We start from the raw sequence: 119,636 nt of genomic DNA on the forward strand, positions 1-119,636 counted from the left end.
GGAGCTGCTGAGGCCTCCTCCGTTACACCGCTCTCCCCTCTGAGGCAGGGCGGGTCACGGAGAGCCTGAGCTGAGGGTGTGGGCTTGTGCTGCTCTATGGATCTTGGCAAACCCTAGGAGTGAGCCCTGGGACAGCAGTGGGTGGTGCTGGGTGGCTGTGGTCAGTGTTCAGAGCAATGCTGATCTCGTCACTGTGGACCTTTCCATCCACCCGGGTGGCCATTTCCATCAGGAGTGGCCTTCCTGATGAAGGCAAAGTACAACTTAGGGAGCTGGCACCCTTCCCGGTGCTAGGCCCAGAGGTCCACTGGAAGTGGTTGGATTTATCTTTACTCCTTAAGGCAGATTTGCTTAAGGCAGATGCTTGACTAGCTTGACCACTGGTCTCTTTCCAATTTCTTGTCAATACTTTCTTGAGTGATGTTACTAGCTACTACTAATTACTATTATATTTCTTGGAATTAAACTGGGCTGTAATGCAACAGAACCGCCATACAATATGGTGGCCAAAAGAACCTCCAACAGAACCAAAATGTAGGAGAGCAGTTGTGTGAAGAACTGGTCAGTAAAGGCAGATGTAGGACTGGAGTAATCAAGCTCAGAGGTGTGGTTATTAGCTACATAAATCTTTGTGAGAAGGGCTCAGTTTTCTCACCATTCACATTGATTTCTACATGGCATCTATAGCCACAGACTGGACTAGTTAGATGCTTATAGTAAGAAATTAAGAGGATGGTTCCTGTAAATTCAAATTCAAATTTACAGGAGTTCAAATTTGAAGTTTGAAAGTTCCTTGTCAGTTTTAAGTCTTGATGGATTGTCATAGAGCTGAAGGCAATAATCACATCCCACTGAAGAAATAAATGGTAGGTTTATGGAACCAGAGAGGAATCATCCCACTGAATGTCATCAGTTACAGAAGTGGTGGAACACAGAACTGATGCTTCACTCCTGAAGAGCTGTGTCTAGAAGTGACCATGCAAAATCTGCATGTGGCTGAAACTAACTTGCTTGTTCTTCAATGCATTGTGCTTATCTTCTGCAGTGTCAGTGAATGTTTGGTAGTGTCAACAGACAGCTGTAAAATTGTCCTGTTAGTGCCCATGGAGATAATAGCTCATCCTGTATATCTTTGTGTCCTTCTCAGGAATTCATTTACATGATGCAGAAATGAAATTGATGACCAATGACAAATGGTTTGTGGGTTGATTGTGTTGGTGTTATTTTGTGGTGATTTTTTTTTTCTAAGCATGGAGATCTTTCTTGTTGCCTAGTGAAGAACAAGATGACAACCATAATTGCAATGCAAAGCCACTTCTGGCCAGTCATTCCCCTTCTGAGTTATGTTGAAGGTAGTCTTTATGCATTGGAAGTAACTGGAGGTACAGCCTGCCTCGTTCCATCTGCATGCTATTAAGGGCTTTCAGTCTTCCTTAGTTTAACTGTGCCTGAAAAATCAGTATAAGATAAAACTAACTGTGAGGCCCTCTAGATTGATGTAAGCCAATCCTAGTAACATTATTTTTATTATTTTCCTATTACAAGAAATACATGGAAGTTCTGGAGCATGTCCAGAGAAGGGCCACAAGGATGATCGGAGGGCTGGAGCACCTCTCCTATGAAGGCAGACTGAGAGAGTTGGGGTTATTCAGTCTGGAGAGGAGAAGGCTCTGAGGAAACCCTATTGTAGCCTTGCAGTATCTGAGGGGAGCCTACAAGAAAGCTGGTGAGGGACTTTTTAGGATGTCAGGTAGTGATAGGACTCATTAGGGGTAATGGTTTCAAACTAGAGGAGGGTAGATTTAGATTAGATGTTAAGAAGTTCTTCACCATGAGGGTGGTGAGGCACTGGAACAGGTTGCCCAGAGAGGTCATGGAAGCCCTGTGCCTCAAAGTTTTTGAGGCCAGGCTTGAAGGGGCTCTGAGCAACCTGATGTAGTGGGAGGTGTCCCTTCCCATGGCACTGGGGTTGGAACTAGATGATCTTGAAGGTCCTTTCCAACCCTGAAAATTCTATGAATCTATGATTTCAGATTTAAAAATTGTAGAGACCTGGGGCATCATCGAATTGTTTTCTTCACTGGAACCTCTGTTGTTCTTTAGAGCACATCTGTAATGCCCATGATGTTAAATATTACAGTATTAGGTATTTTTCTAGCATTGAAGAGGCATCCTTCTGTTTTTTATGGATGGAAGAATAATTATATCCAGTGACAAAAGCTTAGGAAGAGGAGCAGCTGTTCAGTCTTATCCAGTGGGAGCTGTCACAACATATGGGTCTATTTTTCCAATTTTATCTGAAGTACTGAAGGAAATTGGCATTCTTGATTATTTCTAATGTAAAATAGAGCAGAAAGAAATGTTCCTTAATCCTCTGCAGGCCATGATTAAATAATGAATTTTATCCAATTCAAGTAGGTTCAAAGAGAAGGCAAGCAGAATGCTTAGAACACAGAAAACAAAACACAAGTGCCAGGAGAATTCTGGAATTTATTTTCATATTAAAAAGGGGTGTCCTTCTCTACAGCTACTTCCTCCTTGAGCCTGCCTGCTGATGGGTGTTTTTGATTTAAAAGCAGAGTTGAGATAAAGTTTGTGATATTCCTTATTCTTCTTTCAAGAAATGGGTATTTTAAGTCATTTTTTTGTATGGTGACAGTTTAAGCCCAAATAAAAAATTTACTTTGACTTCACAAATTTCTTACAAAGATTTTTAAAGAAAAGTAAGATGAATTCATCAACGTGATTCCACATATTTTTAACTGCTTGGCTTTTGGTGTTTGGTAAAAATCACACAATGAGCCGTGAACCCCAAGCAGACAGGCTGTTAGATGAACAGAATAGCCCTACTAATTAAAATCCAGAACAGAATAAGTAATAATACACCAAATTATAGCTTTCCCTGCATCTTTAGTACTGGAAATACTGATGTTTTAGTCTATGGAACAACAGTTGTGGGACAGAAAGAAAAAAGATATATTTGTCTCCCCCCTTAAAAAAATAACAGATCAGGAAGGCATGGGGGTGGGGGTGTTTTTTTCTGGGGTTTTTTTTGCCTGCTGAGTATGAAACAAATTGTGTTTAGGTTTGAAAAGAGGGAAATTGTAATTTTTTTAAAAATAAATCACTGCATGACAAGTAATTGTCTTTGTCCATGCTATAGAAATGTGTAATGATACTAATGGAAACCAGGCTTGATCTCATCAGGTTCTAAAATGGACTCTAAAGAGATTCCTTCCCGTGAGACAATGGTGACCTCTGTTGTTCCCTCCTGCTGCTACCAGCCATGATGCTGTTTTGTCACTGCATTGCACACTGTTTCAATAATGCACTTTGAAACCAGCTGGCAGTTATAAAGAAAATCAGGGCCAGAAAGCTGTGTTCAAGTTCCTGGCCAGGAAAGGATGTGTCTGTTCTCCACCCCACTAGAGAAAATTTAGCTTGAGACTTTTCTCTCAAAGAGCCCCGGGTCTGGCTACCAGGTTTTTTCAGTTCATAGCTGTGAATCACTGCAGAAAAGATCAGTTGCCAACATTTTAAACCACAGTGCTAATAATAATACCTGCAACATGTTAAGAGAAGAAGCTGCAGGTATGATTATGGAGTAGGAGGTTGGAAGAAAGAAAGATCATCCTATATTGAACAGATTCCATTTTTAAAAGTGGAGATGAGATTTTAAGAAGGTGTTAGGTTGCACAAGGTTTTTGTTTCCCCGTAAGATGCTATTTTAAAAGGAATTTTGATTGTTCTTTCACACTTCAGTGACCCAGACTTTGTAACTCTAAATCAAGATGTTTTCTCTAGTACAAGAAAAACTTCAATATTTTTAACTGCTTTGATGTCCTTTTTTGACCTCTTTAAACTGTTGGTCTGCTTTTTAAGTCACTGTAAAAAAAATGGGATGTTCACTCTCCTGTTTTTTCTATGCAGGGACTTGGAATTGATAACTACTGCCTGAAAAAAAAAGGTGACTGTTTCTGATTCTGGAAGGTCATTGCTTAACACAAGTGTATTTGTTTTCATCCATCACTGACTTGTGCAAGTCATGTAAGCTCTGCATGTCACAGACAGCTGCAATGACACAGTACAAAAGATCTATCATACAGTAATTACCAAAATTTCATTTTGTCCTTGAAATACACACTTTTTCTACCACTTTGCAATGTATAAATGTACTTAGTGGCTCTATTTATGCTGATTCTTGCCAATTTGAAGAAAATACGCATCAGCAAAGAGATAAATCAGTTCCCTAGGGTACAGATGAGCCATAAAAAATGCAAAAAAAAATCAATTCAAAGTATTCACAGCAGATGGAGCTATACATTTTCTTTGATCATGTTACATGACATTCCAATGTAAATTGTACGTTTCGGCAAGAACAGAGAACTGCCAGTGGCATTGTCTAGCCAAGGAATGGGGTTGGTCCCTGCAAGGCATTTCATAAATCATCCCATTTAATTCTCAGGGATATAATCCTTTTAACATCAATACAAATAGCAACTCAAGAAATGCTTATTGCTTCATATTGGTGGATTAATAGAAATCATTGTAGAAGTCCAAGGTTTGGTTTATCTGCTCAGCACTTTGAAAGTAATCTGGCCCTTTTTGGCTTCTGTTTACCAATCAGGTAAACTAAGGACTGAAGAGAGAATGAAGGTGTCAGTACACAGCAGCAACCAGAATGTGATGTCTGAAGTTATTCCTGGGAGACCTGGGCTCCTACACAACTGAAGTGAGGGTCCTCTGCGTGCATACATTTGGATGTGTTTCCTCAGCTGAAATGAACCTTTTGCCTGTCTTCATTGCTGCCATAATCCAGATGGGTATGCTTCCTGTCCTGCATTTGCATTTTCTTTAAGCTACAAAAATTGTGTTTATGCAGCAATGATAAGGCATATTATTTTTTCGGTTTCTACCAGAATTACTTTCATCAATTCCTATTCTTACTGTGTGAGTCTGAACTAAAGTTTGGATCCCATAGTCTTGCAAAAACTCACTCTGCTTCCACATTCTGAGCTGACACATCTTCCATATTTGAACTGCACCTCATCACAGAGTCTGTTGCAAAAAATCCAATTTAAAAAACAAACCAAAACAACACGGATTTTATATTCTCATGTAAGCTTATCATTCATGACTCCAGTAGAAGCTACTGGTGTCACATTGTATCTAGATGTTTTAAAGTTATGCTAATGAAGTCAGCACTGCTAAGAGGACTGACTTATCTAATATCCCAAATTCTCAACGGCATTATCAATGTTCCTACTACCTACAAACACTTGGTGTGGGGGAAGATGGAAAATGGATAGGTTGTAGCAGGACGAATCTTTCTTCAGGGATCGTTGCCTCAAGGTCTAACTCAGTGTCTTGATAAAGACTCGTGAGCCATGGTCTAAGTCTATTGCCCACAAAGTGGAACTAGCAAGATTGGTCTGTTGCTCAGTGAGCTACCAGCACACTCTCTTGACTAGCTCAGGAGTGAGCTAGTTGGTGGGTGTGAGCCTCACCTTTTATTGGCCCCCTGGTCTTGCACATGCTCAGTAGGGGGCCTGCCCTAATTGGGCACAGGTGGATTTGATACCGGCTCACACCCACTTCTCGGTAATCAGAGGCGTCTGATTGCTTTGTTCCACTACAACAGGTACCAGCTGCTGCAGGGGTGATGAGAAGCCCATTTGATTTTGTAGAAGAAACAGAGGAACATTTTCAGTTCCTGAAGCGGGCTACACACCACACTTTTAATTAGAGAAGAGCACTTCCACCCCATTCCCCACATACTGTTTTCTTTCCAGTTTATCCAATTGTTCATCCAGTATAGGTATCTTTTTCAGGAAACAGATCATGCAGCTCATTCTGAACTGTATTGCACCTGTCATACTTTATTTTCTTTTTCTCATATACTACAAAAAGAATTAATGTGTAGGAGGAGGAACATAGTAAATATGAATCAGCACTGCACCTAGTAATTTACTAATCTACAGGTCTAAACATTTACATAGAAACAGGCCAGATAAACTGAATTGGTAGAACAGTGTATAATTTATCATAACTGTTTTTGTAAGCTTTCTAAAGGGTTGCTTTTATAATGCCAATTTCTATGCATTTATATTTACTAAATCTCCACCTTTGTAAAAAATTAAAATTAATTCTGCTTGTTTACTAGAATAAAAGTTTAGATTTTTTGTGTAGGTGGGGAAACAATACATTTTATGATTTTGCTCTGTTGACATCTTCCCTGCCAAAAAGTGAATATCGTTTCTGAATGTGAAAATTAATTAATAAATAAAAATATTGTATTTTGTTTACAAAATAGATGTTATTTATAAACTATATATTATGAATATAATAATGTATAAATAAACAAAATAAGACAAAATGGTGATCTGTCCTGAACTGACATGTTTGAATATATTTTCTTGGGGAAAAGGACAAACCCACAGATTAACAGATTATGTTCAAGAAGCCTGTCCATTTATTTCAAAATTGGAGCTTTTATAAAATAAAGTAGAACTATTCGCTAGTAAATACTATTCTTATTACAGCATAACAGTTTCTAAAAACATTTTGTTTTCTAGTGTACCAACTATACACAAGAATATATTTCTTTCTCACAAAAATTAGCCTTGAGCAACAAGTGCAAACATTCAATACATATCACTGATTGAAAGCATTCAGAAGAAATGTATTTGAAAGTACAAAAAAAAATTGCATTTCCTTCAGTGTATCTTTTGATACCACTCAAATCCTCCCACTTTTTGTTCTCATTTAAATAAGCCTCATTCCTCACCAATTGCCAAAGAGAAACCTATTTTAAATATTACATTCCTTCCTTACAAATGGTGTCTTCAACTTCAAAGTCTCATCAGCTCTTTAGCAAATCAGCACTTCACGGATTACATTTTTAACTGGAGAATTTTAACAAGAAGGGTAAACCAGTTTCTTCAGCTTTTTACACAAGAATACAATAGCACAAAGTGGTATGCCTGCTAACATGTTTTGTTTTGTTCAAGACAAAAGCAGTTTATTTTTTCTACTACAATAAAAATAGACTAATTCGATTTCTGTAAGTATTTGGCATTAAAAAATGACCACATCATTTCTCTCAAAAAAATGAGCAGCATAAAATTTGAAAGTTATGTGATTTAAAGCAGACCAGTCATTTCTAACTGAACACTGATGATTTTCTGTGACAGTAATGGCTATGGATGAGGTCCCTCCTCTACAAATTGGTCCTTGAAAACAGAGCAAAGCTATTCTGTGAAATAAAGAGATTTCAGGAAGACCCAGTGAAAATAGTGAAACTACACTGAAAACAAAATATTACCTGACTTGGATACAGCAGCAAAGGCCAGGATCTATCCTTAGAGTGGTACATTTTAGTATTTCTCACCAAGGTAAAATTAATTATTTTTATTTTATTAATTTGTTTTTATTTTATATTTATTATTTTTATTATCAACCAGGGGCCAGTTTTATGTTCCAGAGACTTTAACTTAGACAGTCCCATCATGGTGGGAAAACATCACAAGTCTTGTTTTCCAACATCAACTGCCTGGAAAGGACTCCTCAAAAATGCCACTGAAGAGGAAGGAAGTTTTCCATATCTCACAGGTAGAGGAGGAAAGAAATATTTTTGTGTTCCACAGTTTCAGTGACGATAACCCTGAAATGTACTTTAGAATAAAAAAGTTAATTTTTCAGCCTTTGCGAATTCTAGAGTTGTGTTAAACAATGGATAGAGTGAGCAAACATCTCCATGCAGAACACAGCTCTTCTGTGTATTTTAATGTGCATGTACCTCACATCCTCCCACATGGACAGATTCATCATCCTGATGCTGTATGGTTGGGAGAAAACCAGACTGCAAACCCTGTTTAGATACACTCCTGGAATGTGAACAATCCTAAATTGGGCAGCTGTAAATAATGTCATCAGTGGTATGCCGAGGAGAATTTGATCTTATTTACCTCACCAGATATGGCAAATATGGAAATACAAAAGCTAAGGGTATTTTGCCTCCATTGAGATCCACTACCTGCTGGCTCATGGGAACAGAGGGCAACCCCTTGTCAAAGTAACAGCTTTTGGCTGTAGCTCTTTGGGACCTTTCATGGCCACATTCCAGCCTGTAACTTCACTCTTGTCTTCCAGCCATTTGTTACCTCACTACTGTTTCCTTAATCAAAAAGGGACATGGATATTAACTTCCCAGAAGGAAGAGGGGATTAGTCCTGCAGAATTTAGGCAAACAAATGCTATGTGTATGGAGGGGTTAACTGAAGTTGGTGGGATTGTTTGTGTACATTGGATTTAAGGGGATCCAGCCTAAAGGCAGAGTAGCTTCAGCTACTTCCTGGCCCAGGTGATTAATGTTAAGTCCCCCTCAGGGCCAGATCCTGTAGTGTGTGCTTAGCACACAGATGTGTTGCATTGACTTCTACAGAAGTCAAGGAACTGAACACATCACTGGATGCATTCAGGTTTGCATTTGGCAAGAAGGGGCTCCAGAGACTTAAAGCTAGCATAAGTGACAATACACTATTGTAACAATTTTCTTGTTAGATGGCTGAAGATGATACCACATACACTGGCCAAATTAATCTTCTAAAGCTCTGACTCTGTGGGGATTAGTGCAGAAAATGCTGAAAAAAACACAACCTTGGGTATTGCATGGTACCCCTGTAAACTCAATGGAGCTCAAAAGGTAACAAAGTTAAGAGTCATACTGAGCTGGAGTAAAATGAGATTCTCCAGAAGATGTAGGGGATTTGTGTTTTGACACCAAATATTAACATGTAGAAATTTCAGCCTCATGAAGTTTTAATGGAAGAAAGTAGCTTAATCACTGGGTATATTTTGCTGCTTTAGCTGAAAGTTTAACATCACAAAATGACATCTTGCTATGCAGCTTTAAGAATCACACAATTGTATTTAATAATTTCCCATTTTGTTCAAGTCTTCTGTTCATTAAGGACTCTTCACCTGTTTGCAGTTTCCAGTTTTCAAATGGATGATGCAGCTGATGCATAGCTTAAATGTTCATTCTCATGTATCATAATTAATAAATAATCATATCACATACATAGAATTTTACAGGTACTCGTAAAATGATTTTACAGTTCTATTAAATATATAGATAAAATAATCACTGCTATATAAAAAAATCATTTTAAAACAGCCAAACTCTCAAGCTTTGCATAAAATTCTGTAGACACATTCATTACAATCTAGAAACGCAATAAAAATACATTTTAGAGCTCAATCCATCAAAAATATTCATGGCATTGAAAAGTGATTGTCCTTTTTTTACTGTAATCTGTGCTTGTCCTGTGTTTTCACTGATCATGTAGATTTGTTTGTAGATTATGTGACTGCTAAACTCATTTCTCCATCTCTAAGCCATCTGCCCCATAAAAGTTTAACCAGGGTTCTGTCTTTAACAGCTGTCTTTCCTTACACTTTCTATAAAACCACAACAAAAAGCTTTGCAGTTAAATTAGACAACTACAGTAACATTAAACAATCCTGTTACAGTTGTCTCTGTCTTGAATGGTGCTTCTGTGAACAAAGATCCTTTACCCAGTGATTCTCAAGCACTTTCTGACACTTACACTTCACGATACTGTGCTACCCACACATTTGTTCAAGAACAATGGAATTTAGAAACAGTGGTAACACATTGGTACCCTTGTGTGAGTTCTGCTGCTAAATCAAAATACAAAAACTGCAGTCAGTACAAGCTTAGCATTTTTCAAAAACCTAGGAAAATTTATATCAACAGTGGACATATCTGTTGGAAAATGGATAGTTTTTCCACCAGCCTTTAAAACCTCCAATGCCTCAAGCCAGTCCTCTAGCCAGCAGTTTAAAACAGGTTTTGCTATTGCTTCACAATCAGACTTTTATCCTGTAAGCTCAGAGCAGGACACAAAGTCCATCAACAAGCAATGTTTTCAGAATGGGGCACTTGTACTGAGGGACTGGACAGCTGCCATGTGGACAAAGAACTGGAGGCTTACACATCAATTTAAAAGAGAGAAGCTGATGCTTATGCAGTTGTCCCTTGTTTGCAGTTCCAAATAATGGAAAAGCTCCTGATGAGCTAGGACTCTTTTGTGCCAGTATTATCACTCTTAACTCTTAACTCTTTACCCTGGATCTTCTTACCCATGGAACAGGTAAGGTAGACTGGTTCTGTAACAAGAACAACACAGCCAAACAAACCCAAATTTGGAAAGCAACTTAATGCCAAGTACCATGGACTAATTTAGGTGGTTTTTTTTCATCTGTTTTGCACAGAAGAAAAAGTCTCTATCTCTTCATGGGATCCACTGGAAAGTGTACATCAGTTTAAACACTGGGTGAGATGATCAAGAGGACTGCTGGATGCTGTTTGACATCTGAACTATTCATTTCACTGTTTCAGTCACTGTTCATCAGTAGGAAATGAAAAAGAAAACCCTGGGTTTTCTCCTGCTTGGAAGAAAATAATGTATCACAAAGTTGACAGCCCCAGTGTATTCCCATTCACTTTGTATGTCAGTTGTTAAGATGAGACATCCAAAGACCTCCTCGTTTTCATTAATTTTCTTGCAAGGAAGGAGAGATGGCAAGAGAGTTTCCTTTGAATTAACTTTGGCAGCTGTAAAGTTCTACAAAGAGACTGTAATTCAAATACAGATAATCTCTGCTGAAGACTAAGAAGTGTGGAAGAACCAGAGAATATGATACAAAAGCTCAGAAAAACTTGTCATAAACCAAAGGAGAACATAAGGAATTGGACACATTGAAGAGCTGACAAGACTTTTACTCCAAACTAGTGTACCTTGCTACTTGCTGCTATGAAATAGCTGCCATGCCCCAGCCTGGTATTCACTGGATTTCAAGATAAGGATACAAAGTTTCTTGGTATTAACTTTAATTCTCTCAAGAGAAAAAACACCAGCCCTTCAATTTCATATTTTAATCTACTTCAAGAAAGCATCTTCAAAATTTCTAACAGGTTTTCTTCTGGAATAAAGTATCACTGTCTTCATCAACAACCACAACATGCACAACATCATCATCTGATTCCAAATGCTTAACATTTTTATCAGCAAGATGAAAGACTCTTTACTTTCCTTACTCTGATTTATCCTGAATTAAGTTGGGAAGCTTGGATCTTTTCCTTAGGAGGCAGAAAGGATCTTAGTTTTAGCTTCATGGGAGGAATCTAACTCTAGTCAAGGGCAACAGGACAAAATACAAAAGTTTTCAGCTTTCTGTTGACTGAAATAGATTCAGATTTTTACCTTCAGTGTTTGATCTCCTGCTATGCACTGCTGCTCAGAAGAAAAATCACAGGGAAGCAAAAAGTTTATAAAGAAGAATGAAGTATGATGGCTGGTTAGGATTACCCTGGAAGGTGACATAACTAAAACCAGGTTTTAAATACCTGCAGATGAGTTGCTATATATTCTGATGTGTCCTGACCAGGTACTGGTAGTTCAGTTGAAAACTAAGCCAAGGCAGAGATCCACCTTATGCTAAATCAAAATGTTATACCTATAGCTATGCATTGTAACTTTCACTCAATGTGAATTATGAAACTCTGCATTTTAGGAAGCACATTGTGGTCAACCTTATGAATTTTCAAGTGGAAGCAGCACCAGGATATAGCTCATAAAGCATACTAGGAAACTAAAAATGTGCTGATGAAAAATAGTGACTACACTACAAGTCACTACAAGTTACATAGAGAAAAGTTGCTATTAAATTGAATTTGAAGCCCTCTCTTCTGTCTTGTAATGTACAGGTACACCTCCTCTGGCAAAAATCCTAAATCAAATATCCTAAAGTGATCACTGATGTGGACAAAAATTACAAGATGCAGAAGTGGCTCAAGTGTGTCTATGGACAAGCCACAACATTTTCTTCAGTTTCACTAGAAAGCAAGAACCAGCTGTCAACATTTCTCTGTATTTAATTTTACATCTGTCACTTCTTTTGCTATTGATTTGGGCAGTTAAAGGGTATTTCTAATACTTTTACCATGTACTTGTGCCTTAACAGTAGCCTCAGCAATTCAGGTTACCTATTCTTTTTTTGCATCTTAAAAAAAGTGAAATCTTCACTGTATCTGGGAAGCCAAAGAAGCAGAAGCAGTCTCAGAAGCAGCAAGGTATATTTTTAAAACAAACAAAACAAAAGTAAGCCAAATCAAAACCATGCTATCTGCTCCTGATAAAATTATTGAATTTCTTCAAGATCTTTTCAAAGATGGCCACCATCAGTAAGGTACAAAAAATGGATTTCTTCAGGTATTCACTACAGCAGTTTCTGGGCTAATATTTCCCATCTGATACATCCTAAGAAGCAGCTAATATGGATGCTCTTCACACTTCACACTCGATTTGCTCCAGCAAATTAAACATAACAAAAGGTGCAGGATAAAAATTCCTGCAAATTAAACATAACAAAAGGTATAGGATACAAATCAATTTAAATCCTAAAAACCCTAACTCCTCCACCCAGTTAGCCCTCAACCTGATTTTGTTGCTCTGCTGGATTTGCATTAGAATTGTAATCAATTCCTGGGGTAAGCGTGTTCCACCACCTGCAGCTCTGCTCTGCCTCCAGCTCTCTCTGAATTCCCTGGAAAATGGAACAAAGGATTTCTAGCCCTGCTCTTGAAGGTCAGACAGGTTCATAGGCAAGTCACCACCAACCCTTTTCCACAACTGTCTGGTCCTACGTAAGTAAATGGAGCCAGAAGAATAATTTTTGAAGACTAGAGCTCTGAACTGTTCATATTTCTACTGATAATTACCTGGTTTTGTTTAGCATCTTATAAAGCAAGGCACAAATATACAAAATTGCATCTACTAAATCAGGTAATTTATATATATATTTACACAATTACCATAATGTAAAATGTGCTTAGACATTTTTATAGCACAACAGTAGAGGAACTGAGAACAACCTGATTATAAACTCAAAATACCAGATCCTATATTTCTGTTTGTGCTTCACCTGAAGGAACATACTCATATGCAGATACACAAAACAATCCAGCCACTGTCCTTTATTTTTCCACACCTCAGAGTGATCAAACTTTGTTGCTGCGGAGCTGAGGAATGAGTAAAAGGCAGTAGACCAGCACCCAGAAGAAAATAATGAAGTAGAATAGCTCTGGCTGCTCAGCAATCCCCATCTCATGAGCTGGTGCTGGAATCTCACTTGCTTCTAAGTCCTTTTTCTTCCTAAAAACAGGAGAATTTATTTAGATGCATGAAAAAGCAGAAAAAAAATTCACTGTTAATATCTACTGTAAAGATCAGAGGGCACACTAAAAGACAACAGGTCTTTCGCAGTGTGTTTCCATAGAAGCAAAACCATACATAGCAATTAATCCTCAGAAAACTGGACAAGTTCTCAGGTAGTTTAAACACATGCCAGTACATTCCTTTGATGCAAGGTTAAAAAGATACCCTTTTATATAGGGAACAGTAAACACAGCTTTGGGCTACACGTGTCACACTTTCACTTTTTAATTATATACTGTATCTGACTTGATATACTTTCCCCAAGTCATCTACTTTCAGAGCTTCTTCTGGCAGACACCAAAATAGTAAATAGAAAAAGCCCAAGACTTCCAGAAACCAAATAGCAGTCGAGGTTTTGTAGGACAACTCCAAAATTCCAACCTTCCAGAATTCCAGCTGTGGTTCCTAAGAGCAAATCCCGATGGACTCTGCCAGCACCATTGAGAGCTCACAAAGACAAAAAAAGTCTTCTTAAAAAAGATGCAAGATGTTACACTTATTTAATAATACTATATGAATTATCCTCTGGTAGACTTTTTTTTTAATCTACCTTTGGCTAAAACTGTTTATTGCCCTGCTTTAATGTGCCCTTTTTCTGGCTTGGGTCATCCTACTTGCTCAGGTATTATACTGGATACATATCTGAGCGTTACACAAAAATAGCACAATATCAGCTGTCTGCAAAGAGGCATAACTGTGACAGCTATTCATGTATTTTTGAAAACAGAAATGTTAGGACAAGGAGAGTAAGACACAAGATCCTGATAATATTTTCTGTGTTTTCTGCATTTAAATGCAGCCATCATTTTAACTAAAAGTTCTGGGAGGTATTATTCACCATCAAGGTAGAGTGAAAACATAAACAAATCCTTGTTTCTTATATATATGTAGATCCTAATACCAGAGGAATGAATTCTCTGAGTTAGGATCCATCACAACAGCCTAAGTCATATATACATACACACCCTAAAAGCATTTACAAATTATAGAAACTCATGGGTGCCCTAACAGAGGTCAAAATTCCACTGAAGCTTTTTTCCCTGGCACTGTCCACACTAAATATTGTCTTGACAGTCTTCCAAACCTGGGAAGAGTCACCCTTGCCAGAGGGCCTCATATTTTCAGTCCTCCTACTCTTTTCTTGCTTTGATATATCCACTATGTGGGGAAAGTGCTCTCTATCTTGATTAGGCAGTTGAATCTTTCAAGTCAAGAAAAACCATTTAGTCAAGGGGGAGACTACTAATAAATTTTGTATCTTACACATATGGAAATACCAGTTCTAAGACATTACAGAGGATGTCCAGCCAGTAGCCCCCATTATAGTTTATTTTAATTTCCCTTTGGAGCCTTGTCAGAGCTACCTAGGAGTTATGGATTCCTTGCAAAAGGCTTTGTCTGAATAAGAACGACTCACCTGATGATTAATGGATTTTCACCCATATCTGTCATCTTCTGGTCATTTTCAATGTAAGTTTCCTTAAACAAACAAACACATAAGAAATAGATAATGTAAAAAAATAAAATTCCGCATCTTGCAAGCAGGAAGTAGTGTGTGCATTTTATGCAGAGTATTTCCAATGTCTGCTCAAATAAAATGAAAGTGTGCTTAGAAATTTATTCCCTACCTGCACATCCACCACTGCAGCCTGGTAAGCACAGAGAAAAGGAAAAACAGTTTTGAAAAAAGATTTTTTGTCCTTTTAACTCTTTATATTCAGTTGACTAAAACTTGCCTTGTTTAGATGTATCTCTGATAGCTCTGACAGCATTGCAAAGCTAGAGCCCCTGTATGAAACCTACATTCTATTGAACACTAGTGGCAGCATTTCTTTAAAACTCCAACGTCAGAATTTTATTTTGTGCTGAAAGAGCCGTATTCCTATTGCTGCTCAATGTGCCCAGATTGCTGTTGCTGTCCCTTCTTTCCAAGTTAAAAATAAAAAGCCAGAGCTCAGTTGTTTAGCATACTCTCAAGAAACCAGTATGAATGATGCTGGCCATTATGGGTGCAGTTTCACATTACAGCTGGAATCCTTTCAGAGTTAGCTGCTGCTATAGAGATAACATAACACACTGCTACTATGAAGGGAAGAGCCCAGTTTTTCATAAAAAGACACCTGGCATTTTTGCAAGGCTGTGAGCAGGACACCAACATATGTACAGAGAATGCACAATCTCAAAGAAACTACAGCAGCAAATAAAGGCAGCTTCAAAGAAGTCAAATGTTGCAGCTCTTAAAAAGTAACCCATAAAGTTACAACAGATTTAAACACAGTACTGTGCACTTCTGTGTGGGTTTATTTGCAGTTCAATAAGGTTCCATTCCATATATTTAGAAGAGTTCAATAAAGCTTTTCATTTATGCCTGGTTTTGGCATTAAAACTATTAGAAGTCACAGGACTTTTGTGTTATCACAGAGCTTACCTATAAAGTAGACCCCTATAAGGTATGAGAACTTTTGGAGTTGAAGAGAAACAGCACTGGGTAAGTTTCCTCATACTTACCTCCTCGGAAGTATTAGGAGACCTTTTTCGGAGGTAAGTGTTGGAATCACTGTTACTGGTCCTGAAATGTTTGCAAAACCAAAATTTTATCAGAATGTTAAGTTTAGCCTTGAATTCAAAGAGAGACACTGCAAATGCATGTGCTTGTTTTGGACTATGAAACCCCACATATATGCATTGTTGCATGTATTTGAATACGGACTTGAATTCACCAGTAACATCATAAAAGACAGCTTTGGCAAAATCTGACTCACAATAGAAAAATCCATATGCTCAAACTGGAATCTTTTCTGAAAAACAATATCTGATAAGATTTTTGCACATTTGCTATACTTTAAGTGAGAGTATACACCAGGTTTTATGGCTGTCTATATAAAGCAAAGATTGACAGACCTTGCAGGGAACAGATAACTTGAAAGAGACAATGGGTTTTTTTCTAAGCAAACCCTTTCAAGTTCATTTGAGTGCTATAGTGATAAGCACCAATAAATTACAGTTCATGTCCCACTCAAATAAATGCCCCAAGTACTAAATTAGATCATCAGAGGGAACAGAAGTGAATGGAGTAATGTGAGCTGGCTGTCTCTGTGCTGGGTCTGGCTGGGGTGCAGTTAACTTGTGGCCCTTGCTTATTTTCCCTGAACTGCCTTTACTTCAATCCATTAGTTTTTGATCTTATATTCTCCCTTCATCCTGCTGAGGATGGGGTGTAAGGGAGTGGCTTGGTGGGCTTGTGATGGCCAGGCAAGGTCAAACTACCACCGGCTCATCCACTTGTTCAAACAGTAAAAAAAAGGCCAACATTCCATCTGTTGGAATGAAGCAGTGTCACAATGCACAGGAATTCTGTGTTATAAAACACTTTCTGTTGAAAAAACAGATATAATACGGTCATGTTCAAAATGTACTGAGGTTCCAGTTGGGTTTTTGTGGCTGAGCTTGTATAGCAAATCAAATCAGGTCCCATTGGCACTGAATCATTCGACTTGCTAAAGAGAAACACAGCAAAAAGCCAATGAGTCCCAAGATACTGCTCCTAAAGAAAGTCTACAAGAAACATTCAGTAGTCAGGGCACACTTCAGAAGACCAGGCATTCATATCAGTCAGGTGTATTTAAGACAAAGTTTATGTGGAATACCTGATAAATTCCTGACAATCAGCAATTTCTTCCAGTTTATCTTGTGATAGAGTCGGAATGCCAAACTCTGAGATGTGTAAATCATCTGCTTTGATCATATTTTTCCCTTTTTCCTCCATGTTACTATTTTTCCCTGGTATCTCCATGGCTGTTGACAAATGCTCTAGATGGTCTACTAGGGCCTGTTGAAATTAAGAGACAATTTGCATTAGGCAAAAATACTGATTCTCTACTCTTCCAAATATCTTAGTGATGTAGCCTAGTCAGATGTTGAATTGAATGTTTGCCAAGACTGAATGTCTTACTAGGGAGAATGAAAAGCAATTAATTTATTGAAAATAATTTTTGATTCATTAAGCTATAAATTCTCATCAGTTCAACATACATACAATTGTCAGGTTTTTTTATATAAGAAGTCATGACATGACATATCTCTTTGAAGTAATCCATAAAGACTTATTTTATTCCGTCCCCAATTAGTCTTTGAAGTTAACAGCAAATTGAATTCATTACTATAGTAACTGTTGGGACTAAAACATGTCCAAGCAACTTGCCTAAGAAACACGTAGACCAACATTAAATGGACACTCATTCCTGGATGAAACTGTCTAGAATTACTGCTCTGGAGAACTTGTAAGACAACTCAAATACAGTGTCTGCAAGTAGAGATGTAGTAGCAAATGGCCTAAATGAAATACACAGAATAATTACCAAAATCCCCTTTCTCCACCACCAGTGTAGAAAAGTTTTGCCCATGTAATTTACCATACTCAGATTGGTTTAAATGTTTGAAGGCAAAATTAATTGGATCCAGAAAAAAAAATTACCTTTGCCTGTATCCTTTCTCTATCAGCAATACTACATTTTGTTAATCTCAGAAATTAAAAATTATTAAGAATACCCTATTTGATAATTATTTTTTGCCTAGAGTTAGACAGGAACCTCAAATTATTTTAAAATATAATTTAAAAATTACATTTTTGCAGTATTAGGCCTTCCTCTCTTAATGTCAGATAATCTCAGGAGTTTGCAATACCATTTGTTCCAGTAGGGGGCTGTGGCAAACAGTGTTATGGGACAGGAAACCTAATAATTTTACATATTTCTCCAAAGCACTGCAAAATGAAAGCAAATTAAAACCCTTGAGGTCAGATTCTAATCCCTCATATATGCACAAAAAAATGGTGATAATAAAAAAGTACCTCAGGATGTTGTGGAAGAATGGTATCTTGATGGTTGGCGGCCTTTTTGCCATCTTTTTCAATTTCTAACTCTTCTTCTGCTAGTAATAGCACTTCTTCATTGGAAGAATTAATGTGGCTGTTAGTTTCTGTGGCTTCCTCCTTGCCATTCTCAGCATCCATTTCTGATGGGGGGACACCTAATTTATTCCTCAGGTCTGGCTCTGGAGAATCTTCCTTGTAGCTCTGTTCTGGTGAGCCCTTCTCATGTAACTTTTCCTTTAATGTTTCAGAAGCATCTTTATTATTTCCAATATCATACCCTCCAATACAAGGCTCAAGGTAAGCATCCAAAACTGCTGATATGGGAACATTATAATGTGGATAATAAAAGAGATCGTGGGGTATCACAGATACTTTTGAAGAACTGAGTGGCACTTCAGATGAAGAGTCAACTTCATCACCGCTCTCAGGGTCCTCTGAATCTTTAGGCACATCTGAGAGAGAGTCATCAGATGTTTCATGCTGTCTAGATAGTTCTTGGCTTTTGAGATTAGAACCATTCAGTGAACAATGGTTAGTCTCTACTGTCTCAAAGTCAGGGGATTGATCTGTATGTTCATTTTGTAGAAGTTTCATTTCCTCATTTAGAAGTTGAAGAACATACTTTTGTGTATCCTCTTGTTTTGAGGTATCTTCCGGTAAAATAATTGAAGCTTTTGGTTTGCTCTCTTCTACTTTATTTATAGATTCATCTGTAAGTATACCTGAAGTCCAGGATAATGGACTCAGCGAAGAAGTATTGGCTGAAAGGCTCTTAGTTTCATTGTCATATTCAGTTGAGGTTTCTTTAGTTAATTCTTCCGAATAGTCTTCAAAAGAGTCAACAGAATTTTTCTGATGTGCTGGAATGGATGGAGAAGGGGCATCATTCTGTTTCAGTTGACCATCAGTTATGACCCCTTCACCTGGCACGAATTTATCACTTAGACCCTCCCAAGAGGAACTGGATTCAAAAGTGACAGAGCCTGTAATTTTCAGGGAGGTGGGCCTCTGAGGCTCCTCTTCAGACATTTCCTGTGAATCACCTAACACTTGACTGAATTTCCCATTACATTTTTCAGGAGCAGTTTCTGATGGCAATCTCTCAGGGGTGTCATGAATAAGAACCTTTGGAGGTGCAGGATGACGCCTTTCATGATTAACCATGTACATGTTTTCATCACTTTCACTTAAAATTAGGATTTTGCTTTCTTTTTCTGAAGGAGAATCTTTGATATGGACATATGTGGACTCAATTGGAAGCTCCTTGTCAGGATCCATAAAATCTTCCTGTAAGTGATGATAAACCATTAAAAGACAAATCCTACCTCATATTACTTTTCCCAAACACTACTACAGAGAGAATTACTGCCTAGCCCATCATCCCATTACTTTGTGAATGGCCAGTTAATGACTTGCTTATTTTCAAAATAGGGAAACCAATCTGGCAAGTCAAGTGACTTGAACAAAGCTCAATGTCAAGAAGCCACTTGTACAAGAAAATCAGAATGCAGACAAGCCTACTCCTCAGTTGTTAATGCATTCATCTCCCCTTGCTGCACCTGTGGAGCTTGGCTTTTTGACACAATCCCAGACCTTAGGAATAAAAGGAATAAAATAAATCTAGCAAATCCACTATAGCCACTGTGAAAATACGTTAACATACCACATTAGTCCGTTCCAACACACTGTTTTTTTTAAAGTAGGCTTTTCCTTTGCCCATTAAAATGCCTACAAATCTTAACACCAACAAGTCTTACTGCTCATCTAATCTGGTATGAATTTTAAGATTATTATAATAATTCTAACTCCAGTGACTTAGTAATGGCCAACAACATAATAAGCTAAAAATACATACCAAGAGGAATATTCAGTCAAGAAAGGAGAATTCCTTTTATGTAGGAACCATCATTTATGTGCATGTACTCTAGCAAGAAAATTTGCCCAGATACTCAAGGGACACTGAGTCCCTTAGAAACTCTTTCAAAACAGAAGACCATGTAGAACTAGCTTTGTCTGGAAGTATGAGCAGCGTCCAGAACAGTTTTTCAGCATATGCAAATTTCCTCTCCGGTTCCTGGGACTTCCCATTCTTCCCGAAGTATTCTGACTCCTACCATTTCATTCCTCTGTAACTTTATCCTCTCTTTCTCCAAAAGACCTTTGTCAATCCTTGACACTGTCAATCCCTACATGATCCTCAATTTGTTATTTTTTTATAAAGTCTGCATTAAAGTCATGGTCCTTTAAGGTGAAATTTATTTCATGCTTACAATGAGTGCTTTAGATTGCTGCATTGACAAGGCTCAGCTTCTGATATGTATTTGATACCTGCTGCTAAATCCATATTGATTGTGGCCCTCAAACTCGGTAAGATAGAAGTCAAACTGGCATTCAAAGTCCAATGAATCATCACTGAAGGGATAAATTTCAGCCTTATTCTGAAAGTAATACAACAAAGTAGTAGAGCCCTATGTATCCAGATCTAAACTCAGAAAGTTATGTTTGGATGTCAATGTTTAACAGCACAATTCTACCTAAAACATTTTAACAATCACCAAAGGAAATCCACTTGACTGCATTTAACAAAAATGTGAAACATTAGAAATGAGTTTGAGTTTTATGTTGAACAGTTTAGAAAGAAACCAGGCAATACAGAAGTATCTGACTTTACTAACTATGCCAAAGCAAATTTAAAAAAAAAAATAATGACATAGGAGTAAACACATACCCCTTCCAGCTCCGGGAAGTGTTCCAGGAATTGTGCCACATATGTCACAATTGACTGCTCATCGGGTGATTCCACCATGATATCTATGGAGACACAAGGAGCCTGAGCACAGGAGGCTTGAAAATGCTCTTGCAGAGCACCAGATTGTCAAACATTTATCCTGCCTTTATGATGAGAGAAATAATAGCTACAGATGCTTTTCTTTTGCTGACAGAACTGAGTGCAAAACTTATTACTGTTGATGGTACTTGAAAAAAGTTCTCAACTTCATACACACATTATTTTTTTTCCTGTTTCGAAATACACACCAAACCCTGATCAGGGTCCATTTCCATCCACAGTGGTGCTGTCATTAGACAGTGATCCGGTTCACTGACTGCACAGAGGTTTATTTTTAGCAGGATGGCCCAGTCTTCTAAAAGGTGACCCACAAAAGCACAAATAACCAATCTGTGCTTTCAATCATAAAACCAAGGCCTAATACCTACGTAGTGGCATTCAGTAAAAAAGACTGTTAGAAGCAGCTCCATTTATATAAATGTATTTATACACATACATATTTGCTTATGTTTGCATATATAAATATGTGTATATATGTGTATATATACATTGTAAAGGAAAAACTGGGAGATACATTTGCATAGGTATCTGCCCATTTTGCTGGTGTAGCAGACTCACACACTTAATCCTGGAGTGAAATTTAGTCTCTTGACAATTGTAGGCATTACAAAATGGTGCTGATGCACTGTGATGCCTCTCAGCACAAAAGGGTAGTGATTAATGTCCAATCATAATGTAGATATCACATAGCATCTCAAAGTTAGCCAGGACCAGTGTACATAGCTAGAACTATGGTAAAATCTTGGCCCCCAAGGAGCTTACTACTACAACTGGAAGCATATGACTACAAGGCAGTGACTTTGGTTTTAATATTTCTCAGCAATCAACCCAACACACTGATCACATCAACAGTCTCAATCACTGGAAATTTATTTGGTAGGTATCGCAATGCAATATTCATGAATTCATTACAGTTTGAATGTTACCCCACAAAGCTGATGTAGGAGTTTTTTACCTTCTGGTTCTAGGAGCCGAGGAACACCCAGCTTATATTGTGCTATGCTGAAAGCATCCTCCAGGTTTTCTCGAGCAGATTTTTCTAGTGCCTGCTTCATGTCCACCAAAGTAGAGTCTATTGCTTTTATGACAGCTAAGAAAGCAAGGCCACTCCTCCAACTGCTGGCAAAGTCCTGAACTGCAACACCATACCTAAACACAATTACACAGAGTTTACATGGGTGGTTGAGTTAAAAAATCCAAATGAAAGGAAGGCATCATCATTTTCTCCTGAAGACTCCTGAAAATTAAAAGTAACGTTGCTGAGTTTCAGTAGTCACATTTGAGATCTTTCTGGGCTTCAAAACATACAAAATATGTCCACAAAATACATGGATTCACAAACCAGATCAGTGTGATTAACAGCTGACACTGACCTGCTATAAGTAGTCAGAAAAAACAAAGCCCTCAAGAACTCATTTAACATTCATAAAACCAACTCTGTGATTCCTGTTTCTGTTGCTCTCCAAAATTTTAATGCCATAGCTTGGGAAGACTGCCAACACTTAAGTATTTAAAAACATAAGCATAAATGATTCACATTCTTGCATACTTGGCATTCTATAGCAGAAAATTGTGCTTTGCCATATACAAATGGTCACAGTGTATGTAGCACACCAAAAGTGTGCTAGATGCCCACAGTTTGGGAGGAGAAAACCACTGTCAAACTTGCAATTAAATACAGCCCCAGAACAGAAAATTCTGCACAGGTCATTGGATAACAGGATTATAATGATGCAATTATGTTTTTATTAGTGAAGTTGCAAAAATAATTTTCTCCTATTAGATGTTTTCAATTTGTACTCTTTGACTAGACTGAAATGTCCATAGTTTTTACTTTTATTGCCTTCACTTTCCTGTAGTGGAACAAAGCAATCAGATGCCTCTGATTACCGAGAAGTGGGTGTGAGCCGGTATCAAATCCACCTGTGCCCAATCAGGGCAGGCCCCCTATTGAGCATGTGCAAGACCAGGGGGCCAATAAAAGGTGAAACTCACGCCCCCAGACTAGCTCACTCTTGGGTTAGACAAGAGAGACCGGTAGCTCTCAGAGCACTGTATTACCTTCATTGTGCCACTAGGGCTCATTGCCTCTAGGGTGAGGCTCTCTGTGGAGTCTCGAACCCAGGGCCTTCGGCATTGCAGGACTGGGTCTTAACCAGCTGCACCACGAGAGCCTCACCTTAGAGGCGATGAGCCCTAGTGGCGCAATGAAGGTAATACAGTGCTCTGAGAGCTACCGGTCTCTCTTGTCTAACCCAAGAGTGAGCTAGTCTGGGGGCGTGAGTTTCACCTTTTATTGGCCCCCTGGTCTTGCACGTGCTCAATAGGGGGCCTGCCCTGATTGGGCACAGGTGGATTTGATACCGGCTCACACCCACTTCTCGGTAATCAGAGGCATCTGATTGCTTTGTTCCACTACACTTTCCTTTAACCAATTCGTTGTTAATAACATTATCAGTATTATTCTGGGACTAAAACTGTGCTTCTTCTATGGTCTGTACTGGCAGCAGTGACCTATAGATTTAAATGGGACAAGTGTCTCTGCACAATACACACCCTAAGCTTCATCAGAGACAACTATGGGTAGGTGATCCTGCTCTGGCAGGGGTGGTGGACTTGATCTCTTGAGGTCCATTCCAACACCTAACATTCTGTGAATCTGTGATTATGGGATGATGTGGCCCACAGGACCAAATATTTAAGATGTAGATTTGTATCTTCAACACTAAGTATAGAACAGTCATGTTCACAGGCAGATTTCAACATATAAATCCATACAGAGACAAAAATGCTAAATATTCAGCTATCCAATTTGTTTAGGTAAGTTTAACTTGTGCCCTCCTTAAAACTCTCTGGCAGGCATTGGTTCAGATAACAATATATGTAAAATGCAGTCCAAGACTTTACATGTGCACATCTTACCCTAAAGCTTTTAACCCAACAGCAGCTCTGTCAGGTTAGGGCATTACTGGACAAAATGTTTGGAGAACGAACTGCTTTTTTATTAAAGAGGAGAGGGGTGTGTTGAGCAATGGAAATGGACCCAAACATTACATGTTCATGACAAGGCACCTAAGATTAACCCCTTTCCCCTCTTTAATTCTGGGGAAAGAGGGACTCTAAATAGGGGTTTGTCCTTCAAGGCACTCTGGAGCACACAGAGAAGCACCAATTAGATACTGCTTAATTTAAAAGGCTGTTGCTAAAGTCTTTCAATACATTTCTTTTTTGAGTTCACCCTTTGTTTATGCCTACCCTTTAATTAGAAAAAGGCAACAAATAGGCTGTGTGAAAGCCAGGGGAAAGAGAGAGGAGGGAATGATCCTGTCTTAAACAGCACCAACTAGGTCAGTGCAAGTTAACATTTAACACCCAGATCACGAAGCCAGCAATGCACATGGCTTCAAGGTCAGGCAGCTGCTACAGACACATGGCCTCAGTGATACGCTCCCCTGCAGAGACCTTGTGCCTGCAAACTTCAAAAGCAGGAGAAGCCACAGCACATGGTAATGCACACACGGGGAATGAGAGAGAAAAGAACAACTTCAAAAGGGCAGGTGGCAAAACACATTTTTCCACAAGGGTTTGTTAGCTTACTTTCTGGTTTTCCTCTGAACCCAAATTAAAAGGGCTCTGATGGCTTTCCGCTGATCCTTCACTGTGACAGGCATCCTCTCCACGTTGGGAGTGCTGGGGTGGGATGTGTCTGACTCAGGACCACTGGGTCCAGAAGACAGACTGGAAGAGGAGGAGTTCCTGTTGAGGTTACCCGTCAACTCCTTAATCTGTAATAAAAGGCAAAACACACCGTGCTCTGGTTTAACACCAGCTGCACAGAGAACTCAGTGCTGGCTTTCATACAGACTTCAAAGATAACAGCACCATAACTGAATTCTAAGAGGTAATTATAGACCTGTCAATTATAACCCTCAAGTTGTATTGCACAGGCATGGCAGCCAGCAGCAGCCCAGCTGGCAACCCCAGAAAACAGAAAGGGCAAGCTAGCAGTTAAGGCTGAGCTGAGCAAATTTGTATTAAACAAAAAGCAAAGAAACATGTAATTGAAAGAAAAGTTAGTTTAAGTAAAACTGTTTGTTCTCTCCACAGGACTCACTTGACTGAAATGTTTTTAGCCAGAAATTATGACCTGCAGCAGCCCTTCTGTCCTGGCCAGCATTAATATTTGGGTCCAAATTATCCACTCTGCTGCTTTTAGATACCCCATGCCCTCTGCTGCTGGGGTGACAGGTTCTGGTCACACCATCTCTGCCTTTGAGTCTGTCTGGCAAAACCAGTGTGGTGTATTCTTCAGCTTGAGGACCTCAGCCAGGAAGAGAAACCTCAGTGCCTCTTTGAGACAATTTTTTAAATGTGTAGCCAGTTTAGAAATGAGCCCAAGGGAATGAAAGAGCCTCATGGTCTCATGAGAGTTGCAGAAACCCTCCTGCCACCTCTCCCTGTTCATTAGAATTTGGCATTGTCTAGAAGGCCATTTTCAAAATACATGTAGATTAGAGCAGTTTTAAACTAGGACTGGGACTGGGACTAAAACAATTTCCAAGCTCAAATCAGTTTTATCAGTTCCAAGCCCTTCAAGATCTTTCATTTGGCCCTCTACATCAGTTGAGAATTTTTGCCCTGTCAGTTAAGTCTCTTGAGATTAGTGATCCAACATGGAATTTTCCACCACACTGGACCAAATTCAGGAAAGGTTATTATAAACAAACTGTGACCTGGAACTGAATCCAAGACATTGGTTCAGATCCAAGCAATCTGGAGCAGAACTCTGAGAAGGCACAGGAGAGAAAGGAAGGTAGTAATCTGAAGCTCTAATTCTGGTCCAAGTCAAACAAGGGCTTAAATTGACTCCTATTTACACCAAAATAGGTCCAGTGAAGTAAAATGAAAGCAGCTGCACACATACAATTAGTGTATACTAAGAGGGAAAGCCTCAGGTTTAGTATGCTTAATTATGTTCCTTAGGATTAAAAATCAATTTAAAAATCAGTATCCAGCTGGCATAGATTGACACCCTGAAGATTGTTCACTTATGTTTAAAGTATTCAAGTTTTATTACCTGAAAAAACAAGATTATATTCCATATTAGTCCAAGTACCAGAGAGGAATTTCCATCTGCTATTTCTGCTGCATCGATGCTGACAAGTTTTACCTGTAGAAGAGATCATAAATTCAGACACAAATTCAAAGAAGCAGAGGTAAATGGAAAAAATGTACTGGCTTGAACTGGGATTGATGCATCTGTCCCAGAAAACTTCTGCCACAACCTGGCTAGCCAAAAAAGCAAAACTGGAATCTTTTGTTAAAGATAATTTGCATTGATCACAATGACCTTTCTCCTGGAACTCTAATCTTGAGCCCACAGCACAGACTGCAAAATTGAGCCCAGCTCTGCATCCTCGGGACCACAAATGTGTTTCTTCCACACAAAAATGGAACAAAATGGTGCCCCCTCCAGTGGCTCCTATTCTTTAAAAGCAGAATGTTGATTATTGTACATAAATGTAAATCCCAGTAAGATTTGCTTACTTCTTATTCACTACTCCTGGCTTATCACCTTACACAGCTTGTCTCAGAGTTCTAATTAAATCAGTTAGCAAAGGATAGGGTTGCCTAATCCATGAAAAATCTAGACTTTCCCACACCGTGGCTTCATCCACCTGATAACACCAGGATGTTATTCTCTCAGACAACACAGGCCTGGCTTTGGCAAAGGTCATGGAAGAGGGAGGAAGCAAGGAAGCTGTCAGTACTGCACATGACACCCAGACTGAATTAAACCCATCATACAGCCCATTTGTCACTGAGAAATCCTGTACATGATGAAACACTTAGCAGTGTTTTACCATGCTGGCCCAGCTCTACCCAGGCATATGCTGACAGGTTCCACGCACTGTGGTTTAATATCTAACCCTGGAGCTCCAGGCAGCTGAGGCATTTTGCCAATACTTTTATCACCACCCTTCACTAACCGGTTTAGTCAAACTCAAAAAAGAAAGGCAAAATAACTTTTTATATAGTAGTTCACACACCAGTTTTCTTTCTCAGCAAGAAGACACCTCTAGCTGTCGTATTTCAAGGCTCAGATTTCTCGCTAGTTTCAAGGTATTTGGCATGGGAAATTTTTATGAATTAGTATTCTGAATAGTAGTTTCTCCAAAATGGGGAGAAAGTGGCATTTATCATTAGTCTGTTCTCAGTATCAGTTCTGTCCACTTGCTCCTGTTCATGTTCATGACAGCCCAGTAGAGGTGTGTGGCTATAAGATACTGGCTGTTTACTCTTCAAGAAAACAAGAAATCCATAGAAAAGTAGTAGGTGGTTGATCACCACTAGTTAAAAGGCCACTCATGTCCCAAGCTGCTCCTGCCTAGCCTTGTTCTTTGAGGTTCTAGGTTGTCCCCTAGAGAGGTCCTGGCAACAAGACATGCTTCAGCTGCAGCTCTGAAATGTGTTGATATCAACAGAGAGAAGAAAAAAACATCTGGCAGTGGGCCTTAGCTGAAAGCATCAAATCGGAAACTAAAGAAACCTGAGAACTTAAAAATATTTCTTAGTGGTTGTATAGCAGCACATGTGGACATACACACATAGGGCCAGAGCAGTCCCTGCTAGGGACTGCTGCTCCAAAAGCAGCCTGGAACACCAGGAAGTTACTGGACAACCTCTTGAGCTTTCACATCCTCTCCTGGTGAAAAAGGCAAAGGAGGTTAAACCTCCCACATCTACCAGGCTGTAAGGGATCCACTAAGGTCTCACATCAGGCTCATTTCTGCTGTGGGGTTGCAGTGACTCCTCTACATGACCAGTACTACTGCAGCATCTCTGGAGCAAGAGCCAAGCTCATTGCAGGAAAGCAGGAAAGTGCTATCAGCAGCTGTTGTGGTATTCCATGCAAGGCTGGGTTTTGCCCCTACACACACACCAGATCACTTCTCACAACTGCAGGAAGTGATGTTGCAGTAGTGCAACATGTGCTGACTATGTGGGAGGTTGTATCCTTACCAGGTTCTGACTTCTGGAATTATGCATTTATGTCATGTTGACAAATCTCATTTTCTCTTGCTTTTGACTTGTGATGAGCTGATATTGCAGTTTACCAGATGATCTGTAATACTGCAAGTATGTCTGATGGAAGGAAGGAAAGGTACCTACCTTCAGTGTAACTGAAGTAATGCCACTGAAACCCAGTTCATAAAGATGACTTGCATTTCCTTTTATTTTCTTTTAATATTGGGTTCCTGATCCTCTAATCCTATTGAACTTTTACATTATGAAATGAACAAATAATCCTTGTTTTAGACTCTGTAGGTGTTCTCGTTAAGCATTTCATGTGACTTTTCAGCCTTGTGGCTAAGGTAATTCACAGTGCCTTTAAAACAGTACAGCCCTCTTGTATACATGCAGGACATCAGAATAGTTACAATTACAGCAATTAAATTTGGCAATATGCATCAAAAGATGATACTAAGTTGAAAATACTCACATTACTATCCTCCAAGAACTTAAGTGCTTTGGCTATGTTGTTCAAACGAAAAATACGATGGGTTGAAGACTTGTATTCATGCATCTAGAAAAAAAAAAGAACCATGGTGTTTTTGGAAAAGTTGGAATTATTCACTAACACATACAAAACTTTAAAAACCCTACACAGAGGCAAAATAAAGCTAAGGAAATCTACCTACATAAAATTATTGCCATATTTTCTGATCAGTAAAATGCTTCAACTACATGATCTGCCCTTGCTGTAGTAAAACAGGGTTAGCAACCAGATTTCCTGCTCTCCAGATGTTATCACTCTATTGTACCTGCCATGCTGATGATTTATGTAAACACTTCCCAACCACGTTCAGTCACAGTTTCAGATTTACCTGAAAATTAACAATACTAGATTATTCTTTTTCATGAATTAAATTAAAATATCCTAATTAGGAAGTATGAGCAGGATGGAGGTAGAAGCCTTCATTTTGGCAGAAACGAAACAGGTTTGTTGCATGCCTGTCTCCCTGCAATTCCACTCTGGCACACTGTTTTTATCAGGGGTGCAGCTATACCTAACTTCCAGCACAAGAAGTCTGGCCAGCTGGCATTTCCATCTTCCTTGCACTTCCCCCTGATCTCCTAAGACATAGCCTAGGAATGTGATATCCCCTTCAATTCCTTTCCAGGTTGGTTGTCAATCCAATCTGTCTGAATGCACAAAGAGACACAGATGCTTCTGCTATAACTCCGCCAGACTGCAAGAATGTTTAAAAACAGGTAGCTCTGAGAGTGTGACCACAGTGGCTGTTCATGCTGGAGATGGTTCAGTCACTATAGAGAATCCTCAGGTGATTGCTGATTGCAAGTGCATCTGCAGTTGTGAGATGGCTGCTGACCAGATCTCTCCTCTTATCAAAGCATATTAACCACACAGAGGAGAGTACTTTCTGACAGGACTGATGTAAAAAGAAAACATTAAATTCAACTGTAATTGGTCATTTATATTAATACTGGTATGGAAAGCTTTATACATCTCTTACAAAGAAAGGAGGAGAGAAAAGGATTCTGATAAGTGAAGCTCTGCCCTTCTGATTTAGATCATATCAGTAAGACTCATGAAACTTGAGCCAGGATATGAGAACTAAACTCATAACTACACCAAGTATCAGCAGACCTATTAACTATCGTAATGCTCTTAGACAAAATAGAAACAGAATGTATGGATTTAAAAAATAATACAGCAAATATATTTTTTCTTGGTAATGTCACTTGGTGATCTCCAAATAGAATATGTGAGAATTAATGCATCGAAACCTTAAAAAAAGAGGAGGGGTAGGAACATTCACACTGATCACACACCATTAACACCTCATTGTTATGTACCGCCATGAAATCCAAATTACAACTCAGAACACCAGTCTGTAACATAATGAAACCAAAACAAAGTTGCTGAAATACTTGTGACCATGTCCAAGACATGGGACCAAATTCTCCCTTTCTCTTCTTTCGATGTCCATACATTGTTGCTCACAACATACAGAGCTCTGTACTTGTGGAGGCTTTGCCCTCTTGTATACATACCAGCTTTTGCCCAGACAGGACTTCCAGTAGTGCCATCAAGATTTTGCCATCTTGTATATCAATAAACAAGTCTTTCACTTTCAGAGGAGGCTTGCACTGTGAAGAAAACAGGTAACTTTTTTAAAGCAGTGTTGGTTGGTAAACCACCATAACTTCAGAGATTAAGAAGGAGAATTTTACAAGACAAAGTCAGTAGAAATAAACCTTAGACTGCAGGAAGGAAGAGCTGAGTACTCTTCACATCAATGGCAATTCTGTCCTAGGACTGTTCGAGCTAAAACTGAGATATAGTACTCATGTAACTGAGATCAGACAAGGCCTTACTCCAGATTTCCCATAACAGAATTTTACCCTAAAGCCTCTGCCTAGGAAACAACTACCCAAGGGTTAGGTGCTGATCCCTCAGACTAACTCAAGTCCAGCAGAAGCAAATCCCACTTCATGCTGAAATAAGGCTGTGACCAGCCAGCCCCATTGTCCTGTCTCCTCTGCTGAGTTTCTAGTTGTGCCACTACACTTCCCTGTATTTTCCAAGTACTTTAAATAGCAGCTTCTTGTCTTCTAAGTTAACTCCTGCAAAGGGATCCATCTCCTCACTTCTCTGAGGTGTCTGATGATGTGCAAGGCACACAGCCAAGTCAGCTCTGCTCTCAGGGGTAGTCTCAGCTGCAGCAATTACACTTTGCTCAGGTGTCACTCACACTCTCCAAAGAGGCCATCTCCTTATCTCTGGCCAGGCAACACACTACTGCTACATTAAGTGCTGCTTCTGGCAAACCGGGACAAGGCATTCTCATTTCTAGTCTTTAATCTAGACAAGGGTACTAAACAATGCTCCACACTCTAAAGAAGTGAAGTATTTTTCATTACAAAATAAAATAACCTATCTGAAAGCCTCAAACCCAAACATTTTTATTCTTTCAGCACTTAGGAACAACCAGACCTTGGAAGATACAGACTATGCCCAATTATCTCATGACAAGCAGAGTCAGCTCCTCTCAAAAGATGGCCCAAATGGGATGGTCTGCTCCAAAAGGGGACACAACATATTGTAAGTTTCCTCAAGAAGTACAAGAAAGAAGACTTCACTGCTGTCTTTAAAAGAAAAAAGCCATTCTGCAAGAAGTGCTTTGTTGAGAATAAAGGCAGAAAGGACCTTCCTCAGTGGGTGTCCTTGGGGAACCACCTGTAATTAGGGAGAGCTTTAGCAATGCTCTCATTATTTGCATGGGTATGTTTATTACACCACTTGCAGGAAAAACAATATAGCATCAGACTTCTGCTCTTTCTTCAGAAAATATTTTTCTTTGTTGAATCAGAGAGGAAAAAAATGTGTATGCACTTCAGAAAGAAAATGGTTCACTTCCCAAGAAAGTTTCTAAGACTTCGTATGCTTGGCATGGCAGAATTAACAGCATTTTACAGCCTTTTTCATGATCTAATTCCTTCTATAAATCAAAGACCTTCTCCACAGTCACATACTTGACAACCATTTTTGACAACTTCCAAAACTACAGTTAGTTTAAAGCCCTAGAGCATGATTCACAAAGGCATCACATAACACTGTCTTGGTTCTGAGAGACCTTTGGGAGCAATTGCTAGTCAAAACATTTCCAAGTAGTCTATTCTGATTTTCCAGTGAGATTTAAGAGGATGCCTTTATTCCTTCAGCAACACTCACTGCAGAGTAGTGGACTGAAGCAACTATATATGTGATGCCTTTCTTCTAAAACCCCTTTACCTTTCTATGCCTGAAATGTCCCAAGAATTACAGGAGCTAAACTATGAGTTGCCCAAGCTTAGTCCCAGTCTTTACTTTATGAAATTAGCCATAGATACCAAAAGCACCATCAAGATCAATCTCCAGTCCAAGTTAGGACTCCACCTGAATGAGGAAGCTGGTCTCATTCCTTGATCCTGCACTAAGCATTGCTGCTGTCTCAGTGATATTAAAAATTTTTTTTTCTCTGTTCATCTTCAACAGCAAAAAAATCATTCTCTGGATGGCAGACTACTCAGGAGAATTAGTACACTCATACAAACAGTAAATCAGCTTTAATAGCTGTATTATGGTATGAGTAAGAAACGGTTATGTCTTAAAAACTCTAAGTGATGTCCAAAAATTATGTCTCTAATATGAGCTGATGTGTAAAGTTCCTACCATACAGCCCCCCTTACCCAACATGACTGACAAGGAATTAATGTTTCCCATCTGCAGATCTGGCATAACGCCAGGTTCTGAAGAACATGGTTTTGGCCATGATGCCTCCAGTCTTTGACTTTCCAGTCCAGGGAAGAACACAGTCATCATCACCTCAGAGCAGCCTCAACCACATATGATTTTATGTGGGTACATTCTATGAGAAATTTCTAGACCTATGATAACAGTCAGTAGCAGAAAAGACTTAAATGCACCTCAAATGGGCCAAAGCCATCCAAGCATTTGTTGCACCGGAAAAGCAATTTCCCTTTTCCCAGAAACATGCTCTCAGCTTTCCCTCATTCTCTTCCAAATGTCCACTTTTGCACAGAAGTCAACGTTGTTTCCAAATTTTAACTATTTTAAAAGAAATTAAGTGCAATCTTTCTATGGCTGCGTCCTTGTATCTAAAAAACAAGAAGGCATATCAGTCTTACCTTTCCCAAATGTAGGTTTATCCATCTGGTAAATGTCCTCTTCTGTACATTTTCCCGTTCCACTAGAAATATCATAAAGAAAAAGCAGCTATTAAGTTTCCAGAAGAGGGAAAGCTGATAGAAAGTGCCAAAACCTGATGCACAAAAAAAGTCAGTTCCTAAACTGGAGATATAATATCAAGCTAAGGTCTTTAATTCAACTTCTTTGCTCAGACACAAGCTGTACACTTGCAGATGCATTCGAAAGGACATAGGAAGACAGCTCTCCAGTGATGTTAGCCTCTGAGCAGGCAGCTTGACCCTTCTATGTCAATTTATAGGTTTATTGCTCTCACACCCTCATGCAAATTGAGCTGGATTCCAATGTACTTACTTGCTTGCACGAGAAAACAGGGCCACATTAGCCAACACAACAATTTTGTCTTCATCCTTTTGAATGGAAAAGCTTCATCAAATCTCACCTTCCCATTCTCCTAACTAGCACATTTAAAACCAAAACTCCAAGTCCCTACACTGAAGAATTTTACATATACTGCAAAAAGAAGAGGTGTGTTTGTTCCTTTTCAGAACTGCTGTATGCTAGGTGCTGTACAAATAGCTCTTGGGCCAGCTGAAGAGTTTTTAATCACATCTGCCATTTCCTAAATCCATTTCCCCAGTGAACTACAGCAAAAGTGCAAGGGGAATCATATTACTGCCCAACTTTCATTTATGTTCCAATATAAAAAGAAAGCTATATATTTAACATAAATTAAGTGGATTGACAAAGTAATATTTCATTGTAGAGACAATTATTCTCAAGTGGTTCTCAAATTTCATTTGAATTAAGGAAATCTTACAATTTATGAACAAAAAACATTAAAACTAGTTACATGCTGTATTTCAGTTTACTCATAGAGAATATCAAATATATTTTAAGACTATTTTGTGTTTCTTCAGCCCTACAAAAATAGCTAACCTGTCCAACTGGGAAATCACATTGTGTAAAAGTCTGGCTTATTTCTATTGGTCAGACTAATTATAGGCTAAGTAGTAGCTTCTGTAAATCAAATTTTAATATTGTTCTTTTTGATCATTTTAAGTGAAGGGTCAGCAACCTCTAATCATATGTATAATTGTTTTCCTTAGTTTGATATATTGGAAAAGAGCTTTCAGCATGAATTACATCTGTCACTGATGGCCACGCGAGCCTTTTAAGTCCTCATATTCCTGTAGAGCCTGATTTTATGCAAGATTGTTTAAAAAAAGTCATTACCCCTTAAGTGCTTTAGAAAACAAGGACAATGCCAAACTAATTATTGCTGTTGGCTTTTCTTTTATAATACTGTAGAAAACACAGATTTGAAACAGCTTTCTACAAATGAAACTGTAAATTATATTAGGGTTCCAGAGTATCTGTAAAAAAAAAAACAACTCACAACCCAGCATTTACTGCCTACAAATCCAAAAGTGTAATAAACTAAGAGATCTGTCACATCTCATGATCTTTCTTGGGCTTCCTTTCCTTCAGCACCTTGACCCCAGAGCTGGCATTGCACTCCCATGTCTCCATCTGAGCAGCAGAAGTGCTGTGTGTCACCTAAATTGAAACTTCTACAATCAGTCTGTTAAAATTAACTTTAGAGGGTGGGTGGAGGTTAATGTTAAGCCAGATCTGTTCCCAGATATACTACTCTGAATTCAAATTCATGTGTTGGTGCAAAGGGGAAGGCAGAATGGGCGCAGGATCTAGCAGCAGGCAATGAGGGCCACCTGAAATGCTCAGGAACACTCAGATGGGTAATGCCATGTTTTGGGGAGGACAGGAGACCTTATCAAGGTGGCTGGCTATGCAGACCTCTGGTGTCAACCAACATGAAAGAAGAAACACAGAAGGGTACACAGAAACAATATTAATGTTTTCTGATGTCACCTTGATGAATGTTTCCTGATGAACCTTGGTTTCAGGACCTGCTTTTACCAGCTGCATTGGCAATCTTAATTTTCAGGGTAAGTAAAGATGCAATAGAGAGCTGTGTTTATTTACAGATCCTCCATAAAACTGAGAACACATTGGCTCCTAATTTTGTTGCAGAAATTCTGCCACTGATGCAAATTAGCATTGCACATATGCCTGAAAGGATGGGCAGGCTGAGCTGGTATTACTGCTTCAGGAAGCTCACATATCCAAAAAAACCCAAACCCTGGCAGATTCAGGAAAGCACTTACATACATACACAGGTTTCTGACACTAATCAGTGAACAATTCTATAGCAAACAGCCTCCTTCCAGTAAGAGTGATGACACCAGAATGAACACTATTTGATTCTGTAATGGTCTAAACCAATAGTCACTGGATGGAGGAAAGTGGAGGAAACTTGTTTATGAAGTTCCTAAGGCAGACAGCAAATGCAGTCTATATGCTTGGTGGTAGATTTAAAGGGTAAAGTTCAGAACACAGCAAGCAAGGTACTTACTGGTGTGTGCCTTTAACTGGAAGTCTTCTCAAGTTTTGTGGACCTCCCAGTACAGCCCCTCTTCTCTACAACCTTTTCATTTGAGATGATTGTAGAGACTCTATAAATTTTACACAGTTTCTATAAATTAAATGGAATCTTTTTTTCTCCCTCACACCTACTATTATATAAAAGTGAAGAAAATCATACAAGCTAAGAGTTCCTGCACTGATGAATATAGTTTAATAAAACTACACTGGCTTTACTGGGCAGCAAGAGAGCAATAACACCATCATAAAATAATAATTACACACACCATATGGATGGCCTGCACACAAATTTTGTGCTGGAAGAGAAGGATGCCTGCTATGAGGGTTGGATTGAAAGATTAATGCTGAAAGGTAGTAAAAAGTTAGGAAATGTCAATTTGGTTCAGCTCAACTCAGTCCTGTACTTAAGAGAAAAATTACAGAGAGAAATGTTAACTACTATATGGAAGTTGGGTCTTCCGTACTTTTCCAATAAACTCAACTGCAAGATGCTTTCACAATGAAGTCAAAGGTGTTGCAGAGGCACAGTAGTTACAATAAAGTAAGGCACTGACTGGTATTACTTGTAGTAATTTACAGGGGAAGAAATCCTTAGAGAAGTGGAAGGTGCATTGTAAAACCCACACAGTTTTCTGCCCCACAGCTGTGTCCTAGATGACAGCAGAATCTGGCAGAATTTGGCTCAGCCACAGTATCTGCACCCTAGTCAGTTTTAAAATAAATATTCACAAAGATATATATTCTGGTTTATCAATTCTCATGGCAAAGGCAAGTAATTTGTCATAGAATAAATCTAAGCTAGTTTAAAAACCATTTGAGCAAATTCAAAGTAAGCTGGACAAGAGAGTTCAGCTACTTCCTTTTGTGGCACTATTTCCTTCCCTATCAGCCTAGAAATTCCTCAGGCATTTAACTGCTAATGCCATTTCTTCCTCCTTCAAATCTCCTTAAAGGTCACTACTGTTAAAATACCTACAAGAAACCAATCCCCTAACACCCTTTACATTCAACAGTATATTGGAGATAGCGAATATTTATTTGCTTTAAAATATTCTCTATTCTGTTGTTGTAGAACCAGTTATGAATAATCCTCTTAAGGCACACTACCACAGGGCTGGGCACATGAAGGAACTATGAAATGTGGAAGCTGATTTGAGTGGAACACTCAACACTGTGTAATTACACAGCTTCAGAAAACTGCTGGATTTGCATTTATGGATATTACACCTAAAGCAAAGCAGAAGGTCACTTAAATTTGTTTCCAAAGCTATCAGCAAGATATCATCAGCAGATGACATTAAAAATTTCACAACAAGCCAAGCTGGCTTTTAGACCCACTTACAACTTGCCTTCAAGACATCTTAGTATCACAGAATGGCTGGTGCTGTAAGGGACCTTAAAGATCATCTGGTTCCAACTCCCCTGCATGGGCAGGGACACCTAACTTGTTAACACCATCTTCTTAACTACTGCTTTTATAACATGCACAAAAGCCAGCTTCCTCATTTCTACCACAGCCTAACTTAAGAAAAAAAAAACAAAAACAAAAACACCATATGGTTCAGACACCTCAAGTTTTGGGAAATGCAAATTCTCTCCTTCCACCTTCACACCAAAGCCCCAGCTCATACAGTGAAGCCCTCAATCAATCTCTAAAGAACACATACTGAACAATCTACTTTCGAATTACCAAAATTCCAGGCCACTAAATAAAATGAGAATTGGATTTTAAACTGGGCTTCACTGTGTTCCTACTCTGTCCCAGCCTACGTATTTCTGGTTACTATTCAGCATACTATCTAGTCGGAATACTGTTTTCTCTGCAAACCTAGTTCATAAAGGAAGCTAGATTGATATCTGAGAAAATAGATTTTACCTAAAATTTCTTATTTGCTTACCTGCAATGTTCCAAATTTGTGCTACTACATCTCAAATGCTGAAGAGTCCATTTCCAGATATGAAAGCCCATGTTGTTTTTACAGATCATGAAGAGGCTGCAAGCAATACCATTAACTAAAGAGATTTTCTCAGGTTTTTGATTTAATTACTTGGTCTTATCTTTGCATTGACCCAGACTGATAGCACTGAGTAGCCAAGTTGAACTTTGCAGGTCAAAGCAGCAAAAAGTGGGTGATGTTGGACTAGAATCTCCCTCAATAAGCTTCTTTATACAGCTGGGACACATGAGTCCTAGCAGGTTGTCTTACCTTTTTTGGCCTATATAGATGCAGGTAAATTGCATATACCATATGGGCAAATAAAGGCCCATTAGTTACAATGAGCAGTCAAACATTAGATACAGGATGTTGGTGTTAGCTACAGGATATTGGCAGCTGTAAGGAAACACAGGAGACCTTTTACTGCTCAAACACAACATGATGGACAAAGTTCAGATACAAAGACAAAAGACAGGGCACATGCAATCAACATATTCAACCTGGGAAGAGGGATAGCTAGTGACAGCAAAATAAATGGACAGTTCAAGATGAAATTTGTAAAGTAGGGCAGGGAAAAGTGCAATTAAACTTTCAACTTTTGCTTCTTATATGCAGAGTCATATAAAACACACTGAACTATGAACTCTCAGAGAGTTAATCTTATATATTTTTACAAAACGCCCACAAAACACCTCACAACATAAGAGAACATGTAGGAAACATTCAAGTCTATATGGTGCAGTCCAGCTACACTGCTCAGTGACTACTCAGTACTTATGAGAAAATCTCCATATTTGTAAAGCGTGAGTTTTAATGGCATCACCAATCATTTTATCCAAATTGGCCACAAAATGAATTTTATTAGCTTCTGAATTCCTAGGTATTGTATATTTTCCTTGTGCTTAAGAAACCCTCAAGCAGCTTGGAAGATTAATATAAATTTTCTTTTTGATCTATACAGGGGTTGAAGGCTTTGCTGCGTACCAAATGCCAGTTTGATATAACCTGGAGCACATGATATATTAAATCTTAAAAACTCTGGTTTTCTAAAGGAAACATTAACTATACTATATAAAACAGGATTTCTCTCAAGTTACCTCCTATGAAATAGAGCCTCTAAGTTGTGAAGTTAATTGTTTGTTGAAACTGACCCATTTATTAGGGTCTGTATTAAATTTCTACAGCAGGTATTGAAAGCTTGAAGCTTTTTCATTCCAGCTAAGTTGCAGAGTCTGAGCCTTGCTGGTTCAAAATTCTTTAACACTCAGAACCTGCAAACACGGCAGGATTCCAGGCACTGCATTTTCATTAGCTGCAGCTAAACAGGTTTCTTTTGGAGTTCACCGTCTGGTTATAGAAGAATATGTGGTGCTGCAAATGGCATATTAGGATACACCAGATAAACATACCAGGAGAAATATGTGATGTCAAAAAGAATTCTTAGGACTTCAGTTCTCAAAATGCCTGAGACAGATGTGCCTCTTACCAAAGCATTAGAAAGATGAATTTACTTGGCTCTGGAAGAGAAATACTACAGAAAAAATAGTGAAAGGGATTTATTTTTTCCCCCCCTTGAAAAGTAATCTGGTAGTGGCAGATGGCAGATTCCCTTCCCTTTGCCCTTCCATCACAAAATAAAAATTTGTGGTCTCATGACTTCTTTATACACATGGAAAATGTTATTGAACTGAGTAGCAAAATTTCTTATTTACATACCAGGAATTTTCTTATGAAACAAAACTTGACAAATTTCAAAAAGAGAAATACAATTATGTTCTGAAGACTTCAAATGAAACAAATACTGTTTACTGGGAAAGTTACTGGACTCAACAAAGTGGTAATTAGGATAAATTCAATGCCTTTGGAATTGATCCAGCAAATGGTTTTCAGACTGTGCACATCACCTCTTGTGGTCTAACATGCAGTACAAGGAGCATAATACCTCCTTCTGTTCATGAAAATAAACAGGATTTGGTACTACCAGCAGTGGCCATTAGGAACAATGCTCTTTTACAGCACCTTGGACCAAGAGTTGCTTCTAGCCCAGAGCTCACTGTGTTGCAATGTGGTTTGCTGCTGGTCTCTAGAAACAGTTCACCTCCTGGGACTGCTGATGTTTCCTGACACTAGTTTGCTCCCCAGCTCTGCAGTAGGCAGATGTCCAATCTTTGCTGCTGCCTGAACGTTGAACTCTGCTTCAAAGGACAATGCTTAACTCCAATTTCAACATCTTCTTGCACCTTTTCTATCTATTTGAGTATATCAGGGATGGTTCTCTTCACTTGCTCAAAAATAAAATCAGGAGTACCCATCTGGAAATACCAAAACTGTAGTCACTGCATTCAGCCAGGTACCTGTTAGCCCTAATCTTCTTGTTAGAGAAATGGCTCTTGAATCAACTTCAGGGCAACATGGCTTCACCAGCACTAGCACAGCCCTTTCTCTCCCACTGACATGACCCTGTACCTACACCAATATCTGTACCTATGGCTGTATAACAGTCCTAACTGGAAATCTTGCTGTTCATCCTATAGCATCTAAAACAAAGAAACTAGCAGCTCCCAGGAGCCATGCTACCTCAACCATGTAAGGACTAGTCCCAAAGTCCACTCTGTTTCATCTCCACTGCTTTGCATTTACCCTTACTTGTGGCAAACCTAAAAAGCCTAGACTGTGAAACATCCCTTATTGGTGTTAGTTTTTCATCCCAGAGAGGAAAAAATTCTTTTTGGTTGGTTAATTTTGTTGAGACATCAAAAGCTGAAGTGCAACAAGATGTTCTGCTTTACATGAGTTCTGACAACAGTGCTAAAGTCTGAATAATTTGAGATGAGCAAAGAAGCCCAACAAAACCCACACCATGTGTCAGGATTTCTTCTTGACATTCAGAGTCAGATGAAAACTTGTGTGTGCCCATATTCCCACTGCTACCCATATTCATCAGTTAATGTTAATAGGTTGGTGGTTAATTGTAGTTTTATACATTTTAAAAAGTTTCAACTAAATTCAGGAGCAGAAGAAAGAAACTGCAGGTGCAGGAGACTGGCAACACATCCATTTCCAAAAGAAGTCCTGGACAGCCTCCTGGGCATCTTTAGAGTAATTAGTCTTTAACACACAATTCAAACACATACAGTTAGTAACCAGCACTTTCAAAGAATTACAGGATGGCAGAAGGGCTGAGAAGACAACTACCAGAGATGTATCATCTTCTCTGGAATTTATCTTTTACCTGTGAGAAACTTGTACTTAGAAGACAGTAGTTTCATTTTCTAAAATCATGTAAGGAAAGGCAACCACAAGCATGGTGTGATACAGAATTACCATGCAGAAGCCATGAAAGGACAAAGAATTGCCTGTTGGGTTGTCTGCGGCTTCCGAATTTTTCTTTTCTGCTTTCCACATTGTCCTCAAATAACTCAGGGACATGACCCAGCCAGTATATAATCCAAACCAGGAAATGCTCCTGAAGCCTTCTAAACAGGACACCACAGAGATTCAGAAGAGGTTCAGAGGTAAAATTTAATTATGCATGTGCAGTACAGCAAAACCAGTATTAAAAGCCAGAAAGACTGCATGGAGCACCAACACCTGCTGGGATGCTCAGGACAGGAAGGGGCCTCAGATGTGTCTCCCTAGTGAAAAATACACAGAATCACACTGCATTCTGCCTCTCTCCCATTTATCCATTCCTTTAATGTTTCTTACGAAAGCCACTAAGCAGCACAGAAGAAAAAAAGTGAGGACCATGGCAGTCAGATGAATATTAGAAACATGCAGAAATACAGGCAACACTAAGAGAAAAAGATTGGAGATTTATAGAGATTAATAATAAGTAGCACAAAATCCTGTGGCTTTGGAGGAATAAGCAGATGCTTTGTCCATTGTGAGCCAGGCACGTGATCTGAAGTAGAGGATATGAGACCATTCCAAAGTGAGATCAAAATCAAAAACACAACATGAGAGATAAGAGCTATGCCATAAGGTGCTGTGTCACAGGGCAAGGCAACTGCCAGTCAAAAATGGATAAAGGCACAGTGTAAGTTGCCAAAGTTAGAATAAAATAGCTAAAAGAAGCTGAACTACATACAGCAGAGGTCCTTTTAAAGATACATTATAAACTGCAAGAGCCTAGCAGGGACCAGTGGCTACCCCTGAAGAGCTGCCATGTGTCTTAAATGACCTTCTAGGAGGTATGGTTCAAGAGAGCCACACCTGCTTTTCTGATAAAAAAAGAAAAATTTGTGGGCAGACCAAGGATGGCAAACTTCTGAGTGCTCAGCTAAGTCGATGATGTAGGCTTCCCACGAATCTCTGACCCTAACTCTGCTCCCTTCCAACCCTAGCACAGGCTTTGTGTGCAGCACAGCTGAAAGCCTGGGCCCCTTTGCATGCTGATGAGCACTGCTTTATGTAGTACAGGGAACCATGACTTCAAAGACCTGGGCATTGTTCTAGGTCATGCTACCCAGCTGCCAAAAGAAATTATTTTGCTGAAGTCAGTAGCAGTCTTTCTTTTGCTCTAGGAAGCTTTGAAACCACATTATAATGTGTGAAGATCATTCAGAAACAGTATTGGCACAGCTTGTCTGTTAAGCAAAACTAGGTGTCAGACAGAATCTTAGATTTGGCTTGGATTGAGGCCCTAATAGTTTTCCAGAACATGGTAATGCAGCCCTCAAGTCAGTAACTGAATTTCTTGATGTAGTTTCAAATTGTAAGCTGTATACCTGAAGGGAGGTTTCAGTAAATCTGACAGGATGAAAACACAACCAAATGTGTATTCTCTTCTTCTGAGGATCCAACACTAAAATAGTACCATTTTATGGCACTAAATCAATGCCATCGAAAGACCAGAGCACAATGAGCTATGGAGACTGTATGTGTGTCTTCAACACTGACACTGTCATGACTCCTGACTGCCATTAAATAGTTAATTTGTAACTTCCAGGGAGGCAACCACCTTTCTACTTGTTTATTTTTTGCAATTCTTTCCCAAAATTCAAATGAGAACATGGCAGGAACCATGAAAAATCATTCTTTCTCCTTTATGGTCCACAGGGAATACCTACGTGGAAGCAAAAGCAAACATAAAGGGATTTGGACTTAAGTGCCAAGCAAATATTTGTGTTATTTATGGACACTTCCAGAAACAAAATTTAGCAGAGAGGCATTCCTGAGGTACAGTATTACTCATAGCAAGACAACCTTCTTTCAAGCAAAAACCTGTTACTACATAGCTATACTCCATCTTTGCACAGCATCTTCAACCCAATGAGTTCCATGATCCTCCTTTTCAGATATTATTCACATCTTAGAGAATAAGACACAGCATTGCCTCTAGTTACAAAGGAAAAAATGGGAGCACCAAGAGCCTGAGAGATTAACTATAGTAGAAGTAACAGACCCCTTTTTTACTACATGCAGTGGTGCTCATATGGCATCACATCTTCCCAAAAAGTAAGCTTAAAAAAAAGGAAAACAAAACAAAACAAAACAAAACAAAACAAAAAACCAAACAAAAAAAACCTCATGGAAAGAACACATATTTTGGTGCTTTGAACTGTGCTCAACATGCATAACAATCCCTCCTGAGATGGATTTCATAGATATGGTTCAAAATGGGACATAAGCCATTTTCTTTGCTGCTCTACTCAGAACAGTAATCAGACATTCCATAGAAGGGCAGACCTTCAAATATATGTCACAGTCCACAGCACAAGAGCAATAAAAAGCACTTTGGAAAGACAGGGAACTTCTGTCAGAGGGTCTGGTTTCTACAGCCCTTTGAATTAGCTCTCTACTTTTATTTTTATTTTAATGCCAATTAAAATGATTTTTCCCCAGCTTCCTGGTGCACTTGGCTACTCCCCAAGACTATCAGTGAGCCGATGAGAAGGAACTGCTCAGGCACTGCAGTCTGCTTGTTGTGTCTGCAGCATTGCCCCATGCAGAAGCCTGGTTTCACACACCCTTTCACCCAGCACAGACCCACAGTGCCACTAAGAGGCTTAGCAAACCCTTGGCCAGCAGCAGAGAGGGCATCAGATAGCGTTCTGGCAGCAGAACTGGCCTCCTGTGTACATCAACCTGGGCAGGCTTCTATGTGCAAACACTTTGGGAATAGCTCCCTCACCCCTGCCCCCCACATTGCTTCTAGTTAATGTGTGTTCCTCACATTTTTAATTCATTTGCCACATCAAACCATGAACGTTGAGCCAGGGGAATCACGCAGAACATGAGGATTGACAGCATTCCTGCTTCTGTGGGAGTAAGAAGAGCTCTAATCAGTCAGCTCCTGTTCTGCCTCCCTGTCTGACTGTCACAGGCACAGCTGCCAGTTTCACCACAAAGGACTGCTGGGAAGTGCTGGGTATGGTTAATAGGTGACACATCCACCTTCTTTGTGCCTGCAGGTACTTACAGAGCTTTAAGGATTACATACTCCAGCTCTTTATGGAACTCAGCTGGACAATCCAGCAAATAAGGAAAAGACACCAAAAGCACAAGGAAGGCTGCCAACAACATCTTCCTGCTAACAGCATGGAGATCAGCTGAGCCAGTACAGCCTCAGATGCTGAATTGTGGGTGACAGAGAGTAAGATCTTCACTTCACTAAGGCCATGTCTATGCTCAGACCTAAAAACTTTCAGCTGAGAAGCTTTTGCAGATGGTAAATGTTTCACTCAGCAGTCAGTACCTCACCTTGCTCACACCATTCAGCAACTGCTTAGTTGAGAGAGCCTGATTTTACAGTGAGAAGCTTAACTCCTGCAAAGAGTTTCTACCCTTTAGAGATGTATGAAACGGCCTAAGGCAAACCAAACATTTCAAGAATATGAAATCTGACTCATGGATTTTGAGAGCTATATATCCCAAGTGTCTGTCATTCTGGGGTTATGGGAAGTCATTATTAAGTATTCCAAGAACTCTGGCAGGCTTGAAGTGTGCATGACAATGAGCTTCATAAAAGCACTCGTGGCACATAGGGTGCAAGCAAAGTCAGAAGATTGAGTAATCATGACTAAAACATGATCATACAGCCAGTCCCTCTCAGGATTAGAAACACAATGAAATCTTCATAGAGAAAAAAAGTAAACAGGAACATAACTATATGATTGAAGCCTTTTGCATGGCAAGAGGGAAACAGTAAGTCTTTAAGCAAAAGATGCTACTTTGAAACTGAGGTATCATTAAAAAAAATAAAAGGCCTCTCAATGCCGAACAGCACTTAGACTCTGCTACAACATATTGCTAGGAAGGTCATGGATACCAGAGTATAACCTCTATTAAAAATATAAAGTACAAGATGGAGAGAAGGCTCGAAGTCTTAGATGACTGAAGGAATCCCTTTCAGACCTTGGGCAAATTTCCATGATGTCTGAACTTCATATTTTTAACGGGAGAATCAAGGATCTTAAAATCAAACCCACAAACACTGACAGCAGAGGCAGATATTTTGGTGGCAACTACACAGCCAGGCCCTAATATTTAGAAATTCAGCAACTCAGAAGATGACTTTTGTGATACACCTATGAATATCACAACTGATGGTTGATACTGTCATTTACCCAGTCAAGAAAGGAATGCCAATAGGACCTGATACAACAGTGTGCCACTGTGCCACTCCTCTGCTAGTTTTGTTTGCATTTGCATAAAATTCAATCCCAGGAAAGTTGTAAAGACACCAACACCTTTAACTTAACCCTATGATTCTTGAAGTAACTGAGGGGGGGAAACTACAACTGAATTTAATCAACAGACCATTCTTCCTTTGCTCACCAACATTAGATTCATAAACAAGTCACTGGAAAATTCAGGAATTATGTTTGGTGTAACTTGCCTTGGAAGAAGCCGGCGAGATTTGTCATTATTATCTCTGTTTATTTCTCCATTATTAATAATTACTGCAAGTTAGCTGCAAGAATGGCTTTGAAAATATACCTCCTCTATTTCAATTTATTTCTACGGCTGCAGAATTACATCATTTACCTTCACTTGCTTAAGTGGATTTCCTTTGGCTTTGGCTCCTATTTAATAAAGTGAGGAGTTTACTGAAAGCAGCCTTTGCAGTTTCAATGGATTAGTACAGTAAAGCCTGACTTGATTGAAAAATAACTTCACTCCATGTTGCTTTACTGCCAGTCAGCTCACGCTATTGACTACAGCTGTGTCTGGCAGTCAGACCAGTTATTTCACTTTGTGTTTGTTTTCAAACGGTCAGCAACACCAATACCAATAACATGCACATGCTTCGTTTTCACGTTCTGTGGTATGTGCAGAGTAGGTGGGAATCATCTGACTGGAGGAAGGCTGTCAGAAGAGGGCTTTTCCTGCTTTGCTAGAGATCAGTAGGTGATGAAAGAAAGCAAGTATGGACCAGAGACAGCAATATAATCGCTTCTAATTCTATGACAGATGAAACATGGGGGTGGCAACTAAGTAGGAAAAGCTTGTCAGAAATCCTTAAGCACATAATTCAATCAGGATTTGATGCTAAGGCACCGTAACATGCATATCTTTATGGTCTGGAGAGCCTTCATCCTCAACTCATCTTCCATCCTGGCGGTGGCTGGGCACAGCCATATCCCAGAGACCACCTTGACAGGACCCACAGGTAAAGATAAGCATCAGGATTTAGATCGTATTTGTCTGTTAGCACATTTAACCCACAGACCATTTTATTACAACATAAATAATAGCTACTTTGTCCTTTCAACACTGGAAAGGTTTAATTTTATAGCTGTTTTATGGATGGTCACATTAAACCTCACACGTGTAAGCAAACAAAGACTCTTTGACATTAACAGATGAGAAGCAAAGACCATGGAACTTTCAAACTCCCAATCTGCCCTTTCCTACCTTAGCTAAAAAATTAAAAATTAAGATAAAAATGCTGACTTTTACAAATGCTGGTATTGGGTCATATGCCCCTGCTGGAAAAATAATAACAAATTGATTTACTTGTGTGCCCTGACAATTTTAAAGCTAATTATATAATTCCTTCCACCTATCCACTTCCAGACCACTCTCTCCTCTAAAAAAAAAAATGAAAAAGATACAGTCAGCTGTAAAAGTACAACTTTGTAGCAAAGGACGTATTTTTTTGCTGCAGATAACATGCAGGCAGGAAAGAAAACCCTTTTTAGTAAGTAAGTGACAATTTACAAAATAATGGCAAAAACTACTTAGACAAGTTCATAGCATTTGCAGTTTCAGCAGAAACCTTTTTGGTATAAAGATCATAAACCTTGCTCCCTCAGTGATAGCCAACAGTCTTCTAGAGAATTTGCCTGGTTAGGAAGCTGCCAAGGGATTAAGAGATGAAACTGTCTGATTTCAGAAGGAAGAGCTAGTCAAGGAAAAAACTTCTGGCCAATGTAAAATGGACTTTTTCTCTGAATTTATAAAAGCTGGACAAATTAATTCTCACAGTTTTTAAAGGCAAAGGTAGGAAATGATTCCTTTAGTGATTTTACAAACAAACTACAGTTAATTCATTTGTCTAATGTCACACAAGAAGCCAAGTTACAACCTGAGCCTTGCCTCTTGAAGTCACAGTTTGCATGGCATGTAAGGATATGCTTAGAAAGTGCTAATTTTATTTCAGTTGCTATGGAAGTGATGGATCTCTACACTACAGTTTGTGTGTGCCCTTTTCTTAATGAAATCCACTGAGATACTGGACTTCACAGTTAAAATAGGTTTTACTATGCAGGTCTGAAACATAAATCTGGAGCAGAACGTACTCGCTATAAAAAGTAGGGGGGGAAAAAGGTCTTCAAACTTACATTTGTCCCAAGAGTCACATAAAATTTCATGTATTGAGGTTGTTTTCCAGAAAAACTAATGTTTCCCTGGAAACATGTTTCTAAATACAGTTGCTCCACTTGTATCTTGTACTAACAGTTTATTCGTCAAGTACAGAGACAGGCTCATCAGCATCCCTGAAACTTGCCTGCTCCATCAAATCTCATGACTTCTCAGGATCCATCTATTTTCAATAACTGACAGAACAATAGCAGTAACCTGTGGCCCAAGTTAGTGGCTCCAAGTCCTGATGCATTTAGGAGAGGCACAAATGCATTTTTGACCTCTGGCGTGGAGTACTGGTGCTAAACATTTCAAACCTCAGACAGACGGTGACTGAGCAGCACTGTGGGCACTCCAGGAAAGCAACTGCCCCCAGACTCCGTACCACTCCTGGCACACTGGAGCACCACTCATAAGAGAAGGATCCAGAGATGCCCCAGCTAACCCTAACTCCTGGGAAGCAGTGAAGGAAATCTGTGAAGTCATCACGGTGCCTGCTTTCAGGAGATGAGTTCTATCCTTGCCCAAACACTAATGCAAGCATTAGTCTTAGGTTCTTCAAGGAGAAAGCATAAATGCTGGTGAATACTTTGCTGTGAGAGCACAAGAAGTAGGAGCTGCATATTTCCAGCATCCCTTCTGGTTACCTTGCATTGAACATCTTGCCAATATCCACCTACTGCTATGAGGGAGTGCTAATCCTGGCAGGTTTCCTAACAAGATCTCATGTTGCAGTGGGTTTGGCAAAGTGTTTGCTGGTTTGTGTCTTTGCCTTGGAAGACCTGGCTTTAAAAAAAAGTGGGTGGGTAATAACAGCCCTTTCTCCTTTATGCTTTACCAGAACAGAGGTGCTGGAAGACATCAAGCTAATCTCTTTTGATTACCTACCTGGCAGATGGAGTTTTACAGTGACAAATAGTTCTTTTATCTCTTGATACGAGAGGTAGCAAAAGAAAGATTATCTGATCTGAAGAAAAGAAGACTTAAGATGTGACAGAATATTGTTTTCTCTTTGTGTGAGGTCTGTTACACCATGAGTGGCACTGAAACTAATTTGTTGTTGTCTTTCCCATCAAAAGAACTAGGGAACTTCAAATGAAAACATCATGATGCAGGTTTAAAAGCAAAATGAAGAGAATTGCCTTTTCACACACAATGTAGTTGTTCTGTGGAAGTTCTCACATCCAGACACTGTGAAGTCAACACATCTAGTGAGAGCTTAGGGGGAGGCACATTCACAGAGGGGAAATCCATCCCTGTTTATTAGCTACAAATAATTCTCTTTCAGCTCTGGAAGTCTTTGGTTTGCAAATGGTTGCAGACTAAATGAGGAAACTGTAAGAATTGTTTGCCCTGTTCTTACAGTGGGTGACCCCCTTTGGTCACTGTCAGAGGTACTTGGCTGGACAGATGCTGGTGTGACTACAGTCACACCTCCAGTACATTATCCATCAGATATGACAGTGGACAAGTCTCAGCTGTCAGACAAGCCAGAAAGAACCTGGTCTGAAGGGACTCTGTCATATCCCTAGGCTGAAGCAAAAGATCGTTTTGGATAAAAAACCCTGGGAGGTAGAGAAGTGAGAAACCTTTATTGTTTCATATTCATATAGAAATCCATGTGCTTATGGGAAGGCAAGAGGCTTCGGTTTCATTTTCTTTTTTACTATTGCCCATTCTGTTCAAGCTACAGTACAACTTCCACCAGATAAGCAGATGACTGTGACCATATTTGACATTAATTTACACTTTGAGTGACCTTGGCTGGTCCCACCCTTAGACAAACAGAAATATTTTTTTAAAATTGGAGAGGGGGAAAGACCCAGATAAGATAAGGCTTTTGGCTTCCTGCTCCAAGAGCTTTTCACTTCTGGTAAAAAGCAATGTCTCTTGTTCAAGTCAACTGCTTTAACAAATTACTTTATTAATTGAAAATGTATTACCCTGCTTATAAAACAGCTGGCCTTGTTAAACCAGCCTGACTGTTAATAAAACAACCATGAAAAATACCAGCAGTGTGTGCCTTTCAGGGAGTAGCTATCACGGAGCCCCTGGGTGGGAGAGAAATATTGGCATCTGAAGTTGGACACACACAGAAAAACCCCTACAGTAAGCACGAGAACCAAAGTAAATAAATAGGTCTCCTGTCACACCCTGAGGGTTGCCACCACCCAGTTCTTGCCAAGGAAAGCACATTCCAGATCCAGGGCCCTTCCTTACTGAGACAGGACTGCCACAATTACTCCCAGAAGCAGGTCTAATCCATCAGACTCCAGATCTCTAAGGGAAATCAAAAGCCAGAAATAGTCAGGAAAGTGATACAAAGTTATTCTCACACAGGTCACCATCCAGAGTATTTTTAGGCTAGAAACAGTATGCTTGATGTGGACCAGAATGCAAAGAGCAGCTACTTTCTCCACATAGCAAGCACTATTTCACTGACACCAACATCCTCTGGAGATTTATTTCTCCATCCCATTGCAGATCTGTTTAGTTCAGCCTGCCCCCTAATTGCATCTCAGAGATGAGAAAGGGACACGTTTGCCTGCTTTGCCTTGGGCTGTATCCACATTCCTCTTCTTCCCTTCCCTTCATCAGGAGTGATTCTTGCACTGAAGTGCAGGTTCACTGCACATCTAGGAATATGGAAAATGCTGCCATTAAAAGTTGTCTTAACAAAGCAATTTCTTGACAGAGAAAGTCACCATTGTATTACTTGCTTTAAAAATGGAAACATTACAATATCAACTGAGCACTCTTAAAGAAACTTCCAGCAGTGCCAGCACCTACTGTCCAATGTATTTGCCTTTGGCCCATAAGAGCATCCTGGAGTCTGGAATAAGCTCTGAGATGAGAAGTTCTCAGTCAAATACTAAAGTAGTGACAAATTCTCTGATAAATTCTGCTGGTGTGGTGCTGTATCAGGATGCTCTTTTGAGGCAAAGAATCTCATTGCTGCCTCAGTTGTTTTCTGAGGGAAAAAAAAGGGGAAGGGGAAGTGCTTTTTAACTTGTATTTTTAAAACTTGCACCTGGAGCAAAAGAGATGAATCCCACCGTTACCAAAAAGAACGCTGTGTTCTTACTGAGGAAGCAACTCAGACCCCAACCACTGCAATTTCCTCTCTCATGACCTACACATGAGGTGCACATCCAAGCACTTTTTTCACAGAGCCACCAGAGCTGCACTCCCAGGGACACATCCCCTTCAGTGCATCTGTCACCACCTGCAGCTTCTGGGGACAAACTTCTCACCTGTAATCCTAAAACATTAAGTGATGTTCACAGGCCTGGAGACATCACCAGCTTCTTACTGCTTTGAAACTATGTTTCCGCTTCAGACATGGAGGTGACAAGGTGGAATTGTCCCACACCAAGGACCAGCTATCAGTGATCCACATATCTTGAAGAACGTATTTCTTTAACAGCTTACAATTTCTCAGATTGCAACACAGATCAGTAAGAGTTCAATGGCCAGTATGGCACACCTGAATTTTCACCTTCAGTATGGAAGCACCAACTCAGGCTTTTCCCTTAGATGCCCTTGTCATTCTTCCTTCAGATTACACCAAAAGATCCATGAAACCACATCAATATCTGCAGCTGTCTGTATTCAAGAGGTTCTTAAGTGATACCAGGTGAATGCCCTGAACATAGGTGGTATGAATAGTATTAGGCATATCAGTCCTTGGAAATGGGTAATTTCTGTCCTCTGCTTGGTCATTTTACACAGAAAAACAAGTTTCTTCCTCATTATGAAGTTACAGACCCAATGAAGCCAAACTGAACTATCATCATGTCCTCAGGGCTCCTGGTTTGACAACACATGCCCTTGTGCTTCACATCACTACCATCAGCGTTCCAGATCACTGCCCCAGATTTGTACCCTCTTGCCAATCCTTCTCAGTACTGCAGAGAAACTCATTCCTAACCCAGTTCTGTCACCACCTGTGCCATCACAGTGGCTGAGCCCTGCCAGGAGGGCCCAGGCACAGGGTTGTAAGGCAGACCCCTGGCAACAACACCATAGACAGAGGTCCACACCTGCCCAGAGTCAGGTTCCCCAGACCTTGCAGACAACCAACCAACCACCCTGGTTGTTCAGCAGCCTGGGATGTGTGGTGCTTTCCTCTCTCCTTCCTTCACCCCAGCCTGCATAGAGGAATTTTACATAATACTTCATGTGCTACTATCTGAAAAGCTCACAGTGGATAAGATGCTACTTTTTCTGTCTTTTTTTTTAATCTCTTCATGCTCCTTTAATTGCAGCCTAGAAGCTTTTTTCCACACTACTGGCTGGCATTATTTTATCCTTTCCCTGAAGAGTTCAGCTGCCTTTGCTATTTACAGGCATTTCTCTAGGGTTCCTCTAAATTTCTCCTCAGATATAAAGTCATATGGTCCACAGATTATCCCACCATCCATCCCTCTCCTGTTTCTTGAATCAAATTAGAAAAGAAAACACCATCTCCCAGTCCCTGAAGAGGGCCTACAAGAAAGCTGCCCTTTTACAAGGGCAAGTAGTGATAGCACAAGGGACAACTGCTTCAAACTGGAAGCAGGTAGATTTAGATTAGGTTATAGGAAGAAATTCTTTACTGTGAGGGTGGTGAGACACTGGAACAGGCTGTCTAGGGAAGCTATGGATGCCCCATCCCTGGAAGTGTTCAAGGCCAGGCTGGATGGGGCTTTGAGCAACCTGGTCAAGGGGAACATGTCCTTGCTCAGATCACAGAGCTTCAAACTAGGCGCTCACTTTACGCTCCCTTCCAGCCCAAACCATTCTATGGTTCTATGACTCTATGCATTTTTCTCGCCAAGAAGCATATCCTATCCCATTAAAAACTAATGCAACAAACAGCAGAAAGCTATACTACAGACTCACCAGCTTGTAATCTCTTCCACCATTTTACCACTAGTCAATACAATTAAGTAAAGATTTTTAATTTTTTTTTCCCATGGTTCACTCAGGCTCTGTTCTTGCTTCCATTCCCACATAAGCAATTTTTGCCAGGAAGCCCCCTTTTCCAGGTGGTTTGTGCAGGATGTACAGTCTTCCTAGGTATTCATAAAAGATCAGAAAAGGCTGGATTCAGAAAGTCCAGCTCATGCAAGCACTTGCACGGATGGCTTGTACTGCACACAGATGGTCCTGGTGGTTCCTAACAGACACACTGCTTCCCTGGCTCTTTCTTCAGAGTTGATAATTTGACCCCCAGTAGGAATGTCCCTTTACACCATCATGACTAAAAATCACCTCCTTTTATTCAGGGGCAAGGAAAAAACGTGGATGCAAACCATAAGCATTTTAGGTTTCATTATTCCTGCATACATGTAGAAACAAATAGAACAGCAAGCACAGCAGATCAGCAATGTAAATAATTTAGGGGCATGAAAGTTCCTCCACAGAAGCACTCAAAGAAGCAGCATTATGTTTTAAACTACTTTCAGTTTAAGTGGTTCCACCAATTAGGAAACAGCTACGTCTGCCACTTTTAAAAAGTATCATTCTTGTAACTAAGTACATTATTCCTCAGCTGACTAAACACTATTTATTATGATTTGAAAAGGACCACTGACTCCTGTTCTACAATTTGGGTATGGCTTCTTAGTAAGTTAATCAGCAGAGCTTCTGTCCTCAAATGAAGTAAGTGTGGAAGTGTGATGGGCCAAGCAATTGTAACGACAGAAAAGAACACTCCCCATGCCAAGAGGATTTGGATGGAAAGAAGAAAAAGAGAAGAGGAAGAATTTATGCATATTATTAAGTAATATCTGTCTCTAGATTTCCTCTTCATGTGGGTATCAGCATCTTGGATATTTTTGTAGCTCCAAAGAAGGAATATTCAATTCAACAAGAATTTAATGAAACATTTAGTTTCTATAAGTTTTCGTTAAACTTATACTGCATTTCCTTTTTATTCTCTCTATCTATCAGAAGTAACTTTTTAATTGAAAATCCAAAATCTAACCCTGCTAGTTACAAAATATATTTAAACTGTGAATAGGTAATAAACCCTGCAGCCACATTTACAGACACACACCTGAGACTCTTCTCCTGGGACAAAAATAGGAAAAGAATGAGATAAAGTGCCACAGGGAGACTGGCACTGCTCATGGGAAAGGACAGATATCCTGGAAGCATTAGTCAGAGATTTCAGGTCACCTACATGTTAGGAGCCCAAACAATGTTCCTCTTGTTTAACAAACTTTTGACTCACTGGATATTTCTTTAGTAGTTCTTCTAGTTATTTCTTTAGTATTTTCTTTGGTATCCAGTGTTTTTTGGATATGAGTTTTTGTTTGTTTGTGTTTGGTTTGTTTTTGTTTTTTTTAAATGGGATAGTTTCAATCATCTTTTATTCCAGCTTAGTTTTTATGCTACATTCTGAAAACACTATCTACTATATGTTGAAAATACCCTACATTCTGAAAAAAAAGTATTTGCTTCATGCCTTCAGAAAAACACACCCCTACTCATAAAAATATCATTTATTTTAACATTTATTAATATTCCAAGACACAAGACAAGAAAAGCAATGAGAAGTAGTGTGATTTTGCCCCATATGCATTCAATGTCTATGTCTGCCACATAAAGCTGGGTCCCATTTGTAGGTTTTAGAATTTCTCCAGAAAATAAATCAAAAAGGTATTCTTACAGCTAGATTGAGGCTGATTTCTCTAGCCAAGAGTTTGTCTCCTTAAAGTTTTGCAAAACAAAGCCAATTTTTAATTATTTTTCATTATCTTCAGATATAAACATAGTAACTTAATAGCAGCAAACAAAAACATTGTAGTTCAACAGTACAGTAAATCCAACCTAAAGCTCGTAGAATCAGATTTTTTTTAAAACCTACATCATACAAAAACTAATATAAACTTAATCTAGTAGCTTTATTATCTATAATAAGTTGCAAGTTAAGTTAGTATCACCAAGTTACTAAGACATCAGTATTATCTGATTATAAGATATCAGTTCTTATCTGATCTTTTCCAGCTGGAATATAAGTGTAGAGCTGCAAAACTCTTCATCAGACACTGTGGTGACTTCAGAACATTGCAGGTTTGTGTTTCTGAGCTTCCAAGTGAGCCCATGTGTCACCTCGATCACCTCCATGCTTTTCTTACAGTACAGTAACAACATATTCACTATTAACAGCTATGTGCTAGCTAATGTTAAAATAACCCCTAGTTTTAATGAGCTGAGGCATTAGGAAACACTTCCTTCATGAGTGAGGCTGTCACCTGGTAGCCTGTGCACCATGTCCTGGCATCAGAGGGAGGGAAAAATTTTCCTTCATCCTGGGAAACGATCAAAAGCAGAAATGGAAAAATAAATAAATAACTGCCTACAAGAGGCTTTATCAGCCACATAAAACGTATCCCATTTCACAACTGCAAGTCTGCAATACCAGTCAGGTATTTCATCAGGAAGAAAGGACCCAACAGAATGATGACTTGCTTTCCTTCTCGTCCTTTAGTGCTCCATGACTAAACTTGATGTGCAGTGCCACTTCTGTTTTCCCCCAGCTTTATCACAGACTTCCAGTTTACATACCCGATGAGGGCATGCAGATAGCCCTTGTGCAAAGATTTGCTTAATGTTCTCCAGAAGTTCACAGACTTGAATGACCTGCACAAATTAGGAGATAGGGGAGAGCAGTCCGAATCCCCCTGTGATTCTATAGGAAACCAGATGTAGGATTTGATGCCAGCTAAAATTAACCTGGTGGACAAAAGGGTTTATTTTAACTTGGTCACTCGATCCAATTCACTGCACAGTCACACAAACACTTGTGCCTGTATGAGCCAAGGGGGAAAAGGGTGTGTTATAGCTCTGCCTGTCTTGGCAGCAGCACTGGCTTATTTCCATTTAAACTGCATGTAAAAGTATGTCTTAATAGCCCCAGAGCCATTTTATTTAGTCTCCTGAGTCACACACAACACACAGACTTCTACTGCTGTCCAGACTGGAGACACTTCGTAAACAAAGTATGAGTCCTCACACAGGATGGAAAATTACAACATGTTTAATCAAATATTCAGAGATTGGATAGCTGTATCTAATGGTTTTATTTTCAGAAATATTCGTAGTCCAGTAATTAAGAGCACAGCATTGCTAAATTATGCCATTTACCATGGGAGAAGCAATGAGATGAATTTATCCATGTGCCCCAGTGTCACCACCTTTCATAAGCACTTTGTAGGGTCTCAGGATCAGAACAAATCTTTTGACAGCATGTGTAAAAAAAAACAAACCAAAAAAAACCTGACAAAACCTTGAGATTTTTTTAGATTCTTAAAAGCATTAAGAAATGTTTGAAGGGCTATAGAGAGACACCATGCCTGAACTACAAGAGAAGTCCTTGTCTTATGAGTTCATTCATTCTCCCTCTCTCTCTTCTGTCCTTAATCCTTACCTCTACCTAACCTGCAATAAATCACAGAATAAAGTAAACATACTGTTGACTTGGAACAGTTAAATTACACATTTTGTTAGCTGCTCATCTGGATCCTGCTCCCAATAATGTAAACAGCAGAACTTGTTTTTCACAAGTAGATAAAGATACAAGGATCAAGAACCACTTTCCTGCTTTCCTTCTTTGCATTTATATCCCTGCCCTTGTTTTTCTGGTGCAGATTTCCCCATTCGGTCTTTGATCTTGTCTGTAATGTTGGTACACAGTTATCTGTTCCTCCTACCTTCTCCATTTGTTTTTTCTGTCTCACAGCAGATAAAGTGGCACAGATCTACTGAGGTAGCTCCTCTCCTTAACAGAAAGCAAGTTAGAAAATCAGAATGATGCATAACTCCTTTCTGATGCTGCTCTAAGACAGATATGGTTAGAGCAGCGTTACACACACCGAGGCACTCCAGCTTTAACATTTCAGGTCAGAACAAAATGAACAAAATGCCTCTCATGCATCTATGTGTTATGCTGCCCAGAGGCAGCAGCTGATGCACCATCTCAGGAGGCCCAGTAGCAGGAATCAGTCCCTACTCATGCATTAAATATCAGAATCACAGGGGACTGCTAATTTTTAAATCTAGCTAACCATAAAAGGATCCTCTACATTGATTATTTCATATCTGAAAGCATTAATAATTAAAAAACATTAGGTATTCTGTAAAAGAATTAAATCTTTAGTAAGGAGCAGAACATCTAAGAGATCAAGACTAATGTATAAGAAAAAGCTCTGGAAGAGTCAAAGATCCATCATTCAGACACATGCAGAGCAGGCTGGCAGCAAGAGGTCTGAGATGCAAAATGGTCTCAGCTGGGAAACGTGGTCACACAGATGTATCCCTGCCTTGCTTGGGATTTGCACAACTATCCTGGCAGCATGGTACAGGAAGATTAAGATTCCCTCTTTTTCACGTTTTGTTAAACAAGAGCTGTGCTCAAGCTTTAGGACTTCTTAGTCCTACATTAGCTTCAAGATGCCCCACTGGCGGAAATGAAGCAAACTTATCTTGTAATGAGTTAATGCTGCAGCAACAAACAGAAGATGGCTAAACATAGACCACACCTGGAAAATTACTTTCCATAGGTGAAGACTATTAAAATCTCTGTTCTCACTAAATCTGCAAGCTTGCTGTGCTCCCTGGCAGCCCCTCCACGGGAGCTCTGTGCTGCCAGCTCTGCTGGGACTCAACTCTGAGATCCACTGGGCACACAGCATGAGCTACAGGAAATCCCTACTGGAGAGGGACTTTGTACAAGGGCATGTAGTGATAGGACAAGGGGAGACAGTTTTAGATTAGAGGATAGATTTAGATCAGGTTATTGGAAGAAATTCTTTACTGTGAGGGTGGTGAGACACTGGAACAGGTTGTCCAGGGAAGCTGTGGACGCCCCATCCCTGGAAGTGTTCAAGGCCAGGCTGGATGGGGCTTTGAGCAACCTGGTCTAGTGGAAGGGGGTTTGGAACAAGATGATCTTTAAAATCCCTTCCATTGCAAACCATTCTATGATTCTGTGACTCTCTATCTTTTTCTATCCAAGCAGGATGAGAGGTGGAACAACTGCTGCTCCAGTCCAGAAATCTTCATGTTTCAGGCTGGTGATGGAGACTGGCCCTGCTGTCCAAAGATATGTGCAAGGTCTGCACTAGAGCTGGCAGCTGCACCTTCCTCCTTAACATCCTGACAGGTCTGAAATGCCACTGACACATTCAGAAGTCCTCTTGTCCTACTTAGAGGGAAGAGAAGTACTACAGATATACCTCAGGCTTAGAGGTGGATCTAATCTTTGAGGTAAGAATGCAAAAGTCAGAAAAATCAGAGGACATCTTTTGAACGCAAAGTCCCTTTGAATACTCAGCTTCCTAAACTGAATTAATACACCTCAAGGCAAATCATGGAAAAGTCCTCCATCTGCCTCCACTTATGAATGGGTCCTCACTATCTTAGGATGAAGTGTTTCAGTGCTTGTGAAGTGTTCACAAGCAACACTTTCCAAGGAGCAATCACTTGCAGTTGGCATTTGTGGCTGTGGGAAGAGCAGCCTGAAGGGCACCAGGCAGAGTGGACACTGCACTCAGGTGCAGTTCTTGTGCTCTGGAAAGAAATTCCTGAGCACTTGCAACACTGTATTTCTTCTCAACAGGGCAAGTGGTTCTCTAACATCACTTAGACTTGGTGGCCTAAACATCACTGGTATTTCCTCCTTCAACTCTTTCTAAAACCTAGGCTATTTTAGACAAGGAAAAAACATTGATTTAACAATTGGTAATTGACCCTTTATATTCCTACCTTAGAATATTAATATTTTTCAGGTATCCTTTGGAACTGCAAACAGGCAGAGTTCAAGAAGGACAGAGTGAAACCACTGACTACACAAATAAATATTCAGTCCCTCCTCATGCAGTCACACGCATGCTAGGTACAAAGGACCTCTGGAAGCCTGTATACATATTTTCCTGGGACATGCTCTTGTCACCTTACCTCCACTGGACCTTCTCTACCTCCCTCTTGTCCTGGGCTAGGGGGCAAAAATTGCACAGAGCACTCCAGCTGCAGCCTCTTCAGTAACCAAGTAGAGAGTGCTGGCCATGGTCTTCTCAATGTAGCTTCATAGAGGGCTTGCTCTATTTGCTGCCAGGGTGCACTGCTGGGTTGTTTGCAGCAACTGGGAACTTCTGGCATCCAAGGTAATACTCACAGCTGAAACAACTTGGGTACAACTCATGCAGTCACTTCCCAGTCTATACCACTGCATGTGGTTGCTCTGGCAGAGGCACAAACCCATTTTGCTTTTTCTTACCAAACTCCACAAGTGTCAGACTGGCCTCATCCCTAGGTTTTTCCCTTTGGATTTATGTTCTGCCATTTGCCATGTGCCCTGCTCCTCCTAATTTAATGCCACCAATGCATTGGGGGAAGGCACAGTTTGTGTCTTCACCAGCCTGCTAATGCAAATGTCAAGCAACCTGGACCCCAGCATCTTGACTACTCTGCTCTCTACTTGGTGGCAGCTGGACAACAGCCCCTTGATCCCCTGGAGTGCAGCCAAAGGTGGTCCCACCAGTTTTCAACCCACCTAACAATCTGTTCAACGCGACTGCGTCTACAGTATTAGAAAGGCCATTTCCCACTGGCAGAATTTGGCAGCTTTGAATCTTTCCTACACTGGCAAGGATGAAAAAACCCAGATGGAAAGAGAAGCCATGATATCACTCAATTAAATTTGCAAAGTCCAAAAATATCTGAGGCCTAGGACTGCAGAGGTCAGCATTGAACTGTATCATGAATTTATCAGCAATGAACAGTAGTATGAGTGGCTTACTGAAAAGGCATATGTTTTTCACAGATGGAATTGAGATAATTCAGAGATTCGGGTGCATTTTAGGCACAACTTCCAAGAATTAAGTTGAATAATTCCGTGTCAATGACTGCCCTTTAAACCTTACTTCCAAAACCAAAGGCCATCATCACTTTACTGTGGACTCATTACCAGTCAATAAGGTCATGTTTTCAAGAAGATCACAGCACTTGTAGGAAGAGATTTTGTATCTTCCACAGAAGCCAACAGAAAGAAAAATTATCATATGATAGAAAACTGAAGAGTAAAAATGGCAGCAAAAACACATTGACTCCAGTGAGAACTGGGTATTCAGATGAAGAGATTACCATTTTGGGTGTACATACACAAATTAGCAATTAGGAGCAATTGCTTTCAGCTGCATTTTGCTGTTTTAAAAAAATAAATTATGACTTGTAATTAACACTAATTTAAGGACTGATGAAAGGCCATGTTGATGCTGCGAGAAGACAGAAAACACCCAATTCAAATGCAGCTCTGGTGATGTCAGCTAGAATATTTCTGCCATGTTCCCAAACCAAAATTACAACATCTTTAATTTGTCTTCCCAGGCACTTCCTACCTACTAATCTCTCTCTTTACGCATGCTCAGATCCTCATCAAAGAGAGGAAGAAACTCACTGGGCTTCCTACTGCTTTACTCATGCTGCCAGACACTATTTCTTGGTATCTAGAGTAGCCTCATGTAATGGCACAGGAGCTGCCAGGCTGATGGGCAGCTACACCACTGAATGTGAAGCAGAAGCCTGTGAACCACAGGACCCCATGATGCACGCTCTTCTACGGCTGCATGATAACAGATAACAGACTCAAGATTAAAATGAGTTTGCTGGAAGATTTCCTGGCAATTTCAGATAATCTACCCTGACAACATTTCCTGCCTTGAAATAAAAACCATCCAGCTCTAGGCATCCCTAGTTGTGTTCCTCTGTCTATCCCAGTGCAAGGTGAGCCATGCATGAGCTGGTCAGTCAGTCAGGTCCTAGTTTAACCCTCAGCTGGGTTACAAGTTGGCAAACTCGTGAAGGGCCAGGGTGACAGGGGGAGAAGAAGCTACTTGTCAATTCTGGAAACATGGCTTTGTGGCTTTAATGGGGTCAGAGAGGAGGTACATGGGATGAGGCATTGTGCCTGGTCAACACCAGCCAAAGGCATATCCAGCCCCTGAGTACCCTCCCTGCAGGTTACAACTCAAAATACAAAGCATTGCAAAGCAATATTGTCAAAAGTTTACCTACTCCAGTGCTTCCCCCTGTAAAAGCACATAACTGTTGCAGGTTTAAATGCATCAGGCTTGTAGACTTATACTGAAGAAATGTGCTCCTAACATCTGGTTAACCAAGCTGTAAAACCCTCATGTGGTTTACTGAGCATTCTTCTGAACAGTGACAAGGCTGGATCAGAACTAAATGTCCATCTGACCCAGAATCTCATGTGCTGATAGCATGTATTTGTCAATACACAGGACAAAGGACAAAAGCAACCAGTTCTCCGTTGAATTTCAAATTATGAAACACCAGGAAAGTCAAAATGTCCAAATCCTGTCAGTGATGCATCTGCCCTGCAAGGCCCAGCCATTGTCCATTTCTCTTAATTCCACTCCCTCTTGCTGACTACCATTGTATTCCTTGATTGGCTTTTCCCCCCACAGTCCAACCCACATTTATATTTGATCAAACAAGCAGCCTTCAGCAAGAGAGAAACATGTCCCTTGACCCACAGGAGCATTTCTCAAGTTCTCCAGCTCCGCTTCACTGAGCAGGCACTGAGGTTCCCCACTGGGGCTGGAACTGGGACTCAGGTTAATCACCCAGTTTCCCACGCCATTCCAGCACACCTCTGGCTTCATCATATATCACCTTTACTAGTGGGGCTGAGTAGATTTAGATCCCTACATTATAACTGCTTGTGTATGGTTCATGTGGCTTCCCTCAAAAAAAAAAAAAAAAAAAAAGTCTAATAATTATTATTCTGGAGCCCAGACCAGGCATTCAGATTCTTGGGATGGTGGAGAAGCTCAGAGATCTTATTTTATCTCTGTTTCCTCTAAACTCTTATTTCCACAATCTCAAGTTCAGGAGTCTTTTATTAGGAAAAGGCTAGTCCCTTACAGTCACCCTGAGACGCTTAAACAGACTCAAAACAGAATTCAGTTACTTTTGTCACCAACATTTCACAGCAAACGGAAGTTTCACTACACACAGGATCTGCAATACATTATTCAGACATTTTGATTCTTTTTGCAACAGAGGAACCCCCTACTCGTGACTTAGATTTTCAGTGTTGCCCTGGGTAAAACATTTAAACTTTTTACACTCCCTCTATTCTGCTGATATTGCAATGAACATCCTTTCCCTGTTACTTGCACCATGTGGAAAACATCAACAAAGCTCCGTTTTTGTACTTCTTTGCCCTTCCCCATGACACTTATGGAAATCCTGAAAATCCATAACAGTCCTTGGACTTCACTGCCCCAGGTGCCCAGGTCCCAGGAGCTGGAGAAGGCTGAGACGAAAGCGTCCTCCAGGGTGCAGGAAATCAGGAATTTCCCTTTAGGGTTCGGCTGCAGAGAATTACCTGGTTGCTTAGAAACGTAAGATTAACTACAGCTCAGTTTTCCCTTTCCTTCACACATGCACTTCAGGAGAGGCCACAAATTGCCTACTTGGGAGGCTCAGGACAGAGCATCTGCGGGGCCAGACGTGGGGTCACTGCTTCGGGTCAGGCAGGGTGCAGGGGGGAGGATGATTTCTCTGCTCTGCTTCCCCCTGCCCGGGCTGCCTCGATTCCCTTCAGTTTGCAATGAAAAGTTTCCCCTGGCAGAGTTTCAGCCGCCAGAACAAGAGTCAGTGTTGCAGCTCCACAGGCCAAGCACCCGTGCCAGGATTTCAGCTGGGATGACAGTCAGTTGAGGAAACGCACCTCGGGCAGAGGAAGCAAGAATCTGAGCAGAACAAGCAGCTGATATTTAAAGCAGATGATATTTTAAACAAAAATTACATTATTGTTTGCATCTCTCAGTAATGTGAACTGCCAAAACGTCAGTGATCATCAGCAATAATCACTGCTACAACTACCTGGTTGTGTCTCCTGGACCAAGAGAAAGATTGATGAGAAAGAGCCCAAACCACTGCTTTGCTTACCCACCTTCATATAACAGGGAAGCAGGAAAAAATGATCTAGATAAAAACAGATGTGGACTTAATCTCACAAAGTTCACTACCAAACCAGTTTAACATGAAAAAGCACCATCACTACTGCAAACATGAGAGCATGATGTATGCTCATGAGCTTTGATGAAGTGCCTGCAAAAAGAATGCCCCCTAAGCCTGATGTCACAGGTCAAAGGGCAGATGAACTGAGACCTGCCTATAAAGTACAAGAGTTTGGAAAAAGATGCCAGAAATTGTCCCTAATTTAAATGATTTTATATTTCACTCTGAAACATGGAGTGGAAAGGATATGCTGTGTAGTACATCCTTAATAACTTTGTGGACAAGAGCCAGCAGTGTGGTTATCATTATGCTGGATAGTTACTACATGCTGAGAGTTAATTATTAGCAGAGCTTAAAATCAAAGAGAGTTTGATCCAGACTGCATAGGTATACATACACACACACAGCTACTACCCTGAAGCACTTCCAGTCTCTTTCCAGACAAGTTCATCTTAGTTCAGACATGGATGAGGTGGCACATCATGCTAAGGTAGAAGTGACAGGGAGCCCACGGCCAGGTGGCTCTTGAAAAGAATTAGCACCTATGTTATAGGTGTTGTGGGGCTTTCCACTGTTGTTTTGCACTTGGATTGTTTGGCGTTTTTTTTGAAATACCACTTCAATAGTTGTTTAAACACAGTTAACATCACTATAATAAGGGTACTTTTTGAGTATTATTTAAGTTATTAGACTCAAAAATTCCCTCAATGATCTGGGAAAGTTGCTGTTTTTTCAGACAGGAAAAATTCAAGTTGCCTTTTGTGCCACACTGCAAGGACATATTTGCAACCATCAGAGCTCTAATTGTTAGCAGTCATTTACTGATACTTGATTATTTCAGGCTGCTGAGATGGGGAAAAGAAGGACAAGAGAAAAAAGTAAGAACACAAAAAAACCCAAAAACTGAAATCACCAAACAACTTTTTTTAGATTGACAGAGACTAGGATTTGGTTGAGTTATTTGCTGTTTTCAGCAAAACGAACACCCCAGACATACCCAGGTTTTGAGGGTTTTTTAGATGTCCCATGAATTCAGCATTAACCTGACTGACTCAGTTCTAACAAACACAATTTTTACCTGGGCATAAGCACTTGATACTCAATCTGCATTAGGACAGAAAACGAAGAATGTGGTAAGAATATAAGGCTGAACTCAGAATATGCAGTTGCAGGGGGAAATCGACTCTTGGAGGTAACATTACAATCTTCACCCGAGGCAGGGCAGATGTGCAAACCTGGAGGTTTCCAAGGCAGGCTCGGCGAGCAAAGACCACATGCGATTAATAGATGGACCACACTCTTCTATAAACACCCCAGAAAAACAAGGCAAGGAGTTTGTGCCGGCAAAATGCAATAAAAACGAGCTGCCGAGCTGCCTCAACAAGGCAGCATTTATGTGGGACAGGGGGGCCCGGCTGAGAACACTCTGCTCTTTTATTTGCTCTCATAATGTGTGTGGTGCATAAACACCGTCTGACGTGACCAAAGGCTCCCTGCGAGCCAGCAGGGCAACTTTCCTTTGGCAGAGGATTAGTGTTTGCTGACTCTGTCAAAAGGAAATCGGGGCGACCTCCAACTCCCCCCTGTGTTTCTACCATCCCGGTAGCAGCAGGGCTTAATATTGTAGCATGCAGTGTTTACATTGCTGGTCCCAAATCTTTTTCTGTGTCTGCAGAGTTATAGTGAAAGCAGAAACTGAGCCTAATTCTCTCAAAGCAAATGAAAGTCCTTTCCTCTTCCACGCATTTAGCATTTCACATTCTCACGTACTGCAAACAACCATCAAAGATAGGGGAAAAAAAAAAATCACAGCTCTGGAGGAAGTCTGCACGATTAGCTGGGGGGAACCTGCTTCCAGACAGCTAGGGCTTAAGAGAGAAAAATGCCACCCATTAAGCTAAAATTGTTAGGAGAGTCCAGGAGGTCTTAAGAGACAAGGCAGCTATGTTCAGGAATTGTATCCAACCACTGAAAAGAGCCACAACTCAAGGTGTTTGTCATTAGGAATCACAGCTACGAGCAGGGCACACTTTAATGAGGACAAAGTCAACACAAAGGACCCTCCAGGGGTATAATACCAGCAGTCACAGTGACTGCAGATAGGACTAGACTGCATTTTCATCAAGGAAACATTTGCCAAAATAGTTTTAAAGTGAGAAGGCCAAACAGCTTCCCTACTGTTTACACCAACGCCCTCCCAAACCTGTTCATTTTACTAATGACATTAGTAAATTGCATCTTGCTTTACTAAACTAAAACACATTTCCACTTTGCTCTGCTAGCCATCACAAGGACAGAAAAGGTGAATTCAACACTGGCTGCTCCTGGGAACATCTGATCCTGGCACAATGTTGAGAGCCTGGAGAGGGCTTGGGAAACACCTGGGCATCTCCCAGCCATCACTGGTGTCCCCTCCCTGGAGTTTTTCTCAAGTGCTTTCCATACATAAATAAACTAAGCTAGAATGAACTTGAAATAGGCCTTGCCCTACACAGTCAAATAAGCTAGGGAAAATATATGTATGATTTGTAATATTTACATTTCAAGCACTGAAACTTCTTGTTTTGGTGCATTATGTATGCTGGGATTACTAATAAGCCTGCAAACTGGATTGGCACATTTTATACACTGCTTTTTATCATGAGAGCTGCTGGGTGACTGCTCAGGGACCAAGCAGACATTGGAAAAAATCAGGTTATAGCAGCATAGCTAAACAACATTCCCCTACCTTCTAATTTAGTTTGATACATTCATTTGCTATCAATGAAGACCAAAATTTCACATTCCACAACTGCAGTAAAGCTAGGCCACAGCTCTGGTTTTTTTGTTATTTGTCATTCTCAGTCACTCCCTGCTGTAATGTTATTTACATTATTTTACATTTACATTATTTACAGTCAAGCTATTGGAGCAATGATACATTTTCAAGGCATTACTCTGTACATATGCAAGAACAGATTTTTTTTTCTCAAAAATCAGAGCAAAAAAGCAACATATACAAGGCAATAATCTGAATTTATTGAAACTAGCCTTGAATTTGTTTGTTTCATAGTTTGCCATCTGGAAATAGGAGCACTCGTACTAGGCTAACTTGGTTGATTTCTGTTACACAGATAAGCACACCACACAAAAAAAGTCTGAGGTGAGGTAGTAGCTTTAATTAGGCTAACAAACATGAGTTGGAAAAACAACAAAGCAATCTATCAGCCAGCCTAATAAAAGACATTACCTCTCCCTACAAACTTTGCCTGGCTTGCATCACGGCAGCCAAAGTTTTTCCCATCTTAATATTTAAATTTACATTTACTGGAAGTGAATGACTTATGTATCTAAACAAGATTTTCGATGCAGAAGAGCAAAGAAAGCCCAGGAACACTGGTACTAGAAACAAAGCTTGTATAACTTTATCAGGATGGTTAGATCTGCAAGTTCCTCCACCCCACATGCTGCAATCCCCAGCATCCATGGAGAATCCCCAGCAGCAAAATCAGGGACTTTGAGACCAAATTACTTCCCAACTGACATTGCCCAAAATTACCATCGCTAGCGTGGGTGGATCTGCATCCCAAATAACTGATCTGAGCCAAGCTGGCTCTCCTGCAGGATTCCTCAGGGACCCATGAGAGGTGGCAGCAGCAGCAGCAAGCTCCTGAAGTGGTTGAAAGCCATTTCTCATTCCACCCTCACTGTCACAGCACTGAATTAGGAAAGCATTTTCCCTGAGGTTGGAGGAGTAATTGTACCCCATGAATCAGCAGATGAACAGGTAATGTATAGCCATGGGGCAGTGTAGGGATACCCAGGAGAGTTTAGGAAAGCAGAAGTTTCCCTAGAGAAACCTTATGTCTGGGGCTGCTTCCAGGAACCAAGCACAGTAAAGGTACATAGCCCTGCCTCATCAACTGCACAGTAAACATACACTACCCCCTCCCCAGCCATGTGGCCTTTTTTTAACACCCTTGTTATTAAGAAGAGCTCAGGCATCCCTGGTGTGCTTCTCATTGGGACAGAAATGCAGGGAAATACTCATTAATTTCCTCCTTACCCTACTTTGCCATCCAGTACCTGTGGCTGTCAGAAGCCCAGCTCCAGCAGCATTGATGCTGGATCCCTGAAGGTCTGGGTCCTCTGCTGTGCCACCCTCACCACTTGTCCTGTATCCACTTCTGCTGAGGGGACTTTGGTCAACTTCAAAGGAGCACCAATGGACTCACCCCACTTGTCTCAAGGAGAACACTAGCAGAGGTAATTCACCTCTGGAAAAAAGCATCCCTAATTCAGTTTACTCTTAACTATAAACAGCTGCGGTACAGTCACCTTTTTTCTGCAGAGGAACCACCACACCAGAGTAGTTTAGTTAATCAAATTCCAAGAAAGTTAATCCAAATTAATTTTTGAGTGTACTCACATAGACACACTCTACATTATTCCTTAGCTACTACCAAAGTGCAGTGGCCAGGTTCATCACTCCATGATACTGCAAATAAATGCTAAATCTGTGTTTTAATAGTATCAGGCAGGCAACAGCTGTTGCTGCTGAATGCCCGGCAGATTGCTATTGCTCTCAGAACTCTCATCAAGGAAGGCACTGAACAGCTTAAAGATATTATTGTCTGGCAGCAAGCATTTTCTTTCACAAACACCACTTGAAAAAAAAAGAAAAGGGAAGTTGTTATGTTGCAAAGAGATGAGGAAAAGGCTGTCTTATTCCCCTGCTCTGGGCACTAGGCTGTTGAATTTTTGCATGAAGGGAAAATAAGACATTACACCATCTTCTAAAAGAGCATGTTACAGAAATGGAAGGCAGGATACAGAATTAAATGCATAATTCATGGTTTGTGAGAGCCTTGAGGCAAGACCTTTCAGACTTGCTAATTGCTTTACTGAAAAATAGGCAAGAAGCCATAATAATGCCTCCTACACCTAGGCAAATACACGCATGAAGCTGTTGTAACATCCACCCAGGGACTTCCACATCACCCCTGTTGCATACATGTGCTGTTGGCCAGCCTGACAGCATGCCAGTCAAAGACAAGTACACAGGATATCAGGCTGATCTGAAGATCTGGATCTAATTGTGGTATGTGTTTGTGTATATTCAGGTTTTTGGATTACAGGCAGATGCAAGCTGTGGCCTCTGGAGGACACTCACTGAGTGCCCAGAGCCTCAGCATACAGCTCCGTGCACATGAGAGTGGTGGAGATGAGCAGTTCCTCCACTGCAGCAGCCTGATTTAGCCACACTGAGCTCAATGGCAAAAAATGCAGTGGGTGCCATGTCCCAGCTGCAGGCAAGGATATTAATATGACAAGAAGGGAGGATGAAGGCAAGCTCAACAGCTTAAAGAGGCTTCAGCATGTGCATAATTTGGTATATCTAAGTCATGAAAACCTTTGTCATTCCAGCAGGCAAAATCATAGGCTTTTATCTACCTACATGTTCACATCTCTCCTATTCACATTCTCTGCTTTCAGGAAACACTATTCCAACCAATTCTCTGAAAATATCCTGCAGACCGCCGCCAGCCACTGCTGCTTCTACTTTGTTAGACCCCACCACAAGTTAGCCTCAAGGAGCTAAGAAAGCCTTCTCCATTGCTGTTACCAATTTGTTACTGCATGCAGTTAGGCCATTCACTGTGTCTTAAGAGAGATGGAATTGCCTATAAAGCACCTATAAAGCAAAGGGATCAGCCACCTTCCTGCTCCTCCTTCCCTGGCTCCAGCCCCTTTGGAGCAGTCTTGCTCTTGTTGTCTTGTTGTAACCACCTTCCCCAGCAGTGTCCTTAGAGAAGACTAACCCCTCGACTGATACTCTGCATCTCTTACCACAAAACAGCAAAAAGAAGCCTTTTTAGCCCTTACCTTCCCTTTTGGTATTATTTTCTGATATACCAAAATTGCACTAAAAACTCACTAAGAAAATGTAGATCAGTATCTTTCACAAAGCAATCTATCTTTACAAGCCTGTAGAAGAAAAACAACTGGAAGTGCAAGAAAACAGAATTTGCCCCTTAACTGTACTGTGCTACATCATACTATGTTCATAAATTTACTGAAACATATTAAATTTTTACTGCTAGTGCACTTATTTATTTAGAGATATTCTGTCTATTTCGCAGGGTCAAGAATATAAAAAAGTAGAAGGACTCAAGAGAGATGAAGCAAAAATAAGAAGGTTAAAGAGCCCTGGGCTTGATGGGCTTCATCTGGAAAGCATCAGTACTGGCTGAATGAAACACTGCAATATGAATGAAGCTTCCAATTATATGACAGTGGAATAAATGTTTCAGAGCAAACAGTATATTTCAAATCTTTTTTGTGGTATTTCAAATCACACAATAGTGAAGAGACACACTGCTTTCTAACACCTTCCATGTAAGAAATTTAACTACTTTCTGAAAACACAAAAGGTCTGACAATGAAGGCAGAAGAATTTAAAGAGCCACTCGGAAACCAGTGAAGTACAATGAAGCTGAGGATGCCTAGACTCAGACCAGACTCAAAATGCCAACTTCTGTCTCTGAAGACAAATAACCTCTAGGCTACTTTACAACTCCAGGGCAACACAACTCAAACCACACTATGACTGACTCAATGGGCAACTCCCACCTACACCATTTTAAATCCACCTATACCATTTAACTCTAGCAATGTTACTGTCCCTTTTCATGATCTCTGTTTTAGGTTTTGACATCTACAAGGGGCATACAAGGAATTCAGAGTTTCCCAAAGACCAGGAGGTTGCAACTGAAAAAAAAAACAAATTAAAGCCAAAACTTGGGAAAGGAAAAGTGAGAACATCAGAAAAATATCACTTAATCTTGTGAGTTCCACTTTAATAAATTTTGATGGCTCCCACATTGGAAGCAACGTAAATAACCATTAGCAGAAAGTACTGTTTGGTGTAGTTTTATTTTGTTCTGTGACCTACCCATTTGGTCCAAGAGAGAGAAGTCATTAAAAGCAGAACGAATCCATTGCAATTGCAACACAAAGGGCAGTCTTTCACTCCATACAGAGAAAACTAGCACAGATGGTGAATCAACATTTTGCAGGAAAATCCATGTGCTTCCACATTAATGAGACACGGGTTAGAAGAACACAGTATTATACACTGTTGTCATTATGTCAGAAGTGATTTGTTGTCCAAGCTTACGTATCCAGATGGTACCAAAAATACACTGAACTTTCTATAAGCACAAAGCTTTCACTATAATTAAAAAATGGTTTCAGAAAATATTCTGGTTTCTCTGAGTATTCCCAGTTTGCTCTTAACTGCTGAACATTTTGCTTGCAGTGGTTTAAAAAGAGGATGAACACACATCCCAAAACCTCAAAAGGCAGACCTGGGGAGCAATAATGCAGGAGAGGGGACCTGTACAGGATCACTGGACCCCCAAAGTGTGAAGCAGAAGGAACTGGGTGCTTCCCAGTTATATGGGGAGCAGTTAAGCTCTATGGTGCTTCCCTGAGGGATAAATCAGCAAGGTCTTCAGAAAAGACCTTTGTCTCTGGCAGTCACGTCCACAGACCTGCATGCAGGATGGCACCAAAGCAAAATTGGGAAACTACGTGAGCTGTGTTCATAGAGTTAAAAATAGCTCAATCTATGAGCAGTAGCTGCTTCTGATTCACATCAGGTTTTACCCCCTCACCCTGTGATGGGGTTTTTCCACACTGCAGCCAAAGCAATTGGGCTTTGTAACTAAGTCCCATTACTAACACACTTTCATTTATGATAAGAGCCTCAAAAATCTTCATAAAAAGCTTACAGTGAAATAATTGCTTTCTTTTCACTTCATTCTAGCAGACTCCCACAGGTTTTACTGTATTTTTTCTCTTCAAAGTAAATTATACAGCCACTCTGTAAAGGCTCAGCTTTGAAAAAGCAGCCTAAAAAATACCAGGCTAAATCTGACATGTTTTTCCTTATGTTTCAAAGCCAAGGAAGGGTTTTTCTGGAAGAAAATGACACCTTTTCTACTTAAGTAGATTGAAAATCTGCTGCAGAAAACAAACAAGCAAGCAAAAAGAAAAAACCTCCAAAAAAGCAACACACCAAGGAAAAAGAAAAAAGAAAGAAAGAAACTTCTGAGAGCATATGTGGGTGGCAGGATTCAGTCTTAAATCTGACATGTTTGTCAGGACTTCTCTACAAACATGCCTATAAGGAATCTGTTTTCCCCTTTGCATTGCTATAGGTTTGTACTGTTCTCTAATGATACCCCTTCCAGCCAGTCTGCACAATGTCCAAAAACCTAACAGATTAACAAAGCAGGAAAAGCTGATGACTTTTTTTTCATCAATACATTTGCCTTTCTAAGTGCCTCAGACAAATTAATCTTGAAATTAAAAATCGTATCATCAACCATGCAACAGACAATGTGGTGCAAGGAGAGATTTACAGCCCTGTAACTAGGGAGCAGGCAGAGGAGGCGGCTGCTCAGCTGATGGATATAAATAGTAAAATCCTAGTCAACAGGATATTATTGTTCTTTGGGGTTCCTAAAGAAGCCTTAAGCAATGGATCAGCTCCTACGTGCATGCTGATTGCAAATCAGTGCCCGTGCGCAGTGGGGAGGCTCTGCCCAGGGGAGACTCGAGGCTATTTCAGGAGCTACCAGGTCTCAGCACTGCCCATGCTCCAGTGGGAGAAAAGACCAAGAAAGTGGGAGGAAAGGGCTCAGAAAAGCACCCGTCATCTGTTCATTCCTTTACTTATTAATAACTCAACCCTACGAATCATGAGACTAATTAGCGATGTGTTCCTCTGAAGCCAAGCCTAGATGAAGATGACCAGACAAATGTGAAAGAGCTTGAGAAACTGGGAAAAGAAAACCAAGAAGAAAAAGCATCTTCCAGGAGCAGGTCAGAATGGCTTATTTATCAATCTATATACTCCACAGACACCAGCTAAAACTGGCTTCAGGTCAAGGCAGCCTACACTCTCAGGTATCGCAGAGCTTCCATTATAAACCACATTTCAAGGTGAGGCAATTAAATTCTTCATTCCTGTATGACCTTTGCAGAAAGGAAAAACAGAATCTGATTGCTCTCCTATTTCTAATTTTGTTTCTGTTAACTCTCTCACTTCCTTCTCTTGCAGAATATATCTTTATAATCATCCAGGGCAGACAGACATCTTTAGATAGATCTCTCTACATTCATGCAGGATTAAAGTGTTTCATCCATGCCCTAAGCAAACACTCCTTTGGCTTCCTCTCTACCCTGCTGTGCTCATTCAGACCCATGCACTACAGAGACAGGGTTTCAGGACAGTGAACACAGCACTGCTCTCTGTTAAAATAACATCTGGATGATTCTGAGGACCAGAGAGTATGACCTGACAGCAAGTTCAGCCTGGGATAAAACTAAATCTGATTAATTTATACATGCAAATGGAAAGCTTTTATTACCATACATTCCTCAAAGAAAACAAATTACAGTTCCTGGACATGTTCATCATCAATTACCCTCTTCCAGCAGTAAGCTTTCTTCCTTCCCCAGCTCCCCTTTTTCTCTTTTCTAGCAACATAAACTCAAACCAAAGCAAACAAAACTCCTTGAACTAACTCGATGGACTTAGGAACTGAAAGCATTGTAGGACAAAGCAGAGGGAGCATAGTTGATTTAGATCTTTACTGAGGTAAATCCAAAGCACTTGGAGAAAAATAAAATACATGAAGGTAATAAATGATAACTCATAAAGATGACCAACATGAGACTTCAAGAAAGACATCTTCACAAATAGGGAAAAGTAGAAGAAAGCACATTGATTCCATTCCATAAGCATTTTGTTCTTCTTGCATTAAGAAAACATGCTAAGCCAAGCCAAAATGAAATCTGGTTGCACTCAGCCTTCACACCAACTGCTGTTCACTGCAGAGAACATCCACAAGCACAAGCAAACCCAGAAGGAAACTGGCTGCCACCAAACATGGTGACACCAAATGTTGGGAAGAAAGAAGGGTTTATAGCTTCTTATCAATTTGTGAAAGTTTATGATAGACAAGGCAGCATACACATCCTAGGATTCATGTGAATTGTTAGATGACATTGTTAGCTTCTGCTGCCTGATGGTGAAGGAGAGATAAAGGAGTAAAGAATTTGGTCAGGTAACTACAATGATCGCTTTGGAAAAAGAAAACCAAGGTTCAAGGCCTACTCCACCAAACTTTCCACATTTGCACACACAACAGGATGCCACTAGGCTGGATGGGGAGCTTTGAAATACTCTCTAGCTTTCATGTGCCTTTGATTCCCAGCCCTAACATGGGGGTGTCACCTAGAGAAATACATCAAGTCCATGAGACACTTAAACACTAATGAAATAAATTCCTGCTAGAATGTCTTAAGAAAAAAATTCAATTTTAGTCAAGACAAATGCAAAGCAGGGGGAAAGAAGGTCTGCAGGCATCAATATTATCTGAGTAGCAAAAGTCAAGCTTGAACTCCTTCTGTAAAACCATAGCTATTAAATGCTATTTCCACACCTGTAGCAGCCCCAGCCTTATGTAAGAATGCAGCGTGCAAGAACATACAGGTGTAGCAAGACTGGCAAACCCAAATACAGTGGGCAGCTCACGCTGATCTTGTCACATGGTTTGCACATTAAACTGTGTTTTCCATGCAGCTCCCGAGAGACAGCCTGTGTTCAGAACCCAAAACTGATCATTAGTGTGATAAGTGAAACAAGTGGAAACTCTGGCTCATAGAGCCCAAACTGCAGCAGCTCTGCAGTCAGTCACCCTTTGTAAGTTTTGGTTCATTAGTGAAATTACAATATAGGAGGTCAAGTGAACATTTAGTTCCTAATTAAGTGCCTGAATGACAAAACTGGCTACTGGCTTGAGGGATGAAACATAAAGGTCTTAATCCCAGCTTGCTCTAGGCATCCAGACCACCTCTGCAACTGGCTTTCCTCATCAGTCTCAGCAAAAAGTGAATTCAATATGCATGAAAAAATTTGCTCTAGAGCCAGATGAGGGATAGATAATGAAAAAATGCTTAAACGTTTCCCTCTACAAATTAAAAGAAGTCAAGGATTTGAAAAATACCCAAGATCAGAACAAAAACTTAATATAACTGGATGTGTTACTTAGTTGCAAACAAGTCTTGAGAGATGGGCATCAGCTTTCCAGATCCCCCCATCTACACCTGGACCTTGCAGCATCCAGGGATGGCCCCTCTCCCTGGCATCCAGGACAGGACGGGGTGGGAAGCCTGTGCTGCCTTTCTCCTACAGACAGGGGCTACCATCACCATGGCTTCAGCCACTTCCTGACTTCAGAGTAGTCACATTGCTGTGACCTCCAGATTCTTAAATTAAACTCCATCTTGAGTGATACTGTCAACTGCAACATTACAGATGAAGGATTTTATGGTGTCCCTGAGCTGTATTAGCAATCAAAACATGGTGCTTCCTCTTGATACACACAGTTTTTGAAGACAATTACATTTCTTATTTTCTTTGATCTTTCTGATAAATACACAGTGTTTTGAAGTTTTGAAAGGCCAACAATGAATACATCAAAAATACCACCTACCTTCAAAAGAAGTGCAGCTTAGTCAGCAAAATTTCATACTCTGTCTTTTCTTAGCCAAGGTCAATAAATGTATTAACTTCTGGAAGAAGGCTGAGTACAAGTTCTTTTTAACTAACATTAGGTTCCTTTAAATCTTTTATCTTTGTAACAGGCAGAAATGGAAAACCTAACCCAAGCACCCCTGTAACTTCAAACCTTTAACCAGAGAGATCTTTTTTAAAGAGAGAGACAAAAGCCAAAGAAGAGACCAAAACTCCCCATGAGAGTAAAAGAAACTAAATGCTGTTCTGTGGCATTAATCATCAGAGAAAGCCCTACCTGGAACTGAGAAAAAAGACCAGGACCAAATGCTTCCCTGCTAGATTGAACAGTAACTGCTGGAATCGCTCAGGATTTGTAACAGACACAGGCCTATGCTGTAGCTTGTCAAAAAAAGAAAATCAATGGGAATTTTGCCTCTGAAAGCTCAACTTCTCATTTTGGCAGAACTTCATGATCCACCAATTTTAAGCTCCACATGAGGGTGCTCACCACAGTCCCTCCTGTGCTACCCTTGGGGCTCCAAGGACCGAGCAGCCAGGATCAGGTGCTCCACTTTTCCGTGGATTTGCCCACTTCTTTTTGTGTGGTTACTCTCCTCTGGAAAACAGCTTGGACAGATTTATGTTTCTGTCCTTACATACATCCAAGACAGTAAGTCTGAAGCAGACATTTCATACTATGTTATTTATAAATACTGTATCTTTATTAAGTTATAGCTGCAGTTCATGTTTATCACGAACATCAGTAAGAGCCAGAAAGCTTTAATCACATGTCCAGACACAGCCATATGAAGGATCAGTTTTTAACAAAATTATCTTTATTGGCATTTCTCTTGTTTGTTACAGTGCCAGGACTCTCTTGCCCTTCCCATTTTTCACTGAACCAAGAAGAACGTAATCAGCCCTTAGTAGTGAACTACTCTGAATGCACACACAAACACTTATTGATAGACATTAGGGGGGCTCTTTGCAAAGACAAAAACAGAAAGGCAAAGTACTTCTGACTGTAAGTGCACAAGAGAGGGACAGCCCATGCTGCAACCAGTCCCGGTGCTGTGGTAACAACTCAGCTTCAGCCAGAGTCCCTTGCAGGGGCAGGTTCAGGCTGAGCTATGGCTCCCACAACATGTGAATAAACACCTGGATACCTGATCAGCAAAAGATTTTTTTAAATTTCTTTAATAAAACATAGGAAGAACAGGCTGAAAGAACTAAAATGCATCTTACCATAAGCACTCAAGAATTATGAGGCACTAGCAAATTAGTACACATGAAAGACCTTTCACAGGTTTCAGAAGTACTAACAAATTAATTACCCCCAGGGACAAGTCCAGAGCAGTAAAACCTGCCATGTTACCATTGATAGGGATGGTAAGCTGTTTGGGGAAGGAAAACTGTATCTAGGCAGTTTATTTGAAGGTAGTTTCTCCCCTGTAAATACTTTCTTCCTGGTACAACATACAAAATGTGTTCTTTTAAGGGCTCTTTTAATCTGGAGACTGCAACTGCTGTGAACAACTGCTTGAAAGACCTTCAGATCCTTGAAAGACCTTCAGATCCAAATGCAATACTAAAATCTGGGCATGTAGGTCTGGCTACAGCATGTAGAAACTGCCCTGGGGGTCCCAGTATAAGAACAGGAGCATGATGGCATAAACCATGATGGAGGCTAATTAGACATTTGTGACTTCACAACCAGGAAATTACAACAGCCTCCAACACAACCCAAACATGAAACAGAAAACTGGGAAGTCCATATTCTGAAAAAGCCATAAAACCAGCAATATAGAAAAGAGAAATATTATTTACTGCCTTCAAACAACAATTGTTCTTCTACTTAAAATCCCTGTACACATGGATGCTCTGGTGGCACAACCTTATCTAGCTGGGCCTTTTGTTGGGTATGTGTAGAGCATCCCCTCCTTCAGCAGGGATTTGGATGGACTCAGATGTATGGAACATCACCTGAATGAACACGGCAACCCTGCAGGATCAGCAGTGCAGGGCTGGGGTCTGCCTGGAGTGTAAATCTAACCATGCCACTAAATGGCCACATTTTCCTGGTCAGGGACACTGTGCAAGAGCAGAGGTTTCCTTGCCCAGCTTGGGACACCACAAAATGCACTCATCCCCAGTCTTAGTTAGGACAGGATGATGCCCCAAAGGGATACATGCATTAAAGGACAAGGACTGCAATATAATTGCTGCTATTTGAGATGATTCCAGTGACATATATTTTGAAGAGCATTTATTTTGTAAACAGACAGAATTATACTACCAAAACAGACATGTATTAAAGTTTCTATAATGAACCATTAAAAAAAACCACTGGTCTAGAAAAGGTCTCATTTCTGAGTAGGAGAAGCAAAAGATGCTAACATTTAAAAAGTATAAAAAATACAATGTCATTATTAATAGATTCACTGGATCTGAATTACACTGGTATATACTGAGAAGTAACTTTCAAGATACTACAGCATAAAATATGTTTTTATGTCTGAATTCATGGAAAATAAATAATAGAATCCATCAAAGTACCACATTATTTCAACAAATAGGTCCTGATTAATTCAATTAAGTAATAAGCATACAGATGAGTGTTATCTTTTAAGTTTTTTTGATAATATCTTTTCAGATTCAGTGAGATCTCTGGTTTTAGAAAGAAATCCTCTCTGCTTGCAGGTTACATGTCCACAGGCATTCACTCTGTAGACATCCAGGCTGTTGCTATTAGGAGTCTCCTACTTAAAAGATGATGAATTAAATTTGTTTGTGGCTACGAAGCCTCTAACTACAGCTGAAACACAACTCAGCTCTTTGCACAGAAATATGCAGCAATTATAATGAAGCAAAATCCATCTCGCAGTCCTCCACCTACATTCCCTGGATTTAACTGGCTGGGGAAAGAAAAACAGAATATCAGTTAAAGAGACATGTAGAAAAAGACACTAAAAGATGCTGTGATGCCTTTCACCACCCCAGCAGTGACACAGATGTGACTGCTTATCTGGGAATTTCTTCTCCTCAGAATCCTTTTGACTTTTACATGACAAAACAGATAACATTTGCCTCTTCCCCTTTAAGCATATGCCCTTAACAATCATTCTGCAATAACAGCCAGTTTAAACAGCACAGGACATAAACAAATAGTGTTTAAATGGACAATGACAAGCCAAAATGCCCAAGGTTGCTTCTTCTAGTCTAACAGAAAGCTGTTTTTAAAACAGAAAAAGGAAACAGTAATTCCTCTGTAATATTTTCAAAGTGAATGCTACAAATATTTCAGTATGCAAGTGACATAACCTTGAAATTGTCTTTAGGAGAAAGATATTTGTTTAAATTTCTGTCCGAGCTGAGTGAATAAGAAAAAAAACAACAGGAGAAATTATGAGAATCACATCATATTTTTAAATAGACATTAGTTTTGACCCAGTGCCCTGAAGACTAACTTTTAAATTAATGCTATTCAACTTCAGGCACACAATAAGTCTGAGATGTCACCAGCCCTAACACCCAGGCTGCTCAGTGCTTGAAGAGCTCACCAAGGAAGGAAAGAGCTGATGCTGGCAACTGACAGTAGATCAACCCCACGCCTCAAGCCAGGTCTGTGCTTGGATGCCAAACACAAACAGTATCTTAGGACAAAGTGTTAATACTTGGGTGTAAGAATTCATTTGACTACAAAGCTACTGGGCATGATTTGAATTTGGTGCAATTTCATCCATGCAATGGGACGGAGAGACCAGACTTCTAATTTGTTAGAGAAATTAGGCACTGACCTTGTTAAAACTGCATGCTGAAACATGCAATCTGGGCTTTGTCTTACCTTTTCCTGCTCCTTTAATTCACTGCCAGACTTTCTTACACCTGGAGCAGGAAATTCTTCCTTCCATTGCTGACCAATAATGTCAGACACGAGAGGGCCCTTACACAGACCATTCCCACCAGACTTAAGTTGGAAGCTTTATCTTTGCTTTCCCATACCTGGATGTGAATCTTTAATTTGAGGATTCACTTTGTAACTCTCAGGCTTATTTTACTTTATTTTTACATAGAATAGCATAACCCTGTGGTTCTACAGGGCTTTGTCTAAGGATCTCCAGGCAATTCAATCTTTCCAAATGTCTTCTTAACCTATAAGGAGCTCCACTGAAAGGAACATGTCTACAGGCAGAATGAAATCCTGATGAATATGGGGACAAGTTATGGAAGAGTTTAAGTAATGAATAGTTACAGCACCTTACCCTTGTCAGAATGTATGATTACATTAAAAAAGGTTCCCTTCCATTTATAAAATTTCCATGTGTTTGAAAGGCATATCAAACTATAGCAAATTGGCTGAATGCTGCTGACCCTAGCAATTAGTATAAATAACTGCAGTTCAGTTCAACAATCACAAAAATTATGCTTCATATGTAAATCTTCATACATAAATGGATAAACAAAAATACAGAGAGAAAAATTTTCGAGTTCTTGACTGACACTGAGCACCACCTGTCTTTGGACATCCATCCAAGATAAGTAAGTCCCCCAAGGTAAAGATATGTAGACACTCACACTGACAGTTACCTATTACTAGTTAAAGATCGCTGTTACCTCTTAAGACATAGACTTCAGGACCTTTTACCTCAAAAATAGCTGAGGTTCATATAAGTTACAACTACAGCTACCATTGTCTAAAGTTTACAGAAGTCTAGACCTGAAGCACCCAAAAGGGAAGGCAAGGAAAATCAGAGCACAGTGGGAGTTTATGACAAAGTGATTCACCAGTAAGTTCAAACTAGGGCAAGGATGGGCAGCATGTGGAGATGGTATTTTCTAGTTTATTTCTTTCAGCCTGTCATCAGTTTTTTGCATTATTTTAAACAACACTACAGGATATTCCTGTGTAGCCCTCCAAATATGTTTGAAGGCCATGCAGCTCTTAGTGGTGAAGGCCTGAGACTCAGGAAAGTACTTAAATCTGCTAAAATCAAGGAATCTAGGGATTTCTTTTGGTTCTGGATCAAATCTTGAGTGAACAGCATGATGACAAGAAGCAGGACTTTGGGCTCCTTCTCTAGTCCTCTGATAGAAAAATGGTAAAGTTCTAACATTCTAACCTTTGTATTCTATTATATAAGTATATACATATATATGTATATGTGTGTGTGTGTGTATAATATATATATATATATAATTACTCATACCTTGAGTACTGTGTTCAGTTCTGAGCCTTCACTACAAAAAGGACATGGAGTTGCTGGAGCAGCTCCAGAGAAGAGCAACCAAGCTGGTGAAGGATCTAAAGAACAAGTCCTATGAGGAGAGGCTGAGGAAACTCCAATAGTTTTAGTTTGGAATAGAGGAGGCTGAGAGGAGACCTTATTGTTCTCTACAACTAGGTGAAAGAAGGTAGTAAGGGAGACGGGTGCTGGCCACTTCTTCCAAGTAAATAACCAGAGGACTAGAGGAAATGACCTAAGGTTGGACCAGGAAGGTTTAGGCCAGATATTAGGAAGACTTTCTTTACTGAAAGAGTAGTTAGGCACTGGAAAATGTAGCAAGACGAACCCCTTTTAGGGTAGGGCATTTCAAGGTCCAACCAGATGTTCCAGCAGAGACTCACGAACAGTGCTCCGAGCCTATAGCCCACAGGGTTGACTAGCCTGGATCGGTGCTGTTGCTCTGAGAGCAACTGATCTCTCTGCTGGCTAGCTCAGGAGTGAGCCCTGCCTGTGTCTCAGGCCTCACCTTTTATTGGCCCCCTGGTCCTGCTCATGCGCAGCTGGGGCCCACACTAGTTGGGCACAGGTGGGCTTAACACAAGCTCATGCTCACTCCCTGGCAATTAGAGGCACCTGGTTGCCTCGTTACACTACAGGAAAGGGCTGCTCAGAGAGGTGGTGCAATCACTATTCCTGCAGGTATTCAGAAACCATGTAGATGTGGCACTTCAGGATATGCTCTAGTGGGCATGGTGGTTTTTTCTGGCTTAATGGTTGGACTCTGTGATCTTAGAGGTCTTTTCCAACCATGACAATTCTGTAATTCTGTGAGATATATTTATATATACATAAATGAACATTCAAACCATAATTATTTTTACATGGTGGTAAGAGCACTTGTTTGCCAGAGGTGGACAAAACATCTGACTGCACATTCATCTCCACATATTTCATTCCAAAGAATTTAAGGAAAGATACATACTACTAAATATACACTCAGAGTATTGCACACCACAGGACAAAAATGTCATCTAGAAGTGACTAATTCCCACTGAGGATGTTGCCTCTTTCTAGCGAGTGCAATTCACCACAGAAGGAAGCATATTTTTGATGATCCTAAACCAAGCTTCCAGTAAGGAAGATTTTAAAATATTCTTATATTCTAACAAAATGTTCCCACTGGTGGTGTAATGAAAGAAAGAAGGAGAAAAAAAAAAATCAGCTCCTGGCAGGAAATTAATTATTGAGTGTTTCACAGCTTGGTGAAGTGCTCCTACATTCTGCACAGGCTTTCCATTTTTCTCTTTCAGTACATGGAGATATTCACTATGGAGAATATACAAACCGAACAAAGACCATATGAATATCCATTTATTAAATGCATTTTAAAAATTAAGATCTGAAGTGAACAACTCTGCATCACCATACCTGGCACTTTTTCCCTCTTTACATTTTCTACTCCTCTTCTCTATCAGATTGTCACTTTTGTTTCTTTTCTCCAGATGTCATGTGTTGAAAATGGAAGCAGTGCACCAGGCTTCTAGCACCACTTTCTTGCAATAGCCTAGAACTATCACTCTTTCACTGATAAAATAAAGTGGAAAAACTCAGATCTTGATGGAAAGAGAAAAATAAAAACCCATCATGATATGTCTATGCCTAAATATTCAGATGTAATTTCATTTTTAAAACAATCCTTTCTTTTTTTGCCCTATGTCTAGTTAGTTTAGAAAATTTCACCCCTGGCTGTCAGTTTTGGTACCTTTGTGAAAAAGTTGAAAATACCACAATTGCCATAATTTTACTCATGACAGAATATACAGTTCCTGAGGCTACTTCTGCACCCAGCACACGCAGCTACAACTCCTGAATTTGGTCAGATAATGCCACTGCAAGAGCATCCCCATGAAAGAAGGCAATTCCCCGTAACTGGTATCCTGGATCCTTCCTGAATGTGGAAATACCAGTCTAGAGAGGCAAGATTTAACAGACTGGAACAGAATGTGCCATCTTCAAGTAGTATTCTACATAAGCAATGCTCTGATGCTTAGCTACGACATAGCTAAGCTAAATTTTTCAAGAGAAATTAATAATTTTAGCTTTTAAAAAAGGGAGACAGAAAGGGTACCAAAAACTGCTACAGCAGATGGGTGTTTGATGCCTGCAGCAGGCTGCTCAGGTGCTAGTGGTACCGTTTCTCATGGCCACACTTGGGATCTTCCATCAGCTGTTCAGCAGGATGGCTCAGAGACAGCGTGACAGTAATAACTCTATCAGCCTTCCACACCCCAAAGACTTCATATTTGGCTGGCTTTGTGCCTCATGCAATAAAAGGTGAGCAGTCTCCATCTCTGTTTACAGACGTGCCAGTGTTGTTCTTCCCTATGAATATTTAGCTGCTGACTTCCATCCTTTCCTTACAACATGCTCCCTCTTGGATCCATATTCATATCACGGGGTCTCCAGAGACCAGGAAGCACCTTCACATATGCAAAACATGCCATAGAAAAGAAGCAGTCTGGAACAGGCCAATTGACAGCTTCATAGCACCTACCCCTAATCATAGCTGTCTTGCAAGAGAGCACTGCAGGACCAGAGTCCACATCAGCAGACAGGGACCCTCACCACCCAAAGTTCTTCCTGTGGCCCTGAGCAGGAGCTCTGCTGGGGCTGCTAGAACCTCTGTATCATCCTCAACTGGGTTTTCATCCTACACTCATGAATTCCTAGCAAATTAAAACTGCTATTGATTCTGCATCCAACAGATGATACTAGTGATGATTCACATCACATTGTTTTGATGGGAGAACATGAATTTTGAATTATAAAGCAGCAGCAAGTGTAATTAATACACATGAGCACAGAGCATATGCTGCCATTTTACAAGAAACTATCCTGAAGAGAAGCAACATGTTTTGCTGCTGAGCTCCTGAGTGACAAAAATCACACTCTTCCAAGTATCAGACTCACCATCTGTAAAATGTTTTTCATCTCCAGAAGATAATGTGAGAACTATGTGTTACAAATCATATATACAGTAAGTGATAGATATTACCACTTGCTTTTACCACCTTAAAACAAATGCCTTTCCTTCCCTACAGTGACCAACACCAGTCAATAAACTTAAGATCCTATTTAGTAATGCAAGCAAAATGACAACTAATATGTTTCTCAAAGTTTGTATTGTATAGGAAGAAGAGAACAGGCTGATTTTTTCATGAAAATAATGTACATAATGTTACTCAAAGGAATTTGCAGTGTAGGATGACATTCTCCTACAGGACTACAGGAATTTCATAGAAGGCTGCATGCATCTGTATAAATGCATTTTAAGTTCTACAAAGGGAAAAGAGTTGAACTCCTTCTTATGCAGATGATCAGAGGTAAAAAGAAAAACATGCTATTCTTTTTAAGAATGGATTTATTTTCTACTCCTTCTCAAAAAATGCCTAAGAATTAACAACTAAACTAGGTTTAATCACTAGAGAGCTGAACAAGAGATGAGAGGCAGGCCATCTGTGCTAGCACACAGAATCAAAAAAGACAGCCAGGAGTCAGAAATGTAGAATTACACTGTAATGAGAGACTGTCAAAACCCAAGGGAAGTTCAACTTGGAACCAGCCCTGGCTGTAATCAATGTCTGAATTTCAGGGGCTATGATGATGTAGGTGAAAACGTTGTAAAGTAACCCCATCCGCAGTTAACCACATTAATATAGATCAGAGCTATAAGAATTACTAAATTGGGTGCCTTTCCTAATAAATTATACATCTCCTATAATCAAGCCAAACCAAAACTAATTTCCAGCAACTGCACTGTCTCTGCCAGTAGACAGTGCTTTAATATTATTATGCAGAAACAGGAAGAGATAATGACCTGCAATTCAAGTCTATCATTTTTGTGGAACATGAAGATACATTGCAGTATAATGTGAGCTGTTGATTAAGACTGGTAAGTTACATTCAACGAATCGTGCTCCCATAAACCACCACTTCTTTTTCTGCTTTCATCAATTCTTGTTGTCCTTGCCAATCACGCGAAGTTAGCCGGTGAGGAGCAAACGTAACTTTGGAGGAACTACTACACTCATACCAAACTGCATTCAAACCTAGATATTTGCATCCTTTCCGCCTGCACAGCCTGTGGCAGGAGAGCATCTCGTAGATGATTTATCCAAAAGCTCTGCCCATGTTTATTCAACAGTACCTTATGAGAAGGTACATTTAAATTGGGTACTCTGATAGCCGTCGGCTTTCCTTCAGATTGCGGAGATACGGACGAAGACTGTGGCCGAGCACCTCCAAACCTGAGATCCGAGTGGCCGGGTGGGTGCTGCCCCCAAGCTCGCGGGGCGGCTCTGCCAGGATCCGGGGGGATCTCAAGGCAAAGCTTCGGTATCCGCCGAGCAAGGAGAGCTCCGGCACGGCTGGCTCTGCACCGCCCAGCCTCCGGGGGCTCCTTCAGGAGGGAGCGAGGTGAGCTGGAGCCTCCAGCCCCCTCTCCTACGGCCCTCAGGAGGCGGCTGTGGGTGGCACTGTCCCCCGGGGAGGGGACACCGCCCGCGCCGCCCCCCCCGCAGCATCCCCCGCACCTGGGGAACCGCCGTGTCCCATCCCTCCCGCAGGGCCCGCCGCTGCTCGCCCCGGTGCCGGGGCTCTCCATGGGCAGGGCGGGCCAGGCGCTGCGCTCGGCGGAAACTTTGGCCCCGTTCTACCCCTCGCCTGCTCCGGCCCCGCACCCGCACCGCCCCCGCCGTGGGGAGCCGGGGGAGCCCGCCGCGGGTGGCCCGGGGGGCGGTCTGGGAAGTCCGCAGCAGCCCTGTACCGGGACATTGGGAGAGGCGGAGGAGGAAGGACCGGCACAGGGGGAAGGCGCGGGGGCGGAGGGAGGGGTTTCTCCGGGGGTGTTGGTTTACCTTGGAGGTTCTGCACACGGATGTCGCTGATGTGCCCGATGAGCTCCTCGCGCTGGAACCAGTCCCACTCCTGCCCAGCCATGGGAACGCGGGGCCGGGGTAAGGGAGGAGGGGCGGCGGGAGCCGGTGGCACCGGCACCGCCACCGCCGCCTGCACCGGCACCGACGGCGGGCGCGGAGCAGGCGGGGGGGCGGCCCCTCTTTGGGCCGCGCCCCGCCCCACGGCCCTCCCTCTTCCCCCGCCCCCTCAGCCCCCCTCCCTCGTCTCCCTCTGCCCGGTTGGGGGCGGCGGAGCGCTGGAGCGCAGCGGGGCGGAGCGGGACGCGGGTGCGGTCGTGCCTCACCCCGCGGGAAGTTCTCAGCCCGCCGCCCCCCCAGTCGGCCGCCCCCCTCTTCTCTCACCAAAGGCGAGGGGGCTCCCGCATCCCGGCGTGGGCGGCAGCGCGACCCCCGCTCCAGCCGCCCCCTCGGACGCAGGCGAGGTCTACGGCAGCGCGGAGGAGCCCCTTGGTACCCCCTGGCCCCGCCGTTCCTCGCCCCATCCCGCTGGGGAGAGGCCTGTTGGCACTCCAAATAAGTAGGGGCAGCAGGGGTGCTGCAAACAATACCGAGGTCTTGCCCGCTTTCTCTTACTGGGCCTAGGGACAGGAGCATTGCGGGAATAGATGGAATAGATGTCACACAAGCCCAGCAATACGAATGGGAGAGGGTGCTTCCTCGTGGAGATGAAATAAACTCCACTATACATAAAAAGCACTAACAGGCCGTTTGCATACTCATTTAGGCTTCTCTCGCCAGTCTGTTCAAGCTGTCAAATGTCCTTTGTGATGATTTTATCCATCGAGTATCTTAATTTACACCATTTTTCATCAAAATTGGAGAGTAATTGTTATCAAGTCTCCTCAGTATCACTAAGATGTGTGTTCTACACACCTGGTGAACAGCATGAGCGTTCACATACAAGCCATTTCATTACAATATACCACTATTTGTACTTCAGTGCCTGTTTTCTTTTCAAGCCATGAAGACTTTATAATGTAAACAGCAAATTTTGGCATGATCCAGTCAGACTAGTATAGCATCAGTAGTTAGACTAGCAAAACACACAAGCTGAGATCTACAAAGTTAAATATAAACAAACTGGGATCTAGAGATTCTGTCTTTCAAGTTGGCAGTGTTTATGTGATCCCAAGTAAATGCCTATTCCACACAGTCAGTCGTTTCACCCGGCTCAGGAATGCAGTGCTTTTCCCACAGCCCACTTGAGTGATTTCTCTGTTGCAATTCAAAATGAGACAGAGATAGTGACAAGGTAAAGTCATCCTTAAAGCATCTAATAGGTGAACTATTCATCACCACTCTAATACAGACCAGTCAACCATCCCAAAACGTGGTCTGTAGGAGTGTTGAGCAGTCTTCATCTGTTTACATATCAAGGCTCAAAAGTTTTGCACAAATGATGAGCAGATGAATGCTATGCTGAAGAGTTTATAAACCTAAATGCAAGGAGCAGAAGAAACAGTTTGTGTAAAGGAAAACATATCTGAACTCAGCCAACTTGCACAAATTGCAGTGCTGAGCTTTGACTTCATTTTGCACTAGGAGGACCTGTTTTTTCCAGGAGTTACTGGAGTGGGATGAATGCATCAGCATCGCATTCAGAGGTGGAGCTGGAAATGGAGCCAGTGTGGCTGTGGGAAAAGCAGGTGAATGAATTCAGTGTCTGTGAAATACTGTCTGCAAGGGGCGGCTGGAGGTCCATCTCTAGTCTGTGATGCTTCTCAAAGCAGAACTAATGCCAGCACCAGATGGGGATGGCTGAGGCTTTGTCTCATCATTTGTGCACACCCTTCAGGAGCTGAGGTTTCATTAGCTCTCTGAGTAGCTGATCCAAGTCTGAACTGGCCTGCTTGTGAGATCTGCTCATAGCTGCTCACCGTGGTCAGTATGCCAGCTGGAGAAAGGGAGCTGGCATGAGATGCAGGTAAATGAATGAGGAAGTGGAACAGTCCACAACCTTCAGCAGCAAAATCACAGAATCATAGAATGACCTAGGTTGGAAAAGACACTTAAGATCTCTAATCCTACTGTAAACCTAGAACTGCCAAGTCTACCGCTAAGCCACATCCCTTAGCACCACATAAAAGCATCTTTTAAATACATCCAGGGATGGTGACTCAACTATTTCCCTGGGCAGCCCATTCCAGTTCCTGACTACTCTTTCAGTAAAGAAATTATTCCTAATAACCAATCTAAACCTCCCCTGGCACAACTAGAGGACATTTCCTCTCATCCTATCACTTGTTAATGGCAGAACAGCACTCACCTCACTACAACCTCCTTGCAAGTAGTTGTAGAAAGCGATAAGGTTTCCCTTCAGACTTCTTTTCTCCAGGCTAAAGAATCCAAATTTCCTCAGCCACTCCTTGTAAATCTTGTGCTCTGCACCCTTCACTGGCTTTGTTGCCCTTCTCCAGACACATTCCAGCACTTCAATGTCCTTCTTGTAATGAGAGGTCCAAAGCTGGACACAGATTCCAGGTGAGGCCTCATCAGTGCAAAGTACAAGGGAACAATCACTTCCCTACTCCTGCTGGCCACACTATTTCTGATACAGAAAGTGGACAATGAGGTGCATCAGAAGGAACAAAGGGCATAGGAAGCAACTCAATAACTCCTCTCTGCCAGCCCCACCTTATGTGTGATGTTACAACTGTGAGCCTCATTGTCCTCTGCACATTTTTCTGGAGTTAGTTACTGCCTTCACATTACTCCCTGCCCCTGTGAGAGAGATGCCCAGCTCCACTATCATAGTGTCTGAAGATGCAGCCCTGGTGTCTGACATTTCCAGAGATATATCTGCTGGGCATCTGCATTTGACCTCCACTGTCTGGGCCTCAGGGACAGGTTGGGTTTAAGATGTTATAAAAAATTAGCATTATGGGCACAGGTAAGTTAAAACTTCCTCACAGGGAGACGAGAAGGGCATTAAACTTTTCTTACCTGGGAAAACATTTGCATAGTTCAGCCAAATGGCAAAACGGTGCTGGGTAGTGTGGCCCAGCAGGCAGCACGAGCTGAGACTGCCCCCTCTCTCTGCACTGGTGGGAGGCGAGAGCAGCAACATTGCAGCCTGCACTGCCAGTGAGTCAGACAGGACTTCAACCTTGTCCTGGAGTCCAGGCCAGGCAGTTTTTCCTCTCTGCTTTCTGTCCCAGCATATCGATATGGGCTGTATCAACCTCATCTTTCATTAACATGCTGGGCCATGTGTGAGTGGAAACTCTGGTCCAGTTTCAGGCAGCAGTATGTGGTTCTGCCCAGGGAGGCAGCAGTTGTGTCACCTGCATCTGCCCATCTGAGACTTTCAGAAAGAGCTCCTCAGCACCTTCCCCAAACCAACTTTGCTGTTAGCAGAAGCTCTCACAGGTAAAACCTCCTCTGAGATGGTTGTAAAAATAAAAATTGCAATATATGGTAGAATTAAGTGCTCCAAAATGAAAAGCTAAGCCTCTCAAGATGTAAGGATGCTAAAAAATTGTGAGATCAAAAGGGTCATCTTTTATAAATATTTATCTTTAAGATTTTATGTTCTTCCCTGCAACCACATTATCTAGGAATCAGCTCAAGAAGAAAATATGAAATCTGAGAGTCTCACATAAAGACAGGACTCTAAACATTGTTACTTGTCAATAAAATTAGTAAATGCATATGTGAAGTTTGTGAAAATGCTATATGCCTGAAGAACTTATCCTAAAAAGTCATTTAGGATTTTATTATTACATATCACTTGCCTTTTGATATTTAAAGGACAATTCTATAACTGAAAAAGCAGGCTACATTTAATTAAGCCCCTTGGCTCAGACTTTTTTACTTAGGGCAACACTGTAAACACTTGGCAGAGACTGAACTGTAATAACAGCTTTATTTAAAAAAGATTTTGGTCACAAATGAGAAGGCAGGTAGTCTAGTAGAGAGTTCATGGGGAACTTACCACTGCTCTACATCACCTTTATCTTTTTTATTTTTAGAAATAAGTTATTTAGTTTACCATCCTTTGTGTATCTACCCATGAGTGATTTAATGAGCTGAAATCTCAGTTTGAGAAGAAAATTTATACTCAAAGATTGTCTGATAGAAGCAACAAAGCTGTCAAATACTACAGCTGGGCTTTTTGTCTGTCCAGATGCCTTGTGGCTTCTGCTAAAGCAGCAAGGGAAGGTGTCTGACACAAAGGAAGTTATTTAGGGAAATAAGATATTTATGCCATGGTAGCTAAATTGCTTTGGCTTTATAAATGGAGTTTCCCATATGGATTGTCATTCCAAGAATGGATTTTTTTCTGTCTTTGTTCATTCCAGTTCCAGACCAATGGTAACCAGAAAAAAAAGCTGTCTCTCTTGCAATAGGTGTGTCCATGTGATGACATTGTGTATATTCAACCCAAACCTCAGACAAGTGTAATTGCCTAGCCAGACATGCCTTAACCATCTAGCCAAAGAGTTACAAAAATAATGCCACACTGATGCCTGCTAGACCTCTCTGCTCATATGCCCAAAATATCCTTGTTGAACCCCACAGGCCATCAGTGTTCTCCTCCACCTACACCAAATATTGTTTCTAGAAAGGTGGTAGGCATTTGGGACCTGCCCCTACACTACTCACATAGCCCTCAAGTCTTTGCATGGTCTTCTGGCTCATTAAAGGGGCTACAGAGAAGGTGGGGATCTCACTCAATTTTTAATATTTTAGTTTTTCTGAAGTCTTCCTGGAAGACAACTGAAAATGGAGGATTTCTTGTCTTACAGCTGAATGAGAAGGGAGGAAAGCTGAAGTCTGTAACACAGGAAAGTAACCCAAATTCTTATTTAGATGTCATATTTTGTAGATACAGTGCAACCTGACCTGAATGGTGACTCCATTTCAAGGCAATAATCACAGCAGGTTTCATCAGCACTTCATTTTCCTTGCTTAGCCCAAATCTGAAACACCAAGGAGTGCCAGCCATGAGAAAAGACTCATTAGCTGTGCCAGATGAATAGCTCAGCTAAGCTCATTTCTATTACCTTGTCTGACAGCAGCCACCCCTTAGTCTGGCTCCTCTGCCCACACACATGTAAACAATAGCAGGGGTACCATGTAAAATAGATTTTCAAAGCAAAACACCAGAAAAGTCATGAGCAAAAAGTCAGTCTAATTCAACCAAGTAAACAGAAGACAATCTGGAAAAGGAACAAGAGCATTTAGCAACTGGAGGAAATTAGGATATGTCAAAAAAAACCCAAATAAGATATGAAATATAAGTGCTTTATGACTTTTTCTTTAGAGACCAGGGAGAGTACAGTAAAATACGTTCTACTTCTCCAGCCAAAGTTTGATAACAAGCAATTAATTGATTTATAAAATTGAAATAATAAAATTAATACCATCTTAGAAACACTGAACCAATCCTCTTCTTGGTCTATTTCAGATGGTAATGGAGGAAGAGATGTGGTGACTCGTAGTCCTGTCTCAATGTACTGCTGAGTGTATCTACAAACTCTGGGTGTTGACCAGCCTCCCTTCTCTTACCCTGTTTTGTCTCCTACTTCCTTGACTCCCAGAAGTCCACCACACAGGTGACACTGATGAGTCACACTGATTCATGACAACGGTTGCCACAGAATGGCAATTAGTAGACTGTGGGACTTGCTAGAAGGTCTCTCTGTGCTGTAAATAGGTTTCATCACACAGTCTCTGGATAATACCAGGAGTTACAGTGGCTTCTAACCAGGACAAATTCAACTGAATTTGTTTCAGATGCTTGCTATCAAGGCAAAGTTTACTGGTACCAGCTTGGTAGCAAGCTGCACTTTCCAGTGAGCTGTGCCATTTTCAAGACTGGGTCTTTTGAGGTGATGGTGTCACATCAGGGAGAGCTTTCATGTGCAAGAGCTGTGTAGTTGATTCTTCACTGGTGTGGTGGAAGTAGAGTTGTGTGGGTCACTCCCAGTCCTTCCCCTGTGTTTTTTCATTTGCTTTGGTGAGCATGGTTTATTTTAAGGTGTTATTTATTGAGAACACACATGTTTTATTTGAGAAAGGTAATGGTAATGGGAAAGGGCCTTCCCTGGCCTGCAGACTGGTTTTCTTAAATTCAGTTTGGGTTTCTGCTGTTCTTTCAAGCAGTCTGAAGACTGGAATAAAAGGAGAGTAGTTATGTAAAACTCATTTGAATATTATGCACTTGCGGAGCTGATTGATTCTGTTGCCATGGGCTTTTCATTCAAAACTTCCCCCTTTACTAGGGCAAAACCATCCTCAATTGAGAGATGTGTGACACAGTAAAAACTCCATCCAGTTTGTGGAAACTTGTTTGTTATTTTCCTCCTTTTTCCCTTTTCGTTTTTTCCTCTGTTTCTGATGGTTCCAGGACACAGTTGGTCTCATCCATGTGACAGTATTGTGTAATTCTGCTTCTTTGAGCCTGGCTTGCTCTCAGTCAGCTGTGGCCAACTGAATTCAAGACCTTCTGATTCCCCTCTGTACTCTGTACAGCACGCAATGAAGATTTGTTGCCCCAGTAGGTAGTGAACAAGGGCTGCAATGTGAAGCAGTAAGGGGGTCATTTTTCCAGCTATGGATGTTGTCTAACACCCTAAAGGTCAGGCTGAGTGTCCCCTGGGAGTTTCCAACTCTTCATAACCCACTCCCATAACATGAGTTTTATTGCTTCATTCATTCTGATCTCCATGCAGAGGTGAAAATGCCAGCTTGGTGCTGGCAGCTGCTTAAACAATGACTGAAGAAATGGAGGAGCCTGTGCCATGTGGGGGCTCAAAAGGAGAGAGGGACAACAGGCAAGTGATTTGGTATGGTGGATAAGGTGATGCTTGAAGGTAAGATTGTGTAGAGCTATATAAACTGGTGAAGTTGTGCAAGGGAAGCAATCCAGCCTCAGCTGAGCCTTGCTCTGGGAAGACCATCTCAGTCTGCTGCACAATGTTCTGCTTTGTGTGACCTTAGCTAGCCAGGTTACCTTCTCCTGCCTCAATTATCTTGCTTTGAGAAACAAGGGGTACTTTTGCTGTATATCCAATTGCCAGTATTGCCAGCCAAAGCCTCTGTAATAATGTTCACCAGCAAAGACTATTTTTGGACATCACTACAAATATTTAACACATTGTAAATTATAAATCAGCTGCCTCTGACACCAACCAGAAGTGAATGCTGTAAGTAAAAAATGGAGATTGCATGGTCTGTTTTTTTATCCTGTGAATACTAGGATTGGAATTAAGGCAGCAGATAGTTATTGCAGTGTTTAAGCACTGCAGCTGCAGATACTATGAAACTAATGATAACTTCACTAGCTTTTATAGACAGCTTTCCATCTACAGATCTCAAATCTCTTTAATAATGCAATTTTCTATGTTTTCCTGTCTTAACCCACTTGTAACAAGGCTCTGCAAACCCTGAAATAATGTTTTACATTATATAAAACAACCTGAATATTTTTGCAATAAAATCTTTGTGGGACAATGAATTATGTGTGAACTATTCTGTGGGCTTCATCATAATAACAAAATGAATTCGTTTTTTAGAAGCAAGCAAGGAAGAAGGCTCTTTTTGAACTGTCTGACCTCTTTTGCAGCACTGGAGATGTCAGATATTCTCCAAATGCAACATTCAGCTAAACTGCCTGTCGATGCAGCTCCCTTTGGAAGTGCAACCTTTCTCCTAAATTGCTTGTTTCTATCCCAAGAAGTGGTTTCAATTTTACATCCAATATCAAGTCATCTTGGCTGTGAAAGAAATGTAAGAAGGGTTTCCTCTCCTGGCCTTTCCAAAGAACCGTAGCTTCACAAGTAACAGAAATACAGGCTTTTGCAGTATGAGATGTACTGATAGTTCCAAGCTTCTTTGGAGCAGCCGTTTTCATACCTTACTTGTATTTGATTGAATATTTAATGTCATAGTTCTGCCAGAAGCCTCAGAAAATCAGCAGTCGTTCTTAGTAGAAGGAGGTTGATGATTCTGAAAATTTCTCTTTAATGTGATTCAAAATGTGACCTTGAGGACCATGACCACTGTTGAGTATGTCAGCATGTCCTTGTGGCTGCTGTGGGTGGCAATTTAGAAGTCATGGATGATGGCACTTGACCACTGCTAACTTTGAGCATCTACCAGGGTTTATCAAGCTCTAACCAATACTCCATTGAAGACTAATCACTTTAAATGCCATGTTAGAGAACACACAGTGGAGCTTTTGCTTAAGCAAATTTTGACACCTCTGCTTTGCTGAGGCCAGGAGAGCCCTTAGTGTTGGGTTGGAGAGCAGCATCTCAGTGAGGATGTGTTTCTCATGAGAGGTGGCTGCCTGCTTCCTGTCACTGTGCATTTAGTAAAGGGTGGCAAGAATAGATAAGAATCAAGCTCTGGATTTCAAATACATCCTTTAAACAGAAAAATCTGGGGACAAAGCAAACAGTGGTATCTGTGGGGTGTGGGGTACCAAAAAGTACTTCCTGCACTCATTTTGTAGGGATTTGTATGTGTATGAGCAGAGGATTTCAATCTGAAGTGGTAATTTGCCAATGGTGGAGCCGGGGATTCATTAAAGCTGCCCCTCCCCATGTCCAGCCTCCCCCTGCATCACCCAGTCACACCTGCATTGCAGAGAGGAGTGTTGAGGAGCTAAGAAATGGATGGATTTGTATGTATTTACATATTTTTTCCCTGGTTTAATAACTTATTTGCAAAAATGAATCACAGTTAAGGAAGAAGACAAGAGTATAAAGCATCATCACTTGGCAAATATTCTTATGTCAGCTTTGACAGAAGTGTTTGTACTTTGTTTCTGGAATATATCAATTTATGTTATAGCTCCCTTGACTTCAACTGGAAGAAAGTATAGTACAAATTCAACTGGTGTAATTTCAAAAGGCAGTTTGTAAGTGTGCTTTCCATAGAATAATTGATTTTAAAAAAATTTTTAAATCTCCTACCTGCCAAAACCAACACAGTAGTGAGTGATGAGTTTGAATGGAAGTCCCAACAGCAACAACTGTTTCCAAGACTGTAGAATTACCAGTAAAAAAACCTGTCAAATCTCCCAACTTTGATAAGATCTGGTAAGGCTGCCCAATTGCCCAGAGCTTGAACAGTCAAGAATATTCTTGGTTACATCTCTAGTGTTTTTATACAAGACAATGTCCTGTCCCATTGATTCAAACATACCTTTATGGGAGCTCTTTGGGATTCCAAATGAGGTGAAAGTATGACCACGTCATTATGCTAGAGAGTTCTGCCTTCTGTATTCAGTGGTGCTTACCTGCTTCTATACATCCTGTTGCATTTTATTGTGCAACTGATTAAAGAAATATTTATCTGTCCAGGAGCTCTTTCTTATGATGACTGGTGAAATACCATTGAAGTGTCTCATGAACAGTCAAAGTGGTGAGGGCTGTTCTCACATATAGTTAATTTTCTTTCTAAGAAAACACCGGGCATCAAGGGATTTTTAAATGCACTGGAGACAAGAAAGACAAAAACCAGTGGCCAGAAGCTGAAGCCAAGATGAATCCAAATGAGGAGAATTTAATAGTGAGTCAGTCATCCAGAGAAATGATGATTTGCCAGCTCTTACTGTCTTCAGAGGGAGCACGTCTTTTTAGATGTGCCATACTCAAACACAATAAATTTTATTCAAAAGTGGCTTAATTGTGCGAAGTGTAATAGTCTGTAACATAAAAGCCATATCAGGGGATCTGTCTAATGGTCCTTTGCCTTTAGGATTGTGAGGTTTATCTTAAAAAGACATTGCTTTTCTTTTCATTTTTCTAGCTCTTGCACAGATTAGGTCAAAGAGTTTTAATTACATTCCATAAGAATCGAAGTATGGAAAATGAAGCCAGTGAGTAAAGGAAAAGTAGTAGCAGCACCACTGAAGTGATAAGAGTTTCCAGTTAGTGCTCAGCCAGTGGGAACTAATTCACTCATTCAGGAAGCTACAAAACTGCCGTCAGATGGCATTTTTTTGTCACTAACAAACAGCTTGCAATTAGATCCTTTGACAAAGGTGAATTGTTTGATAGTCATAATTTAATCCTCTGATACCAATTCAGCAAGACAATCAATAAAACGCATGGTCCATTTCTTGTGAGGTTATCCTGCATTTATAGACAAAACGATTGCCACAACTTTTGAAAACAGATGTTGCTAGGTATCTGTTATAGCACAGTTCATACCTGCAGACATATGGAGCCTGCGTGGCCTCTCTGCCTTGTGTGGGTATGAAATTATCCATGTATGTACATATACATACACATAGATATAGGATCAATGAATGTTGGAGTAAACAGAAGAGTGTTGGTGGTGGGAACTGAGCATGTGATGTCTGCATTTGTTCAGTGCCATGTCTAACAGTTGTACACATCCATGCACAAGGTCACTTCCTCATGCTCCTGTCATTCGACTTCACAAAGACTCACAGCATTCATATGATACCTGCAGAGAGAGGTTCAGGTACTCAGTAGGGGCCTTGCTACCATGTGACACTCTTTGTGAGAGCTCCTATTTCCCTTTTAGGTATGTTCTGAGCATTAAAACACAAATAGCTATACACCTCCAGGAAGTTATCATCATCATCATCATCTCTGAATTTAGATGCTGTATTTGGAAAATCTGGACATCAGTTTCGCTTTGGCTCTGGCTTAGGGCATATGCATTCATATGTAAGGCATTTAACTTACCTGAATTCATATTACCTTATTTACAGGACTGGATGCTGTTTGTCTATCATGCCCTACTTCTCCCACCTCTTGTGAGCTGCTACATCTATGTACCTTCACATGGAGGAAGTTTCAGGAAAAGTCTGTTGTTTCAGTATTACCTGTGTAAACAGCATGCAATGGCTGTATTTTTACTGGTGAAAATGAAGCAACATTGATCAGACTGTTTATTTATGCACATTTTAAGGTAGGGTGTCAGATACACCTGTGTTCAACACCTCTTTACATCCTCTTTTAGCCCAATCCAGTTAGTACTGTGTGTGCCTATGCTCACCAGGAGTGCTTCAAAAGGTCCTAAGCTAAGGCCCTCAGTGCCAGGAAATGATGTAACCTCCCCAGTTCCTGGAAGGGGTTGCAAACCTGGTGCCAGAAATCCTCACTGCTTTCTTCTCCCTGTTGTTGCAAATGATATTCACTAACAAGTCCGTTTTCCTGCCAGGTAGAGAATTCTTTTGGGGGATAACGTCTTTGGCTTCAGCAGCAGTGGAAGAAACCTAAGAAAAAAATGGCACTCAGTGCCATGGTCTAGCAACCGCAACGGTGGTTCAAGGGTTGGACTCAATGATCTCTGAGGTCCCTTCCAACCCAGCCAATTCTATGATTCTATGATTCTATGAAAATGTGCTTCATTTAAATTCTAAAGGTGAAAGGGCAAAATTGGAGAGTATTGATTTACTTATTTATTTATTTTAAAGAGAAAAGTAGGAAGTGCTTATTGGTTGAGAAATCTCATTTTTTCTGAGCTGATTTCAATGATCTTTGAGCATCTGTAAGCACAGGTATGCTTTGGACAGCTGAACAGACCATGTACCCGATTAAATAGGTTCTCAGCTGATAGGGAAAGGATTACAAGCTGTTTAACAGAGCCTTTACCACAAAGAAGTAGACATTGTTTCTGAAGGAAGAATGTTGGTTACACAGCTAATTTCCTGAGACTGAAGAGAGACAGGCCTGCAGCCATCAGTTACATTTGGGAGCACCATGTCCTGTGTACACCCCACAGCAGTGGCCTGAAGTGCACAGCCACATCCAGTGTTGAGTCTCACCTAATGCATTTTATGCCACAGCTTTATTCCCACCCTGGTCCTCAGATTCTGACAGCTCTGTGTTTCTCAGAGAGCCCGAGCAGCAGCACACAATGCACAATATAACCCCTCTCTCCCTGTTTCTTCCCACAAACCAGCCATTGAGCGTTGGTCAGGAGCCATTAGCACCCAGTTCAAACACAGCATCAATGCTATGAGAACTCATTGTTTTTATAAAGATCACATGCAATTTGTTGCCAAGCAGCCTACAAAAATATTTAAAGCCTGCCCCTCTCTCCACACAATTTCTTTTAAAAAAAACACAACAAAAATAACAAGAGCTTTTACTTTGGGCCTTAAAGGCTGAGAGGGATTTAACCTCTTCCTGCACAGGTCCCAGACAGTGGGATGATGGAGCTGTTGCCATGTGCATGTGTTTCATGGGGATGATGCTGGGGAGGACTTAAATTGGAACTCTGGCTATGTATTTATTGGCTCGGTTTTAGACTGTCATACATCTTGTGAATGCCATGTGGGTCTTCACAATTCCCTCTCCTCTTTAGACATAATATTTGCTGGCTAACTCTGATGTAAATACCTGATTTGTAAGGGTCACTTCCTCATCCCAAGGTCTGTGCAGGGTCCTGGCCCACCTAGGAAGAACTGCTACATTTGATTACATTTTTTCTCTCCCCATCCATCCCTGCAATCGTTTATATCTAAGCACATGTTTAGCTGCTTTGCTGAATTGTCCTGTCTGTTAAAAGGAGAGTTCCAGCTCTAGATTTTTGAGTAAAACTTGGAAGTAGATAATTTTTTTAAAAATACAGGTAATTATTTTTACTCCTACCAGACTTCAGTTTTCACCAATATGAGTTTTCAGGCTAGGTTTTTCTGTCTGTGCAGTCTCCAGGCATGGGGCTATCTTCTAGTCACCCAAGGCAGTATGACACAGGACATCAGTATGACACAGGCCAGGCTTCTAATGAAAAAACAGACCAAGCATATATAAAAGAATTGGCTTGAATACCAGCTGCATTTTCTCTAGGAACCAGCCTTCACACAGTGTGTACCTTTGTGCGTGCAACTACAGTACTCAGAAGGATTCAATTGCCAGCCAGATGCTGGCTCTGGATCAGAGGCATCTCTGGTCTTTGAGGAGTGAAGATTACGAAGGTAATGGGGATGGCCCTAAAAGATGCATCAATTTTTTTTTTACCATCCATACCACTTATGTAAGAGAATGACTGTTTTCAGGACATTTTGTGGTTACCTCTCATTCACATTTGATTTCTTACGTTCAGGTACTATTCTGCTTTTTGAAACCAAAGTTTCAGGTTCACAGCAGAATCACATAAATATGATCTGTGTTCCCTAAAGCTGTAATTTATATGATACACCACATATCAGTTTAAAATCAGTTCCTCCGAATTGATTTCAGAACTGCAGACACCATTTAGAGTGGCTTGACCTATTTTTGCCAGACAAATTTTAAAACTGGTTGGAAAGTATCCTCATTTGAGCACTGACCTTGTTATTTATAATCAGGTCTTGCTCTTATACTATCTATTAATTATAATAATATTCCTCAAAATGTCATTTATCCACACATTCATAAGGACATAACATTCTGCAAGTTGCATAACAGAGGTAAGGTCTTATCATGGCTTTTGGTTCTGTAAAAATGCAAATATCAACAGCAAATGTGCCATGCTGTGACTATCATGGTAGTAACATTAATCCTGTGCGTAATTGTTTTCTGCATGAAGACGTTACTGTGTAAAAGCATAAGCAATTTTTGATATTTATCTTACTTTTAAGCATGGTTTACTGTATTTCCTTCTGCAAGAATCAGAGATTAATAGGCAGGTTTGTTTTGGGTTTTTTTTCCAGTTTGCTTCACCTGTGGTTCTCATGTTTTGCCAGTGAGATCTGCAGTTTAACTAAATTAAAAGGATAATTTAAACTCAAAAGAAACAACTGAAAGTAGCCAATAAACATTATTTAAAGAAAACATACATGGCAGCTCTTCCTCCTGTGGAAAATGGGAACACGAGGTTGGTCAGCCAGGGTCAGCCAGGAGGGGCATCTGGTCTGGTGTCATCTCCTGAAATGGAAACTTGAGCTCAAACTTAAGACTCAAAAGGCACAAGAACATCTTTCTGAGCACACACAATTTAGTCTGTCCTCCATGCTGGAGTCCCTTCTGGTTGCTTAAAAAAAGCAACCCCATCTTCATTTAAAGGCAAGGCCCTCTTCTGATGTTACAAGATGGGGAAAACCAGAGCTCTAGCAATAGTCCTGATCTGTAGATGTCATTGTTATGTCCACCCTCTAACTCTTTGGCTGTTAGCCTGGGAGCTTTTCTAGGAGGGTGGTCTCCATCATGCCTAAGCCTGCTTTTTTTCTCCTTCCCTTAAATCAATTATAAAAGCATGACATAATATACTTTTAAAATTATTAAGATGCAAAGACATGAAAATATGTATAGGCAAGTTATAATGAAGACTTTGCCAGATTTAACACAGAACTACTCCAGAGCTAATCCTACTTGAGGGGAAGGAAAAAAAACAGAGTAAGAAAGAAAATAATTTGGAAATCAGATGCCACCAGCTAGCAAACAGTTAACAGATATTTTAACATTTTCTAAAGACAATCTAGTCAAGATACCTGCATTTGAAGAAACTGTTCTTTCCAAGCTCATATAATGATTTGGGTTGTAAGGAACCACTTAGTTCTAACCCCCGTGCCATGGGCAGGGACAGTTCCCACTGGACCAGATTGCTCAAAGCCTCATCCAGCCTGGCCAATGCATCCCTACGGCTGATACCGAAACTTTCGTCTGCCCATGTGCACCCTCCCTTCTTGGGGAGCAGGCGGGGTACAGCCCCCCACACCCCTCCCTGTGCATCCCGGCTGCACTGAGCGCTGGGCGCCGCTGCCCTCTCCTGGCGCCGTCCCGCATCTCGGCCGGCGGCGGAGGGGCCGCGGGGTTGTAGCTGTGGTGCTCAGGCATCGGGAGTTCAAACTGCAGTGCGGGGGTACAAGAGGCACGATGCAAACTAGAAAAATAAATAAATAAAAAAAAATAAAAGATGTTACAACCCAACTGAAAAGGAAAAGGAGGGGGGTTAAAGGTTACTGGACAACGAATACTGTAATTCTTGGAAAGAAGCTTTTCAGTGTTTCCCTGCTTTTAGGGGGACCAGTGCTCCCCTCTCCATCTTCCTGCATCCCTCAGTAGGGCAGTGGGCCAGGCCATGCCATGGTGCTGCTGTCCTGCACCAAGGAAGGCAGCTCATGGTGGAACTTCTCTATTAGTCAGAACCCCTCATTCGGGGGATGTGTAAAGCATTTTTCCCATTCCTGTAGATAAACAAAAACCTCCAACACATGCACTGGCAGTCTCAGTGGAAAACAAATCATCTGTTGAGTGTTGCTGAGACCCTGGGGAGAATTTGTTGGCCCAGGACCATAGAGATGTACAGGGGCTTTTCCTTATCTCAGTTTTGAGCAGTCATTTGTGACAATGTTGAGAGCATAAAGCTCTGCTGCCTATGGTTCCCAGGCACATGGCATCAGGACCTTTGCCTGTACAAGGTGTGGGGAACTACTGAGCAGAGCAATGCAGATCTGTCCCCACTGCTGATCCTCTGAAGAGCAGAACTTTGATTTTGACCACATCTCTCCCTTTTCTCAACAACCTCCATTTTTGGGGAACTCCTGAGCATACAAGAATTCCACACACCTGCAAGACATTCAGAAACTTTTTTTCTCCATCAGAGGACATCTTCAGGGCTCCTGCCCAGGGCACCTTTCCCTTGCAATACAGGGAATAAAAACAGAGGAAAGTCCTTCATGCATGTCTCTGGCCAGAGGTAGAATCACAGAACAGGAGCTGCCAGTTGGGCGAGATCATAGAAGAGAGGAAGAATATCCCATAGCATGGTAAGCCTGCTCTCTGAGAGCATCTCAAAGCCCTAACCTGTTTAGTGATGAAAGACAAGTGCTCTGTTCCCTGTGTTTTTATTTTCCTTTTCAAGGAACTTCACATAGTTGAAGGGGGAAGAGAAAAATAACCTTCTTAAATATTATTTCAGTACTTCAATTTCTATTTCAAAGAATCAAATTTATTAAGCAGCAGTACTTGAGATTACACTCACAGAGCAAATTCTCAAAGGAAGCCTCACCATCTAGGTGTATTTTTCATTATACAATAAACTCTGAACTCCACCAAAGGTGTTTTCTCATAATGCTAAGCTCAGTGTCTGACAATTATTGTCCAGCTCCATTTGGTGCCAGAAGTGCATTCAGTGGAGAAGTAATAAATCCTTTCATGCTGTTTAATAAAACAAGAAAATGTGTTGCTCACACTTGGATGCTAGACTTTATTACACAAACACAGCTAAAAAAATAAACTGACTATTTCCTGTTTAGAAGTGCCTTCAAGTCACATGATGTTGATTTTCTCCAGGTGCTGCAAATCTAAATGAAATTTTCACTTAAGTTATTCTAAAAGAAGGGAGTTGTGTCAAAATGCAATAATCAACATGTTGTTAAAGGTGCAAAAACCATTGTAAAAACCCCCAAAACATTCACGTGCTGTAATGAAATTAGATGTGGACCATGGTTGTTGCCAAATTACACAAGATATTTGTGAGACACGTGATATTTGTGTGACACAAGATATTTGTGTGACACTTTGCCATCCTCTTTAGTGCTTTTATGAGTTTTCAGCAAGATAAAAGGAGAGAAAAATCCTTTGAGATCTGAGTAACCCTTTCAACTTGTCAGCTAATTTCATGTTTCCGGGACTTTGGGATTATTTTCTACTCTGGTCACCTGGTTTTGGTGAGAGGTGCCACCACTACAGTAAAATAAATGCCTTGGAAAAATTGATGTCTTTAGCAAGGTACTCAGCACGAACAAGGAAACACATCCTTATGTAGGATTGTCTGTCCCTCCATTTTCACTAGCTTAAATGAAGGAAAAAGTCAGCCACATATTGTCCTTTAATAGATAAATCCTGTAGTTATGGAATTACAGTGCTCGTTCTTGCACAGTCTATGTGAACCTCATCCAGTGATACCATGAAGGACAGAATGACTATTGTCACATATGCTTCATTCCTCTTCTCAGCTTCTGCCCATTGACAGACTTCTTTGGGTGAGTCTCTCTCCTTTGAGGACTTGTTGGGTGCCCAATATCCTGTATTTCTGTGGGGATGGCAAGGCTGAAGAATGCCCCTTATGTTTGGAGCCAGAAAAAATGAGCATTAGGATGAGTTATAAATCTTGCTTGAGTTTCTCATAGCTTCTGAACCATCTGGAGGCTTCTCTCCAGAACAGCTCTACCTTCACTGGAAAACTTCGCACACCTGAAAAGGATGGATCTCACCTCAAAACTTCTGAAACATCTCAACAAATCTGGGGCCCCAGCCACCTCTTGTCTGCATCCCTGATATGTTGCAGATAGGTCATCATATGAAGCCAGTGTTGCCTCTTTTATATTTAATGGTTGCAGCTCTAACTCTTTTCTGTGACACTCTTGTTCTGATCTTTTTGAGTTTACAATGGTTGAGCACACTTGCACCACCGGGGTTAATGACTCCTGTTGATGTTTCTTTTAGAAGAAAATAGACCTCCATCATTAGGTAGCTCACATCTGTCCTGCAGAGACTATCAAGCTATAGGAGGCACTGATGCTGCAGCTCTGTGAATCTCAAAGAATAATATCTCCTTTGATATCCTCCAAAAAAACTCCTCTACCTGAAAGAATGACTTGCAGAGCCATGATTCCTCGAGCAAAAGAAGCGATCAGAATTGACTGCAAAGACTTCCCAAGTGACACAAACTTTTTAACAGGCTCTCAGAGCATATGAGGTTTCCAAATCAGCTTGACCTGCTGAAGACTTGGCAGCCACCAGCAGTGGTGGGATCACCCCATTCCCCCACCCCAGTGTCCTGTGGGCCAGCAGCTGCAATGCTGTGGTTGTGCAGTTACATCCACCAGAGAACACAGCCATCTGAAAATGATTAGTATTTCTGCAGGGTTTTTTTTTTTTTGTCTGGATCAGTTTGCTGATCCAATCAGCCAAACAACCTGGATGACTGCTGTCCTGGGGAAGCACGGTAGGGAAAAGAGGTGCAACATGACTTTTTAATAGGAGTGCAATCATCAGGTGGCTGAAAGTGCTTGGGAAACTATCTCTGAGGGTTTTGCAAGCCTAGAGTGGTGTGCATCTTACTGGGTTCTTTTCTCCCAGAGATACAAGTTGAACATTACATTTAAATGCCTGAACTTCAATTTCCAAGGCATCTAATATTTAATTTCAATTTAATTATATTCTTAAATTTAACAATTGGCACAGACTGACTTGCATGTGCAGAGTTAGGTGTGTGTTCACGTTCTTCACTGAACTGTGAGTATTTCTCATGAAGAATATCACAGTTGCATGTATAGAAAGGAACTGATTTTTCCTAATGGGTGAGTAGGTACAAATGTCTCTTCCAGTTATGAATTTATTTGCCTCATTAGTTGAGAGGTGATTTATTCCCTCTTTCTCTTTACTCACAGTAGCAGGTTTCCTTCCACCGGGGTGAAACTCCAGGACTCAGAACTTTCCAGTTAACTCCATCTGCAGATTTAGTCAAAGGCTCACTTATCAGAGTCGGTCTTACAATAGGGTTTTTGTTGCTTACAATTTTTGAAAATCAGCAGGCTCAAATGTAGGGTTTTAAATCTGTGTTTGCACTCCTCAGATACTCTTTGGGGGTTGTGAGCTTCCCACATAATTTCCAGTGAGACAGAGGACAGAAAATCTTGTGAGTCTCTCCCTGTGTTGCAGAGACCAGGAGGGCCATTGGGCTGCCTGCCTGCCTCCCCCCCCTTTGGGCAGCAGGGACATGGCACAACCTGAAGAAAAACTCTTTATCCTTGGGAGGTTAGATGAGCACAAGTGATGCAAGGAGTGGTGATAATAATAGAAGAGGAAAGGTGAAAATGCTTGGGATTTAGGGGGGATTTCAAAGACACTCCAGGAACACTAAATATTGGGTATTACGCAATTGAGTGAAACCTTCTGTGGGTATAAAACATATTAAAAAAAAAAATCAATTTGCCTGAGCTGAAGTGTGATGCCATGCTGCTTACATTATATATGAATTGTAATTGGAAACAGGACATCTGCAGAAATTAACCATTAACAGTTGAGCACTAAAATCTTTAATTGAGTTTGTAAGCCCTTAATGGCACAGTTAACCCTAGACATAGCTCAGTGCACGCACTACCTGGTTAATAACTCTAACAGCTGATAATATTTCACACCCAGGAGAGTACCAGATTAGCAAGAGACTTGGTGGAATGAGTTCAGCTCACCACTCTTTTGGACTACAGATGCAATAGCTAAACTTTTTGCTTTAACTGGTCTTTTTGGGCTTTCTTCCTTTCAGACCTGCATGTGATGAGAGCACCCCTCCACGCATGGCTTTGCAAATTGCAGGGATCACCATGTCCTCCAGGTGCTCCATGGTGTAGAAGCAGATGGAAACTACTTAGTGCTGGATAAATCCACATTGGGTGGCCCGAAAAGTGGAAGAAGTGACTGTAACTTTAAGTCTCCTTGGCAGAGAATGACACTGTGAATAATCCAAGCAGGACAAAATTCCCCACAAGGTATTGAGGAGCTGGAGAGATCTAGGCTGTGGGAAAAGCTCACTACCTCCTTGGTTGAAGAATTGTTCACAAACCTTAAAAACACCATTCTCTACCATTAAACTATGTACCCAGCAAACCCTTGGACCGTTGCAGCCCAGAAAGCCCAGTTCAGGAAGGACTGGTGCCAGCATAAGCATTGACAAACACGTGGAAGGAGAGCTGCTGAAAAAGCACATGCTTCTTTGCCAGCACAAAACTTGACAAGTGGGTCCATGGGTCTAATTTAGCAACCTCATTGTTAGGTGTCCCAGTTCAGAGGCTTGTAAGCAAAAAAAAAATCTTGTTACTGCCAACTCCTAGCACATTTCTAAGCAAATCAACTCTCTAATTGTTCCAGAAGAGGTGTATATATATTTAAAAACAAAAAACGAAAAGCAAGACCTCTGGGCGTGGGTTGAGTGAATTTTTGGAGATATTCAGAGATCCCAACTGCAGAGTTGTGTCATTTGTAGCATGAGTGTGTGCCAAGGCTGACATTCACCTGGAGAAAATCAGGTGACATTTGCAACTTGGGTTGACCTAAGGGCATCCTTGCCCAAACCCAGGTAGAACTGTCACACACTGTCCTCACTCACTGATGGTAAGACCAGGAGCAGTGGGGAGAAAAACCTATGGCAAACCTACCTGTATGGAAACATCTCTCTGCAGCAAGGCACAAAAAATTGTCTTCAGCCAGGAAAATGTACTGCCAAGATGCCAGCCAAGACTTGTCCTGTCTGTACACACTTTGTGTTAGCAGGGCAAGGGTACAAGGAGCAGCATGGCCCAAGAGTGTTGGTCCTTGCCTTGTGAAAGGTAGCCATGCTTTTATAGCCATGACCTGCATGTGGGACTGGAGCTAGGAAATGAAAATCACCTTCTTTTTCAATTTACTCATTTGCCTTAATAAACAAATCTTACTTTTTCCTACAAACCCTTATTTTATGTCATTTTCATTAACAGCATTTACCATGACAATGACTGACAATAATTGCCTGTATTTCTGGATGCTTTTATGGCACATGAAAATTCACAGTAAGCCAGTAGAGACTGAACTCATTGAGCCAACAGTCTCCTCTGAAACAAATTTTTCCTGTGCTCTTGTAATAAAAAATTTCTAGTATCTTTCCATCTTTCTAGCATCTTTCCATCTTTCTAGCACCTACTGAAAAGTTTTGCTGACCAAGATAAAACAAAAATCACAGCTCTGTGCAATGTAGGTGTTTGCACTGAATGTAACTCTCTCCAGTGCAGACATTTAGCTCCTCTGAGGCCACTCTTTTGTCACCTTTTACAGGTTTGTCTCCTAGGCACCCTCAGAGTTTACTGCAGCTGACGTGGCTTCCTGTGGACTCTTGCCTACATGCAGCCTTTAGGTACCTGGAGGAGTTGATCACTTTGCAGCCATTATTCCTTTCTTATTTTCCCATGTGTTTTATGGCAACTTGTGCTGATTTTCTAGACTAGCTGGGGTATCTGGGGCTTCTTTGTGCCTTTTTAGATGTTTTGTTTTTCTTTCTTTTTCCCAAATGGCACTTATTTTATTACATCCCTGCCTGTGTCTCCAGGCCTCGTGCTCTGGGATTCTTGTTTGGTTTTCTCATGGAGCAGCTCTTTTCCCTTACCATTTCCCTGATGCCTTGTATTGCATTTTTATTACAGCAGGGACTGTGTGTACAGGTCCTTCAGGCTATTTGTTCTAAGACTTTTATTGGATTCTCAATAAATATGTTTGCCATTGGGGGTCCTTAGCTGGTTTCCTTACCTATTTTATTGAAGCTGTGCTTCCAGACAAATGCTACCCAGCTATTTCAACAGCAATCTGGTTTCTCTTCTGAGCCCTTGCACAGTTTCCTACAAGTTCGTGTTGCTTTTTTATTATTATTATTTTTTATGTTTCACTCACATTCAGGGCCTTTTGTTGAGTCAGTCTGGGTGTTTTTCTGCAGCCACCTCTGTTATGTGTGGCAGCACAACTGCATCTTTGTGGCAAGTGGCAGGTGGAAATGACATGGTTCTCCACCAAACCATGAAATCTTAGGCAAAGAAGGTCACATACCAGCAAGAAGTTATTCTTTGTTAAAATGAATGGATGTTTTTACCTGGGATAGGTTGTGCTCCATCAGGGTACATCATCTGCGTTGAGAGATGGATTCAGTTTCTTCCAAGCTGGTGGATTTGTTGTCCTGAGGAAAGTCCTATGGGGAAGAGTGGTGCACCCTCACAGGCATTTCAGCCAGGTACAGATGCTGGAGGCTCCCAGGAGTTTGATCCAAATTTCAGCAGAAATTCCTGGTTTAATCACACTTCCATGGTTATTAGTGATACCAAAATATGTAAGTACAGGGGATTGGCAATCCCTGCAGATGCTTGTGTAGCAGAGTTTATTTGGCAACCCAGCTCTGTAGAGCAGACCCAGAAGCTTTTCTGCCCCAACTGTGACAATTGCACCTGTGTACTGGTCCTCCAGGTAATGAATACAGGTGTGATACAACTGCCCACATAACAGAAATCATAGCTGGGGCCTATGGGCTGCCCCACACCCCATTGGCATGCTTAGGACAGACAGCAAAATAGTGATGATTAATGCTGGAGTTGGAAAAGAAGTTTCTCCACCGCAAAATTATTTTTTTTTAAGTAATTTTTGGGAATTTCCTTGGTTTTCTATTTTTAGCTTGGATAAAAAGGCTTAGGTAATCATACGCTGTGTTTGTGCATCTCTATCTGCTGTTGTAGTAATAATTTTTGAACTCATGAAACAGTTTCAACCAGATTTGATTGAGGAAGAGAAATCACAAAGGTAGGATGTTCCTGCAATTGAATATTAAATAAATAGCCAGGTAGAGGAGAGAGATAACAGAAAACCCACACAGGAAAGAGCCATTCTAAGTACTTTAGCTGCAGGAAAAGTTTAGATCATGGATAATCCTTTATTAGACATAAAAATCCACTAATCATTCAAATTGTCTTTCCCAGATGAAGTACATATCCTGTGTGTAATAAAAGGTAATTCTGGTTGAGCTCTTTATGGTGCTAAGGGCATTCATAAAGTCTTCTCTCACAAACACATGCTGCAGGTTTAGCCTAACCCAATTAAAAAAATAAAAAAACAACCCAAAACCAAAAAAACCACAACAACTTACAAGATGCAAACTCACTTGAAACAAGGATCTGCTTCTTCTGGTTCTAACAGAGGTGAATATTTGCTGAAAGGTAGTTATAAAGCTATTCTATGGCATTTGATTTATTAATAGTCTCTAAAGTTATCACTAGTTATTTCTATTTAAACTGCCATACATCTTAATATCTTTATTAAAAGGGAAACCTGTATTTCAGGACCAGATCACATAAGCAATCAGTAATATTACTAGTTTTCACAGTGACCATTCCTACTGTGGTCATCTCTGTGGTGAACCTGTTGGGATACTCCGTGGTTGGGTTGCAGTCAGTGACAACTAACACGGTCCTGAGCTGCTGCTGCAAGGAGCTGAGTAGGAACGAGTGGTCAGGACTGTGCCCTGAAAGCACTGGGGTGCAGCTGCCCCATTTCAGGTGGTGTCTATCATTTGGGGTTTTTATAAAGAATTACTGTTGTCTGTCTTCAATTATTCCTTATCAGAGACCCAGGCTTCATGATGTACAGATTGTACAGCAAATACAGCAGATAGCATGATTTGAACTATGATGCATTTTGAAATCTGCAGAACTCACTTCCATAGTAATTTCTACCTTTTGAACTGCTTGTCCAAGACACTGATTTTTTTTGCTGCTGATTTCTCTCAAAAAGACACTTCAGATGGTGTGAATTAGAATAGTTGCAAAAACACTTGACCTCAAGAAGTGTCATTTTGTGCCTTCATGGGCTCCATGAAATCAATAGCAAACCTCAAAAGTATTTTAGTGAGAGAAGGAGAAAGCCAAACACCTCCCTCACTGGGGAACAGGAAAGCAGCTCTCAAAGAACTTTAAGTTTTGCTTACTGAAGTACATTTGACATGAACTACTGAATAAGCAGAGTCCCATGACTAAAGGCATCCTGAAATGTGATAAGGGAGTCAGAAGAGAACTTACTGCTTTTCAAAAGAGCACACTGGAGCTACACAAGCAGAAAATGTATTACTTGATAATGGATACGCTTTTTGGCAGGAATATCTAGTGAGTCTAGAAGGTCATTTATGTTCTGTAATACTTGCTTTATAATGAAAAGGGGAAAAAAAAGAGTAATCAGATCCCCATGCTTCAGGAAGGCCACAGATCCCTCTTTACTGGCAGATTTCAGATTCTTTTATCCTCTTGTGAGTCTCTAAAATCCTCACATTTCTTTTACATTAAGATTCTTCTCCTCATCCCTTCCTCTTTTTTTTTTCTTACAGGAAAATGCACACAGAGCTTTTATCTGCTTTTGTCTGAGCTGAGTAACTTGAATTCATTTTTCGTACAACAGACAGCTGTGCGTGACACTCCATGGTTGTAGAGTGCCTGGAAAACTAGGACTCCATCCCACAGATTATCTGTGACACTCTCCAGAATTAAAGTAAACACTGTTTTGGTTTGCTATTTCAAACAAAAGAAGAAATAGCAGCTGGTTTTGGCCAGTTGAAACAGAAGAGGTTTTGCATGATGTGATGGAATTTAAGCACAAATGTTTCAGGCCGTGGTATGAAAGGGGCAGAGGAAATGGAGCCTGTCCCCTTCCCTTGAGGAGCAGGCACAGACCCCTGTGTGCATGCACACACGTGTGCCCTCAAAAGAGGTTCCCATAGCAACCCTGCAAACTGGAGGTGAAAACCTGATTGCATCCAAAATCAGCACATGGGGTCTCCAAGGAGGGTCTTATAAGCCCAGTCCTCAAAAGAAAAGAAAAACAAAAGTTAATCAGATATGTCTGGTCATAGTTCAGTCCCAGCTGCTCTCATCTGGCATCTTTCTACTGTGTCCAGCACTATGGGAATACTCCTCTCTGTGAGGATCCTGGGCTCCTGGTGGTGCCCCTGGCCTGCAGACCTTGCAGAGTTCTCTGCTTGTGGAACTGCTCAGCTCTCAGTTTTTCTGACTGCTGTGTGAGTGCCTGGGCTCCTTACAGCTAAGATGCTGACATAAATGGGTTTAAAAGAGAAGTGTCCCTTCTGCAGCCAGGTGCTGGCCCTTCTGCCTGCACTCGTCTGAGCAGAGAATGAGCTGCACAGCACACATGCCTGGCTGTGATTTTTATTAGATGTTAGATTCTTGTTAGGTGCCAGTAGAAATGTTCTGGCTTTCTTCTCCTTCCAAATCAATGGATTTACACAAATGCAAGCGAGAGCTTCCTGTGCCTTAACACAAGTAGTGTCAATTTTTATTGAACCCAAGTTTTTTCCTCAGGTTTAACCAAAGCCATCCAGAGCCATGTGACATCCAGCTCCAGATACTGACAGCATGAGACTTGAGTTCACAGTAATGTGGTGCTACTTTAGATTACCAACTTGACCCAACACAGCTTTCCCAGATATTGGCTTCCATTTTCAGAGACTGGGAAGAAGGCAATACTTAGGTTTCTCCTCCTCCTGCTTAACATGAATCTTCCTCTCATGACTTTATTTTCTGTTGTAAGTAATTAAACACTTTATTGCTCTTCTGGAGGAATCACTCAGTAATGCAAGTATCAGCCATTCCCATCTGCCTTATTCCTGCTGTCTCTCAGGGGAAGGCACTCTGCCATTCCAGGCAGGCAGGGGACAGAGCCACCAAACACACTCCAAAATGTTGTGGCACTGGGCCAGTTCTTGCCAATTGCTGCATTTAGCTCTTCCCACAGCAAAACCCAAGTGGATGACTAGTGGTTTAAATACCACAAAAATAACTCATGCAAGGCAAGGCTTCTATCAAGGACGAACATGAACCACTCATCTTCATTAGAAAGGGCACTCTGTACAAGAGCAGAAACAGCTCTTCTCAAAATCTGGCCCCAGGAAGAGAAAAGTGGCCAAGCTTGTTCATCCTGGGATGAAAACTCAGTTTCAGGACTGATCTGAAGTGAAAAGAGATACCCAGACTCTCTAGCTGCCCTTCCAGCGCAGCAGGCAGGCACCAGCAGAGTTCAGAATTCTAAACTAAGCCTCCCAAACCCCTTTCCCTCTGGCTCTTCTCAAGCTTCGCCAGCTGCCCTCTGGAGAGGACTGTGCTGCTCCTCACCACCACCCTATGGCAGGGGCTGAAGGAAGGACTGGGACATCCAAGAAGCCTGGAGACATCCCAGGAGGCAAAGACACAGCATGTGGGTGCCATCTGGCAGCAGGCATGGTCAGAAGCCAATTTCTTTTGGCCTTTGCCTTGCAGGACAACACTGCTGAAGATGGTTTTGGAGGAAAAATTGAGTCATTAGAAAACTGCTGGTTATAAGGATCCTGTAAATTTGGGTAAGATCTGCCTAATGTCTGATGGAGACCAGCCTTCTTGGTGCCCTGCCAGCAGCAACCAGGGCCAGGACTGGCTGATGTGAGGTCTCCAGCTCCCCTGTGGGGTATTGGGCATCCCCTTGAACCAGGAGCACTCTTCCCCCAGCCAGCTGCTGTAGGAGAGCTGGAGATCCAAACACAGCAAGGCAAAGATAATGCAGAAGATAGTTTGGACTTCCGTATCAGAAGCAATGTAACTCCTGATTGGAAATATTATTAAAAAGTATCTCTGGATATTATTTTTAGCAGAAGGCATATTTCTTTTCTGTTCAGCTCTGAGGAAACAGGCTGAAGTGAGGGGCAGTGGATCCCCAGCATGGCCACACACCTCCAGGCTGAGGGCTGTGCCCAGGCTGGAGCCTGACCACCTGGGGAAACCCAGAACTGTTTCAGGGCATGTAGATGGGACCTGAATTTCATCAGACCTGTCAGAAACACTCTGGATCCTGGGTTTGGCTCCTGGATCTCTCCCCACAACTCAGTAGCCTGGGTTAGATGGTAGGCAGCACCAGAATCCCATGGCAGATGCAGGATGGAGCTCCCATGCCCAGAAGGGCAAGTGGTTGTGTCCGAGACTGTGCCTTTTCTCCAGTCCCACGTCCTGCCTCTCATGGACCTCCTGCAAGTCAGGTCCCCATGACCAGCTGGCCATGGAAAACATCTAGCCTTTTTTGTGGGCCATGTTGCCGAAGTGTGAAATCCCTGTTGCACTGTGAAATCAGTGAAATACAAGGGGAGTTGTGGCTGTGATTTCCCACGGACAGCAGCATTCACCCCACGTGCCCCAGTGACTGGAGGACACCCATGACCCAGCCAGGGGCATGACAGAGATTTCAGCCCTATCTGCTACCTCCACCAGAGGCCCATTGTGGCATTAAGCTCCGTGTCACCCTCCCACTGGGCCATTCCTGTCTCAGCATTGAGCAGGGCCCCCTACCCACTCCCACTCCCTGCTGGGTTCCTCCTCTTCACTGCAGTGTTTCCAGCTGAAGCTCACCCTGCTTCCCTCTTCCCTTTTTCAGAAAACTGTTGCTTCATTTGTTAGCTACACATTTTATTTTCTATATCTAAATGCTATTTTTCCTTTCCTTTTTTTAATGTCTTTTTTCTTTTTGTTTGGTTGGGGTTTCTTTTTGCCTCACCTTTCCCTTAATTGCATTTCCTTGGTTTTGCCTTGGACAGCTCAGGTTTTGAATGATCTCTGTTTTTATTCTATTTAGTTTTAGTTTTCTGGAGCCAAATTGCCACCCTGTGTAAATTAAATGATCATGCCACAGAGGTCACATTTCTCATCATCCTCCCCAGTTTTTTAACAAGTAACAAGCAGAGCTGAGACAGGGAGGAGCCTAGACTGCTTTTACTTACTAACCTCTTGCTTAGTGTCTGCATTCACTAAGACAAGCCAAACTATACAAATATTGTTGATCATGATATATTTTGATATATATGTGTGTGTATGTATATATACACATATACATATGTGTATAGACATGTAAAAAAAAGCCTGTTGTAAAGATATAATTGTGGCAGTAAAAGCATATTTCTGCCAATGTGTCTCAGTTCACCACTAGAAAAATAAATAATGTGGTTAAAAAGATGCAGTTTTGCTGGTGTAAACCATATCCTGTCACTGAATGTTTTGCCAGTGTTGGATAATTCCAGTCCCAAAGCTATACTCAGCACTACAGGCACTCTGTATTCTATCTGCTGTGGATGTGAAGGCAAGAACAAAACAAGAAAAATAATCTTCAGCTACTTCATCCTTAATGGGCTATGATGGTCCTGTTGAAAGCAGTAATGTAGCAGCATTAACAGCATTAGGCTACAATCAGCCCTCAAGCAAGCACACTTGGCTTGATTTCCCAAACTGAAGAGCTGCAAATCCTTCTCCAGAGGCTGAAGGCTCAGCTCAGCCTGCTCTTCCCAGCCCGGGCTCAGGTGCCCACTGGCACCTGTGAGATGAGTGTGACTGCAATCCTTTGAAGAAGAGGGAGAACAGAATGGTTGTGTGTGTCATCTTCATGTTTGCACTGGCTCAGAAGAAAGGTTTTCAGGGCCTGGGGCATTAGGAGGAAAGATTTGATGCCGAGAAGGCTTGATGCAGCAACTTTCATTGATCTCTGACTGACAGCAAGCTAAATTGCTCCTCCTGGCTGTCACTCCTTCTCTTGCCTTCCTTTCCACCTCTCTCTTCCCAGATACAGCCCCCTAGTTACTGTCTGGAAGTGAACATTTTCCTCCTTCACCCATAACTCTTAGTCAAATGTCTACAGAAAATAAGTTTTAGAAGTTAGCACCATTTCCCTCTTCTGCATGGTATCACTTCGTGAAGAAATACAAGATATGCTGCAGAAGTTAAAACCCTTCCATGGTACCAACATGACACACAGCATAAACAGTAACCCTGCCAGACACTTTGGGCTGAATTAATTCCTGCTGTAACTTCGATGACATCCTTGGAATTTCTCAGGGAGGAAATCTGATGCTTACAGCCACAAAACTGATTGGCTGCCCATGAGGATGTGTTACTAATTACAATTACTAAATGGTAATAGCACCAGAGCAGTATTGAGAGCGCCCTACATATAAAAATATTTTTGTAGCAGCTAAGGTTGTAAATGTACCTACTAATTTCAATTTAAAAGCAGAAGCCAAGAGTCTGTAAGTTTGCTGAGGGGCCTCATGTGGTCTAACGCAAATCAGGTAGGGGCTGCTGGCACTTGGAAAATCACAGATGGAGGAGAAAGGTAATTGCTAGACCTGACCTGTCAGAGCTGCTCCTTTGTGCACCAAGGCCAACTTCCTCTTACACTTCCAAGTTATCTACAGCAAAATTTCTTCCAAGCTAAACAAAATCAGAGGCTTTTAGGAACTTAGAAATGTCTGCTTAATTTCAGTGTCGATAAGCCCCTACTCCAGCTCATTCTTAATGTATCAAAATTAAACATTTTAAGCATATTTATCTAGTTGCTATGACTTCACCTGGTGCGTCAGACACTTTATCCATCAAATATGACAATTGAATAACATTTTTATTTTTAGATATGGGTCACAGATCCTTCTCTTCATGCTATTCCCTTCCCCCCCTTTCCTGAGTTTTGAACTCACTGGAAAATCTGTTCCATAATACGGTGGGTAAATGAATTACAGTCACAGATGGGCTCTGGAGATTTCATACATGCTGCAATTCATTTGTTAAGGAATGAAAAAAAAAGAAAAAAAAGAGAGACCCTTGACTTGCGAGGGTATTATAAGAGACAGCAGATCAGACACTGTAATACTGCACTTGCACTTATGACTCGGCGTTTACTATTCCTGGATTTGAATTTTTTTTAAGTGGAACATCAAAATCCACAAGGAATGATTGAATGCAAGGAGTTCTGGCAGTTACATGTTATAATTTATTTTTACAATTCTGAGTGAAAGTATCATGTGTTTCTGTAGAGAGAAGCTCAAGAAGCTCTGGCAATAGTACTTTAGTTGTAATTAGCAAAAAGAACTTTATTCACACATGACTGTTGGAAAGTAGAAACATGGAATGGTTTGGATTGGAAGGGAGCTTAAAGGTCATATAGTTCCAACCCCCCTGCATGGACAGGGACACTTTCCACTAGACCAGGTTGCTCAAGGCTCCATCCAACCTGGCCTTGAACCTTTCCAAGGAGGGGGCAGCCACAACTTCCTTGGCCAACCTGTGCCATTGTCTCATCACTCCCACAGGAAAGAATTTTTTCCTAATATCTGACCTAAATCCCCCCTCTTCAACTTTGAAACCATTTCCCACTATCCTCTCACAATATTTATTAATAAATTAGAATTAGTTAAATTAGAGTTAGCTAAACCTTGCAATGGACCTTGAGATCCTCAGGAGGAAAATAAGAAACAAAATATAGAAAACAGTATATAATTTTACTGCTTGGGTGTCTTGTTCAGTGTAAGTCATAAAGCCTATTTGCAGGCAGGCATTAAAGGTCAGTGCCTGACACTCACTTTTGTCTCTCAGTTCAGGCCAGAGGTTATGGGAAGAAAGGATGGGATGATAGATGCATCAGCCATTGGGGAAATTTTCATCCTGAAATAACTCCAGAGAATTTGTCTCAAGAGTGAATTGGATAAACCTGTTTCTGTTTGTGAAATGATTTAAAAAATATTACCTTGTGATCAAACCTAGGGTGGTGGTTTAACTATCCTTACCAGCACCCCATCACCTCATTGCAGGCCCAAGCTGCAAGAGGCTGATACATCTTTATTTAGCCCCTTCTGCGTGACATTTCACAAGCTTCCACCCCACCCTATGTTTAGGCCTCTCAGCTCACACAGGGCAATGGACTCCCTGTGTTTTCCAAACACCAGACAAACCAGAGGACCCAGACGTTTGAGCCATGAAGTATCAGCCAAGAGGCCCCACTCTCCTGGGATTTGCTTTGTATTCGGAGGAAAACACACCAAACCTTTGGCATTTCCACAGGCGGACACACAAGGGAAGGCTGTGCATCCCAGGGGGGAATCATGAACCCCCCACAACCTCTGCCCCAGACTGAAAGTCCCTGCATGGAGCTGGGTTGCCCATAGCTGCCTCTGCCAGAAAGGCTGAACGCTTTTGCTCATCCACTTCATCAGGAGTTGATGACCTTAAAGGTCTTTTCCAAACAAAACAATTCCATGGTTCTCTAATTCTATGAGTTGGGGGAACCGAGAAGTTAAAATGCCAGCTGAATCCTCCCAGGGCTGCTGTCCCCGTTCCCCTCCCTGTAAAGCCAGGGTGATTAAAGAGACTCTGCTCTGTGGTGTAATGGATGGCTCTGGCTGCAGTGCCTGGGGACCCTCTGACAGGGCACTGAAAAAGGGCAAAGGGGTACTAATAGCTGCTGTGTTTTCCAGCAGCCCCAGCCAAAGATAGTTCTGTATGTAGCTGACAAGCAGTCAACATCTGCTCCCTGTCTCTGTTTGCACTTCATCGAGTTATCTCCTCACAAGCAAAGAAATCCCAGATGATTGAACAGCACATTCATCATCTGGATTTCCCCTGTATCTTTTCCTGTATCAATGGTGCCATAAAAGGCCCACCAGAAAAGTCACCGGTGATCTGCTCTATCTTCCATTAAAAGCTTTTGCAGAGACACATTAAGATCTAAAGTAAAGAAAAGAAATCAAAACAAACCCCAAGCTTTTTTTTTCCCCCACTCAAATGTCAATCAAGGAACATTAAAAAAAAGAAAAAAAAAAAAAAAAGATTAGTTCTGCTTTTATTTGTTTGTAAAACAAAAAGCATGAAATATTTAGCAGCATTGTAATGCAGACCAGATGGGAATAATGCTGGCTTTCAAGGTTGCTGGAAACCACCTCCCTTTCATGCTGCTGTAGCAGTGGGACGAGGCAGGCAGCCCATTAGGACAATTTATGAACTGGACTTCCACAGAGGGAGTTCTAGCAAGAGGTCCACAGCTCGTATAGAGCAACCCTGATAACATCTGTTAGGGTTATTCATTGAAGAGGATTATATTACAATCCCTCTTAATACCACAAGTGCTACAGTAAAACCGGATGAGCCTTCAGTTTCATTTGCTCCAGTAATATGTGTTTATCAGAGTGTTTTTCTGCAGTTGGAAACCAAAGCTGCATTCATGGTATATCACAGAATGAAATTTAGAAAGCTTGAAATATTAACCTTGAAAAAACCTCAGTTCTCCTTTTAATCTCTCATGGCTGTAGTGCTCAGCTGTTCTGTGCAGGATCAGCACAGCATCAGCCCTTTTCTATAGAAAGCTGCTCCCCATAAAATCTCCAGGTCTGAGATTGATTTTATTTAAATAGTTCTCACTCAGTAACCTTGCTGCATTCTTTTTTATTTGAGACTTTGCTAACGATGTGGGCTTTTTTCTCTTCATTTACTTAAGTATATACTGAACACTCACATCCAAAATAACCTCACTATACCATGAGGACTTTTGTGTGGATACAATTTAGTGCATAGGCAATTAAGGCAGAGGAAAAATCTCGAAATGGAGAGGTTTTAAGCATTCTGTAAAATCCCTGTTGACTACAAGCCAGATTCTTGCTTCTGTAAACTGACCTATTTCAAACAGTTTCAATGCAGCTACACTGGTTTACTCCACCTGAGCATCTCACTCTATTATTTTTATTTATTGAACTTGCCACCTTTTGCTGTGAAAACCTAAACAGATACTTCCATCCTCTAGCAGCAGGCTTGCTATCTAAAACATGTGTTTCTCTACTAATGTGTGACTTAAGAGATTTATAACTGCCCAGGGTATTTCATTGTCCTCTAAAGTGTTTATAATAATTCTCGTTGACTGTCTCAACTTCCACCCATCAGCTGTAGAGTTGTTTGCAGCCTGAACCTGGTCAACGAAATATTTATTCACCATACATGTGTGAGTTGTTTCACTTATTCTTAGGCACTTTTCTCTCCTCACTGCTGCATGTCAGTCTTTTCTGGTCTATGTACAATGTTGGGGGCAAAATCAAGTCCCAAGTTTGTTTGCTCATTCCAGAAGAAGAGGCCTGATATACACAAAGAAGCCTACTGTCTGGCTCCACAAAAAATAAACTGCAAGATGGAAAGTCACATTACAAAGGAAAAAAAAATAAATTAGTAAGAACAGAAGTTTCTTTTGTGCATTGATTGTAGCCTTTAGGGGAATGTAACTGCCCCACTACCATACTCTGCATTTCCTAGAGCCCTGGACTTTCCTTACCCCATTATCTTCTGGGAGGGATTCCAGCTGCTGATCTTGACACAGCTATGATCAGTCGAAGTGTTTGCATTTGTACTTTTGGGGGCTGAACAGGAGACAGCTCAGAGGAAGGCACAGGACCACACAGTGACAGTCCCAACACCTGAGAGAAGTCAAAATCTCGATAAAGCTCAGTGTATTCACAAAAGCAACTGGTAATTTAGCCCACAGGTTCACCAAAAAGTTGTTGTGGTTTTCCACTCCTCTAGAAATAACCATCTGTGGAGCCCTTTAATCTTATAGAACCTGGCAGACTCTGTCTCTTAAAGTTTCAGGAAAGAAACCAGCAATTACCTGGATGTTAATGAGGGCTATGCATCCACACATACATGTGGCAGTGATTGCCCTGCAGAGGAATCAGCAGTGGTTACACCAACACACTGCTCGCTTACTGCATGTGATTGCTGTTCACTCAAAACCTGAGGTTCTCCAAAAACTCTTTCCTCTTAGCAGGTTTGGTATTGAGGGGAACCCCCCAGAGACTGTGAAAGGCCAGCGCTGTAAAAATCCGTAATGAACAGTGGTATGATTTAGCAAATTCACATTTTCTTTGGGTCCAGTAGAATTCTATTCAAACAACTGCACAATCTTACAGAAAAGCTGACATTTACTATTAAATCTTACAGGGCCAGAGTGAAGCAGGTAGATTCTGCACAACCTTCTTCCAGTGGCACATGAGCAGAGAAGCAGACAGCAGCAAATTTTATCTGTGCTTCATAGGTCAGTCCAAATACTCTGATGGTAAGAAATAAGCACAGCAAAAATGTGAAACCATCCCCCAGAATAATTTAGAGTCTTTAAAAAGAAATATGTATGTGTTTATTTACTGCATTAAGACTGCAAAATGAAATACAACTATTGCAGTCTTTACAAAAAAAAGGACACATGCAATAAAATACTCTGATTTTATAACCCAGCTCAACATAGTTCATAGGTAACAGTGAAGCTTCACAAACCAGATACAAGCCTAGGGCTTGGGATTATGAATTTCATCTTCTTACCCTACTTGCAAACATTGTATTTTGTCACTGAAGGACTAAGTTTCTGAATAATGTGGCCCAATGAGAGAAGGTCCCAGCTGCCTTTGGCTCCCAGGTACCAAGTCTTGCAGAAACAGATTTTTTTCCTGTTTTAACTTGAGAAAATGCTATGCTCCTGACAAAGCTGAGGAATAGACAGTATTTTTCAGGCAGAGAGCAGAAATCCTTCCATGTTACACCACACCCAAGGTGCAAACCAAGGGCCTCTGCTCTACAGGTGAGCAGCAGCCAAGGCTGTGAGTTACTTGAACTATTGCGCTGAGGAATGAAATCAGGCCATTTTTTGCAATATTTTACTGCAACTGTCTACTGTTTTCATACGTGCACGGGGCTTCAATAGATTTAATGTGGCATGTCAGATATGGAATAAATACAGAATAACACAGGAGGACTCCATAGCCCAGAAAAGAGCACAAGAAGTTCTCCTGAAATACTCAAAATAGTGCCTCTTGGTTAAAAGGCCTTGTTCTTCATTAGAAAAATGCCTTATTCTTTTATTGGTATACACACATCATAGGCTCTTATTTTAATATTTCCAGTGAAATTTCATGGGAATACTTGTGAAATAAGGTCTTAAACAGTGTGAAAAAATTACAGAATCAATCCCCCAGTGGCACTATTTCTAGGATAAGTTCTCCTCTCAGCTGAGACCTTTAAGAAAGTGTCATGTAACGCTGCCCAGCCTTTTGAAACAATGACCTGAGTTCTTTCCGTACATCTTGTGTGGAATACCACTAAGGATGACTTAGCTCTAGCAATTTAAATAAAAAATAAAGTCAGTCTTTCTCTCCAGCTGCATTTTCATACAATTTCATAGAGTCAGTATACAGACACTTGCAGCTTTTTGAGATAATTCTAGTGAGTAGGAGGATATATATGAAAACAAAGAGTTTCAAAATGACAGACATGGAAATCCGTAGAATAAAATATATATATATACATATATATATATAATTTCCCAACACAAGCAATTGGCAGTTTAGAAAAATATGATTGTTACAGTCTTTCTGACTCAATAATTGTAAAAAGAAAGATTTAAAAAATAAGTTCAACTTTTCCAAAAACCTGTTCTTCAATAAGAAAATAGACTGGTCCACATTTCCCTGAATAAGCCAGAAAGGTTAAGGAAAGGTACAAGCAAGACACAGAGTCTGACTTGGACTTGACATCAGCTGTGATAACATGCACATGTACAGAGACAGCTGCTTGGCTCCAGTATTGTTTACCTTAGAAACAAGCCTAATTTATCACAGAAGTATTTAAAAATCATAAATAACATGACAAAAGTGGAACTGGTCCCTGCAAAGCAAGTAATTATATGCATACAAGCAAAAAGTGACATCAATCCAGTTATTTTCTTGTGACAGTGAGAAGGTATTTTGTACCCAAATGTTACATTGACCAGCAGATGTATAAGCAAAGATTATTATTACAGGCTCTGCTATCAGCTACTTTACATAAACAAGAAGAGATGTTCATGCTGTAATTGCCTCTAACATTATTGTTCTGCTCAAATATTAACATTTACAAGAAGCTGAGGTGGAGACCTGAATCCAAGCCAGAATTTCAACATGCAAAATGCACAGGGTTCATGGGAAAGTTTCTGATCCTCCGTTACTGATGCCTGGAAGTGGATTGGAGCTCTGAAGAATTTTAAAACCACTCACAATATGATTTTCTCTCGTGAGCAGTCCTAAGTCTCCTGTCTGCCTAGGGGAGGGTGATCTAACATGGGGCATACTGGTGAAATTCAGATCTGCATTAATAAACCCTCTCTTTGGGAGGATTCACATTTTAGTTCCAGGTCGCTTCTAACAGAAGGTGGCAAAATGTCCCTCAGTGTTTGCAGATTTTTATATTAAAAGCAGAGAATAGTTTGACTGCAAAAACTTCACTCCAGGAAGTTTTTAGTAACTGTTTAAGACATCAGTTAGAACTTTTTATTAATTCTGTTCAGTGTGAAAGTAAAACCCTTCATTTTGTTATAATTTTTGTGAAATATATGGGGTATTTATTTACCCTATATGGGAGTCCTAGTACATTTGTTTAAACTTTCTTCTAGTTGGAAACTAAACAAATGCACAGAAACTGATGGAAGCAAGACTGATGGAGTGTTAGTGAAGGAATCCAAGATTGTTTATACTCCAGACTTGTTAATGAAATTGGGCACAAGACAGACAGATGC

At 41.0% G+C, this 119,636-nt stretch overlaps 1 protein-coding gene across 1 annotated transcript; it reads right to left on the reverse strand.

The window, feature by feature from the left end:
- Positions 1-8,802: 8,802 nt before the first annotated feature.
- On the reverse strand, positions 8,803-83,915 carry CLMN (calmin). The gene is made up of 13 exons (XM_030452256.1): positions 83,731-83,915; positions 32,744-32,805; positions 30,107-30,202; positions 28,530-28,613; positions 26,103-26,195; positions 24,623-24,810; positions 21,981-22,174; positions 20,906-20,988; positions 18,154-19,464; positions 16,952-17,133; positions 15,813-15,873; positions 14,722-14,783; positions 8,803-13,241 (listed from the first exon to the last, which is right to left on the reverse strand). Exons 1-13 carry the CDS (start codon positions 83,810-83,812, stop codon positions 13,088-13,090), a joined length of 2,652 nt encoding a protein of 883 aa, XP_030308116.1. The 5' UTR covers positions 83,813-83,915; the 3' UTR covers positions 8,803-13,087.
- Between the last annotated feature and the right edge of the window lie 35,721 nt (positions 83,916-119,636).

This window comes from Calypte anna, chromosome 5A (genome assembly GCF_003957555.1).
Source record: "Calypte anna isolate BGI_N300 chromosome 5A, bCalAnn1_v1.p, whole genome shotgun sequence".
Taxonomy (NCBI): domain Eukaryota; kingdom Metazoa; phylum Chordata; class Aves; order Apodiformes; family Trochilidae; genus Calypte; species Calypte anna.

Excerpts from the sequence above, each read along its gene's own strand:
- CLMN (XM_030452256.1), bottom strand. The coding sequence starts at position 83,812 with ATGGCTGGGCAGGAGTGGGACTGGTTCCAGCGCGAGGAGCTCATCGGG. Across the intron at positions 19,465-20,905 it reads ACTTCCCGGAGCTGGAAGGG|GAAGATTTTATGGATCCTGA; the intron begins GTATGTGTTTAC and ends CATCACTTACAG. Across the intron at positions 15,874-16,951 it reads GATTGTCAGGAATTTATCAG|GACCAGTAACAGTGATTCCA; the intron begins GTATTCCACATA and ends CAAACATTTCAG.